At 45.8% G+C, this 127,770-nt stretch overlaps 2 protein-coding genes and 1 long non-coding RNA gene across 13 annotated transcripts in view; 2 read left to right on the top strand and 1 right to left on the bottom strand.

Moving 5' to 3' along the window:
* The window catches only part of LOC106832584 (uncharacterized), a 5,501-nt gene extending 743 nt beyond the window's left edge, over window positions 1–4,758 (top strand). Inside the window, exons 3-4 of one of the 2 annotated variants that reach the window (XR_001398440.3) lie at window positions 1,077–1,499; window positions 3,898–4,758. This is a non-coding gene — a long non-coding RNA (uncharacterized lncRNA). The remainder of the gene's footprint in view (window positions 1–1,076; window positions 1,500–3,897) is intronic. The other variant, XR_011502454.1, reaches the window with a different exon arrangement.
* A 50,217-nt stretch (window positions 4,759–54,975) lies between these two features.
* PNOC (prepronociceptin) lies at window positions 54,976–83,895 on the top strand. Of its 5 annotated transcripts, none has more exons than XM_070506562.1 (5): window positions 54,976–55,119; window positions 58,116–58,264; window positions 71,456–71,605; window positions 80,290–80,738; window positions 83,480–83,895. In XM_070506562.1, the coding sequence occupies exons 1-4, from the start codon at window positions 55,080–55,082 to the stop codon at window positions 80,689–80,691; spliced, it is 741 nt and encodes a 246-aa protein (XP_070362663.1). In that variant the 5' UTR covers window positions 54,976–55,079; the 3' UTR covers window positions 80,692–80,738; window positions 83,480–83,895. The 5 variants fall into 5 exon arrangements, with proteins under 5 accessions (XP_070362663.1, XP_070362662.1, XP_014698908.2 ...); XM_070506561.1 differs by having other exon boundaries at window positions 54,993–55,119; window positions 80,290–80,680; window positions 83,480–83,695; XM_014843422.3 differs by lacking the exons at window positions 54,976–55,119; window positions 58,116–58,264 and adding an exon at window positions 61,282–61,539 and having other exon boundaries at window positions 80,290–80,680; window positions 83,480–83,894.
* Window positions 83,896–85,549: 1,654 nt separating this feature from the next.
* ZNF395 (zinc finger protein 395) lies at window positions 85,550–127,563 on the bottom strand. Of its 6 annotated transcripts, none has more exons than XM_044766882.2 (10): window positions 127,461–127,563; window positions 100,731–100,977; window positions 99,084–99,316; window positions 97,131–97,240; window positions 93,383–93,618; window positions 92,776–92,876; window positions 91,771–92,056; window positions 90,336–90,428; window positions 89,350–89,453; window positions 85,550–89,098 (listed from the first exon to the last, which is right to left on the bottom strand). In XM_044766882.2, the coding sequence occupies exons 2-10, from the start codon at window positions 100,962–100,964 to the stop codon at window positions 88,987–88,989; spliced, it is 1,509 nt and encodes a 502-aa protein (XP_044622817.1). In that variant the 5' UTR covers window positions 100,965–100,977; window positions 127,461–127,563; the 3' UTR covers window positions 85,550–88,986. The 6 variants fall into 6 exon arrangements, with proteins under 6 accessions (XP_044622817.1, XP_070361245.1, XP_044622816.1 ...); XM_070505144.1 differs by lacking the exon at window positions 127,461–127,563 and adding an exon at window positions 127,246–127,376; XM_044766881.2 differs by lacking the exon at window positions 127,461–127,563 and adding an exon at window positions 127,203–127,339.
* Between the last annotated feature and the right edge of the window lie 207 nt (window positions 127,564–127,770).

Raw genomic sequence — 127,770 nt, 5'->3', positions numbered from 1 at the left:
AGTTCAGATCCCGGGTGTGTAGACCTACACATCGCTTATCAAGCCACTCTGTGGCAGGCATCCCACATATAAAGTAGAGGAAGATGGGCACGGATGTTAGCTCAGGGCCAATCTTCCTCAGCAAAAAGAGGAGGCTTGGTGGTAGATGTTAGCTAGGGCTAATCTTCAAAAAAAAAAGAGTGAACAAAACATCCACCCTCATGGACCTTTTGCCTAACAAGGAAGATGGACATTAAACAAGCACAAATGCATTAAGTCTTACGAAGGAGAAAGGCAGGGTGTGATGGAAACACGGACTAGGCAAGAGTGGGATGGGATGAAGCAAAGGCTTCTGGGAAGAAGTGAGGTTAAGCTCAGAAGTGGAAAACGAGTAGGCATTATATAGACAAGTTTAGGGTGGGAGACGGGTGGGGGTTTGTATTCAAGGCTGAAGGAAGGACACAGAGGATGGCCCTGAGGTAAGAAAGGGTGTGGCACGTCCCAAGAGCAGAAAGCAGTGCACACTGAGGCATGAACACCTCACAGCGTCCGTGTAGCTGGCCCAGTACGCGAAGCCAGAGGCCAACGGGGCCAATCTTGCTCTAGAGACCCAGGTTAAAGCACGTTTATATTAAAACAAGGCTGTGCGATGGCACAAGGTGTGAAAATCTGTACATATTTTGAGTTCAGTATGAGGCTTCAAAGAAATCTCCAGCTTGGAAGTGGCCCCTGTGACTACCTTTCACCCTCGTCCATGCTGTCGGGGTCACAGATCCTACAGACCAAATCCAAACCAAGCCCTCAAGGCAAATGTGTAGGATTTAAGCAGCCCAACTTCAATATGCTTTACCGTCATGAAGCACTTGACGACGGGGATCCATTCTGAGAAATGCATTATTAGGCGATTTTCTCATCATGCAAATATGACAGAGTGAACTTAACACCAGCTTGATGGTATAGCCTACCACACGCCTAGGCTATGTGGTGCTAGTCTTATGGGACCGCTGTCATATGTGCAGTCCGTGGTTGACCAAACTTCATTTTGTGGCGCATAACGATATTTCAAAGAGCTGAATCGGTGGCCGTTTTCCCCACAGGTACCTGCTTGATACAGCTCTCAAGCTGAACGTCAGGCAGCCTTCCTTGGGTCTAAAGGCCTGCACGCTGTGGGGAAGTCTGAATGCCTCCTCTGGCACTCCCTTCCCTGTCCTTCCTAAAGGAACGTGCAGCCCCACACTGAGATTCTGAGCCTTGGCGCAGCAGCACGAATGGGCACGCGAGAGCGCCTGAGCGGAGAACAGAGAGAGATAAGTCGAAGTGATGTGCTTACATCAGAAGCGGCAGAAAATGTCAGTGATTAAATTTAAAAGTCAGTTTTAATTCTGAGAATATGGAAGTCAAAGCCCATTCGGTGTCAGATTGAGCTAATAGATTAAAAATTCAATCAGAAATAATAAAGACTTGTCAACGATTGTAGAAGCCCCTCCAATCCCTTCTGTGACAGCAGCTAAGTGAGCCTGGTAAGAATGCAAATCAGGTCCGATCGCTCCTGCCTGAAACCCTGCCATGTGCCCTCACAGTAGGACCCACACTTCTCCCTATGGCCGCAAGGCTTTACGCCTCTTTCTCCCGGGCTCACCATCCTCAAGGCACACTGCCCTCTCAGCTCTTCCACCCCGCCAAGCTCCTTCCTGTCTCTGAGCTCCCGTGCAGGCTGTGCCCTTTGCCTGCAACGTGCTTCTCCCAGCTAGTATCCTCCGTCTGTCAGCCTATATGTAAACTCCTGAGAGCCGCCTTCCCTGACTGACGTCCCATCTAAGTAGCATCTGCCTGGGTCAGGCCCACCTCCAAGCCCTTTATCGCCTTCAGAGCACTGAAGCCAATCTGCTTAGTGTCTTTACTTGTCACCTGTCTTCCCCACCAAAATGCCAGCTCACGGAGCACAGAGGTCTTGCCTGGCTTGTTTGCTGGTAAAGTCCTGGTGGGAGATGCTTATCCATGGATTGCTCATGTTCCCATGTGTCTTGTGAGAGTGGTTCCTTGTTCCGGACCACCCTTTCAAGGATGGTTGTTTAGTGAACAAGACTTGGGAATTCTTGAGTCAGCTCCCTCCAGAGCGCAGTCAGGTCTGCGTCCCGTGCGGTGGAATAAAGCTGCAGGTTCTAGAGCCAGGAGATTTTTGCAGGGAGAGCGTGGCCAGGGGTGATAAAGAAGCCCTGAGAAGGCTGTTGTCATGTTCGGTGGATTAGAAATCATGGCCGCAGCACCTTTCAGCATCTTCCTCCAAGAGGTGGTGTCTTTCTCCTCACCCCTTGAGTCTGGGCTGGGCTCCACACTTGCTTTGGTCAACTGGATGTGGGAAAGGTGAGTTCCAGAACTTAAGAGGCCTGTGGTTTCCACTCTCTCTCTCTTTTCACCCAACCACCATGTAAAGAAGTCCAGGCTCTTCTGCAGGAGAGAGGCCACATGAAGCAAGAGACTCTGAAGGAGGAGAGACTGAGGAGAGAGAGGCCACATGAAAGAGACCCAAGACCGCCCCGCTGACAGCCGAGGCCCCATCCATGTGAGGGGGTCCTGGTGGATCCCAGCTGACACCACATGGTGCAGAGACGAGCTGCACCCACTGAGCTCTGCCCACATTCCTGACCCACAGATTCATAAGCAACAAAATAGCTGTTTTTACCCACAGAGTTTGGGGGTTCTTTTCTCCACGGCAATGGATAACTGAACCAGGGTAACAGAAGGGGAAATGAAAATACACCTCAATTAACTGAAAGTTTTCAGAGCCCAATCTTAGAAACTATACAGGAAGTCAGACTATAACTGAGCCCTCTGACTCTGCATGTCAACTCAGCCAAAAAAAGCAAAATCTGACACCAAATTCTTGAAAGATAATCTTAAAGGTGAGACAAAGGGCATTAGGGATTTTACAAGGTATGTCACATAGGAAGTGTCCTAGAATCTCTCTTTATCAAATGTCTTTCACAAAGAGCCACTGCCAAAAATCAGCCGCTCTCTTTCCCTCTCTCTCTCCTCATACACACATGCACACACGTGTAGACACAAGCACACATCACAAAGACACATACACACACATGCGTGCACACACAGTTCCCCACCTCCCGGCCTCTCCTTGCATTTCCTCCTGCGTCACTGGCTGTCTCTCTGTGGCCACTGACCCTCACAGCTTTCCGGAGTCCCCTGGGAAGCACAACCTCTCCTCCTTCTCTGACTCTGCTCCTTCTGTGAGGAGCAGCCACTTGGAATTCAGATGAGCCCGTTCTCCACCTCATCACTTCCTCGAGCCATCATGGCCACCCTGGCCAGGACCAGCCCCATATATTTTCACGTATTTGCTCTCTTTCCTTCAGATTCTACAGTTGAACACCCAGGCATCCTTTCAGTTCCAGCCCAAATGCCACTTTCCGTGCCCTTCACTCCCACCGCCCACGTAAACATACCAGCTGGGATTAGCTACTTGTTTTGTTGACCCATGTCACCCTTCTATCTTGTTATACACAGGTCTGACCGCCTCAATAGTTGGTCATCTGCTTAAATCAAGTGCTGTGTCTTATTAATCTTTGTAACCCCACAGGGTCTAACTCAATACCATGCACGTGGCAGGCAGTCAGCAGATATTAGTCAAACTGGATATAATTTAAACTAGGTCATAATTCAGGTCCATTTAAAAGAAGTCACGTTCACTGAGATAAGTTGGGGACATTTGCGTACTGAGTTAGTCCAAACTGGAAGCAACATCAAATATTAAATTATTTAAAACATAAAAATTACTTTATATTTGAACCAAAAAACTAATGGCTTTTGTTTGGGAAGTGAGAATGAGTGATTTTTTTCTTCTACTTTTCAGCGTTTTCTGAAATAAATGCATGCTTATTTATAACAAAAATTAACTTTTAGGGGCTGGCCCCGTGGCCGAGTGGTTAAGTTCGCGCGCTCCGCTGCAGGCCGCCCAGTGTTTCATTGGTTCGAATCCTGGGCGCGGACATGGCACTGCTCGTCAGACCACGCTGAGGCAGCGTCCCACATGCCACAACTAGAAGAACCCACAACGAAGAATACACAACTATGTACCAGGGGACTTTGGGGAGAAAAAGGAAAAAATAAAATCTTTAAAAAAAAAATTAACTTTTAAATGAGTAAATCAGAAAACAGAAATCATGTTATCATTTATGTTTAGTCCACTGGATGCTTTTTTCCAAAATGATATTAAGGCAGGTATCCTTGTTTCCTCAGCCTGAAAGAATCATTCACCAGTTTTTTGACTCTATCAGCTGAATATTCCACCAAAGAGAGAAAGATGATGTGTGGTCCAGCTCTCCAACAGAGAGAAACCAAGCCTCTCAAAGCTGGTCAACCCGCATGCCCTGCTGGCTGGCTTCCCTGTGTCCAGCTCATCCTTGGGATTTAATCTGAGTCCTAGACTTATGGGTGAAATTCCCCCATCCCATCCGGAGGAATTATCAAACTGGCTCTAATTTCATTATTCAAAATCTTTTCAAAGTTAAACTTCAAGAAACACCTCTGTTCTCATTTTGGGAAACTTCGTCTTGATCTCTTTCCTCAAGAGATCTCGAGGGGCCGGCCCTGTGGCAGAGTGGTTAAGTTTGCACACTCTGCTTCAGCGGCCCAGGGTTTTGCCAGTTCGCATCCTGGGCGCGGACATGGTGCCACACATCAGGCCATGCTGAGGCAGCATCCCACATGCCACAACTAGAAGGACCCACAACTAAAAATATACAACTATGTACCGGGGCGCTGTGGGAGAAAAAGGAAAAATAAAATCTTTTAAAAAAGAGATCTTGAGTTGTCTGTACGTTAAGTAAGATCTTAGCTCCTCAGTCTAGCATGAATATCCCCCGGTGCCGCCTGGTCCAGCCGGCCCATTCAGCTTCATCTCTAGAGACTCTCCAGACTGTGTTTCTCAGAGAGGCTGGCAGAGCACCCACGTCAGAATCACCTGCATGCAGGTTAAAATGTGGACTTCTGAGCCCACTTGCCGAAGCAGAATTGAGAACAAGTTCCCCAGGTGATGTTCTGGCCAATAAAAGGTTGAGAGCCGCTTGTCCAGAGCCGCCAGACCATCTGCCATTCCTCCAACATAGCACGCATTTCTGCGCCCTCTACCTGGAACGCCCTCTCTGCCTCCTTTGCTGACGCCTGCTTATTTCTCTAGACCTAGCACAAATGTCACCTGCCCCATGGAGACTTCACTAGCCCTCTGCTGTCGCCTGAATGTTTGTGACCCTCAAAATTCATTCATTGAAGTGTTAACCCCCAGTGTGTTTAGAGATGGGCCTCTAAGGAAGTACTCAAGGTTAAATGAGCTCATGAGGGTGAGGCCCTAGTCTGATAGGATTAGTGTCCTTATAGGAAGAGACCCCGGGGAGTTTGCTCTCTTGCACACAAAGTACTGGTCATGCGAGCACATAATGAGATGGCAGCTGCCTACAAGCCCAGAGAAGAGGCCTCAGCAGGAAATCTACTTGCCGGGACCTTGATCTTGGACCTCCCAGCCTCCAGAACTGGGAGAAAACAAAGTGCTGTTGCTTAAGCTGCCCAGACTATGGTACTTTGTCAGGCAGAATAAATTATTTCCTCGACTGGTCCCCATCACTTTGTGCTGTAATTGGCTGGATCCTTGTCTGGTCTCTGCTGGATGGGGGCTGCTTGAGGCCAGGTTGCCCCCGGCACCCAGCACAGGGTCCTGTTAGAGCTGACAGCAGTAGAGGAGAGGTGATACTGGAGGTGAGTGAGGACCAGATCAGGAGGGTATCGAGGGGCAGTCTAATGAGTATAGCATGGAATAAACACAATGTGTGGCAAGGCCACAAACTTCCAAATCCCGAAGACCACATTTAAATCCTGTACTAGTCCTTACTGGCTAGATGACCCCAAGGAGGTCACTGAAGCCTGCCTGAATCTCCATTTCCTCACCTGAAAAATGAGGAGGGTACCACCTACCTTCCAGGCAGGTTGCCAGATAAAATGCAGGATGCCCAGGTAAATTTGAATTTCAGATAAATAACAGTTTTTTAAGCAATATTTGTGACATATTTTACTATGAAAAATTATTTTTTATTTATATGAAATTTGAATTTAATGAGGCATCCAGTATTTTATTTGCTAAATCCAAGAACCTATCCAGGGGTACAGAGAGGATTAAATAAAATGATTACAAGGGCCTGTCAGTGGAATGCGTATAGTAGGCAGCCAGTGGTAGCACTTATTAAACAACAGGAAATCATTAACATTACTTGAGCAAGAGCCTGACAGAACCATCCATCTTAGGTGTTCTAAATTTAGCTCTGGCCAAAAACAATTATCTGAGATTTCTTAGGGTGCCTAGAAGTAGAAAGTCGAAGTCATTTAAAATATATCACATAAGTAGCTTTCAATTATAACTTTATCTTTTGCAGGTTCTGCCCCAGCAACTTTGTAATCTATCCGTTTTGAAGAGTCTAGAGTCTCTGTGCATAATGAATGGGGATAATCATTCTCTACCAGAATGCCTTGGCTTCGATGATACAGTGTATCAGACATATGGTCTGACTCGAATGACAATTGACTAAATCATTGTTTCCACTCAATTAACTTACAGCCCCGGGTAGCGGAGCCAGAGTTCTGGGCTCCAGTCTCCTGACAAGCCCCCCTCCCCATAAACGGCCCCCGATCTCAACCCAAGGCTTCACTGGAAGAATGGAATACATCTTCCTTTCACAGATGGCTTCTGGAGCAAATGAAAAATTTAATAAATTATCAGAGAAAACATGTAAAACTTAATAGAGGTGTACTTTTCTCTAGCATCACTGAAGAATAAGATGTAGCAGACTCCTCCAGGCCAGTGGTCCCCCTAACGCTTTCTCCTCTTTCCTGGACACACGGTTAGACAGTTGGAGAGAGACTCTCCCAGTTTCCCTTACAGCCAGGTGTGCCCATGGGACTTGTTCCAGGCCATGGATTGTAGTTGAAAGTGACGTGAGCAACTTTCATGTCACTTGTTGCAAATAGCACCTGCTAGTCTGAGCTCTTGGACGAGGTCATGGTGCAGAGGTCACCTCCCTGCCCCAGACCAAAGCATGAGAGAGGAATAAACTTGCATGTTCCTGAACCACTAAATGTTCTTGGGCCTCTTCATTACACCAGCCTAGCCTTTACTCTATGAAATCCACACTGCTTGACCAAGCCGACAGGACCTTGCAGGATCCGGCTCCTCCTCGTTTCTGCAGAAGTGATGCCCGTCTGTTCTGCATCCGCCTCCTTTCTGACTCCCCCTCAGGCAGGTCTCAGCTGCTGCTATAAACTGAATGTTTGTGTCCCCCCAAAAGTCATCTGTTGAGGCCCTCATCCCCAAAGTTTGAGGCAGGGCCCTTGGGAAGTGACTGCATTTGGATGAGGTCATGGGGGTGGAACTGCTGCCCTTATAAGAGGACAAAGAGACCAGAGCTCTCTGTCTGCCACGTGAGGTCACAGTAAGAAGTCAGCCCTCCGCAAGCCAGGAAGAGGGCCCCCACTAGAACCTGACCATGCTGGTACCCTGATCTCGGTCCTCCAGACTCCAGAACTGTGAGAAAGAGACGTGTGCTGTTTCAGCCACCCAGCCTAGAGTATTTTGTTCAGCAGCCCGAGTAGACTGAGACACCTGGCCAAGAGCACTAAAGTGAGCATCCCGCCCCCAACATCCCTCCCCCCTCCATTTATGACCCTCTCGGCATTGCTCACACTCTGCGATTATCTTGTTGACTTACTCTTGCACTCACTCAGTGTCTCTCTCTGTCACCACGTAGGCCCCTCACAGCAGCAATGTTCCCTTTCTTCTTTCCCACTGTGTCCCTAGCACATGGCATAATGTCTGACATGCATGACAAGGCGGTGTTCCATAAACAGGTGTCAATAATGAATTATCGATTATTTAGATTCAGGTATATACAAATATGTCCAGAGAACTGAGATGGCTCAACAGAAGACGACCTTCAGGGAAGTAGAGATTTCAGGGCCAGACACAGATGTTATCCCAAAAGAAGAGGTTTGTGATGGTTAACTTTATGTGTCAACTCGACTGGGCCATGGGGTGCCCAGATAATTGGTTAAACATTATTTCTAGGTGTGTCTGTGAGGGTGTTTCCGGCCGAGATTAACATTGGAATCAGTAGCCTGAGTAAAGCAGATGACACACCCGCTGTGGGTGGGTCACATTCAATCTGTTGGAGGCCTGAATAGAAGAAAAGGTGGAGGGAGAGACTTCACTCTCTGTGCCTGACTGCCAGCTGAGATGTCAGTCTCCTCCTGCCCTCGGGCTGGGACTTGCACCATCAGCCCTCCACTTCTCAGACCTTTGGACTTGGACTGAAAATAGACCACTGGCCCTCCTGGGTCTCCAGCTTGCCGACTGCAGATTTTGGGACTTCTCAGTTTCCATACTCATGTGAGTCAGTTCCTTATAGTCTCTCTCTCCCTCTCTCTCTCTCTCCTGAGAGGGGAGTCAGAAAGAAGGCAGATGAAGAACAAACAGGGTCATCACTTCTGCAGAAACAAGGAGGAGCTGGATCATGCAAAGAACTAATAGGATATATATATCCTGTTGGTTCTGTTTCTCTAGAGAACCCTAATACAAGGTTAGACAGGATGAGCTGGACGTGGTACAGGTACAGGCCTGAGGGGTGAATTGGAGCAGTGGTGGCTTTTCCTCAAATCTATCTGAACCCAGACATCTTGGTGGTGTGTGTATCTCCTGGGAGAAAGGACTCTGGGTGAACTAAAAGAGTGGTCACATTAGCTGTCACCCCCTGGGGCCCAAGCCACATTGCTGTGAGACCCATCTGTTAGTCTTACCTCACAGACAAATGCAAGGCACTTGCAGACATCAGGCCTGAGAGAAGCACGGCCTTGATCTGAGAAGGGTGGAGGGGAGCAGGCAGCTGAGACAGAGGTCTGGGCAGCAGGGGGTGGGAGCCCGGTCCAAAGCTGCGGCACCATGAGCCGCCATGCAGGACAAGTGGGAAGCATCTCTGTGCATGTGGGAAGCATCTCTGTGCATGTGAGAAGCCCAGGATGCTTCTTGGGGATTCCCAGGAAGACGTGAAGGGAAGGGAATTCCTGAAGGAGGTAATGAGGTAAAGGTATTAACACTAATAAGGCCTCCTTGAGAGTCAAAGGCTGGTGAGATTTTGAACATTTGTGAGTAATATCGGTGACATAAAATTTAACAGTCACTTTAATATATACCAGCAAAGGTTATAGCATATAATCATAGAACATAATGTTACCATCCAAGGGGGATCGTCTGCCTGCTGCAAGACATGCCAATAGTCAAGAGGCAAGGTGGTAGGAGAGAAAGAGTTTTATTACAGCTTGCTAGCAAGGGGAAAGATGGCTGACTAACATCCAAAAGAACCATCTTACAGAACAAGGACTATAGGCCAGTTGTACAGGGGGCTGGTCTCCCCATGGGGGAGGCATCTGGTCTCCAGGTGGGGCAGACATCTGGTCTTAGTTCCTGATAATCTTTTGCTTTCCTGGATATGCATCAGAAACTGGAGCAATGCCCTCTACAATCTTTCAATTGTCATTGATAATGGTCATCAGCATAGACTCTCTGCCCAGGGGTCATCACATTCCTAAGGAACTCAAAAGAACAAAGTTATCAACTTATAGCAACTGGGAGCGCCACAAAATCTACAGAGCATGTATATCTCCTGGAGGGTGCTTATCTAGCTGGGTTAGTTAATCAGAGGTCATTCAGTTACAATATGGTTCCTTTCCTACAATATGGCTTCCCTTACGTCAACCTTGTGCTGAGCAGGTATCAATAAGAGCTGGAATATTTTAGAAAAAAAGAAGAGGAGAGGAAACACTTGCTGGAAATCTTCTACAGAGTGTCCTGATGGAAAATTTTGGATCCATCTTTTAGGTGGTAATAAACACATATATCAACTCCCTGTATCACATCCTTGTTAACATCATGCGGGCAGTGGGCATTTTGAACAGTTTGAGAACTTAAGGTAATCAGGACAAGCATTGGTTAACACCAGCACATTCTGTTGTCAAAATATTTTTTTTTAAAGAGCTTGGTACTCTAATCTACTCCTAGTGAGGTTTTTTTTAATGCCTTTTTTTTTGGTGAGGAAGATTGGCCCTGAGGTAACATCTGTTGCCAATCTTACTCTTTTTTTTTTTCCTCCCCAAAGCCCCAGTGCATAGTTGTATATCCTAGTTGTAGGTCATTCTAGTTCTTCTATGTGGGATGCTGCCACAGCAAGGCCTCATGAGCAGTGTGTAGGTCCATGCCTAGGATCCAAGCTGGAGAACCCCAGGCCACCAAAGTGGAGTATGTGAACTTGACCACTTGGCCACAGGGCCAGCCCCCTCAAAATATTTTTCAATGCTATAAATTTTGTGTGCATTTAAAATTGTATATAGATATTATTGAGACATCTGTGTAACCCAAGAAATTTTCATTTAATTTAATCCTTACATCAAACCTGTTTTGGTTTGTGGGTCCCAATCTGGAGATGATGAAACTGAGGCTCAGGAAGATGAATACATAGCCAAAGTCACATAGCTAGTAAGGGCAGAATGGAGACGGAACTCAAGACTGTCTAACTCCAAAGCTCTTTCCACTCCGCCATGCAGCTTCCCTCAAGATCATCTAGCCCCACCTTCTCATTCTACAGAAGGACTTAGATCCTAAAAAGCACGTAAGACTTGTCACATAACACGGCCAATGAGTGCCCAAGCTAGTTCTAAACTGCAGGTGCCCATCCTATTTAGGGCGTCAGTGTCCTCCAGCTGGAGACACCGGAACTCACCTGCAGATGAACAAATTGGATCTATCATGCCTTGCAGCAAGAGGGAACGCACACCACAGGGAACCATGGGGCATCTCACTAGCAGATTGTAAGAAAGGGCTAATTATAGGATTTGGGTTTTTGCTAGGTGATTTTGGGGAAGGTTTAAGTAAGCAAGGACTGAATGCTGTCAGGAAGCGGGGGTAATTCTCTGACTGGGTATCCTAATCTTTTCTAGGCAAGGGGAAGACTAGACTGAAGCTAAAGCTGTAAGTGGTAAGGTAGCAGCTGGTGCTCATAGTAGCTGGGAGATGGAGGTGTTAGAATTCTATGGCTTTGTACCAAATCACCCAAACCTAGTGGTGTAAAACAACACAAACTTTTCATCACACCATTTCTGTAGGTCAGAACCCAGGTGTGACAGGCTCAATGTCTCACTAGGTGAGGGCTGCAGTTATTTTATAGGGCTCGACACCCTGCTCCAAGCTCACTGGCTGTTGGAATTCATTTCCTTGCAGCTGTAGGACTGAGGTCCCCATTTTCCTTCTAGCCATTGGCCGGGGATGACTCTCGGCTCCAAGAGACCCCCTGCAGTTGCTGCCACGTGCACTTCTCATAGGCAGCTCCCAACATGGACGCTTGCTTTCTTCCAGGCCAGCCAGAGCGTGACCTCTGACTTCCTCTTCTACAACCAGCCAGAGAAAACTCTGATTTTAAAAGGCTCATGTGATTAGGTCAGGACTACTGGATAATCTCCTGATCATAAGGTCAACTGAATTAGGATTTTAATCACATCTGTAAAATCCCTTCACAACGGTCCCTAGATTAGTGTTGGTTGAATAACTGGGAAAGGTGTGTGTACACCGGGGGGGAGGAGGGGCAGCTCAGAATTCTGCCCACCACAGGGGGGTGTTTCACACTTTGTGCCTTGGACAATGTCCTTGTATTGTCTGGGTTCAGGCATGATTACGGAGTGCTGTTGTTTTTGCCTTGATCTCTTGTGGTCCCAGAGTGGCCTTGTCTGAAGCTGAGTGTATGAAATTAGTGTGTTCAACAGGAGAATATCCAGGCCTCACCAACAGCACCAGACCAGCTCCTGGATTTCAGGCGCTGCTTTTCTCTCTGTCAAAGGGAAGATGATAACGATGCCCAACAGGAAAAATGGGCAGAGATACGAAGGGCAGATCCCAGTAGAAAAGACCTGAGTCGCCAACGGACATATGAAAAGACACACATCTCTAGCAACGAGGAAAATACAAAATAAAACAACAAGGAGATGCATTCACACCCATCATATGAGCAAAACATGTGAAATCTGATGATGAAAAGGTTGGCAAAGATGAAGAGAGACAGGAAACTCCATACCTGCACAGAGGAAGATATATTGCCATGACTTCGGAGAGCTATTCGGCAACATCCAGGACAGCTGAAATGTGCATAGTCTTTGATCTGCCAGTTTAAAAGCTATAAATACCCTAAAGAAACTCTCTTACGTGTGTGCACAAAAGGACATGTATGAGAATGTTGATTGTATGTAATAGAAACAAAACAAGTCCAAAAAATGGAAACAGTCTAATGTCCTTTCACTGGAGAATGGACGAGTAAAATTGTGTTATATTCAGACATTGCAATGCCATATGGCATTTAAAAATGAAAGCACTACAGCTACAACTATCAACTCTCAATAAATCCCAGAAACAATTTTGAGCAAAAGAACCAAGATGCAGTGGGACATTTACAGCAAGATATCATTTATCTAAATTTTTTAAACAGGCAAAACAATGCTTTATAATTTTTATGGATACATAGCATATGTGGCAAAAATATAAAAATGTGGATGGAAATGATAAAAACTGAATTCATGAGTATGATCCCCTCTGGGAGAAAGGAGGGGGAGGAAAAGATCCGAGAAGGGTCTCCATTGTATCTGTAATGTGTAATTTGTTTTAAAGAATTCTCCAGTAAATATGGCTTAAAATTAAGATTTGATAAAGATGGATAATGAGTATGTGGGGTTTTCATTATGTTATTCTTTATTCATATCTTTATGTTCGAAACAATAAAGTTGAAACAATAAAGGGAACTTGGTCAGTGTCTTCACTAGGCTTTGCTGCCATGGAACTCAAACCCGCTCTAAGATGGGGAAAGAGAACTGTGATGTATTTAAAGGTATAAAACAAAACGAAAAGCCAGTAGGCCAAGTGGCTTTTCACGGAATCACAGAGCTTTAGCATAAGATACAATCTTAAAGACTCCTTGTCCTATTGTTCACCTAATCCAGAGTCCTTCCAAAAGCATCCCCAATAAACTTCAGCCCTTGAGGACACCAGCCTCTCCCAGGGGTAGCCATTCTGTCTTTAGATAGCTCTGCTGGAAAATTTTCCTTCTGATTGGTAAAGCCCGGCACCCTATCTCCAAATTCTTCTCCCTGGGGCCATCGAACGAAAGATGAACGTCTTTGGATCCTTCATTCAGATCTAAAATGGAACTTGGCATGTCACTGTAAATCCCGTTGCTAGCATGTAGATGGTGCTCAAGGGCCAACGGGGATAAGAATGAGAAACACTAGACCTGGGGATGCAAGCAGACATCTGGAGGGGAAAGGGAAGTGGGCCTTCCCCCTAGAGAGCTGAGGAACTCTCCATAGACCTCTCCGCCTTGACCTCACTTTCTGCCCCATACTGAAGCTCCAGGTCTGGTTCTGTCAGATTCCTGAGGCCAAAGGAGAGAAGGTAAATAAAGGAGGAAAGGGTAAGGGTTGAGCCAACCTGGTTCTTTGACAGGTGTAATTCTTTGAGTTTTCAGGTCCTGTTCTAAGTGCCCATATTTAATCCTTACTATGAGTTACTCCTGCCTGTGAGGTAGGTTGTATTGTACCTTTTGAAGGGACTTGCCCAAGGCTCTACAGCCAGAAAGTCAGAGCCAACATTTGACCGTTGACATCTGTACTCTGACTCCCATGGAATGTGGCCTCCCTTTGCACACTGATGGACAGAGCAAGTACTATACAGCCTACAAGCTGACCTATTGCCGGAATGAGGGACATCAAGACTCTACCACACCTCAGCAGAATGCTAGGACAAGGCGTCCCAAAACAGGTGAGGGCTAGACAATGGCAGCACTTGGCTTGTTGGCAAGAAGCAGCAAGCACCAAATGGAAGTTGTAGGACATGGTGTGAGGGCAAGTCCATTTCGAAAGGAGGGGAAATCTGTCTATGCTCTGGACAGGGTATGTGTGTAAGGCTGCATCTATGCTTATGTCTACGTGATGCATACTGTGTGTGTGTGTGCGTGTGCATGCATGTGTGAATTCTTACACAATCTGATCAGAATAAAGGTTAGAGCTGCGTACACACAATTTTAATGTTAAAACCTAACTAGAGAACCTCTAGTGGTAAATTGGCAGCTAAAGCTTCTGAGCCTCAAGCCAACAGTCTGGTATCACTGACAAAAAGAACTTGAAACTTACATGAGAGGCAGGAGCTCTTCCTTGTTACCTTGAATTCCACGCTGTGCCCACTGGAAGCTGCCTTAAGACACCTCTATATCACTCTTCAGTGCCTCCACGAGCTCAAGTCTGTTCAATCCTTATTTCACAACCCCAATGTAGCAAGCATGGGCAGGACAAGTGATTACACAGACCTTAGGAAAAATTAAGCCACTTTTTTCTGTTGTTGCTTCTTTTTCTTTCTGATGCTATCTGCAGGGACACGCTGCAGTGAAAAGTTATGACTGCCCAAAATGAGGATTCTTCTCTCTACTGAACTGCTCTCTGAATTCCCAAAATATAATCATATCTCTACAGCAAGGTCATATTGCTCACTCAGTGACTCCTTTCTGGGATCTGCTTCCCTGAAAGTAACTCTCTCAACCGTGGCCCAGCATAATCTCAAGGGCAAAGATACCGAGCACAGCAACGGCCCTCTCTCACTCGAGGGGCCTTCTAGGAGTTGGAAGAACCACGTTGCACTCAGAACAAAGCGAACAGTGACTCTCATTTGCTTTCTCCTGGCACACTCTACTCAAGACAAAATTCATTCCTTCAGAACAATAGGGAAGAAGTAATCATTAATTGAGTATGAGTAACCATTTCAACAAAGAGATTTCCAAGCTGTTGAATCTAAAGAGTAGTTTGGGGTCCCCAACCAGCAGGCATCAGATAACATTCAAAGAAACACAAAATAAGGAGAGAAAGGGAAAAAGAGCCACAAACACCAGAAAAAGAGACAGAGAAATGAGAGCAGACATCTAAGGGTTAGGGCTAGGGCTAGGGCTTGGAGGACAAATAAGGGGAGAATAAATGACAGATAAGACTTGGAGAGAAACAAACAGACACAGTAAGAGTCAGCCAGAGACAGCAAATAGAGACAGACATGCAAAAAACACACAAAAACCAATAGGCAAAGCAACCACTGGCAGAAATCCTTAGTCTTTGTCTTAAAATAACCCAAAATAATTAGTCAAGACCCTTGCTGACAAGTATGTCACTGGAGGCACCACCTTTTAAGCAAAGACTGCAGGTGAAAGTCCTCAGGGTATGACTTCATCCGCCCCGTGTCCCCAGTAAGCTATCCCCAGTGGAAAAGCCTGGATAGAGAGCCCTTAGGCTCATGCATCCAAGTGAATCTTGCACGAGCATTTATGCCCTCAAAGAAGGGCAGTTAATTAACTACAGGTAACATCAGACCCCCCACTTCAAGATAATGTCAGATGTTCTTTCCCACCCACCCTTTTCCCTTCGTACCTAGTGAGCCGGTACACAGCACCCTCTGGAAATTTCCAGTGAACACTATCAGGAATGGAGATGCGACAGCCCTAAAGGGAGCGTTTGAGTGGGAATGTGGAACATGGGCAAAGATTTAGGGATACTTTTCCTCAATGTTTGTCAGGCATTTCCCCATGTTTTTTGAAACGTTTTATTTTCTATATCCAAGCTCTGTATTGCTGGTAAATACAGAGGTCCTTTGCTGTAGGCTTGTTGTTAAGCTCAATCTTTTCCTGACTTAACCATACATACTCTAAAGCTCTGACTGATTGCAATAATCCTTCATTTGGAGAACACGCAGCGGTCCTTATAATGTATTCGTATACATTGAGTAAATGATTTTCACAGAAATACTTTAAGGAGGGTAGAGTCAGATATGATTTTCTCCATTCTGCAAAAAGAAGCCCAGAAGAAACTTATTGAAGAAACCCATCCGAGGTCTCACCACCCAGCCACAGCAGCAACAAGACTCGGATTTAGGTTTCTCCATCCATTTCCGTTCGCTTCCTACCCTGTCACCTTGGCTGTATCCACGGGATGGCAGGGCTTCCATCCTCACACGTTCTCCCTCCTTTTGCTTCAGATCTATGTTGTTTTTAATTAAAGGTTTACAACTCTTGAGTCCCTACCTCGATCTCATCATCCTTCCCCCCTCCCCAGAGATAACCACCTTCCTAAACTCAGAATCTTTCACTTCTGTGTATATTGATGGTTTTGTTACTTGGTTACATACACATAAATATATAAAGCATTGTTTTGCAAGTTTCAAAATCTTTTATATTATTCTGCAACTTGATGTTTTCTTTCCACAATGGTTTTGAGCTTTATCCATACTTAGCTCTAATTTATTTATTTAAACTATCGGTAGTTTCTTTTTAGTACCCCATGGCCTCACCTCCTTTTAACAGCCAGAAGACTCACTGAAAGTCCAATATTTCCCTTCTTTCCACCCTTCCTCCTCTGGATTGAGCATCAGAATTTGGGGCCAGATGGGCTTAGCCATCCTGCCTGTGCTTCTGGTGGGCCCGTCCCCTGCTATGTTACAGCCTTTACTAATTTCCATTGGGGTTTATCAGGAGTGATTGGATTAATGAGACTGTTGATATAGTAATTTCGCTGCCATCTTCATAATTAGTTCTCAGTGGAAATTGTTTTAGTCGTGATCATTCTCAGTAGGAAGAAGTCAAGATAAAACTCTGAGAATAGAGCTTTTAGAAACCATGTGAAGCAGGAAATTTGAAATGGGACCTGACCAATTCCGGCTCAAGGAGGCCACTGAGACTTGGCAAATAAAAGTAAAGTAAAAGTTGGGTTTGGGCATGTTGGAAAAGCATGTATAGGGACATCATTTTCTAAAAATATTCTGATAAAATAATTAAACTAAATGATCATTATCTGAACACTCATGTTTGGGGAAAACCCTGGGAATTACATGGCATAACAGTGGAATAAAATGCACATGCTGCAGTTGGGGGAGAGAGGGCCGTGAGAGCTGCTCTTTGTGCTCCCCTCTACCACAGCACTCACCATTGTGACAGTTATTCACACACGAGCCCTCCTGTTGCGACTGCACGTTCCATGATGGTGAGGTCCATGTCGTATGTTCCTGGAGCTTGGCACATATCTGGTGTTCCATTTGTCAAATGAACTGTTCAGCGAATGAAGAAAAGTAGCACCAGTAAAGTTCTGTTGGCTTGTAAAAATTTCCTAGGGGCTGTTCATGAAAAAAGGAATTACACCAGGCTACAAAAATTACCACAGAGTAAGCTCAAATATGGCAGCTGCAAGCAGGAAGGGCAGACGGACATCCTCAGATGTGATGAGGCCAAATTCATTCATTCAGCAAACACCAGCTAAGTGCTTTCTAAGTTCAGTGCAGGACCTGAGGAGGAACAGAAAGGACCTAAAGGGCAAGGGAAGGAAATATTTACCATTCGTCTACTCTCTAACCTTATTTATCTTGGATATAATATTTACTACACAGAAAAGTGGGTGCAATCTCTATTTTACTCACGAAGATACCATCTCAGAGAGGCTGCCCAACATAGCCACTATCATTTAGCTAATCGGTAGTAGACCCAGGATTCAAGATCGGTTCGGTCTGACCTGAATGCCCATGGGCTTTCCATAGCAAACATGGCATCTCTCCCAGGTAAGGAATGGTGCTTAACTTTGATGAGCTTATGGTCTAATAGGAGAGATCATTTTGGCTAAATAAAAAAAATAATGACTAATTAGAAAATAAACACAGAGAGATTGAGATTTCAGTACTCCTTATAACCAGGTGAAGGTTAGCCTATTAAGTTTTGCCATCTCCTATTCTTTTTTCTACATTCCAGAAAAACATCACTTCAATGTTTTTATTTCTTCTGTTTCCTCTACCCAGGATGCTTTCTTTACTAACTTTACCTGACTATGTGTATTGAAGGTTTGTCATAGGCATTTTCACTTTGGGATCACCCAGAATCTGAACCTCCATCCAACATTTAAGGAATTCCCGACTTTATGAATTTTAATGAGAGGTAGGGCCCACCTCCCACTATAGAGGCTGAAAATGCCAGCTGGTCACCCTCCCAGCCTCCCTTGCAGCTAGAACATGGCCACACAGCCCAGGCTCTGCCAGTCAGGCACACTCGCCCTAGGCTTTGAAACAGGAGCAAGAGAAGCAGAGAAGCAAGAGCTAAAGATGATTCTGTCTGGAAGTTTAACAAGATTGAGATGCTAGAGTAAGAATGGTGCAGTGCTCATGGCAGCAGCCTGTGTCCAAAGCCAGTGGTCCTGGTGCTGCCACAGATGGCCCAGCGCTCAGCGGGACAGCAGTGGTGTCCTCCCCAGACCAGCTCTGTATCGGGATGTACGTGGATTTTATCTGTGGGTCCCGGCCCAGTGGCCTCTGAGCCCACACCTGCATGGCTCTACCACTCCAGTGGGCAAGCCAATACCACTTCTCATAAAATTTTAATTTAGCGAGCAAAACATAAGGCATAAAGAGTACAAAGATAATAAACCTTAAAAGTAAAACTGTGGCAAATCAGTTAAACCCCATTCACTTCTCCCCAGTGAGGCAACCACAGTGCTCTGAATTGATATTATCATCCTCATGCATCTTTAATACTTACTACATATGTATGAAACCCTAAGCACTAGATGATAATCATCTTGTATATTCTTTAACTTCATATAAATGGTGTCATACTATATGTATCTTTCTGCAACTGGCTTTTTTTGACTCAACGTTACGATTATGGAATTCTTCCAGGATGATATATGTGGCTATTAGTTTGTTCATTTTTACTGCTGTGACTCTGTAGAATTCCACCGAATGAATGTACCAAAATTTATACATTCCCCTATGGGCAGATGTTTAAGTTATTCTAATTTTATGCTAATATAAATACTACTACTACAGACCGCCTTGTACTTGTCTCCTGTGTGTTTGCAAGGGTTCCCAGAGGGTATATTTCTAGGAGTAGAATTGCTGAGTCATACCATCTGAACATTTCCAAGTCTACTAGATATTATCTAGTCCTCCAACGTGGCTATATCACATCATTTTAAAAAGTTTCTTCCTCTGCTTAAACCAGCCAGAGTCAGCTTACAACTAAGAAGGCAGACTGATGCTGGGCAACAATTGTTCATGAGTTTCCCATATTTGTGTGTCTTAGAGCAGAGGCTCCAACAAGATAGTCATTGCCGCTCTAGGCATCTTGTCTGGAGTAAGGTAGGAAGAAGCGGGCGGGGGGGGTGGGGGGCGGACTGCACCAGTGCATCTGCTCTTTTGATCAGAAAAGCAAAACATTACCCTGCAGGCCTCTGGATTAGATTAAATTCTTCATGACTCATGATTTGCAGTTAGGTGATCCCCACCCCCAACAAAATCAGGGTTCTGTAAGCAAGAAAGAAAAGACCAAAGGAAAGTAGCATGAATGTTGATCAAGGATCCATGATGTCTGCCACAGTCTACCCATGAGACCAGCCAATATCCCAATATCTGATCCAGTTACCACATCCAGCTCAAAGTCCATGATCTCAGACCCCAATGTGCCGTCTCAAGGTCTGGTGACCTGTAAGCTAAAAAACACATTATTTAATTCACCCAGCTGAATTCACCCGATAAACAGTCATAAAGAAAGAATAGGATAAGTGAATCAACATTTTCCAGAAAAGGGGAAAACAGAAAACACAAGGCAGTCTCTGGTCCATAACACCATCTACCAGTGTGTACTCTAGTTGGCAGAAGAGTGAGTTCCTTGGTCGGCTAACCCAGAAAGCCTTAGTTCTGTTCTTGGTTCTGCTCTTCATCCACTGGCCTCTGTGACCTCTTGTCCTGGTCTCCGGGAGAAATTTCCTTGTCCGCTGTCCTCCACAACCCTCTCTGAGGTGGGCACCGAGCAAGATGGCCTTCTGGGAGTTGCACAGCTTTCACAGCCTTTTTAAAATTGATACAAGTGGTTTTTACTATTATGAGTAAGGCTACGATACACATTCTTGTACAAGTCTTTCCGTGGATATCAGAAATCATTTTCACCCAACAGATTGAGAAAGATCAAAAACTTTGATAACATGTTACATTGGCAAGGCTGTGCCGGCAGGCACTCTCTATATATGCTGATGGGAGCAAAAAGTGGAACTGCTTCCATGGAGGGCAATTTGACTAAATATATTACTCATATATATATATGAGTAATTTTGAGATATATATAGATATCTATCTATATACATTTGGCTATATACATATACATTACTCATGCACTATCTTTTGACTAATTCCACTTCTAGGAATTTATCATGCAAATGTATTCACACGCATAAAATGACATTTTTACAAGATTATTCATTGCAGCTGTGTTTCTGAAGCACAGGATTGAAAACCATATAAGTGACAATCTATAAAGAATGGTTAAATAAATATGGTACATCCATACAATGATATCCTATACAGTTGGAAAAAAAGAAAGAAAAAGCTTTTAATTTAGATCTCTAACAAGCATTGTTAAATTTTGAAAACAGGTGCAAAGCAGTGCTTACAGGATAGTAAGTGCCATCTGTGTGAGAAAGAAAGTCATACATCTTTGGAAGGCCACACAGGAAACTGATAACAAAGGCTGCCAATGGGGAAGGGAACTGGAAGGCTGTGAGCATGGGTGGGAGCAAGACTTTTCACTGTGCATCCATTCTCTTGTATTTGAGCCATATGAATATATTAGCTATTTAAAATTTTAAATCAAAAACTTGGTAGGCCAATGTTTATAGCAGCTTTATTCACAATTGCCAAAAGATGGAAATTACTCAAATGTCCAAATGAATGAATAAACAAAATATGGTGTATACATATACAATATGATATTATTCAATCTTAAAAAGGAAGGAGATTTTGACACATGCTACATGGATGAACCCTGAGGACATTATGCTAAGTGAAATAGCCAGTCACAAAAGGGCAAATACTGTGTGATTCCACTCCTGTGAGGAGACAGAGATAGAAAGTACAGTGCAAGTTGCCAAGGGCTTGAAGGAGGGGAATGGGGAGTTAGCGTTTACTGGGGACAAAGTTTCAGTTTCGGAAGATGAAACGGTTCTGGAGATGGATGGTGGTGATTACACAAAAATGTGGTTACACAACAATGTGAGTGTACTTAACGCCACTGAACTGCACACTTAAAAATGGTTAAAATGGCAGGGCCGGCCCAGTGGGGTATAGTTAAGTTTGCCCATTCCTCTTCAGGGGCGCAGGGTTCGAAGGTTCACAGGCGTCGATCCTGGGCTTGGACATAGCACTGCTGGTCAAGCCACGTTGTGACAGCATCCCACATACAAAATAGAGGAAGATTGGCAACAGATGTTAATCCAGGGCTGATCTTCCTTACCAAAAAAACAAAAAAGGTTAAAATGGCCAATTTTATGCTATGTATATTTTACCACAATAAAAAAAATTTTTAGGGCCAGCCCGGTGGCTCAGCAGTTAAGTGCGCACGTTCTGCTTCGGCTGCCCAGGGTTTGCTGGTTCGGATCCCAGGTGTGCACATGGCACTGCTTGTCAAGCCATGCTTTGGCAGGCATCCCACATATAAAGTAGAGGAACATGGGCATGGATGTGAGCTCAGGGCCAGTCTTCCTCAGCAAAAAGAGGAGGATTGGTGGCAGATGTTAGCTCAGGGCCAATCTTCCTCAAAAAAAAATTTTTTTTAACTTGGTAGGACATACTAAAAGCCATTGAATTGTATATTTTAAATGGATTGATTGTATGGTTTGTTAATTATATCTCAATAAAATCATGGTTTTAAAAAAATGTGGAGGTTTCCAATTTATTTGTTTCTGATTAATTCCACATGTAAGTAACCAAAATGAAAGATCTTGTTTAAACAGAACCTTTAAACCTGAAAAATTCATGCCTTTTACATAGTACCTTCCATGTTCTACCCATTCCCCCAGCCAGGGGTTCTCAATTGTGGTCCTCGGACCAGGAGCATCAGCCACCCCAGGAAGTTTTTAAGAAATGCACATTCTCAGGCCCCTTCCCAGACCTGCTGAATCTGAAACTCTGGGTGTGGGGCATCTTGGGTTTTAACAAGCCCTACAGGTGATGCTGAAGTTTGGGAGGCACTGCGCTAGCATGGCCTCTGACTAATTATTATTGGAATACGTACTTATGATGAAATGGGCTCAGTAGCTAATAACTGAAACCAAGAGTTAACAATGGTTAACCTGATAGTTTATATCTCTCCCACATAAAACAAGTCCATAGGTATGGTATGGTAGCTCTGCTGTGTTCATGGGGGATCTGAACTCCTACCGTTCCACTTTGCCACACTTAACTTTTAGCCCAAGGTCACCTCAAGGTCCAAGATCGATACTGGAATGTCAGTCATCACATCTCAGTGCAGACAGAAGAAGAAAGGGCACAAAGGAACCTATAAAACTGAATCAGCTCCCTTTAAAATAGCCTTTCCAGCGATTCTTGTATCTCAATGCTAGGTTCAGAGCTGCAAGCAGGACTGGAAAATGTTGCCCTTTATTCTAGGAAGCAACACGCTCTGTAGCATGTTACTAAAGAGGAAAGGGAAAACGAATTCGGGGATAACTAACTTCTAGTCTTGCCACTAACTTCAGCTTGGGAGAGAAGCTGGCTTTCCCAGTCCCTCGAGCTTCCAAACGGTAGAGATTTCAGTCAACGTAGATTGCAGGCTGCAGAGAAAGAACCTCTCTCTAAAGAGTCATACCTTCTTTTCTCTACCTCTCCTCTAAGTTCTCCTCTCTCTTCTAGGACTGCTGAAATCTACACGTAAACTAACTAACACAATACAGTATCCTGAATTTCTCCTGCTATTTGCCCAAATACTAGACTCCAGGGCTCAGAGGAAGACCTGCCCACACTTCAGTGGAAGCAGCAATGCCGCTTGGCTCACCTCATGACTCAGTGTATCTGGAGATGTTCCATGTGCCTGTGCCAGACTGAGAAGCTCTGTAGGTGCCACCACAAGCCCAAGAAGGAGAATCTCAGCAGAAACTCTGAAGTTCTGGACTGAAGCTACATTCCCTCTTCAGTCCATAACAATTTTCCTTTTGAGAAATAGAACGGCTGGTTAGGGAGGCCCCAGGAGATCAAGACAGCTGAAGTGCCTATGAACTAGACATTCTCTTAACCACCTGGCCATAAAGTTGAGTGAGCCCAGCATCATTAGATGAAAGGCACATGCAGGACAAGACCAAGCAATTTATTGAAATCCCACGTGCAGTTGGCTAGTACTCCCATCATGCTCGTCCCTATCTCTTGACCACTCCTCTCCAATCGACAACCATGGCTTCATGCTGAGCGTCCTATAACTAGTTCACTGAGGAATAGTAAATTCAAGCCTGACTTTGCACAATAAGCTGATACCAGCCAGACGTAGACCCCCAAATGTTACCACCTTCTTTGAGGAGGTCCTAAAAGGCAGCAAGGAAGGAAATACGTCATTCACTTTTCTGTGTAGAAGAGGTAGTCTGAGGTAAGAACCTAAGTCAATTCACAGTCAGTTGTTAATAGCTAATGAGTTAGAGGAATACTGAGGGAACTGAAAGGAATGAGTTTGGAGGATTGGTGACAAGGATACAGTCATGCACCACATAACGACATTACAGTCAACGATGGACCGCATATACGACAGTGATCCCATAAGATTAGTACCATATAGCCTAGGTGTGTACTCTGGTACTCTAGGCTGTCCATCTAGTACATCTAGGTTTGTGTAAGTACACTCTGATATTTACACAGTGATGAAATCGCCTAACGACGCCATTTCTCAGAACGTATCATCGTTGTTAAGCGACACATGATTGTGTTTGGGGAAGAAGCGTGTGGATGGACCTTTCTAGGTGGAGTCAGAACTTAGGAATATTTGTGTGCCTAGTACATGCTCACGAGAATGTCTCAACTGCCAAGGAGACTCTACATAAGTAGATGAACTAAGTAGATGAACTAGACATCCCCCCGTAGATGACAATTACTCTCGTTTTCCAGCCACCCTTGTTTCTGCTTTCTGACCTCATGGACAAAGCAGCCATGGCAACAGGGGGAGGAGGAGGCGTGAGCTCAACACCACCATCTCCACCTCACCACAGCTGGTCAGGCTACTGCTGTTCCTGAGTGCCCAGCTGACCCGAAGGAGCAACAACCCCTGGGCTCCAATGGGACTACCAGCCACTTGTCAGCAGGTTGATTCCATTGGACTCACACCAACATGGGGGCGTCAGCAGTTTGTCCTCAGTGGAATGCACACACTGATGTTGCCTTCCCTTCCAAATGTTTCTACCAGCATGTCTGTGGATTTACTGAATGTTTTATAAGCCGTTATAGTATTCCATACATTATTTCTGACCAAGGAACTCAGTTTATTGTAAAGGTAGTAAGGCAATTGTGTCGATGCCCATGGGATTCAGTGTGCTCACCATGAACTATCACTCAGAAAAAGCTGACCACACAGAATGGAAGAAGTCAGGGTTCTGTTCTTCAGGTTTCTCTGTATCAATGGCAAATATACAGTGCCATTTCTCCCTTAGCCAGAATAAAGTTCCAACTAATATAGGGTGCAGTAAGAATGTCACATCTCACACATGTATATGTCACATCTCACCTAAATACCTACTAGCAATGTTTTTGCTTTCTGTTTCCTCATCTCTTGGCTTTGCTAACTTAGCACCCAAGGGAGGAATGCTTCCATTAGGAGACACAATAAAGATTCCACTTAATTAAAAGCTGAGACTTCCGCTTGGCCATTTAAAGACCAGAAGCCACTGAAAAAAACAGGCAAAAAGGGAGCAGATGTCACTGATTCCGATCATCAGAAGGAAATAGGGCTGCTACTACACAGTTGAGACAGGAGGAATGCAGAGGGACCCAGGAAACTCACCGGAGGCCTCCTAAGTACTGTTATTTATGCAGGCCCTATTGGATGCCTACATAACAGCCACTCCCTCCTCTTTCCAGCTAACAGAATCACAATATCCTCCATTATCAGGTGGTCATGTGCTTCAGAGAGGCTGAGACATAACAGCCCCAGCAGGGCAAATCTTCGTTAATCTAAGCCAATTGGTAATGCCATTTTCTTTTCCAGTGATTAGGAAAGGAATAAGCACTAGACGAAAAGCTGGCCAATAACATATGAAGGGAAGTCTGTGAGGCGGACTTCCAGAAAAGGTTTCTTTTTTCTTTTTTTGCTCCTAAAAAAGAGATACACATATCCACAAGTTACGTTAAAAAAGAGATATTACATATCCACAAGAACAGCAAAAGTTGAAAAGAAAGACAATTTCAAGTGTTAACAGGAATGTGAAGCAATTGGAACTCTCACACACTGCTAGGGAGAGTTTAAATTGATGCAACCACTTTTAAAAACTGCATGGCTGTCTCTGCTAAAGCTGAACATATGCAGACCCCATGACCAGCAACTCCACTCCTAGGATATACCCAACATCACTGCACACATATTGTATACCCCAAGATAAAATGCACTGAGACGTAAACATCAGGGCATAGAGACTTGTCTACCTACCTCATTGCTGTATCCTCCGTGTCTAGAAAACGGCTTAGCACACGGTAGACACTCTCAATACACACTGCTGGAAAAATGAAGAGATGAATATATTCTGATACATAAATATTAGGGTATAACCCTAAATCTTCCCTTAAGATTAATTTCTAGAAATAGATCTTATAAGTCAAAATATTAACATTTTAATGTATTTACTACATATTGCCAAATCCCTCCAGAAAAATTAAATAAGCCACATTCTGACCAATTTCAGATGCATACATTTCAAAAGTTACGCATAAAAAAGTTCATAGCAGTACTCTATAATAGCGTATACCTGGAAATAATACTGATGTACACTGCAGTAGAAGAGAAAGTTAAATGGTGGAATACTTTATATGGAATACTATACAGCAATGAACATCAACAGACTATTACCATATGAATCAGTGTGGATAAACGAATCCCAAAAACAAAATATAGAGCAAAGGAGCCAAATACAAGATAATACATACCGTACAATTCTGATTATATAAAGTTTAAAATAGGCACAACTAATCCAAAGTATTAGAAGTCAGATTAGTGGTTACCCTTGAGGGGTAACCTCACAACACTTGAGGGGTGCTATGGCTAGAAGGGAGCATGAGGGGACTTCTGAGGTGCTGGTAATATTCCATTTGTTGATCTGTGTATTGGTAATGTGGAAATGTTTATTTTCTGAAAATTCATAGAGCCATTTATTTGTTTGCATCTATCACAGGTAGAGTGATGGTTCACTCAAAGTTGTCCACATCCTGATCCCTGGAACCTGTGAATATATTACCTGACATGGCAAAAGGGACTTTGTAGATGTGATTAAGTTAAGAATCCTGAGGTGGCAGATTAGCCTTAACTGTCTAAATGGAACAGATGTAATCACAAGGATCCTTTATAAGAGAGAGGCTGTGGAGTTAGAGTCAGAGAGGGAGATGTGACGATGGAAGCAGAGTAAAGAGATTTGAAGATGCTATGCTGCTGGCTTTGAAGATAGAGGAAGGGGCCATGAGCCAAGGAATGCAGGAGACACTAGAAGCTGGAAAAGGCAAGGAATGGGTTCTCCCCTAAAGCCTCTAGAAGGAACCACCCCCTCCAACACCTTTTTTTTAGTGCTGTAAAACCCATTTCAGCCTTCTGATCTCCAGAACTGTAAGATAATAAGTTTGTGTAATAAGGTAATAAGATAATAAGCCATTAAGTGTATGGTAATTTGATACCCTAGCAATAGGAAACTAATACAGTGTACTTTTCCCTGAATATGTTATACTTCAGTGGAAAGTTGAGAGAGAGAGAGAGAGAAAGGGTCTTTTCTGCTCTGCAGGTTGTTGTCTGCATGTGATGCAAGTGGAATCTAAAAACAGAAACTATAGACACAGAGAACGGGTTGGTGGTTGCCAGAGGTGGGGGCTGGGGGTGGATGAAAAGGGTGAAGGAGGTCAACAGGTACAAACTCACAGTTATGAATACGTCCTGGGGCTGTAATGTACTGCACTGTGACTATATTTAATAACACCGCATCGCATATTTGAAAGTTGCTAAGAGAGTAGAACTTAAAAGTTCTCATCAGGGGGCCAACTCTGTGGCATAATAGTTAAGTCTGGCACGCTCCACTTCAGCCGCCCTGGTTCACAGGTTCAGATCCCTGGTGCAGACCCACACCATTTGTCAAGCCATGTTGTAATGGCGACCCACATCCAAAATAGAGGAAGATTGGCACAGATGTCAGCTGAGGGCTAGTCTTCCTTAAGCAAAAAAAGAGGAAGATTAGGGACTGGCCTGGTGGCATGGTGGTTAAGTTCACACGCTCAGCTTTGGCAGCCCAGGGTTCACAGGTTTGGATCCTGGATGCAGAGCTACACACCGCTCATCAAGCCATGCTGTGGTGGGATCCCACATACAAAATAGAGGAAGATTGGCACAGATGTTAGCTCAGTGACAATCTTCTTAAGCAAAAAGAGGAAGATTGGCAATAGATGTTAGCTGAGGGGCAATCTTCCTCACAGAAAAAAAAAAAGAGGAAGATTGGCAACAGATGTTAGCTCAGAGTGAATCTTCCTCACTAAAAAAAAAGTTCTCATCATAAGAGAAAAAGATTTTAACTATATATGGTGATGAATGTTAACTAGATTTATCATTGTGATCATTTTATAATATAAAGAAATACTGAATCATTATGTTGTACACCTGAAACTAATATAATGTTGTATGTCAATTATATCTTGATAGAAACAAGAAGAAGAAGAAATTAATCCAACATTCTTAGTTATTTTCAGAAACAGAGTTTGTTAGAATAATCTAACTCCCCTTAATTTGAAAATGGAAGTCCTTCCCCCAGATACCCACATAGCTCCTCCCTTCACCTCCTTCAGGTCTCAGCTCAAATGTCACCTTAACAAGGAGTCCTTCCTTGACCACCCAATTAAAAATAGTGAGCCCTACCTCACATGGTCACTCTAACCTTCGAGGTTTTCCCCCTGGCACTTATCACCACCTGTTATCCCTATATAGTTAGTTTATCTTCTTCCTTCCCACCTCCTCTGTAGGGGAGGAAGACATTTCCTCTACCTTCTCTGGGTTCGTCTGGCTGGAGAACGAATTAAATTCACATGAGACAGAATAGCAGGAGAAAATTAAACAAACCTTTATAACCTGTATACATGGGAGAGGCTCAGGCAAGCTGAGCAACTCGCCAAAATGGCTGAAGCCACCACCTTAAATATCATCTCAGCTAACGACAAAGGAGGATGTTGGGGCTGGAGGGGAGTCAGTTACAGGAGGTTACCAAAAACAGGAGTAAGATTATTATGCAGATTTAAGTCCTTGCCTTTGGCATTGATTAAGAGTTTCTAGAGAGAAGGTCATCCCCTTTCTTCTTCCTGGTACAGAGAGGGAGGCACCTTTACAGATAGAAATTTACCTTACAAATGTAAACATCTCCTAACAAAGGGCAAGCAAGTTCCACCCCTCAGAGTTTCCTTCCCCATCCCAGTTTATCAAAAGCAACCAGCCCAATAATCCTCATGCCAAAGAGACATATCTTGGCATGGCCAAGACCAGTCCCCCACACCTCCAACCGTAATTTTTCATGAGGGCAGGAAATTTTGTTCACTGCTGAATCCTCAGCACCTAGATGGGTACCTAGTATACAATTGGCACTCAATAAACATTTCCCAAATGAGTGAATGAATGAATGTCCTCTTCCTTTAAGCCATTTAATTGGGTTTTCTATTACTTGCAGACAAAAGCATCCTAACTAATATACATGACTTATTTCTTAATATCTGACTTATTTCACTTAGCATAACACCGTCAAGATCCATAGACGTTGTTGCAAATGGCAGGACTTCTTTCTTTTTGATTCAATATTATTCTGAATAATATTTCATTATATATATACACACACGCATGCACACACCCCACATCTTCTTTCTCCATTCATCTGTAGATGAATATTTAGGTTGTTTCCATATCTTGACCACTGTAAATAAAGCTGCTGTGAACAAGAGGGTGCAGGTATCTTTATGAGATACTGACTTTGTTTTCTTCAGATAAATACCCAGAAGTGGAATTGCTATATCATATGATAGTTCCATTTTTAATTTTTTTAGGAATCTTTGTACTGTTTTCCATAGTGGCTGCACCAATTTACATTGTCATCAATAGTGCACAAGGGTTCCCTTCCCAATATCCTTTCAATAAATGACTCTGCTACTAACATCAGTCGGAATCCATTTCTGTTGCTTGCAGTTAAGGACCTTGATATGAGGTCCTTATATCTGAGGATCGCTCGCTGAGGATGAACGATCCAGAAACATCTAGGCTCTCGGCACACCTGGGAATTTGATGGTACAGTCATGCCAGAAGCCTATCAGTGTGAGAATCATGTGGGCTGTGGTGCCTCTTGGAAAGAGAACTTGAGTTCTATTCTCTGCTAGATTTCATCCATACCCTGTATGGCATACTGATGCAATGGCCTCACTTAATCCTACGTTCAGAAGGATTGAGGATCCTGTGATGATTAATTCCATTTGTCCATTTGACTGGGTCACTGGGTGCCCAGATATTTGTTTAAACATTATTCTGGGTGTGTCTGTGAGGGTGTTTGTTTCTGGTCAAGATTAGCATCTGAATCGGTAGACTGAGTAAAGCAGATGGCCCTCCCCAGTGTAGGTGGGTCTCATCCAACCCACTGAGGGCCTGGATAGAACACCAGGCTGAGCAAACAAACTTTGCTCTCTCTCCAGCTGAAAGTCTTCCAGCTGGGACATCGGCCTCCTCCTGACTTCGGACTCAGACGGGAACTTACACCGTTGGCTCTCCTGGTTCTCCAGCCTTCAGACTGCAGATCTTGGGGCTTCTCAGCCTCCATATCATGTTAGCCAATTCCTTATCATAAATTATATATATATTTATACATTTTATACATAAATTATTTACATATTTTATATAATTTGTATTTTATATATGTGTGTGTGTGTGTATATATACATATATATCTCCTATTTGTTCTGTTTCTCTGGAGAACCCTGACTAATACAGACCCTCTTCAGGGAGAAAGGATCCCAGAAGAATAAGGAAATGTACTTGACCCAGTAAGGAAAGGAAGGGCAATTCTTTAAGAAGAGCTGTTACTTTAAACCAGGATTTCTCCTACCTTGGGCGTCCACAGACCAATGGGTCAAATTTTAGGTCATTTCTGACAAATAAAAATGGCAAGCAATAGGATATTTTAGAGAATATGAGGAAGCCATTTGGTGTAAACCTAATTCGGCCTGACCTTGTCTTTCCAAAAGGGCCTGACCAAGGCCGTTGAGCATGCATTGTATATCTGCTTTAGATATTCCCTATGGCAAGAACAAAGGCCCTTGAGATAAAGGTGCAACTTCCCTCCCCCTCCCAATGTTGGCATTCCCCTAAGGATTAAGCATCTTTCCTTAGGCTAGGAACTGATTGCTGCGCTCACCTGTGACCACCCAGCTCCAGACAATAGGCTTGCCTCCTGCTACACCCACCGAGATAGCAGACCCACTACCTGCTGTGTCCATCAAGCCCTGTGCAGACAGGGCAATCTTGTGACTATTGTGGGAGGAACATTTCAATCATATGTGAAACACCCTGTTTGGGGGTATATAACCACCCTGTACACCTCACATTCGGTGCCCTTTCTTCCTTCAGGAAGAAAGGCCCTGGGCCGTGGTCCTCAGATTTCAGCTCAGAATAAACTCACCCAAATTTTCATTTATAGATTGGTTATTTTTGTCGACATTTCTAAAAAGAGTCATAATTCTAATGATAAAAATAAAAACATTTAAAATCTATACTGTTTATTTCAGATCTATTGAAAGGGATGACAGTTTGAAATCTTTTCATTCTGTGGTGTGATGACATAGTTTGTGTCACCAGATTCCACATCTAACTGGTTTCTTCTATCTCTAAATAATTATAGAATTCCAAGTCTCAATGATAAGTTATTGAGCACGGCAGCAAGAGTTTGGCTCCGTCAGATAATGCTAGACATTTGGGTTGAACAGGGACACGGAAATCATGGAGAGATGACTCACCGAAGACATCTTCCAGCTCCCCATCAGATGCTAGGTCAATAAGCATATCACACTCAAAAGCTGGAGAAATGACTCTCTGCTTGGGAATCGGTGCTGAATGGATCCCTAATCTACTCTTTGGAAAGTAGCTTTTCATGCTCCATTGCAGCCCTTGAAGGTAATTTTAAAATATGCCCAATAATACATCATTGATTTCTTTCTCCCTGAGAAGAAAATCGAGTGCTGGAGAAAAGACAAACTTTCTGCAACTGAGCTATTTGCACCACAGAGAAATTCTGGTATCTTATCCTCAGTACTAAAATTCATGATCATTCAGCCCTGAGGCAATAGGCTCAGATGCTAAAGACAATAAACACATTGCTGAGATATACAGTTGAGCAAAACTCTTGAAGTCTTAGAAATGGAGTTTATGACATTATCAGTGTCACGAAGAAATGTTTTTATTTTATTCCTGATTTCAAAACTCTTAAGAGCTGCTTTCTCTCTGACAGCTAGGATACCTCATGTGAAAAAAGTCTTGTACTAGGTGCCCATTTCTAGACATAGCACATTAAAAAGATATGCCACCAGTGCTATCATTTGGTTGGAGTCATGGTTTTCACTATTTCTATTAACCTTGAATCAAGATCAGGACGTGTTTGAAAATGTAGGTTTTATTAGTATTCGGGTATGATGAGGCCAACAGATCAGAAGAAGATTGCCATTGAAAAGAGATTGTTAGACAGATCCAAGAGGTGGGGGCCTGCCACACCCTGGTGGGGGTCACATGAGGAAACATCAGGGCTGGTGGTGAGGCAGAGGGAGAGGGGCAGAAACATGGGCAAGAGCCTTTATTGTGGTTTCCATGGGAAGGAACAGGTGAGGCAAGGTAAACTGGTTTAGCACTGGCTAGTCTGAATATTTTCAGCAGGCTCTGGGGCATAAGGGCTGTCCCAAGTTGTCTGGTACCTGGTCCTGGAGTTATTAGCATGGATGGATAGTGGCCCGGAGTGTGAGAGCCTGATAAAGAAGGTAGTTAGGAGTCTGGGCTCTGGACTGGTTGGTTTGCATATGAAAGGCAATTCAGGTGATTTTTGTTTACTATCTCCAGGAATTAGCTAACCTTTTGGGGGGGATGGCAATCCGTTCAGGGTCAGCAAAGCTCCAGATGTCAAAGCATCGGAATACAGACAATAAAAGACATGATTAATACAGGATGCATGGTGTTGGCCAGCAATTGTTCTCAGTGAAGAGAGCAGTGTGTGTATCAACATTACAGAGCAACCTCTTTTCCTTGCAGAGCAATGAATGCACTTCCTTGCTTTATACACAGCCAGGTATATTCAGAGAAGACCCCAACACTTATTTTCCAGTCTACACCACCACTCATGAACTAATTAGCAATGAAATGAAAAATCTCTTCTGCACTATGTGCTTTTTTAGTGATAAACAAGACAGAAAGTCTCTAAGCTCTTCTCTCTCATGTATGTAACACACATATACGAAGAGCTATTTCATACTCAATACATCAGTAGTTTCACCGAACCATACATGATGGTAATTGCTCTTTTATATTGCCTGTGATGTCCAACAGCATCATTTTTTTAATAGCATCATTTTTTAAATGAATTTTTCAATAACTTGTTATGCCTTCTCTCCAAGCATATTTATAATCAACTCTTGGCTAGTTTCACAAGCTTCCCATCAATAATGTAACTCATACTTCTTTTTGCTATGAGGACTGCAATTCTGAATGACGCCTCTAGTTTTGGTCTCTTCTGCCTTTATCAAAAAATTAATCAGTTGAAAGTTTACTAAAGAGCTTTCTGTGCTCCATTTACAAGAACTTTGATGGCTCTGTATCTCTATTCGACAAGTTTCATAGCAGACAACATATTAGGGACTAGGGGGAAAATGGATTACCTGTCCAACAAAATCCAATTTTTAATTTATTACCTTACTTCTTATTTGCACTCCTCTTTCAACAAATTGCGCAGTTTTACTGGTTCCAGCACAGGGCGTCACATTCTACATTTGAGTTGTAGCATTTGCATTATTGTTTTCACCTCTATTTTTATGCCTCAATGAACCACTTCCAAGCCATCTATCCTTCTTTGTAAACTAGGAAAATACTACAACACATTTAAGCTATAAATATTCCCTTAAATGTCGCTTTCACTGTTCCAATAGGCTTTGATATAAAATGTTCTCCTGTTCTTCTCACTGGTTTTCTAGACAGTGCGATACAAAAGCAACAATGATGAATGCAAACTCCAACAAATGGAAATAATATGTGAGTACATCAACCTAGAAGAACTGAATTCTATTCAGTAAAATGCTACAGGAGATGGGATTGCAAGAGCGCAGTACACACACGCTTGGGGAAGAAAAGCGATAATGTAGTGAGACTTCAGTTGCAATGATAATCGGGCTTATGAATTTGTAAAGTGCGTGTGAATAATACAACCCCATTGTTTTTCTTTTGAAAATAGCTGTGAATCACTTGATAGCTTAGCAGGGATGGCAATCATCTATGATCGGGTCCCCCTTTGATCTTCCGGATTACTAAATCAATCATATCTGTTCCATTTTTTCAGGTATTCTGTTCACTTTTTTAAATTTAGAAATAATTTTGCATTTCCAGAAACTTTTGCTCTTTGACCATTTCTTCATAACATAGTCTAATATCTCTGTAAGATTTGTGTAATTTTTTAAAAAATCTCTGCTTTCTTTCTACCTCTAAATCAGAACCCCCTAGTCTGTTTGGTTAGGTTTGCCTTCAAGCTACTGAGCCCCTAAAGGACTTAGGGGTTTTCCTTACTGACTCTATCACATAGTGCCAGTCAGGATGCTGGGCTCTTGCAGGCAGTGGGGAGCTGGCTGCTGAGGAAGGAACTGCTTCTCCTGTAGGTCAGAGCCAAATGGCCTGGCACCTCTCAACTGAAGCACCTGAGGAGGCAGCCAGGCCCTCGGGAACCATGAGAGGAACGGTGTTCTCCCAATCACATGGAAAGAGAGCAGTTCAACCCGGCAGGGAGTTCCCCTTGAGGGAGACCAGGATGGATGGAAGCAGCAGTCCATGCCCTTTGGGATCAGTGGGCTCTGCCTTAAGCCTAGCCAGAAAGTCTGTCTTTCTCCCAGGACCTAGGGCTTTCTCCCAGTATTGCAAATAATGGTGCACTGATACAACCCACTACTGGCTCATACTCACATCTCACACTCAAAGCTGCAGAAGTGTTTGGGATTCCCCTTCAGGCTCCAGCAGTGAACCACACTTTTCTTACCAGTTGATGACCTCATCAGAGAGAAAGGGCCGGGGGGTCACAAAAGTGCATTCAGCCAATGTCTTTCCAGAGTCCCGAGCATTCAGTCTATCTTCCATTGAATTCATCCTTCAAATGGTCTCCAGAGAGACTTATCTAAAACATCAAAACATCACACCCTGATGAGAACCCTTCATGATTCTGCACTCGCCCCGAAGAGAAAGTGCAAGCTCCGTGGTACTATTAACTAGTTTCATTCTACCACACGCGGATGCACACTTACACCTGACTAGGACGGAACTGCTTGTAGCTCCAACACCACTGTCGCGTACCTCTGCGCTCTTGCTGATGCTGCCACATTCCACTTCCAAGTTTTCTTTTATCTCAAGATTGGCTCAGGTGTCCCCTCCTCCAAGAAGCTGTCCCTACGCCCCCAGGTCGGGTTGAATACTCCTCATCAGTACTCCCATAGCTCTTCGTGAATGCCTTTCTCATAATGTTCACCACAAATTAATTGAACTTCTCTTGTGTTGTCTCCTTCTGAGCTGTTTAGCTCCTCAAGCTGAAAATAAATGTCTTATTCGTTTATGGATCCCCAGTGCCTAGCATAGTGCCAGCCACATGGCATGTCCACAAAGTGTTTGTTGAGTTAAATTGAACATATGCCATAGTTTCCAATCAAACTGAAATCTCCACTCTCTTACAATCCACCCACAAATGTTCCACGATTACTGCTATAGATTGAATGTTTGTGTCCCCCCCCAAATTCTTGTATTTCAAACCTGATCCCCAATGTGATGGTATTAAGAGGTGGGACCTTTGGGAGGTGATTAGGTCATGAGGGCGGAGCCTTCATGAATCAAATTAGCACCCTTATAAAAGAGCCCCTCAGAGCTCCCTTGCCCTTTCTGCCGTGTGAGGACACAGTGAGAAGATGGTCATCTACAAATCAGGAAACTGGCCCTCACCAGACACCGAATCTGCTGGCACCTTGACTTGGGACTTCTAGTCTCTAGAACAGTGTGAAATAAATGTCTGTTTAGAAGCCACCTAGTCGACAGCATTCTGTTATAGCAGCCCCAAAGGACCAAGAAAATTACTTAGTGAATTAAATCAAAGTATTTAATGTGCAATTCACAGAATAATAAAGAATTTCCCATTATTTTACATGTAATACTGAATTTCAAGAGCTGTTTGAGATTAGAACATTACTCAGGTTTCCATATATGGATACTTTTGATAAAACAGTACTACGCTGCTTATCTGATACTTGAAACTCTCGCTCATCTAGACCAGAAGACGTCATTCTTATTGCCAAGGACATAAAACTCTATAACAAACCATGTGAAGTAGGCTAATGAGTGCCATCAGCAGTGAAGGAGTCTCACACTGGCAGAAGACTCAGCTGCTTTTCCAGAAGAATTTCTTCAACCAGATCAGCGTCACTTTCTCTCTGCATATTCCACATTTTCCAGTCCATTACAATGCATTCTTCTCTCAACCCCTTTTTATCTGGCCTGATTAACAACTGTCACATCACCACCGTATTATTTCCACAACCCACTTCCTACAGGGCATTATACTGACATCAGTTCTTGTTCACTCATGCTCAGGTGAAAACAGCTTTAGAAAAAACTTCTGAAGAGAAGATCCATTTATTAAGTCTGAAGGAAAAGAGAAGAAAGAACGGAGGGAGAGAGAGAAAGAAAGAGAGAAAAAGAGACAAAGAAGGAAAGAAAAGCTGAATAGAGTACATTTTAAAACTTAACCAAGAAGATATATTTTATGTCAGCATGACAAAGAGCCACCATACGATCATCTAGTTTCCCAAAAGATGAGCGTTTGTCCTTAATCAGCGGTATAGATACCACCACTGCAGGTCAGTGTCAGAGAACACACCTTTGACCCACCTACTCTGGCTCTTTCAGGAAGCCTTCTAAGAGAAGTGATGTTGAAGGAGGGCCTAGAGTCATCCTCTTCTAACTGCGATCCTACCCATTGCTCAGGCTAAACCACCAAGAGGCTTTATGCTTGGCCCCCGTTAGCCTGAGCTACAGAATCATCTTCACTGAACACACTTCAATATTTTCACATCAACTTTTGTGGAGCATCACTACAAGAGATGGCATATGAAATGTGATTCTGCTTTTGTTAAAAATTTTCCTATTAAGGAAATTATTCAACATTCCTGATAACAAGGACAACAACAATAAAAACCTTGTGTAGAGGAAAGCCTGAGAAACTCACAAATCAGAAGAGACCAGGGAGACCAGATGACCAAATTCACTGTGGACAGAATCTTGGGACAGAAAAAAGGATATTAGTGGGGAAACTGATGAAATCCAAATAAAGTCTGGAGTTTAGTTAATAGTCACATACTGGTGTTAGTACAAAACTAATTCCTTAGTTTTGGCAAGTGTATCATGGTTGTGTAAGATGTTGACATTAGGGGAAATTGAGTGGGGAGTCTGCACAAACACTCTACTATCTTTGCAATTATTTGTAAATCTAAAATTCTTCCAAAGTAAAAAACTTATTTAGAAAAAAAGCCTTGCATGAGAAGCTCAGAGACAAGAAAAAGCACATCTCCCAAGAGAGTCTTGTATGCAGTACTCTTTCTTAACAATAAATACCCATGACTTACTGTCCTTTTCTTTTTACTTTTGCTGTTCAGATGCTCAGAGCCCAATTCTACGCTGGATTACGTCAACTTCATTAATTCTTAGATTTATCATATTTCTTCCTTAGTTTTTCCTGATCCTAATTTCCTTTTTCTATTAGGAATAAAGCCTAATCTTGCTGCATTTTGGCTGTTGTTGTCATAAACCACCTCTAATCCTTTTAGGAAGGCGGCTCTGCATTAATTATAGACCTGAAAATTGTCCAAAGGCTGGGGAGCAAGATTGCGAAGGCTCAGGAAGTCACGGGTCACAATGAACGGATGAAGGAATCAGGCTCCTTTAGGCAGAGATGACTCAGGGGAGAAATGACGGTTGTCTTCCAATAACCGAAAGATTGCCCTTGAGAAAGCAGGAAAGACGTTCTCTGTGTTGCACCAAAAAGACAAACCCCGACCAAGGGGTGTACACCACTAGAGGAAGACGTGGACTGAGCATAAGAAGAACCAACAAAGCCAGCCAACGGGGGAGTAGTTAGGCACCCTACCCCACCAGGTGCTTCAGGGCTATCTAGATTACTTTAACAGGATCTCCCACTTTTAAAATCCTGTTAAAATGCAATAGGTCTGATTCAATGAGTAGCAAGACTCTTGTCTGTCAGGAATTCGTCACTGAAGACGTTAAACTGGAAGATCTCGAAAGTTCCTTCCAGCTGCATATTCTGAGATTATACACAAGCAGTTCATGTGACAGTTCTGAGATGTGGAATGAATAAACATAACACCAGCGGGTGATTTCATTAAGCGCTTACTCTGTGTGGCAAGCTGTGGAGTGCATTTTGCAGCCATTGTCTCTTGAGCCTTCTCAACAACCCTTTAAGCTGGGCCAACAGGGGCGTTTACAGCCTCCTGGCCATGGCTTTTCACACGGCTCATGTCCCTAGTGGCATTGTTTGTGAGCTGGCTGCAGGGTGACATTCCACAGGCAGAGTCTAGGCGAGTTAACTGGTGTCATTGTGGAAAGAGGTATGGGTAATGGATCTAATCAATAGTCCAGATGACCCAGTTAGTCCATAGCCACGGCCCTGGAAATCAACTTCATAATGTGTTGAGAAGATGTCATGTCTATCTGTTCAGGAAGGAAATCCACTTGCACTCAGCATCCCTGGCTTCAAGCAGAACTTACTCTTCTCTCTATATTTGGGTGAATGCTATGTCATATTACAATGTGCATGCACTAGCTGTGTGACCTTGGGCCAGTCACTTAACTTCTGTCCACCCCTCACACTCTCCAGGGGCTCAGACAAATATTTCTGAGGATCCTTAGTTCTAATATTATAGATGAAAAATGGAGGTGAGCTGATATTTTCAACAACATCCAAAAAGCAAATCGTGAGCAAAGGATCATCTAAGTGTTTTATCTTGAGGCTTAAACTTTTCTTTATAAAGTGCTCATTTGCCAGTGATATTCTTTTTATCCTTAACAACCCTTGAGAAATAGGTACCGAGCTCCATTTTTAACATCCGCAAAATGGGGATCCCCAGTGATTCAGCCTGCTGACTCGGTGGGTTACCACGCTGGGTCTCAGGACAGCGAAAATGAAGCTCTGAGCAACCACAGTTCCTGCCGCGGGAAAGGGACAGACACTATTAACTGCTATTATACCAAACAGAGGAAGATGTGGAAGCAGAATAGCACTGGCCCCACACAGAATCAAAATCAGGACTTTGGGGAAGGGATCTTTGTCCCCGAGAGGAATAGCATGTAGGAAGAAAAGAAATGATGGCCAAGGTTCAAGCGAGAGAGTAGTGACAGTTACAACAATTTTTCTCTGAGTGCTGAGGTACTGTGTGGCACGCACAGATCAATCAGACACCATTCCTGCCCTCAATTACCAGCAGTTCACGGGGAAGACAGAAAAAGAACCAATAAACAAGGCAAACTGGGTTACGTGCAATAACAGTGCTATGGCAGCAGAGGAGACACAAAGATGGGTTCTGCTCAGAGAAGTCTTGCTAAGCTTTTTGAGCAAAGTGGCATCGGAACTCGGCCTTAGGGATGATAAGAGTTCTATAGACGAGGTTTTAGGGGGAAGGAGGAAAAAGGGGGGATTCTGATCAGGAGGACAAATGATAAATAAAGACAGAAAGAGCAAAATTAAAATTATGACTCTCTATGAGACTGGGTGAGAGAGGACACAGGATATAAGAATAAAAAAGCAAGCTGAAGGGCCTAACGCTTGTGAGGAAATCGGCTGCTGTTGGTGGGGTTGGGGCGATTTGGAGAGTTTTTCACCCAGAGGAGAGGATCATAACACTGCGTGCTGGTGAGACTGCTCCAGAAGCGGAGACAAGGTTGTAATCAGAAGGAGAAGAGACTGAGGCAGGAAGTCCAGGTAGGAAGCTCTTACACCAAGTTCAAATTCACGTCATTAAAGGGCTCGATTAGGGGCAAGGCAGGGAAACCGGGCATGGTGCACTGCAGAGCTCTCTGAGGTACTACCCGCTTTGAGGTCCAGGTTTCTGGAAGGTATGATGACATTAAGTGAGAGGACATGTTTGTGTAGCACTTTAGAGTTTGCACACCACTTCCCCTTGCCTTCTCTCATATCTGGGCTACACCAGTCTCCCTTGGGGTACTGCCCCCTACTATCCAGTCTCTTGCACACTGAGATCCATTCCTAAGAGGCTACTAGAACCACACTCCAAATACATTTTCCCACTGGCTCAAGAAAATGAAGTCGTTTCCAGTTCAACCTCTCAGAATCTGGGCAGAAAAAGGAAAAGAAGGACTTCTGATTACTAACAGTCATCCTGTTTCATCTGCATCCTTTCCCCGCTTGGGCCCTCCTGCCAGCCAAGTTTCATTTTCCAGCTGAGTCCTGCCACTGGTGTTTTCTTATGCCATTTGCTCTTCTTCCCCTCCATCCATTTATATCCAGCCTGGAGCTCACCTCTGCGAAACCCGGGATTAGCGCACAGATGACCATTGTCAACTGGACATCCCCTCCAGTTTGGGTTCCCTCTCCTCCTGTCACCTCTGAAGACTGACAGCACTAGAAGTGTCCCTTCTGCCCAAAGGGACCCCTTCTCCTCTCCCCCACCTGGCGGGAATCACAGCTCCCTGAATCTCTCCACTACAGAACCTGCCATGCTGCAGAGACTTCCACCTCCCGACGCCCCTAATTGCCCCTTTATCTTCCACCTGTTCTCGGGGGAGTCAGGGGGCTGAAGGTCCTCGGAGGCCAACTAGGGCTGCCACCTCAATCTCACTTAAAGCTGACTGCCTGGAGAACTCACAAGTCCCGGGAAGACCTGCCAGCCTTCCTATCACCAATCTGTGAGCAACACTGAAAATGTCAAGATTTCTTCAACTAAAGAAAAGAGGATATTCAGCAACAAGGAGAAAGATAAATACTGCAGATAACTGGATGAAGCGCTTGAAATCACTCAGTGCCGCAGCCATCTTTTAATTACCTTGGGAACAGAAGATAAGAATAATGGAAAGCTACAGATAATCCATTAGTTTCAAAAAGTCTTCCACATCAAATGTGCAATTTTAAGTTGATGCTTACAAAACACAAAAGAGGCCAGTGAAGGGTTTTCAGGAAGAAAGTAAAATCCAAAGAACAGGAAAGGCACAAAAACGTTCTCCATAAATTCTAAGTACGGCACACGGCAGCTATTAACCACAACTCTATACACTCTTTCTCGTTAATGGAAAGGCTAAATCTTTCCCAAGTGTGACAAGTGGCATCTGATCACTCCCTGGGGACTCTCTGTTCTTTAGCCACTTAACAGTCACAAGAAATTCTTCTATAGTTCCATTTAAAACATTATTCTCTGGGGGATATTCTAGTTTACTTTGAGCAGCCTGTGACAAATAGCCCCAAGCAAGAGCAAGAATGCTTCACCCAGCCCACTCTCAGAGGCAGAAGAGTCCGCCCAGCCCAGGAAACAAAGGGCCTTGCAGGCTGGCTCCAACTCGAACCCTGCTCTCTCACTTTTAGAGGAGAGAATGGTGAATCCCAAGGAGAGGAAAAGACATGCCCAGGGTCATACAACCAATTAGAAGCAGAATCTGTACCAGGTCTGGGTCCCTTAAACCCAAGTCCACACCTAATTTAAAGTAGGAATTTTCTTCCAGTTTTTCTGTTCCTCCTATAACAGCCTGGGGTGGAGATGCACCACACAGCCCCCTTTAAGGAAGGACTGTGGCCCAGCTCGCGGAAGCATAGCCAGCACACAGCTACCAGCTCTCAGCTCCTTCATGATCTGCCTCAATTGTTAGAGTTTGTGTCACCCAAGGTCCCGTCCTTCCTGGGGCAGCCTGCATCCATTGACCCAGCGATGTAGGTATAAAGGCCCAGCCATTTCTGTCCAACAGGGGCAACACTGATGGGCAATGTTCACCCTACAGCTCCCCACTGGGCTGGCCAGGGCTTTGTCGGGCTTGCATCGCACTGTGACTTCTTCGTTTACCCAATCTTGATTCCTTCCCCTTCCTTCCACAGATGCTGATCCCTAATAAACATCTTACACCCCAGACTCCCCCTCAGTATCTCCTTCTGGAGAACCCAAACTGCACACAGCCCCACCCCAGGCTATGCCACACCCACACTCAATTGGCAACCACATGCCTTTGATTTTGTTCATCCCTGACTTGCCCATCCTAACCCTAGGCTTGAGCCATAGGCCACCAAATCAGAGCTGCCTTTCCTTCCTCAGCCTGTACCAAGTCTATCACTTGTACCCTCAACTCTACTCTCTAGAGTGTAGTCTTCCTGAATCCCCAACCAGTGATGCAGCACAGCAGAAGAGAAGCCTAGGACAACTAGACGTCTCCTTACAGGCCTCTGCCCATCAACCCAAAGTCGTCCCAGGGCCTCAGCTCTTGTGGGATGAGCCAGGTTCCGGGAGCTGGTCGAACAGTTACATGTAAGTGCTTAGATGCCCTCATGCCTTATCCTGGGACATTCTGGATCCTTCCTACACTGATGGCTCTCTTTGCACTTGCTGGTTTTGCTTAAAGAGATGGGAAGTTTAAAAATTAAGGCGTGATTTGGTGGAAAAACACAGGACACTTGGGTGCCAATGAAGTTTGACCGTTTGTGGGTAGGGTGAACACATGTCCAGCTTACCTGGTAAGGTTCTGATTCATACCTGTGATCGCAGTATAATTAGTAGCACCGCCCTCACAGGCCACGTGACTTCAAAGCAAGTCTGTGTGATTCTCTATCCCCCTCCCCAGTCTTGGACCTGTTGAAAGAGAGATGTTCTGGGTGAATGGAAAGAACATAGTCCCAGTTCAGACTTAGGTGTGAATGACCTTTGGACCAGGCCCCAGCTCAGGCACTTTGGATGAGTTCCTTAGTTTCTTATTACTTTATCTGAAAAATGGAAGTAATAAAACACACTCAGCCTATTGGACATGGTTGTTGACAATATCAAGTAAAATAACGGATATGAAGGTGCTTTGAAAGCTATAAAGCCCTATTCAGATGTCAAGCATGAATATAATACCCAACACAATAAATATTTACTGAATGAACGAATGGCAAGGGAGAGACCCTAGGTATAATTATCATCAATATGTGGCGATGATAACCAGCATTATTTTTAAAACGTCAGTGGGTCTCCCATCAAGAGGTAGAATCTACTTCCCCAGCCCTTAAATTGGGCTGGATGTAGGGACCTACTACTAATGAAGAGAACGCAGCAGAGGGGACGCTGTGTAGCTCCCAAGGCTATGTCATAAAAGGTGCTTTAGCCTCGCGCTCTCTTGGGATGACTACTCTTCAAACCTAGCCGCCATGATGTGAGGAAGCACAGGCAACAATGGAGAGGCAAAGTGCAGGGTTTCCAGTCCTCAGCCCGAATTGAGATCCTAACAAACAAACAGCATCAACAGACAGCCTTTGCGATGATTCCAGCTCCAGTCACCATCTGACTGCAACCTCATGAGAGACCCCAAGTGACAGCCCTCCTCAGTCCAGACAACAATCAATAATTGTTTTGTTTTAAAAAAATACTCTAGGGGCTGGCCCAGTGGCATAGTGGTTAAGTTCTCACACTCTGCTTCAGTTGCCTGGGGTTACAGGTTCAGATCCTGGGCATAGACCCAGCACTGCTCATCAAGCCACACTGAGGCAGCATCCCACATAAAATAGAGGAAGATTGGCACAGATGTTAGCTCAGCGACAATCTTCCTCACCAAAAAAAAAAGTCCAGGGGCGGGCCCAGTGGCATAGTAGTTAAGTTACTGCTCTCTGCTTCAGTGGCCCGGGTTTCACAGGTTTAGATTCCTGGCACAGACCTACACACTGCTCATCAAGCCACACTGTGGTGGCATCTTACATAAAGTAGAAGAAGATTGGCACAGATGTTAGCTCAGGACAATCTTCCTCAAGCAAAAAGAGGAAGATTGGCAATGGATGTTAGCTCAGGGTCAATCTTCCTCACCAAAAAAAAAAAGTCTAGGGGCTGGCCCAGTGGCATAGTGGTTAAGTTACTGCTCTCTGCTTCAGTGGCCCGGGTTTCACAGGTTTAGATTCCTGGCACAGACCTACACACTGCTCATCAAGCCACACTGTGAAGGTGTCCCACATACAAAACAGAGGAAGATTGGCACAGATGTTAGGTCAGGGCCAATCTTACTCACCAAAAAAAAAACGAGAAAGCAAAAAAAAAAAATAGTCTATGGGGATGTGTTCTGAAAACAAGATGCTCCTCTTGGTGCAGACTGCCTCCCCAGGATGTAAGAAGGGTCACACTAGGTGTGACTCTGCCTAAGCAGCTGGAAATGTACGGCCCTGAGAGCAGCCTCTAAGGGAGGGCCACTCAACATGCTCAGGTTTTCTTTAATAACCAGCTATGACTGTCATCTCCACATTTATCTTAATCTTTGATATTACTTGTTCAGGCATCAGTACCTCTTAGGATAATGGTTCCATAAGCTTCTCCCCTATGAAACTCTTCCAGAATTTGAAAAACAAATGTGTGTTAAATTTATCTACTGCCCTGACCATTTCAGAACTTACAACCACGCTCACTCTTCAGCTCCAGCTTTCCAGACTGAGAAATCTAGTATTTATCGTCACGTCCCCTGCTAGCAAACCAGTGCAGTGCCTAAAACATTCAAGGCCCGTGGAGTCAGTGCAAACTCTCAATGAAACAGGGTTTAACTAAGCAGTTTATTTGTTAATATGTGTGTGGTTTTAAGTGGAGTGAAGACAGCATGTGGGTTTTTAATTTGTGAAAGAATGTAATACATATGGAAGCACTTGAAAATAAATGCATAATGCTTGAACTGAATGTTAGGATTCTTATGTATGATTTTTATGACACATTAAAAGCTAAATTTTTTCCTTGGGAATAAAGCTTCACAATCATTGTGGAAAAGAACCAGAAGAAGGTTTGCATGCATCATGGCACTCCTGCTTCTAATCTTTCAGAGCTACCGTGCCTTGCCTTGCCAAACAGAGTCCACATTGCTCAAATGGACGGAGGCCATGATCAGACCTCCGACCTGATGGCCCCGCCTCCCGATGAAACTTCAGTCGTGATAAATCTGATCTGCTCACTGATTCCCGGACGCGCAGCGCGGTGTCGCCTCTGCCTGCTGGGCACAGCCAGAGTGCCTGTCTGTCCTGACCCGCTTGTCCAAGTCCCTTTTTTCCAGTTCTAACTATTTATAAGGATCGGTATTTTATAATTTTCTTCTTTCTTAGAGGCCTTCCAAAAAAAAAAGAAAATTTACATATTTTTTAATTAAATAAATATCTAAAGGCACTGTGTCTAAAATAGAATGTAAGATCTTAGTGATCTTATTTTTCTTATATCTTGAAATATGGTACTGTTCCATTACCTGAAAATTGTTACTCATCATTCCTCATCATTATTCATCTATTGTTCCCAGCTATGCAAAAAAAGACAAAAATAATTTTAAAATAGGAGGATGATGAAATTGTCTAGAAAGAGGATGCAATAGTGAGGAAACCGTCATCCTTCATTTTTCTTGTTGCCAAAAGAGTTATGTCATCTTTCAAGAAGGTATAAAAGAAGGCAGTAGATGCCATCTTTGTAGTCTGCTTTTAGCCTTCATTGAACACAGATGACAATTCAGAATTTTTCATTTTCTACCCTTAAAGGCAAAGAAAAGAAAATAGACAGAGAAGACATTACAAATTATTAGACAAACCAGAAGATGAAATGAAAAGAGACAGAGAGCAGCACTCCAGACTCTAAGAGTGATGATAAAATTTATCCTGTGAGTGAAATCTCAGACTGAGTCCTCAGATGACAGTATCTTAATGATTTTTCTCAAATTTAAGAATCAATGTGTGAACAATGTAATTTTAAGGACAAAAAGGGGATATGGTATTTTCATCCAGTTAGTCAGTCGAAGGACTTCCTCATGGCAATAATTTATGACAAAAACCCGGCCCGTCCCCTTTGGCTAAAAGGACATGCGATAGCATTGTTTCATTTTCAATGATGTTTGTGCCTCAAAATTTACTTAATACACAGAGGTTTGCTGTGTTCGAATTTTATGAAAACTTCTGACGAAGTTGTTTTCACTATTCCTTTATTTTCATTCTGTAAAATATTCATAAAATGACTTAAAATATAAAAGATAAAGAAATAAGCCATTGGACACTGACGGTGACTATTTTTCCTGGTGTCCTGAGAGTTAGGTCCAGCTGGAGTTCCATCTACCTCCTGAAGTCTTTCCTTCTGTTCCACCCCACCCTGAACTTTCCCTTCCCAGAATTACTGGTCCAAAAACCTCCACCACAACAATGGTATGATATGGGTTATATATTTGCTTGATTTTGTGTCTAAATCAAATCATAAGGCTCTTTAGGGCAAAGATATTCAGTCAACAAACATTTGAGCGCTGTGACTGGTACTGTAGCAGGGCATAGGGACGCAATGGTAGGCAAATTAGACATCATCCTCGCCTTCATGGCACCTACTTCAGCTGTGGCAGTGCCAGAACTCAGTCAAAGGAGACTGCAGCAAAAACAGTCATAGCTTCAGTGTGAGATAGAACTGGATTTAAATTCTGGTATCACCACTTCCCGTCTCCTGGAACTTGGAAAAGTTTCTTTGCCCCTTTGAACCTAGTTGTCTTTATCTGAAAAGTGGAGATCCTGCTTCCTTCTTTGAACAGGCGTGTATTAGTCTGCTAGAGCCACCATAACAAAATCCCACAGACTGGCTGGCTTAAACGAGAGACATTTATTTCTCACAGTTCTGGAGGCTGGAAGCCCAAGGTCAAGGTGCTACAGGGTTGGTTTCTCCTGAGGCCTCCCTCCTTGGCTTGCAGATGGCTGCCCTTGCACTGTGTCCTCACGTGGCCTTTCCTCTGTGTGTGCATCCCTGGTGTCCCTTCCCCTTCTCATAGGGACACCAGTCATACTGGATTAGGGCCCCACCCTTATGGCCTCATTTAACCTCACTTACCTCCTTAGAGGCCCCGTCGCCAAATACAGTCCCATTGGGGGTCAGAGCCTCAACATATGAATTTTGGGAGGGTGTTATGAGGGTTATAGCATATAGCATACATAACACACCTGGTACACAGTAAACACTCAGTTTAAAAGTATCTAATTATTATTAAAGTCTCTTGACTCCCTTGTCAATAACTTTTTCCAAAAAGTTCTTCAAATGAGTTAAAATAACGTATCACGATTATTACAAAATCTATTCATTGGACATTTTCATGACACCTTTTTCACATTCTTCAAGATAATCTGCACCTATTTCTTTGTATGAGTCTTTCCTTGTATGTTTCCCCTCACTCCCAAGTGAGAATATAAAGTCCTAAACAATGGGAGTTATATCTTCCATTCATTTGCTACATTAGCGAATTTAATACTTCGCACACAGTCAGTGCTTAATAAATGATGTGTGTTTGAACATGCCTGACACAATGGTACTCAGGACACACTTGGTGATTGACTGTATCGGGGTCATCAGGTTGTTTTCATGTACAGGATTATAAGGAACGGGAGAGAAAGGGCCATATGTAGGGTCTGAAGAACTACCTGGAGCCTGGACTCTGCCACTTACTAGCGTGTTACTTAACCTGAGATTCCTTTGCTAACTTGTAAATGAGAATAACAGTACCTATTTTGCATGGCTGTTTTAAAATCTAAATGAGAGAATGTCTGCGAAATCAACTCTCCTGGCACATAATGAGAGATCAGTAAATCTAAGCTGAATTTATCACAGTTTGTCTGAATATGCATCACTAGGGAGGTGAGGAGCCCCCAACATAAAACTGTAGTATTCCCACCAGCATTTTCATACGCATCATGATTATCAGAGGTACATTTGAAATAGAAAGATGGGATGGAGATGTCCCAAAAAGGTAACATGAAGAAGTCTTAGACTAGGCTCTTGGTCCCAATCTTGGTGTCCTGCAGTATTAAACCTTCTAGGTTTTTCCAGCGCTCAAGGGCATCCGCCTCCCCACTGCCACACACACACGCACACACACACAAACATAGGTAGGAAGGTTTGTTCTATGGGGTCCTTTCCCGACACTCCACCTCCCTCTATAGCCATTGGGGTCAAGGGCAAGGGCTAACAGATTCACTTTAAGCCAGTGACATTCTCTCTTTTGGTTGATTCCAGATCTGAGACAAGAAAGTGGAAGGTACTTCTGGAACATATTGTACCAGAAAATGCAGTGTTCAAAGATTAATGGGGTCAGCTCAGGACACAGTTGGCAACTTTAAGGACTCTCACTGGCCAAATTTGGGGCAATTTGAGCATCAAAAAAGAATAATCGTGTAAGTGTTCATGATACACTGAGGTTGTTTTTTTTAAAGATGTACATACTATAGTGCTCCTAAAGAGAGAGGGGGGAATGAGAAGAAAAACGGGGGAAAGCTCTTCTTTACAAGAATGCCATTAATAAATGAGGAAGGACTGATAGAAAATCACCTCTTTGCATTCTCCAACATAATAATTGATTCAGGCAAAGATCATCAAAAAATATAGGATACAAAGTTATAGGGAAACAGAATATTCACACAGTCTCAAAGTTATCACCCCACAGATTTCTTATTGATTCAAAAGGCAAAACATATCATTACAATGGAAAGACTTAGTGGTTATTATATTCACCGCCAGTAAATAGCCAACCAGAAGTTGCCTCCTGGTGAGATGAAATAAGAAGTACACAGCATCACCTAGGTGACTGTTTTACAAAAAAATAGATTTAATCTGAAACCAATCATGAAGAAACACCAGACGAATTCAAAATGAAGGACATTCTATAAGACAACTGGCCAGAATGTTTTGAAACAGTTGATACCGAGAAACATGAGGAGGGGCTGGCCCCGCGGCCGAGTGGTTAAGTTCGCGTGCTCCGCTGCAGGCGGCCCAGTGTTTTGTTGGTTCGAATCCTGGGCGCGGACATGGCACTGCTCATCAAATCACGCTGAGGCGGTGTCCCACATGCCACAACTAGAAGGACCCACAACAAAGAATATACAACTATGTACCGGGGGACTTTGGGGAGAAAAAGGAAAAAAATTAAATCTTTAAAAAAAAAAAGAAAAAAAGAAACATGAGGAGCGGGCCCCGTGGCCAAGTGGTTGAGTTTGTGAGCTCTGCTTTGGTGGCCCAGGGTTTTACTGGTTCGGATCCTGAGCGTGGACATGGCACCACTCATCGGGCCATGCTGAGGTGGCGTCCCACATAGTACAACCAGAGGGACCCACAACTAGAATATACAACTATATACTGGGGAGCTTTGAGGAGAAGGGAAAAAAAAGAAGATTGGCAATAGCTGTTAGCTCAGGTGCCAATCTTTAAAAAAAAAAAAAAGAAAGTAACATGAAAAAAGACAAGATGACTATTCTAGATTTTTAAATGACCAAAAAGATGCAACATAAAAACCTTGATTGGATCCTTGATAAAAAAATATTATAAAGGAAAATTTGGGACACTTGAGAAATTTTGAATCTGTACTGGATATTAGATGATATGATTGAATTTTGGTTAATTTTCTAAGGTGTGATGAGGGTATGTGTTTCAGAAAAAGACAGTCTTTACCATTCAGGGTAGAAGTGTTATGATATCCATAACTTACTTTCAAATGGTTCATTCAAAAAACTGTATGTTGGGGCCGGCTCTGTGGCCGAATGGTTAAGTTCACATGCTCTGCTGCGGCGGCCCAGGGTTCAGATCCTGGGCGCGGACATGGCACCACTCGTCAGGCCATGTTGAGGCGGCGTCCCACATCCCACAACTAGAAGGACCTGCAACTAAGGTATACAACTGTGTACAGGGGTGTTTGCGGAGATAAAGCAGAAAAAAAAAAAAAAAAGATTGGCAACAGTTGTTAGCCTAGGTGCCAATCTAAAAAAAAAAACAAAAAAACTGTATATGTGTGTGTAGAGAAAGAGAGAAAACTAGTTAAGTGTGGCAAAATGTTAACAACTGATGAATCTGGTGAAAGGTTTAGTGTTCTATTCTTCCAACTTTTTTATGAGCCTGAAATTTTTCAAGGTAAACTTGGGAGCAAAGAATGTCTTTGCTGGGAATTTGCAGTTGGGGTTTAGAAAAGTTAAGCCATTCTAGGTTGGTCATTTAAGTCTGAAAATTGAGGGTTTTTTTAAAGGGAAAAATCTTTAAAAGGAAAAGTAAACCCAGAAGCTGAGGGCAGCTACCTTCCACCGCACGCTTGGAACAGCAGAGAAAACCAGCCCAGACTGAGAGTTGGAAGAAACAGACGCCCTGAATGGTGTAGAAGACAGAGACTTCGCAACCCCAAAGATAGAGAAGACAGAGAGACTGAGAGAGTGGCTCTTGTTTCTGAAGCTTCTGGTTCTTGGTCTCAGTGCCCGAAATAGCTAGCTGCGTGCCTGCCGTTGGGTTTAGGAGGTATTTCTGTACCTAAAGTCCTCTTTAGTGCTTGAACTAATTTGAATTGAGTTTTTTTGTTACTTGCAACCAAGGTACATATGTGTGTGTGCGGTGGGAAGGAGGCGGCAGAGTTATATTTTAACTGAACTTTTTTTATTGTGGCAAAATATACATAACATAAATTTGACCATTTTAACCATTTGTTTTTTTCTTTTGAGGCTGATTAACCCTGAGCTAACATCTGCTGCCAATCCTCCTCTTTTTGCTGAGGAAGACTGGCCCTGAGCTAATATCCATGCCCATCTTCCTCTACTTTATATGTGGGACACTTGTCACAGCATGGCTTAACAAGCGGTGCATAGGTCCGCACCTGGGGTCTGCACCTGGGATCCGAACCAGCGAACCTGGGATGCTGAAGCAGAATGTGTGAACGTAACTGCTGTGCCACTGGGCTGGCCCCCATTTTAACCATTTTTAAGTGTACAATTCAGTGGCATTAACTATCACTTTCAAAAGTTGAAAAAATTGAACAATAAGCCTTCCCTTAGATTGACCTTGTTGGGCAACGTCACCACCATCCATCTCGAGAACATTGTCGTCTTCCCCAGCTGAAACTCCAGGCCAATCAAACCACTCTCCATTCTCCCCTCCCCCAGCCCCTGGCAACCAACACTCTACCTTCTATTGCTATGAATTTCAGTCCTCCAGGTACTTCATATAAGTGGAATCCTACAGTATTTGTCCTTTTGCAACTGGATTATTTCACCTGGCGTAATGTCTTCAAGGTTCATCCATGTTGTACCAAGTGTCAGAATTTCCCTCCTGTTAAGGTGAACAATATTCCAGCATATGGATATATCACATTCTGTTTATCCATTTATTGTTGATGGATTCGAGTTGTTTCCACCTTTGGTGATTGTGGATAATGCTGCTATGAACATGGTGGTAGAGTTTTAAAGATACATGCATGAAGAAAAGTTTGGTGGTCTATATAACCAAATATTAAGAGGAATTATCTCTGAGAAATAGAATTAGAAATGAAATTTTTTAAAGACTATTTTTAGAGCAGTTTTAGATTCACAGCAAACTGAGAGGAAGGTACAGAGATTTCCCATTGACTCCCTGACCCCCTACACATGCATCGATAGCCTCCCCCATTATCAACATCCCCCCACCAGAAGGGACATTTGTTACAATTGATAAACCCATATTGACCCATCATAATCACCCAAAGTCCATAGTTTACATCAGGGTTTACTCTTGGTGTACATTCTGTGGGTTTGGACGAATGTATAATGACATGTATTCATCTTTATGGTATTACACAGAGTATCTTCACTGCCCTAAAACCCTCTGTGCTCCGCCTATTCATGGCTCCTCCTCTCGAAGCCCTGGCTACCACTGATCTTTTCGCTGTCTCCATACTTTTGCCTTTTCCAGAGTGTCATGTAGTTGGAATCATACCATGTGTAGCCTTTCAGATTGACTTCTTTCACTTAGTAATAGACATTTAAGCTTCCTCCGTGTCTTTTCATGGCTTGATAGCTTTTTTTTTTTTAGTGCTAAATAATATTTCATTGTCTGGATGTGCTACAGTTTATGTATCTGGACATCTTGGTTGCTTCACATTTTGGCAATTACGAGTAAAGCTGCTATGAACATGTGTGTGCAGGTTTTCGTGTAGACATAAGTTTTCAGTTCCTTTGGGTGAATACCCAGGAGCATGATTGCTGGATCGTATGGTAAGAGCATGTTTAATTTGGTAAGAAACCACCAAAATGTTTTCCAAAGTGGGTGTACCATTTTGCATCCCCACCAGCAATGAGTGAGAGTTCCTGTTGCTCCACGTCCTCACCAGCATTTGGTGTTGTCAGTGTTCTGGATTTTGGCCATTCTAATACGTGTGTAGTAGTATCTCATTGTTGTTTTAATTTGCATTTCCTTGATGACATACAATGTGGAGCATCTTCTAATATGCTTATTTGCCATCTGAATATGTTCTTTGGTAAGGTGTCTGTAAGGTCTTTGGCTCATTTTTTAATTAGGTTGTTTGTTTTCTTCTTGTTGAGTTTTAAGAGCTCTTTGTATATCTTGGATAATAGTCCTTTATCAGATGTGTCTTTTTCAAATATTTTCTCCCAGCCTGTGGCTTGTCTTCTCATTCTCCTGACATTGTCTTTTGTAGAAAAGAAAATTTTAATTTTAATGAAGTCCAGCTTATTGATTCTTTCTTTCATGGATTGCTCCTTTGGTACCATATCTAAAAAGTCATCCCCATACTCAATGTCATCAAAGTTTTCTCCTATGATATCTCCTAGGAGTTTTATAGTTTTGCATTTAGGTCTATGATGCATTTTTTCTTTTTTAAAGATTGGCACCTGAGCTAACAACTGTTGACAATCTTTTTTTTTCTCCCCAAATCCCCCCAGTACATAGCTGTATATTTTTTAGTTGTAGGTCCTTCTAGTTGTGTATGATGCATTTTTTTTAAATTGAGGTATAATTGACATAACATTATATTAGTTTCTGGTGTACAATGTAATGATTCGATATTTGTATATATTGCAAAATGATCACCACAATAAGTCCAGTTAACATCTGTCACCACACACAGTTACAGATCTTTTTCTTGCAATGAGAACTTTCAAGATCCACTCTCCTAGCTACTTTCAAATATGCAACACGGTATTATTAACTATAATCACCATCCTCTACACTACATTCCCATCACTTACTCATTTTATAACTGGAAATTTGTACCTTTGACCCACTTCACCCATTTCACCCTCCCCCCATCACCTCAGGCAACCACCAATCTGTTGTCTAGATCCACCAGCTCAGTTTTTTTGTTTATTTTTTGTTTTTTAGATTCAACATATAAATGAGATCATATAGTATTTATCTTTTTCTGTCTGACTTATTTCACTTAGCATAATGCCCTCAGAGTCCATCCATGTTGTTGCCAATGGCAAGGTTTCATTCTTTTTTATGTCTGAATAATATTTCATTGTATATATATACACCACATTTTCTTTATCCATTCATCCACCAAAGGACAGTTAGGTTGTTTCCATGTCTTAGCTATTGTAAAGAATACTGCAAAGAACATGTGGGGTCTATGATGCTTTTGAGTTAATTTTTGTGAAGGGGTGTAAGGTCTGTGTCTAGATTCACTTCTGCACATGGATGTCAAGTTGTTCCAGCACCATTTCTTAAAAAGACTATCTTTGCTCCACTGTGTAGCACTTGTCTATATGTGTATTTATGTATATAGCTACGTCTATCTCCAGATGAATTTTTACTTTCATTTTTATGCTTTTTTGGGGTATCATCTAAATAGTTTTTATTATAATGAGCATGCATTGCTTGTATCATTAGAAAAGAAAACTATTTTTATTTGGGGGGAAAATACCATTTTCTGTTCCATAGGTGGTTCCATCTCTGGAAATTATTGGGATAATTGTTTGCATGATGAAACATTTATTCATTGAGCAAATATTTCACTATGAGAGAATGTTGTATTGCTTGCAAAGACTCTGGCTACAACTTGAATGTCCTCTCACCTAACCTCTCCCTATTTTACGATATGAATATTACTGTAACCACATGAAATAACATTTTGAAAAGAAGGAAAAAGTACCATGTCAATGATTTCTTTCTTTCTTGTTTCCTACCAGTCTGTGACCATATCATTTTACCCAATTGTGATCATCTGGCCTTCCTTTTACTTCTCTCTTCTGAATCTATTGTTCATTAATTTAAAACCCTCTGGCATCTATTCATATTTGGGGCATGTACTGCTTTGTGTTAATCCTAAATGCATTTTTCAAGCTTCAGGGGCTACGGTGTGCTGCAGACGGGATCCTGTCTCATTCTTGTCTGTGTGCCCAGCCCCCAGCACAGTGCCTGCCTCCAAGGAGGCCCTCAGTCCGTGTCTGTCAAATGAATGAATGAAAAAGAATTTGTACAGTTATGCTGGTGGGGAGGGGGTGGTCTGTGTGCGTTTAGACTGTGCACGCGCACGAAGCTATGGAATGCAAATAAGAATGTTTCCACCCCAACCCTGAGCCCTGACTCAGAGCCCTCTGGTGCCTTTTGTCTCCAAGCAGCAGGGAATCCAAGCAGAAAATTTACTATTAATGGTTCAATAAAACATTCGGGTCCTGGATGCAGCCCCATGGCGGCCGCGTGGCAGCCTGGAATACAGATGCGCTGCCTCAGGAGGGAGTCCCATTCCCATTTAGTCTTATCTGTCGTTAGGATAGGAGCCTGAACTCCTGGGGCCAGGGCTGGGCACCTCTTCCACATTGGTGGGCAAAGCAACAGAAAAAGGCAGAGCAAAGTTGTGGCCAACCCCAGTTAGTCTCTGCAAAAGTTCCTCTCTTGGAAGACAGCACTCAGTTCTGTTATATATGACACAAGAGGTAAACCACCTATCTTTCCGGGGGAGAAACAATTCCATTATCTTAACCGACCGTGTGGCTTCAGATTTTGTTAGGCACTAGTGTGATTCAATGAGATACATTTTGCAAGTAATTCTAAAGGCGCCAGCTCATGCGGGTGCTGGGTGAAAGCTCTTTGATTGTAACGATGGGAGACAGAGCTGGAAGTACCAGCTGTGTGTGCGTGTGGCCGGCAGAGGCCCAGGGTGGGGAGAGGGCGAGCGGGAGGGGGGAGGTCACGACACGGTTCTTAGGAAATGTCTTTTAATTGATGCAGAAAAATCAGGCTTGGAGATCCATTGTTTTATTTTGCAAAGGACTAAAACAGTTTTCTTTCTCAAAAAAAAAAATAATTAATCTGTTTCATATTTTCCTCTTCCAGAAACACGAAATAGCTTTGGGAAGATAGTCATTTTGCGTGAACAACACAATTTCGTGAAATGGCATTCTGTGAGCTTTAAGCCAACAGCCCTTCGGGGAGAGGGAGGAAGAAGGGGCCCTTCTCTGTCAGGCACAGGCTCAGACTGGCCCTGGTCGTGAGGCCTCTGATGGTGGCGGTGAGGGAGAGAAGTGAGTTTATCCAGAAACAGGAAATGTCAAGGGATCAGGAGATTTTCACGTGACACTGCTGAAAAAATAGAAAGCTTTCAGTGTGGTTGCTTGACTATTTGTATATCTATTTCTAGCGGGATTTTGAGGCTGCAGTCGTCCATACAGAACCAGCCCCAGAGAGACAGATGAACACGTGCAGAGACACTTTCCTGCTTTCTCCAATCAGTAAGTATTAGGGTCAACCCTAGCTTAACACGCCCAAGAGACGGCCTTGAGCATGTCACCCCCTGCGCAGCAATTTTCAACGTCTTCTGATTGCCAGGGTAGAGGTCAAGTTGGTGAGGCCACCACTCAAGGCCTTCTACTGTCTCGCCCGGCCTGCACGTCCAGCCCCTTCTCCTACCTTTCCCTTCTGCAAAGGCTCCTCCACTCCAGCTCCCCGGCCTGTTCCCTGTCTCCTACCCTCCGACATCTCCACCCATCCAGATCTTACCCGTCCTTCAAGACCCAGCTTAAATCTTCCCCAGTGGCCAAGGCTCTCCCACTGTGCCAGGCGTAGGGGATCCACTGCTTTCAGTGCCCACGTCTCTTTCGCTAACACTGTAACAGCCTTATACATCCTTTTCCGTTCTTGCAGCTCGTCTTCCAAACCAGCCTGTGAGCTCTTTGAGAGCAGGGACTTTTATTATATTTCATTGAATCCCCTGCCTATTAATATGCACTCAGTGCATATCAACAAATATTTGGTGCTCAATCAATGCACGTGGGATTGGTTGACCTCGGTGTGCTTGGCACCGTACTCAGCTGGAGAGGAACAGGAGAAAATACAAGTTGGTTCCCTCGGGTGGTTTCCAGTCCTCTGCAGGCAGGACGTGCACCTGGCAGGGATCAGCAGGGGACACACTGTGCCATGCAAACCGCAAATATGAATACCAGCAACTGTCCAGAAAAGTGCTATGGAGGCTCGAGAAGGGAAAAGGACAATTTTTAATTAGTTATAAGAAGTGGTTGCACTGGAGATGGTCTTGAGCGACTATCATTATATTTTTGCATTTGTGTGGTACCTTACAGTTTTCAAAGCCTTTTTATTTGCATTAACTGAATTTATTTACAGTAACTGAATAAATACCATTGTTAGGGATTACTATGCCCATTTTAAAGAAGGAGTTCAAGGTCCTGGAAGTAGGAGTGTTTGACCAAAGTCACGTGGCAGGTGAGAGGCTAGGGCGGGACTCAAATCCAGGTCTTCAGGGTTCAAGTCTAATGGCGACGCAGTGCACCCCACTACTTTGCAACTCTATCATTCTTTGCTTTTAAATTATAATTTTGGAGCAAGGTATCGAATGAAGCAAAATGAAAATGTCATTTAAAAATTATCAGGCAAGCAGCTGTATATGGATTAGATCGAAGAGAGAGAAAGAGAGGGAGAGCTGGGAGCTCTGACAAATGGCAATAAAGATGAACCGATTACGCTTGATAACACCCCGAATACAAAGGACAGGGAATGAGAGAGAAGGAAGACAACCGTTTAGAACACGTAGGCTGTGAAAATGTTATTGCCGACACCGGAATTTTTGATGGGGGTAGCTAAGAGGAATATGGCAACATCCTGTGGGCATCCAGGTGACAGCTGAACAAGAACCTCCTGAAGGCACTGGGAATCCGGCACCGGAAGAGAAGGGGAGATTTGAGCTAGAGAGAGACCTCAGAGTCCCTGCCAAGATGCAGAGATGTGAAAACAAATGAGCTCACATTCGAACTCGTGCTTAACCCAGCAGAAGGACAAGCTGAAGAGGGGTTTGTATCCAGAAGGAGGAACATACATTTATGTAAAGGAAGTCACGGAAAATAAGGATATTGGAGCCACCTCCCAGCATTCAGATATTGACCCCACAGAGGAAAAACTGCACCATCCCACAAAACTTCTCAGGGACCACGATCTGAAGCATCAGGAGTGGCTGGATGCCTTCTTATTCTGAGCATGGCATTCCTTAAGTTTCTGTGATTCAGGACACACCTCCTGGGGTGAGGGGACTCTGCAGACAGAGCCGTGAGAACTGCATGAGTGTTCAGGAACTCTGTGAGGCGATGGCAAAGCAGGACGCACATTGTCAGCTTAGTGTCTGGGGAGACCAACGCCTGGGTCTGGGCCCAGAGGGTAGAAGGAACTCACCATGCACATTAGCCACCCAGTGGCTCATAGTGACCTTTAGTTCCCTTTCTGGGGTTTTATCCTCGTGATTTGATGGGCACAGTATCATTTTCCCCATTCTAGGCTGAATTGCGCCCTCCTCCCACCAAAAAAAAATTGTATGTTGAAGCCTTAACCCCAGCACTTCAGGATGTGACTGTATTTGGAGATAGGCCCTCTACAGAGGTGATTAAGGTTAAATAAGGTTATTAGGGTGGGCCCCAATCCAATAGGACTGGTGTCCCTATAAGAAGAGGAGGTCAGGACACAGACACACAGAGGGAAGACCATGTGAGGACACAGGGAGAAGACGGCCTCTACAAGCCAAGGAGAGAGGCCTCCAGAGAGCCTAACCCTTGATCTCAGACTTCCAGCCTCCAGAACTGTGAGAAAACAAATGTCTGCTGTTGAAGCCGCCCAGCCTGTGGGGCTTTGTTAGGGCAGCCCGTGCAGACTAACATAGCCCCCAATCCTTGTATTTGCCCACAGTGAAGCCCAGCTGCCACTCTGCTGCCCGCTCAGAACCTGTAATGATCTTCAGCATCCTAACATTCTTTTCAAAAAACAGGAGAAACATCATGTCATCTCTGCCTTCTGACTCGAACTTCTCTCTTTCACTTCCAGTCTGATTTACAATTAGCACCTGGTTATGTGCTTTCTAATTCCCTGATTGTCAGAGCCACTACAGTGCACACCGTCCTGGCCACAATTCACTAGCATCCGTCTTGTGCCCAGGCTAGCTTCTCGAGGGCAAGCACACCTGTGTCCAGCTCCCTTTCATCTCACATCACCTAGCACAGCAGGTGGCTGGATACTCTGGGAGGGAAAACCTACACTTGCAAAGGCAATAATTGGCTGTTCACCTTGAAATTGTATTTGCCTAACTCTCCATTTAAAACCCAGCTCTTACAGAACGCTAAAATTCAACTTTCCTCAATCGCCCATAAAGCCCATCCATTTTTGGAAGCAAAGTTGTACAGAAGCACGTGTATCTCTCTCTTTCAAAAATCCGTTTGTGTTCCGATTTAAGGTGTTTTAAAACGTGGAGAGAGTTTGCCCTCTTTGAAAATAAGCAGCAGCTTTTCCAGCTGGGACCCTGCTGGCGTGGTTACTAAGGAGACCAACTGGCTGGAGGCGCCACAGTCAATCAGCGAATTCCAAGCCGCCAAACACTTGATGGTGAGATGCTCTCTACCTGAACGGGGAAAATTGCTGGGTGGCTGGAGGTTCAAGGGGCTCCGCGAGGGAGCCCACCCAGGGCTGCCTTCTTCCCCTTGCACTCCCTCTTGCTGAAATGTCCTGGTGGCTGTTTTAAGAGCTTCTAAATCTGCCTCTAAACTTACCTGTCAGAAGTGAATGGAGTCTAATTCTTGCAGCCCCCGCGCTGGAGCCTCTCCATTGCAAGAGGATGGCAAGCCAGTCTGGGCAGCAGTGAACTTCCACTGCCTCGTAATTGTTGGAAATGAGGCTGTGTGACCGTTCCTCCCCAACGACTTTAATAAATGTATACCGTCAGTCAGGAGAGCAGAGGGCAGCTCTCGGCTCTACGACCTGCCACCTCCCCTGGGGGAAGCCCGAGGACCTCAGCTACACGGGTCAGGGGCCAAGTGCTGAGGAGAAAGCCTGTAAGTCAGCATGAGCACCACACCAAGTGCATGCTTTCTAGTTTCCTCTTGCTTTTCCGAGAGGCAAGGTTCTTCTCCCCGACCCAGCAGTGGTTGTAAACTACCCTCCTGGGTCCATTCCGGCCTCCCCCTCCATGTGTTTCAGGACACAGCCGACCACAGCATGTGGCCTCATTCAACCCAAAGAGAACTTCCAGGTCATTCGGTTTGACTCTTCCCTTTGGTAAATGAGGAAAAAAGTTCAGAGAAGTTAAGTGACTTTTCACTCTTGCTTTTTCTTTCCCTCAAGGAAAGAAAAAGTATTCAGCTACCAAACACCCTAGGAATTACTAGGTGCTCAAAGGCAGGTGTATCATTTCAGACGATTTTCTACTGCGTTAATGGAGAATCCAAATAAGTGGCTTAAGCGAAACACGGTAGATTGAAGTTATCAATGGCTCCTCTCTGTAGCCACCCCCTTTGTCCTGTGAAAAGTCACCACCCACCCTGGCTCTGGACTGGCCTTGCGACAGCCATTAGCCAACAAATGTAGCAAAAGCAATGGCTTAGGCCTCAAGGAATGCTACCCGCTTCGGCTTGTTTCCCTGCTTGACTGTATTTGCTTGTGCGCACACCTCAGCCTTGCTCTGAGACCACGCCAGACCAGCCCGCTGAAAGGACATGAGGGACACGGGAAGGATAAAACACGTGGAGGAGAACGCAGGTGCCCCAGCGGACAGCCAGGCAACCTACCTCTGACTCCACCTGCAGCTGACTGCAGAATGATGAGGGAGCCCAACTGAGACCAGAGCTGTGCTGCTGACCCCTGCCTAAAATGCCAATTTGTGGTATTACAAGCCAGATAGATGGTTTGTTGGTTAAGCTTCTTACTATGGTGTGGCTTGTTATGCAGCAAAAGCTAACTGAACCCTGACTGATATTTGAAATAAATATTTGAGTTTTTTCTCTTCAAAAAAAAATTGGAGTTTGGAAATCCAGGATTGGTATGGCAGCTCCATAGTCATCTTGGGACCAGATGACTACCAGAATCCTTTTCTCTTTATGCTCCATCATCTTTAGCTCATGGCTTCCATCCTCAAAGTTCTTTCACGATCCAAGATAGCTGCTATAGCTCCAGCCATCACATTTATGCTCCAGGCAGGGGGAAGGAGGGCAAAGAAGAGGACTTGTCTAGCTGAATTGGCCCGCTTTAAAAGAGCTTTGCTGGAAGCCCCACTCAATGACTAGCAGATTGACTTTCATTGGCTACCCTTAGCTGCAAGGAAGGGTGGCAAATGTAGCTTTGATTTTCTTCTAGGTGGAGCACATTGCCACCTAGAAGGAAATCAAGGGTACTGTTTAGTAAGGAAGAACAGGGGACTGGGTATTAGGTAGGGAACCTGCAACATCTGCCACCACACGGGGCAATCAAGCTCCAGCCTGGGACCCCAGCATACATCAGGAGGCAAGACTGCCACAAGTCGTGATGACTTCTCAGGTTCAAAGCGGGAGCTTTGACCTGGGGTAACAAAGAGTTAAGGTTCGAGCAATAGAGACCTACGTGGAAAATCATGGGTGTGCGGATCTCCTGGGCCCTTTGGCTGTGAATACAAATGGGAGGGAAGTTTTAATCTTAAAACTTGTTGCTCTTAATCTGGGGCAGGTGCTTGCTTGCTTGCTTTCCATCTATTTTTTCATTAAGATATAATTCGTATAACATAAAATTCGCTATCTTAAAGTGTAAAATTCAATGACTTGTAGTATATTCACTATGCTGTGCAACCATCAGCATTTCCTAATTCCAGAACATTTCCGTCACCCCAAAAAGAATCCCCATACCCATTAGCAGTCAGAGCAGATGCTTTCTCTAATCCTTCTCCACCCATCTCAGATCGATGAGAGAGCTAGACTTACTTCAGCCCCTTGGACAACCCAGACTCAGACCCTGAGATTCTGGAATATTTTTGGATCTTCTTGGGAGAGCCAAGGAGGAGGTCATGGCACAATTCTCCCAGGGCAAGGAAAGGAGGACCCACGAGGACGCTGCAGAAGCTAACGTTCCTGCCTGGGCTGACCGTGAGCTACCCCCCACAGAGAAGGGAAGGAGGCTCCACAGTGAGCCGAGGGGCGTCTTCAGCAGCTTCTGAGACTCTAAGGCAGTTAGCTGTGACACCCTAAGTTACAGCAGCAGCTTTAAAAGCACTCTGATGTGACATGAGATGCTGACGGGGGATTTTTAGATTCAACTGGTATTGTTTAATGTAAAAAGGATAGAAAGCATGCAGAACTCACATTTATGAAAAGTCTCATATGTTTCAAATACAAACAGAATCTCGCTTTTCTGCTCAGAACCATCCTGGGAGGTATTACACCCATTTTAGAGAAGGAAGACCTGAGGTTCGCAAAGAGGAGCAACTTGGTCTGATGGCAGAGCCAGAATTTCAGACACTTCCTTCTGAGTGTGAAGTCTCAGCATTTTACATTGTGCCATGCTGCAGGCACCAATAGACACCTCCTGACCTGGCCTGTGGCAGGTGGAGCCACTCCCGAGTGGCCTAGTTGTTGCTGCCTGTGGGGCAACGACAATAGGAAGGGGCTTGACTCAGCTCAGCTCTGGACTTCTCAGTGCCTGTGGCAGCCGGGTGTGAGCTCCCTCTCCTTCTGCCTGATTCCTATTCTTTACTCTTCAGGCAAAAAGGTTGCTCAAGGAGACTCCAGGGCTGGGGTCTGCCTCACCACTGTCACCAGGAGTCTTTTTTCTGACTGACTTGCCAGAGCTCCCCGTCAGTCCTCGGGTGCCTCTGGAAGCAAAGGGAAGCAGCTGTGGGATCCTGGCTGAACGGAGCCCAGGTAAAGCAGGCTTGAGAGTGGACTGATGGGGAGGGTGGGATGTCACAGGTCTGAGCACAGAGCTGGGGGGCAGCAGCGGCCAGGAAGGATTGTAGGCTCTGCCGTTGGCTTGATTAAGGGGGTCAGTGTGTGGATGTGTCATCGAGGTGGGCAGGGAAGGGGAGGGCTGTGTGTGTGCCGGGGAGGATATATATGCTGGTGTGGCTGATACGAGAACCCAGCCTCACATCCGAAGGAGCCGGCTACTGACAGCTCTCAGGTAGGCAACTGCATGCAAACCCCAGCCCCAAGACAGACTGCCGGGAGCCCCGGGAAGGAGCAGGGCAGCCGGGGCGCTGGCCGCAGCCTCTGTCCTTTGTCCAGTGTGGATCCAGGCTGCTCCAGGCCTCCTGTGAGATTATTTCTTCATTCATTTTATTTTCAGGGCTCGGATGGGGAGTGGCGGGGGGAGGGTTGAGGTTTTTCCTCCTAAAGGGAGATGCAGAAGAAGAAAGAGCTGAACTTGGAGATGAGGAAAAGTTTTGATTCCCCAGATGTGGCACCTACTTTGTCATTGCTATCTGTTGAGGAAAGGTGGCTGTAGGAGTGAGCTCAGAGGAGGGGTAGGCACTTGAAGGGGGGGGCTTGCCTTTCAGGGCAGCCCTCGGGATGCCCCCCACCCCTGGCACCCTTGTGAGTGATTTCTCTGTGGCTGACTTCCTCTTTCCTTCCCGCATAGTGTGTTCAGGCTGGTTTTCAATGTATGACTGAACTTAATTTGGATTTAGGTTTTTAATCCTGAGGGAATCGAATAGAAATTGCTAATAATGAGGTGGGGACAAGTCGCACCCGGGGCGTTGTGCTCCACCAGCACACTGCTGAGTGCGGTCGCTGTGTGTGAATTCCACATCGATTTCTGCAGGGATGACCTTGGTTCCCAGACCCTGAGTTATTTGGAGGTCTATTATCTTTCTCTGCATCTTTCTCCTCCTCCCCATCTCTCCCACCTGACAGTCTCTGCCCGGGTGGAATACGTTCAGAAGTCATCCAAACTCTCTCTTGCTCTTCCTCAGCCTCCTTCTCTTTCTCCCTCTCTTTGTGCATCTCTCTCCCTTCATGTCTTGCTTCCCCTCCCTCCATTACCCATCCCCTTCTCCCCCCATTTCACTCTGAACATGGGCAAGTTCTAGGGGAATTTCAAGTAAGGCAGGATGATGAGGGAAATGGACTATTTAAAGCAAGCTGCTTTGGACTTGAATACCCTGATCCTGGGCTTAAACATCTGTGTTTCGCTTCCTCGAGCAGCCCATAATTGCCCCAATTATAACCAATAACATTGTTCGGCAGATGAACAAAAGATGAGCTTTGCACGGCATTCGCCAGCAAGCCTAAACCAGAGTTTTCAACATAGAGAGGAAAAGTAACTGCCTGGCTTCTTATCAAAACCTCCCAAAGAAATTGCTGCTCTTTCTCACTGCCTGTGGGTGGCTGCTGCACGCACGCTCCTTTTTCACATTTATAAAGTGTGGCAGGGAAATATTCGATACACTTCCACTGATGGTGTGATACCTTTAATAAAAAGGATTAGCGTCCATTTGGGCTTGCTGGGTCTTCTGTAGGGGAGGGTCTCAAGCGCTGCCTTGTAAAGGAGCAGCCTTCACCGTTCCACGTACTGACCCTCGAGGGCGCTGTGGTGCAGCCTGGGGGCGGCTTCTGGGTGCAATTTTGTTCTCCGCAAGGCGGTAGCCCCTGCTTTATCAGCTGAAGGCTGAGGGTACTCGGGGATTTAGAAAATGCAGGAGATTTTGCCTTGTGAATGAAGGGAGTAATTGCAGCATTAGGCTCCTACCCGTGCTCTCTGGAGCCTATGACAGGAGCTGTCACAAAGCTAGTCTGTATTCAATCAATCAGGTGTTTATCATCTACACTCCACCAAGCAGGGGAGGCGCGCGGGGGCTTCGGGGGGATTCAACAGAGGTGATAATAACAGCCCTTTACATTCGTACAACGATTTACATCTTAGCGCTTTCACACCCATTATCCCCGGCGGCAGCCCTGGGAGGTGGTGTCATTATCTCCGTGTTGCAGTCGAGGAGACTGAAGCTGAGAGGTTAAATAATTTCTTCAGGGCTGGCAGAGAGAAGACTGAGTCCCGTCTTCCCTGCTTCAGCGCCTCTCCCGCTTCGGGTCGGGGGTGCTTACAAACTAATGGAGTGGGGGTGGGGCAACACAAACAGTGAAACAATTAGAGGACCAGGCAAGCCTGGGTGTAATTAAGTCCTAACGGGCGTCGTCCAGACAGCGGGTACTGGAGGAACTCGGGGGAAGGAGCGCTGGCTTCAGGTTCCGAGGATTCTAGTGGGGCAGAAAAGGAGGTAGAACTTGGATGGGTCAAGGGCTTTGGAGAGGGAGGGGGCTACTAGGACGAAGGCACAAAAGGTGGGCAAAGGAATTGCCATTTATTGAACCTACTGTGTGCCAGGCAGTGAGCTCAACTTGTCTACATGGTGCTAATACACATATGCACACGCGAGCGCACACACACACACACACACACGCGGGGTAGAGATGTGAGGTTTAGGGTAAGCGTTCTATGGTTTTATCAACGTGGTTCACTGAGCCTCATCCCCCAGCCTACAGGGCCCAGAGCCCAGGAAGGAATCTTTGAAATCTTCTTTTCTGGTCTGGATGGAGCTCCCTATCAGCTATCCTGGGCGGGGGGGGGGGGGGGGGGGGGGAGGGGGGGGAGGGGGGGGAGGGGGGCCGGGCGGGATGGGCCCTTCTCAGAAAAAAGGAGTCATCGTGACAACAGCTTGCAGTGGCCTGAATGGTTGGGAACTCATTAGGCAAACTGGATTTTCTAAACACTTTTATTTAAATGTCTATAGGTGTTCCCACTATCTAACATGAAGGTTTCCTTCTAACCACAAACTAGCTGTGAGATTTGGGGCACTCCAATTTGAGGGACAACCTGATTTTCTGGGCAATTCCCTAGTTAGGCTACGATCACATTCAGTCTTGACTTTCCATGTGTCCTGTGGTTTTTCAAATACTGGCTGCTGCGTCGGCATGGCAGAAACGCAGCATGGCCAGCTCTGAAGGCCCTGGCTTGGCGGGGAAGTGGAGAGCTTGCCTCCGAGGAGTCCTGGGTCTCGTGAAAATGTTGCTGGATCACACATACACCATCCAGGGCTCTGCCTTCCACCACAGCTCAGAGCCAACCGCCCCTCTTCTCTCACTTGTCTCTGCACTTCCCCGCCCCCACTCCCCATTCAGCTTTTCATTCATTCAGCCAAGAAACGTGTGTGGCATTCCTGATAGGAGCCGCGCAGTGCTGAGAGCTGGGAAGACAGACCCGTCAGACTGTCCTCAGCTTCCTCAGAACTCACAGTGTCGTCACTAGATGTTAGCAAGTCTAGGCCAGTGGTCCCCAGAAGGGACGTGGGTGCCCGACGATCCACCGGACTTCAGGAAATTGAGGCTTTATTTTTTATGTTGTTCTCTTTCTTAATTTGCACTCTAGTTGGTTTTATAATGTATACAACCTACAAATAAATAAATTGGGAATTTGTGCTGAAAGCTGATTGCTGGAGGTATACAGTTAAAGAAGCGTGAAGATTATTGGTCTAGATCCATGGCTCTTTTGCTCCTCTGTATTTTCTAATCTTTTTGAAAAGAACGTTGAGTGATTTTATTATAAAAGTAAATAAAAGCTTTTAAAAATCCATTTTAACAGGATACGTGGCCCCGTTGGCTTTGAGCAGAAGATCAAGGTTAAGAGTGATACATTTCCACTCTTTCTTTGTGGCAGCCTGAGAGGAGATGTATCTGTGGCCCCTCCAGGCCCTCTCCTGAGCCCCCAGCTGGCCTGCTCTCCTGGCCTCTGCCCTGTGCTGCCCTGAAGCTGCTTGCTCGTGAAACCCTCATCTTCTCTCCCTCTTCCCTCCTTCCTTCTTGCTTCCCTTTACCAGGAAATCACAAATATCTGGCCACTTATAAAATCAAAAATATTCACTATCTCCTCCAACTGCCTCCTTTTGGAGAAGGAGAAACTGAGGCCCAGAAAAAGAAGGGGCCTTGCTCAAGATGCCCCGGGTAGCGACAGAGCCCGAGCTAGCAGCTGGGACTCCCGTTTCCCTCCCAGGACTCCAGCTCGTTCAGCGCTGCCCAGCACCAGGCCTACCTGGTCTGTGGAGGGAACTTGCTTTGGCCTCCACCTCCTCTATGCCCATTCCCTCCTTCCAGGTGGAAATTTAGAGCAGAAGAGGGACCTTTTTCAACGTAAGTGTATTAGTCAGAGGAGGAAAAGAAACTCAAGAGGCCTCCCTCAGTAATAGCTCGTGAAGAAGTAACAGCTCTGTGTAGGAGGCCTATCTGCAACGGGTCAAAGAAGAAGTAACAGCTCTGTGTAGGAGGCCTATCTGCAACGGGTCAAAGAAATGAGGCGTGTGAAAGACAAACCCCCGTGCTGGTGGGCAATGAAAACTTCCTCTGAACTGGGGAGAGGCAACAATAAAGAGATTGCTATCAGAGGAGCAGGAAGCCCAGAGTTCAGATCAAAAGGAGGTCCTTAGAATGAATTCACCCATGCAAAGACTGCCAGATAACTGCAGAGACCATTGAAAGCATGAGCCTGGAAATCAGATGGGTTTGTCTCAGGGCTGCCACTCTAAGTTCTCTCTCCTCCGTCAAGCCTCAGTCTTCTAAACTGTAAAATGGGGATAATAGCATTTACCCCACAGGATGGATGCTAAAGCAGCTAGCCCAGTGCCTGGCACATAGTAGTCTAAATAGTTACTATTAAATACAAAGAGACAGTCTCAACGAGATTCCACCAGAATTTGCCAGCCTTTCAAAGCAGCACCAGTGTAGGGAGTTTAGTTTCCCAGAACATACGATTTGGCATCAAAATACCTGAGTTTGAGTCCGGGCTCTGCTATTTATAAGCTGGATGATCTTGGCAAGTTGCCTAACCTCTACGAACTTACGTTCATCTCAAAAGGGGGATAATATTAACCCTGGATATAGGGTTGTATGTGGATATAAAAGTCTTTTGTAACCTGTAAAGAACACTATCTACACATGTGGTTCATGAGAAGGATGGGGACGCACACACCTCTAGCGGGAAGTCTGCTCCTCTTCCCTTCACCACTAAAAGCACCAAAATTACAGGCTCTCTCATAGGTAATAAGACAAAACTCAATTAACTTTTAGCTTCAGCTAAAGCTTCATACGTAATTCTCCAAACAGATAAACAACTAATTATATTGCCCTTAGAAGCAAGATTACATGCAAATAGATTAAGGCTGAAACACAGTGGTATGTTTATAATTTATAAACAGTGAGGCACAATTAGATTTATGAGGTGTCATTACTGAACTAAAAGGTAATTAAACGTTTCTTTATTCAGTACGAGATGTCCAGATTATAGAAGTGTTAGCTGAGCTTGGCTCACCAGTGAAATGCAAGCCATAAAATTCAAACACGTTCAGGGAAGTTTTATTTACTGATGGTCAGTATCGTACAATAAACAACAACAACAAAAACCTGTTGTTACCCCCAGTTTGCAGTAGAGAAGACTGAAGCTCTCAGAGGGGAAATACTTGCCCAAAGTCACAAAGTGTAAAGATCAAACATAAATATAACCCGTGAATTAACTAATTACTTGCTTTCACCTTAATTGGCATTAACTTATAGACAGAGCAACAAAAAAAGCACATAGATGTTGTCAAGACTTCTTAAAAATGAAAAACTTCTATTGAGTTTTCAATAAACTTCCAAATCTAACCTAACCTAGAACACAACCATATCAAGTGTTGCGAGGAGCATCCAAAAGTACAAAATGTTGTCCTCTTTTTAAAGATAATTACATATATTTTGAGCTTTCATTTATATTAATCTCATGTAAATATCACAAACCGCCAGTGAGATAGGACTGTGCTGTCATTCCCATTCTAAGGACTCTTTGAATTGCAGAGGAGAATGAATAGCGTTGAGTATGGATGGTTTTTAAATAATGGGTGGGGTCACCTGTTAAAAGTGAGGGGTGGGAGCTAGAGAGGGAGCGAGGTGGGAAAGTGGAGGAGAGGCGTACCATGGACTAGTGCGGAACCAAAGAAGGCCCACACTTTACATGCAAGAAGGCTACCAAATCGAACACATGCTAAATGTCCCAGGAGTTCATTTTCTTTCTTCACCTCACCCTAAAAACCCGTTTACCCAGAATTTGAGATAACAAGTATCAGTCAATCCAGCAAACATTTCCCGAAAGTGCAAGTTGCCCTGGTTAACGAAGTTCATGAAAAACCTCAGCCAGAGAGCATTTCATTAACATCTGTCACCACTTATCAGCTCAGCCTATGCAAACGTTCTGGATTGCGATTTTGTATTAGGAAGGAAAGGCAGCAGTTTCTTCTCCTCTCCTTCCCTTTCTTCTGTGACATACAGGCACTGCCATCATGTGGCCGTAAAGAGCACAGCCATGCCATTCGGGACAAATTCTACAAAAATGTCTCCTGACTAGAAAAATTGAAAGTCAGTAGAACAAGAAATATAAAGGCAATTCTCAATGTAAACAAAAGGCTTATTAAGGTAGTCCTAAATTTAAGACATTTGCTTATATGGTGGCTGTTTGGAACTCAAGATTCATTTTCTCTTCAAAAGAACCTGTAAGAGGGGGCTGGCTCCATGGTCGAGTGGGTAAAGTTCCGCACACTCTCCTTCGGAAGCCCAGGTTTGCGGATGAGGGTCCCGGGCTCAGACCTACTCCACTCGTCAGCCATGCTGTGGAGGCATCCCACAGACAAAATAGAGGAGTATTGGCACAGATGTTAGCTCAGGGCAAATCTTCTTCACCAAAAAAAACGGACCTGTAAGTGGTGATGAGCTTCCATAGCTTGTCTACCAACACCTAATTAACCTGTACAAACTTAGCATATAGCACTATTCCAACCATGCCTCACAGCCGTTTGTAACACATGTGGAAGTTCAGCTTAGGATGGCATCTTGCCTTGCCCTGAAACAAAACTAGTTCATACGCCTCCCTTCTCGAACTGAACAATTAGCTAACGGAAGCTTTGTCAGTGACATAGGTCCTGAAGTGGCTCCCGTGCTATGAGCATCCCGGCCCCCCAATGAGGCAGAGGCTCCTAGACACTCCTCAACCCTACACTTGCTAAGGAAAAGGAAGATGGCTCCTGAGATACTCCACTGTCATTTATCAAACATTTTTAGCATCTTCTAAGTGCCCTGTGCTGGGTGACAGAAAGACAGAGGACCATAGAACATGATCTCTGCCCTTCAGGAAGTCACAGCCAGTAGGGGAAATAGACACATAGTCCAAGCTTACCGTGCAGCGTGATCAGTGCCCTGCGAGAGACAGTGATCGAGTTATAGAGTGAAGGCTCTGTGTGGGCTCTTGCTTTTCTATAGTACTTGCCATGTGCCAGGTGCCATTTTAACTCCTTCAAACATTAACCCATTAATCGTCACAAGAGATAGGTTCTATTACTGTCCCATTTTTACAGATGAGAAACAGAGGTTGAGTTGCAGACCTGGGATGTGAACCCAGGCAGTCTGTAGTGACGAGCAGATGAGAAAATGCTAATCATGACAACTCTGTGACAAAGATGTGTTGTGCCTGGTTGACAGGCAGGCCCCTGAGTCTCCCCTGCTTCTGGCTAGGATGTGCTGCGTCCCAATGCTGCAGAAGCAGAGGAGATTCATCTAACGCAGACCAGGATTGGAGATGGCTTCCCAGAGGGCATAAGTCTTGAGGTGTGTATGAAGTATCAGTTAGAGACAGACGTTCTGGGCAGAAGGAAGAGCAAGTGCCAAGAAGTCCTTTCACCAAGGCATTAAGGACCCAGTAGAGCTGGGAATTATACATGCTTCACTAGGACGAGAGGAGGCACAAGGGCGAGTGATGGGAGACGAAGCTAGAGAAGTGAGCAGGAGCAATGCTGAGTCCCAACGCGGGTTATAGAATTATTTTAAGTGAGAAGTGACATCATCCAATTTGGAGATGGCTTGGTGGGAAGCCAGATCATTAGGCAGACTAATTAGGAGGCTATCACAGTAACCAAGGCAATAAATCTCAAGTAAGGTACTGGCCCTCGGGATAGAGAAGAAAAACTGCGTTTGAGATATATTCATTTGTATAGATGCTCATGTGCCTCAGCCTGGGACTCTCATAACCTGTAGGGTAAAGCTCAAACCCTTCAGGATGGCAAAGCAGACCCCATTCCTCTGGATCAAGCCTCTCTTTTGGCAGGGGGCTTCCCTTAGAGAGTGCAGGCAGGTGGCCCCAGCACACCAGCCCGCTCCCTATCCCCTCACAGGCTATGGTTCTGACTCCTCTATGCCTTTGAAAAGGCTGCTTCCTGAGTCTCTCAGATACCCCCTTCCTTGTCCTCTTGGCAAACTGTTACTCGTCATTCAAAACCCATCTCAAATGTCACCTCATTGACTTAAACACTGATTGAGCATCTGCTAGTCGACATCCTCTTGGTATGAAATGTTTAGATGATGCACAAGAGCTGGGGTGGTCTCTCCATATGGCCACTGGGTGACCTCAACTGCAGCATCCCCTTCCTCCTCCTATTGACTTGCTCCATTTCACATCCATCTTCTACCAGTGCTTCTCAAACTTCAGCATCTGCACAAATCACCTGAGGATCTGGCTAAAAAACACAGATCTAGAATCAGTGGTTCTAGGGTAGGGCCTGAAAGTCTGCATTTCTACCAAGATGCCAAGTGATGCTGATGATGCTGCTCACACACTGCATTTGAGCAGCAAAGCTTATACTTTTCTCAGTATAGTCTGGTGAAAAAGCCATCAAGGCAATTATTTTTGTTTTCCTACACTGAACTCTTTTTTTCGGTAAAATTTACGTACAGTGAAATGCACAGAATTTAAATGTACAATTCAATAGTTTTTGGCAAATGTATACACCCCTGTGACCTACAGCCCAATCAAGAATATTCACAACATGTCTAGAAAGTTCCCTTGTTCCCCTTTTCTCTAAATCCTCCAAGTAAAGATGGTTCTACAGGACCCAAAATGATGCAGTCCAACGAAATAGCTTTCTGATCCAGGAGGCTTGATCACAGGATAAATGTAAAGAGGAAGAGGAAAAACTGTGCATCTTTCAGGCCATCCTGCACAAAGAATATAAACTACTGAGCTAACTAACTAGTCATCATTAGAGCTATCCCCTTAGAATAGTTTCTTTGTTCATTTTTCAATAAATAACTCCACACACCTTGTTCTGTGTTTTGCGTGGACGAGCAAGGTGAACATAGCACTGGCCGTGTGCTCAGGAAGCTAGCTCACATCTAGCAGGGGAAATGGACAAGCAACTGGCAGAAGCCTCCAGGAAGAGCACATTCTGGGACGTGGGTCACTCCTGGTCGGGGCTGGGGAGGATGAGACAAGGTACATGAGTCACTCGTAAATCTCATGTTTGACACATCTCACTCTTGCAAGGCACTTTACAAAACTTTCCTTGCGGATCTCATCTCATCTTTGCAACAGCCCTGTGACAAGGCAGGGACCACTATTCCCCTTTTATAGCTATGAAAACTGAGACTTGGAAAGGTTGTCTTAAGGTCACACACTGGTAAGCTGCGAAGTGAGGCCTGTAGCTCCCCGGAAGCACTCGTGCATGTCAAGGCCAGCCGGGTGGCAGGAATCGCAGAGGTGTGCTCTCCCCAGGAGCCCAGACACTAGTCCCTGCATGACCATTAGGCCTGGCTGCAGGAGCAGACCACCTGTGCCCTTGACAATCCATTTCCTCCTGGGAGGTGAATCTTGGGCCCTCACACCGTCCCCTCCAAAGAGTATCTTTCTTGCATCCCCTGTGCGAGGGCCCCCAGCCCCTACTGGCCCACACAGAATGGCTGTTCTAACTGCCACCCACCCTCACTTGTGTTTTAGCAACTGGCTCCCGGCTCCTGCACCATGAAAATCCTGCTTTGTGACCTCCTGCTGCTCAGCCTCTTCTCCAGCGTGTCCAGCAGCTGCCAGAAGGACTGCCTGGCCTGCAGAGAGAAGCTCCACCCAGCTCTCGACAGCTTCAGCCTTGGGGTAGGTCTGGGAGCATCGCTGTCTTCTCCCCTCTCCCTCCTCCAGAGCAGATCCAGAATGAGAAACTAAGGCCTCACCTAGAGGTCATGTGACTCACCCGGTGTCATGTGATCAGCAGGAAACAGACGCAGGACTTGAGCATTTTCTGAACACAAACCCCGTCATCTTTCCACTTTACCACATTCAAATAAAGACCTGCCCATGCTGCCATTTTGTTCTCATTATTAAAATAATGTATACGCATTTTAGAGAATTTAGCGAATTCACGGAAGTATAAAAAATGAAAATTAAAATCACCTTTAAACTCACTAGAGAAAGAATCCTAGTTTTTTCACTTGCTACATTATATCAGGATAATTTTCCTGTGTTATTAAACATTATTTTAAGTAATTTCTTTCTATGAATATAGTATAATTTAACCATTTCCCTCCTGTTGAGTATGTATGTTGCCCTCCATTTTTTGATATTATAGATAACTCTACAATAAATGCCTAAAGCCCGCTTATATTTTAAATTTTGAATTTGAGGTGCAAGTCCTGCATTAAATTTCTTTTCATTAAGTAAGGTACTTTCTCAACTGCTTTCATTTCCGTCTAAATAGTTACTCCTCTCCTATCGAATCCAATACAACAATTATTTTTTCTTTATAGTCTGAAAAACTTTTTTCAAAAGATGCCATGTTTCAAACTCCTCAACCTTTAAAAACAACTGAAAGTAACTACTGTTCCTTAAGGCAAATGGACAAATATAGAAACCAAGCATTCGTGTTAGGCTAACGCTCTAAGGATGAGCAGACGCAGCCCCGACAGACCCAAACACCAAGCTCTTCCTGCACTGGCTCCGGCTTCTCTTTGGAACAAACATCACCCCTGACTGTTAAGCACTAGTGACCTTCCCAGCCCCTTGGACGCCATGACCTTGGGTTGCCTTGTACTGAGAAGACGGAGGCCAAGAAATACAAATTCTTTCCAGCCTCCTTACCGCCACCCTGGGCTCTGTCTTTGTCCTCCCCACCTGCCTCGTCTGTGCTCCTGCCCCTTCTTCCTCCTCCTTCCTTTGTACCCTTGATTTTCCTGCTGAGCATTCTCCTTCCTTTTCCCCTTCCGCCGCTTGCTCTTTCCTTCCCTTCGTTGTCATGTTTCTTGAAAGATTGCAACTTTGACTCACTCACTGCTTTCTCGGAAGTCACCAGCAACTCCTAACCACTGAATCCTGGGATCGATTTGCTCCTTGCCCTCTCTTGGCAAACTTGCCTGGCTCTCTTCTCCACTCTGACTCTCCTTTTTCTGCCTCCTGTGGGGCTCCTGTTCCTCTCCCTACCCACTAAACATAAGTGATCTCCAAGATTCCCTGCTTCTTACCTCTATGTACTCTCTCCCTCTGAGATGCCATACCCATATCCCAGGCCTTTGGCTCCCCTCAGGTGACACAGAACTCCCAAAGGTACACTCCTCCCTTCCTCTCTCCTGGGCTCCAATCACTTTCCACACTTCCCACGAAATCTCGCCTTCCTTTCCTGGCCTTCCCTCTGCTCCTGGAACTAGCCCTGCCATCTTGTGCGAGCCTCTCCCTCCTCCCTCAGCTAATAAATCCCCCTCATCCTTCAAAACCAACATTAAGTTTCACCTCTTACAAGAACACTTTGCTGATTCTCCACCTGCCCTCAATAGAGCCAGCCTCTCCATCCTTTGTGCTCTGCAGATACTTGTATTTGCTAGTCCATCTCTCACCATTAGGTGCGCGCTTCCTTTTCTGATGGTTCTGGGGATCCCAGCGTGTAGCACAGTCTGTGGTACAGAGAAGTGCTCAATAGGCATGTCCTGTGGAAACGGTAAAATTGCAAGACCTTTCATCTCCGATAGGTATGTACATCCACAGCAGACACTGCAGAGATTTTTACGTTGGTGTCTTTGGAAACCAGTAAAGAATTTGGACCATGTTTCCATTTCTCCATAGCATCTTAAATCTCTGGGTTTAACACTGTGAGTTACTTCTTTGAAACAAGTTAGAAAATGGCCAGTTATAGCCTCACAGTGAAGGATGAACCCCTCACAGTGCCTGCTGACCCCCAGGGGACCTGGCTGCCTGGTTGTTTGGTTTCTAGTTTGTATTCACTTTTAATCTATTTTTAAAAGTTTTATGAAATGCCTAAAATGTAGGCAACCACATCTCATCTCCAAATATCACAATCCTTGGGTCTGTCCACTCTGTGAATGATGGGGGGACTCAGATATTTCAGCCAAGGCCACCTTCCCAATCCCTCCATGAAATTATGCAAGCCCGAGCTATTCCCAGAACCCTCTGGACCCTTGGCTTCATCAAGAATTTCTTTATTTCTCACTCCAGGTCGATTAGGTATGGTCCAAGTATGGCTGGCTTTTTGTTAGACTATAATTTTGGTCAGTAAATGACTCGCACACCCAAACCCACTGCAATGTCCTGGGCTTTCACCTAAATATGGATGGTACTTACCCCATCAGCTTAAGTAGAAGAAACTAGATTCACTGATTTGCTTAGAGACAAAGCAGAAGGTAACCCCCAAGAAAGATCTGTGGAAATTTATTTAAAACTTCTTAAAGCTCTATTAATAGCAAAAGAACAACTTCTGGTCACGCTTTCTATCTTCATTATGTGAAAACTCAGTGGTTGATTGGCAGTAGGAGTTCCTTACACGTTTTTCTTTTGCACTATTCATCTGCTGGCCTGTTCGTGTCAGCCCTTGGGTATTCTAGCAGCACCTCCTGAAGGAAACAGCTCCCAAATCTCTCTTGGTCAGAAGTGGTTTCATTCTTTAGTAGCAGAAACTTGACAATCTCAGTGACCTTCTTCTGCTCCTTCCTAAGGGCTCCTGTGCCTGTTTCCCTAATCTTTGATCCCAGACATCCAAATGGCCCTTTGCTCAGTTTCTCCACAAGCCCAGCTTTACAGATCAATTTGGCACCAATCTGAGACTTCCAGATGCTCAACCGAACTCTGGCTTAATATAGCAATGCCATCAGCGTGGGCTGTGAAAATGTGTTCAGCTCACTTAATAGACCATTAACCCATCTCTGTAAAGAGGCTGCTGGGTCCCTCAGACCAGAGGGTTACGCATTAAGCTCATATGTCCATCTGGTGCTACAAATGCTCTTGTGAATTTGGATTCCTCATATTTGCCCAAAATTTTCTCCTAAATCGAAAGTTGAGATGATTTTGTTACTACCTAATTCATCTAAACAGTATGTCAAGTCTCCATACAGGCTATGCATCTGGTTTGATCACAGAATTTCATTTTCTTGGATTGACACACAATCTAATTACCATCTGGGCTTAGAAACCCAGGGGCTCACAGATCTCATAGCCTCTAGGTTTAACAACTTCCACCTGTTCCTGTAAATTGAAGGAGCAGAACAACTCAACAAGCATTGGGGGCTCCAATTCTGCAAAGATTGGACCGATTGTGCAAAGGTCCATTTCAGCTCCAAAATTCTACACTTCTGCTGGATTTCCCAGAGCTACCCTGCTTTCCTGCTTTCTCTTTGACTCTGTAGAGTAGGGTTTCTCAGACTCACCACCGTGGACATTTTGGGCTGGATAACTCTTTGTTGTGTAGGGGGGCTATCATGTGCATTGCAGGATGTTTACCAGCACCTGTGGCCTCTGCAGTAGCATCCCCCATGCCCACCATGTGACAACCAAAAATGTCACCAGACTGCCAAATGTCCCCAAGGGGGCAAAATCGCACCCACTGCTATAGAATAATAACGCAATAGGATAATTATCTGAAATAACATACTACAGATTGGTTCTACGTGATTTTCTTCAAAGTGTTTTAGGAGAAGGCTAAGTACAGACCCCAGTGACCCTTTGGAAGAATCTCTGACCACTGTGTTCCATGATGGCTTCTTCCTCCTCAGAGCTTGTTCCAAAGCAGAATTTCTCAGCATTGTCCAGCTTCAGAATCACCTGAGGGTGCTTGCTACAAATGCAAATTCCTGGGCCCCACCCTTGGCTTCTGACTCGGAATCTCCAGGGGTGTGGGCTAAGACTTTGCATTCTAACAAGCTTCAGTAGTGATTCTTAAAGAACACTCCAGTCTGCAGCTATCGTTGTTCAAAAGTCCGCCCTCTTCATCTGTGGAAGTTGCCCACGATTCTTTCATATCCAATGACATTGTGAGTGTGAAAAAGTGGTTTCTCTATGTACCTCTGCCGAGTTGGCACTGATGATGTGTTAGTTCTGCCAGCATCTCTGAGGAAAATCCAAACGGAAAAGACTTGCTCAGAACAGCCACAGCTTGAGTATCAGTAGGTGCCAAAACCACCGCCTCTGGCTAGCAGGTGGGCTTGGCAGAGGGTGCTCCTTGGAAGCCTTACCAGTGAAGGTAAGTGGTACTCCCATCGGATACTGTCTCTTTCTCTTCTCTGGTCCAGCAGAAAATGAGCAACTTTCCCATCAGAACCTTACCTTTTGTCTCAGGATCCTTATTCTCTCGTTAATTTCCATTAATCCGTATTGCAAGCACACAGAGGACATTGAGTAGGAGATGTTCTGGGTTGGGACTCGAAACTTTTGAGCTCTTGTTCGGGTTATACTGTTTTCTAACAGTGTAGTTTTGGACACATTACTAAACCTCCTCCTAAGATGCAAACATGGACTACATCAGTGACTTCCAAACCTAGGCAAATTTCAGAATTACCTGAACTTTGTAAAAATGTTTTAAACTGTGGTTCTATTCCTCAGGGATTTAGCTGGGTTTTGAAATTCTGTGTTTTTTAAAGTTCTGCAGGTGATTTGGATTCACACCCAGGTGTAGGAGCCATTGAACCAGGTGTTGCCTAAGGGTCCTCCTAGCGCTAGCATTCTATGCAACGCTTTGCTGCTACACAAGAAGAGTTGGGGCTGGTTCCCAGTATGGCTAGTGGGTGACTTCAGCTGCAGATCCCATCCTTTCTCCTGTTGATTCCATTTCTCATCCTCAGTATGGTCTCCACTTCATATCCCAGGTATTAGGTGGCTGGAATGCATATAGACTCTCCCTACAGCACAACTTACAGCCAAGTAAAGAGGTCCTTAGCCTGGAGTCCATGGGTTTATAAATCTATGAGCCCTTGGCCAGCCCCATGGCCGAGTGATTAAGTTCACGTGCTCTGTTTCACAGGCCCAGGGTTTTGCCAGTTAGGATCCTGGACACGGACCTATCACCACTCATCAAGCCATGCTGAGGCGGCGTCCCACATAGTAGAACTAGAAGGACCTACAACTAGAATATACAACTATGTACTGGAGGGCTTAGAGGAGAAGAAGAAGAAAAGAAAAGCAGATCTATGAACACTCTAAAATTGTATGCACATTTGACATGAGTGTGCATTTATATGGTCAAAGGGTGGGTCCATAGCTTTCTTTAGATTCTCAAAAGAGTTCATGACCCACAAAAGGTTGGGAACCCTGGTCTAATGCGAAAGACAAGTAATTAGGTAAACAGAGAGTTGTACAGGGTGACAAGTATGACATCAGAAGCCTTTACCAAGTGCTGGGGCGGGGGATGGGGCGAGTTCCCATTGCAATAAGCTGAAACTCCTGTTCTTTCGGAGATTCTCTTTCTCGTCCTTTTTCTTTTTTAAAAGAATTTTCTCTTTTTCACACTTAGCTAAGCATAAGGTGACTTCTTAACTGATTCGACTCAGGTTGACAAATCTCTGTTAAAACCCCACTATTTACTAGATGCAGAAGATTCCTGTAAATGATCTTAGCATGAGTAAGATGAGGTCTCTAATTTGCCATAATCTGCCTTGTGAGGTATTATAATTATATTAACCACATAAATTTCCACAAGAGCAATACAAAGTTCTGTGGGAACACAGAGGCAGGAGAGAGCAATTCTGGCCAGGGAACTAGAAGAAGGTGTCATAGAGGAGTCACTCTGGAGCTTGGCTGGCCCCAAAGGATGGATGGAAGGAGGTCATTCCCAGCGGGAACATAGTGAGAAAAGGCATGGCAGGGCCAGGGGTAGGGGTGCAGTGAGGAGGAATCAGAAATAAGACTGAAAGATGGGCTAAGACCAGATGGCGGAGGTACTTGAATGCTCCACTCAGGGGTCTGGAGTTGTTTTTTGGACAAAGACAAAATATTGGACAGTTGTGGGCTAGTAATGATGTGACTAGATCTATTCTTCTGGAAGACTATTCTGCCAGCAGCTGGGGTCAGAGATGGGGCAATCAGTTAGGAAGCCACTGCACCCTAAGAGGTACTTAGGCAGAGGGAATGGAAAGGAGGGGCAGGCTTACATACTGGTTGGATGGCATAATGGGAGTCGGGAGGAGGGAGACGCTGAGGATATGCCCAGATATTCTAAACCCAAGTCAACTGGGGAATAAGGTGACATTCAGAGACAGACACAGAGAGACTGAGCAGAAAGGCAGACTTGGGGTGGGGAAAGTATATCAGATAAGAAGCAAATTCACCTGCTAGTAACAGAAACCTAAAGTAACAGTGGCTTAAATATGACAGATTGGATTTCTCATAAAAAAAGTCGGGAGGCAGGCAGTTCAGGGCTGGAATAGCAACTCCACTCCATCACCAATGTCCCAGATTCATTCTCTTTCTGCTTTACCTGTAAATGGCTGCCATCCTCATATGGCTTCTATCCTCTGAGTCACCTCTTGGTTTCAAGATTGCCAATTGAGCACCAGCCAAAATGTCCACATTCTAAGCAGGAGGCTGGAGGAAGTGGAACGATGTTCTTCCTAGCTAAGTCAGCCCCCTAGTTTCCCGGAAGTCCCACCTGGTCACTTCCATTTATATGTGTTTGGCCACCTCTGGCTACAAAGGAGGTTGGGAAACATACGTGTGGCCTTCAGGAAGAAAACAAGCATTCTGTTAGTAAGGAAGAGGGGAGATGAGTATGGAATGGGCAACTGGCAGCCTCTGCCCCAGAAGGGAAGGTGGACTTCATTCTTAACAAATTTCACTTAAAGTGCTGGTCAGACAATTTGATGGGGATTCCAGATGGAGATCAGAGTCTGAAGTTCAGGAGATATCAGATGCTGGACATATAGACCTGGGATACCCTGAAAAAGTGATGACCAAAATCACAGAAATGAACAAAGTCACCAAGGGGCAGATTGTAAGGAGAGAGGAGAAGAAGTTTAAAGTCAGAATCTTAGGAACACAGGAGGAAGGAGCACAAAGTCTGAGATGTGAGTGCAATATCAGAAAGAGAACTTTCAAGAGGGTGTTGTCTGCATTGCCAAATGCTGCAGGGTCAAGGAGAATGAGGGCTAAGCAGGACCATTAGGTCCCGTGACTGGGAAGTCACTGGTGGTCCTCAAGAAGGCAAAGTTAGTGGCATGGATGAGGGTGGGAAGCATACTTCAAGTTGAGGAGAAAGTGGAAGATGCTGCCGTAGAGGCGTAAGTGCACATCACATCTTGGAGAAGCCTGGCAGTGACAAAAGGGGGTCAGGGTCAAGGGTGGCAAAGCCTTGCAGGAGAAGTAGGATTGAAGGAGATCTTTCTAGAGTTTGGTGGAACAGCCTGTGAGGTCTGTGATTTAAGCTGCATGCACATCTCACTCCTTGGTTAGGGATCAGGTTAGAAACTTGCCAGTAGAGCATCTGTGCCACCCTGAACACCTGGCTGAGTGTTTTTGACCCCCAGATAGGGGCTATGGGGCACACACACCAGTCTTCTCATGTGCCACAGAGAGCAGTAACTCCTGGTGTCCTTAAGCCAGGCAAGAGTTCCAAGGTTTGAGAAAAGACCCTGCAGCTTCATGCTGCCCATGGCGGCAAGGTCAGGCTGAAGTAGGATTTTCATCTGGTTAAGGTCAGAAACACAGAGAGGAGCATTTGGGGTAAAGCCAAACCAGTAAATAGGAAGAAAAGTTGGAGTCAGAGGCTTCCAGGAGACCAAATCAGAGACAAGAATGTGAGACGGTGAGGCCCAGGTCACGACCAGTCAGAAGGGGATGGGGAAACATCGTGGTCAGGCTGGTGGTCTAGACGAGAAGTGGGAGACACCTGGAGAGGCAGAGCAGCGTCACAAGTTCCCAGGAGCCTGGCGAGTCTACTGGATTGCATCTCATGGTCCCTCTTCCTCATGTGGAACCAGATTGTCCAACCCGCCTAGACCCTTGACCCTCACTTTCTATAAATCATGCACAGATGATGATGAATAGTGTATGTAGGGTGAAGAACTAACACCACCAAGGTTGATCTTTACCTGGTGACCTTAAAATAACCATGCAGATTTAACTACACACTTTGACATGCCCAATTTCTTCAGTCAATCTGACCTCCCCCAAGCCTGATAAAAGAGCAAAATAAAATCCATCTTTATGGGTGACCCTCACAAGCTGTGTTTGGCTCCAAAAGCCCAAAAAAGGCTATAACTGGGTGCAATTTTGGTGCTCTCATTCTGCATTAACTTGCTGTGTCACCTAGGGTAAGTTAACCTCACCTCTCTGAGCCCCAGGTTTCTTCATTTGTGAAATGGTGGAGTTGGACCAGATAGTTTTCTGTTTCCTTCCAACTCTGAAATTCTATGAACCTAACAAACCACATGTAAAACTGCTGCATGGTACTTGAGATGCCTCAGAAGTGCTTGCGTTACAGACATAGATGATAGAGGGACTTTATCTTCTCATTGCCTTGGACTAATAGACATCACTGGTCTTTATCCTTCCTCCCACCTCTGTCTTTGCAGGTGTGCATCCTCGAGTGTGAAGGGAAGGTCTTGGCCAGCCCTCTCTGGACTCCATGCACCAAGGTCATGGGCAGGGGCTCCAGGCAACTCAGCTCTGCTGAGTCAGAGCATGTGGTGGCTGCTCTTTACCAGCCAAGAGCCTCCGAGATGCATCTGAAGAGAATGCCTCGCATCAGGAGCCTGTTCCAAGTGCAGAAAGGGACAGAGCCTGGCATGGATGAGGCTGGAGAGATGGAGCAGAAGCAGCTGCAGAAGAGGTTCGGGGGATTCACTGGGGCCCGGAAGTCTGCCCGGAAGTTGGCCAACCAGAAGCGGTTCAGTGAGTTCATGAGGCAGTACCTGGTCCTGAGTATGCAGTCCAGCCAGCGCCGGCGCACCCTGCACCAGAATGGTAATGCGTAGCCGGAAGGGGAGCCCCTCCCAGCTGCACCGTCCACTTCAACCCATGAGTGAGTTGAGCACGAATGAGCTGGGGGCAAGAAGAAAACTCTTATCCCCACTGTCTTAGCCTTCCTCCCAGGCCTGGAAGCACATTAGCCCCCAAACACATACACAGACCCCACACCACCTCAAGGTGTTCAGCTCCTGGGCGGCCTGGGAGGTAAACTCACCTCCCCGCCTTATGCCCACCCTTTCTCTAGGGAGCAAAGATTTTCCTAGGATTGCTCCTTGAGGCTGACCACTGCCATTTAGAGATTGGTTACCATGGGGATAATAGTAGTATGTTAAGATAACTAATTCCTTTATAGCTCTCCAGGAGCTTAGTTACTATGGGGACAGTTCAGTGGACCAATCCTTGTATCTGGTTGCCGTTAACAACCATTCAGCTCACCTTTCCTCAGAGACGTTCTCTCTACGAACCAAGAGCTGGACCTACCCGTAGCCATTTGCAAAGAGCCTGATTTCTGTGGCCGTGATATTACTATTTTACCTTCAAAGACAGCTTGGCTATCCCCCATTCCCTCCTATATTTTGAGGTGACTGGATTCCATGAAAACCATTAAACTTCCCCACTCCTCTCCAGTCAAGGAGTTCTCATTAGGACCTGGAGTTACACTTTCTGCTTTTCTTTCTTCCCCTCATCATTTGCCCATCCTACCGCCTTGCCAGAGATGAACTGATTCCTTGCAGTCGATGGCATCATCGCTGAGTAAGGCTTTGAGAATTTAGGCCAACTGACCTGGCAGCTTTTAGAATAGGGACTAAGGGATCATTATCCTTCCTCACTTTTTGCTTCTTTCCAGGTGCCATTTTTGTTTCGGTTTTGTTTGCTTGTTTGCCCTTATTCCTCTGTCCTTTCTGGTCTGTTCTTGCCCCCATGGGCATGCTTACTCATGCATCTGTATTACATTTCAGATACTAAACCTCAAAGACCCTAATTTATTGCCCAGTCATTACAAACTCGACTTTCCTCAGCCCATCAACCCATACATAACTTTGAGTGGCATAGGGAGCTAGTATAGTGGAATGTCCTAAAAATCTAAGAAAATCCCAACCATCGAGCATACGTGCCTTAACTCATATAAGGGAATATGATTATCTGCAGAGTCTCATGCCTCTGCCTTAAACAGTCTAGAAACTCACCCGAACAGAAAGAACGAATCAGTTGGTCAAAAACATTCCCAAAACATTCCCCAAGTGAGGCTTTCCCCTGACTCAGACGCATAAAAGAAAAAAGTCTGCATGTGCGCTTTTATTTTTGTTTCCCATACAAGAAAGGTAGCCAGATCGTTGATAATCTTCCTTTAAAGTATATTAATACATGTGTTAATCTTTGGCACCCACACTTCAGCACAGAGGCAGCCCACGTCACTCTTTGCAGGTAGGCCAGCTTGTTTGCAAAAGGCCCATTGCCAAATATGGACATATGTATTAAGTTGTAGGGAGAAGGCTGCTGTGTTTATTTTAGCAGAATGACTAATCTACAAAGGCGCTGAATTAACCTGCACTGGTTTTGAAGTCATGTTCTTGGAACCTTAACAAGCATTCTGTTTCTTCCTAAGCCGTATCTGTGCAGTACCCACGAGCAAATCTTTCAGAAATAACATGGATTTAATTCTTTCGAATCTTAAAGACATTTTTCTTTAAAGTGGCTCTTAAGGAACATTGAAGCTCATGTCTAAATCTGAACTGCAAACATTTTCTTTACCTAAAGACAGTTTAAAATCAGTCACATTAGGCACAATCAATTTACTTTTTTAAAAACTATTTGAACCCCTATTCAGGAAATTGGTTTTTCTAATTCTTCTATTAAGCTTCCAACTGAAAGGCACTGAAACAAAACTGGAAAGTTCTTGATGGAAACATTGGAAACATTAACCAGCTCATTCAGATATTATTGGTTGCTCTCCTTTCTCCTGCAACCATCTCTACTTCTTCTCTCCACATACTCATGGTTGCTGAGTTCTGATATGGATATATATTTACGAGTCCGTATCGGGCAGCTTAAACCCTACCTCTATTCACCTACACACACCCCAACCAGCCCTACACTGGCTTGAGATTTCCCCATCCTGGGGGCCTCCTGTTGCCAGAGCTGTTGTGGACTTCTGAGATAGCCAATACCAATGTATACTTACAAGGCTGGAGGGAATGGGGCTCCCTACCACGGGAATGGGATAAAGAACCCTATTTGGGAAGTGTAATGATGTCCTGGCCAGGACGAACATAGGGGTGCAGGACTAGTCCTAGACTGAACTGTGAAAAGGGCACACTGGTCTCGGTATTTGCTGTCCCTACACTGCTGTCCTCTCTTCTGCTGCCCTGAGCCCTGACCCTTCCAGACAGTGGGAAGTGAACAGGTTCATTCATGGTGAGGAATTAGTGAAACCAGGCTTACAGAGCACTCGCAGTATGAGGAGGCTATTTAGCCTCGAGAAATGAATTACTACACATGGGTTCCAAATGCCAGGGACAAGAAAACTGTTTCTGGGCAGGGGGCCTATGCCATGCATCCCAAGGCCCAGCCCACAGACCCCACCTTGACCCTTAGGCCTGCCAGTGGACTCAGGGCCAGGGAGAGCAGGTGTGTAGAGGGAGTGAGGGAACCCTTCTTGCTGCTTCAGGGGCTATCCATTCAGTTGGTAGCTTTTCCTTGCCTCCTTTCCATTGCTCGGTCACGAGGGCCAATAGGAGTGAAGGGTCAGGAAAACTATCAGGTTTGCCATTTTAATCATTTCTGTCTCCCCAGGTGTCCGGGTGATCCCCAAAACAGCATGTCTCCAGCCCCAGACCTGCCGGCCGGGTACCAGGATTCCCTCTTCCCCAAGGCACTGAGGCAGGCTTTGCCTCCAGGTCTCCACCCGCAGAGCGCAGAAGCTCCTGTCTGGTTGTCTTCCCCCCGCCCCCCGCCCATGGCATGTTTCATGACACCCCTGTTGCTACATCAGAGTGTATTTTTGTAATTCCCCCAGCTAACATTTAAACAGCCCCATCGTTCCTTCTCACCTGCCTCTTCCCCCTTCTAGGGGTGGGTTAAAGGAACAGGAAACCAAGCCTGGGGTTTTGACTTGTCACTGCCATAACTTGTTTGTAAAAGAGCTGTTCTTTTTGACTGATTGTTTTAAACAGATATTTCTCCATTAAACTTCTACTGAGCAAATGGTTAATAAATTGGTTGGCTGTTTTCAGTGAAGTGAGGAGCACAGACTCCAAACACACCATCAGAGCTGCCTCTCGGGAGGCACAGGCAAAAAGCACATGGATCTTCTTTATATAAAGTAAGACAGGGCAACACCCCACCTGCACTGTGTCCCCAGATCCAAGTAGGGGGGGGAGTTGATGTCCACAGCTGTGTGAATGGACGGGTGGCCTAGAGGGCACAGGGTCTGCAGAACCTCCCTGTGCACGTCACCATCACAGGCCAGTGAGTTGCTGGGCCCCACTCCTGGTTTCTGACTCAGTACAAATCTACATTTTTAACAAGTTCCAGGTGATGCTGATCCTGCTGGCTTGGGAACACCGGAATGGGTTCCAATTAACATGAAACATGTTAAGACGTGTAACTACCAGAGTTCAGCCAAGAAGCATTTGGCACACCCAAATGGCGTAATTGAGGAGAGTCAATCATCTACAAAATAGACAGGGATACAGGCAATCAGTAAGGGATGGTGAGGCCTCTGCGGAGGAGTGGGGGAGCTCTAGTAAGGGGGGTTACTGGAACCCCATGACAACTGCAGCTCCCTGTAGCTCTCAGTAGGGAAATAGCCACTCACACTGTGCAGGGCGGAAGGGCCAGTTGACACAATACCCCGACTTCTCTCTCCTCCGGCCCTTCAAACTCCAGCCAGGTGTCTCCTGTTGGTCAAATCCAACCAGAAGCGGGAAAATTTGGGTTTCCTCAGATGAAGCCTGGGAGGGCCCAGGGCTGCCAACGGAGAATGGCCAGCTCAAAGGCAATGACCTGATCTGAAGGGGGCTCGGGCAAACTGCAGTAGAGCAGTGGATTCATTTGGGACTTTCTTAGAGAGATGGGGTGAGGAAGGACAAAGGAAGTGGGAGAAAGAAGCCCTCTGTTCTACCCCAAGGTAAGGAACAAGGCCAAAGACAATCTCCCACACCTGCTTTACAGGCTGCTGAGCTTGACCGACTTCTGCTGTGATCAAGTTCCTGGGTCTTCTCAAAGTGGCATCACCTTCACCGTCGGGCACTGTTAGGGGTCCCTAGAACCCGTGCCCAGAGACGCACCATGGTCCTAGAAGCTGAAATTGCATAAAGCAGTCCCAGTGCTGCAAGGGTGGGATGTTGCTTTCTGCTTCCAACACCCTGCCCACCTAGGCCAGCTTTTAAATTAGCCATTTGGGCCAGCACAGTACACAGAATCAATGAATTCAGGAGTGGCCTGAGCTGCTCCCTAGGGTCAGAATGCATTCCATAAGTAAAGTGTGACGTATTTTCTCCTAAGCCACTTGCCCGCTCCCCAGCAAACTCAGGAATATGGCCAAGAACATGCTCCCGATTGTCAGTACAAGCAGTATAGAAAATAGTTACTGCCTGGACTACAATCCTAGTGCCATTATTTCCCAGTTTATGACCTTGGGCAAGTTACTTAACCTCTGTGCCTCCCTCTCTCCTCTGTCAATGGGTGTAATAGCACTCCTTCATATGGTCATTTAGGTCATCCGTGTAAGCGCTTGGCCTGGTCCCTGGTGATGTCACCTAGTGTTTCCCAATGTCACATGCTATCATTTGTTTAACACTAAGGACAATGATAATCTTATCCTTTGCAAGGGGAGGGGCAGAGGGACAGGCACACATTAAATCAGACAATGTACCATTTTATTCCTTATAAAATATATTTCATATTGTTGCTGTAAAAACATTACATTTCACATTTTTAAAAAAATTTTTTTAACAGTAAAAATAATACTTGGAAGACAGCTGGGGAAAAGGCGCCAATTATTAAGACAAATTCACAGATGGGATTTATCTCCCTCTTCTCTAGTTTTTTTTTGTTTTTCTTTTTCCTTACCCCTAGTAAAGTCAGAACCCGAGAGGACCAGAAAGTAACAGGACAGATTTCTTCAAGAGCTTCCACATCCAAATCAATAATGTCCTCCAAGGAGTCAAGCTATAGGCTTACTATCACTATGCGGATGCTGCTCAAAACGCTCTCTGAAATTACAAAGTTGCTTTCACAGCCAGCATAAAAGTCACATAACTAAATCCAAGTTATTTCACTCGCTAGTCAGGCCTCGTGCACCAGACCACAGACACTACTTGCTGGACTCTCTCTGCCCTGAATGAGCATGGGTGCAGACTCAGCATCATTAAGGCTGCTCAACGCAGGCACCACATGACTCCGAGGTAATGCCAAGAAATCTCTTGAATAAGGGTAACATCACTGGAATAGTTTCCCAAAATAACTGCTTGGAAAATCAGTCCTGTTAGTTTCAAACGCACACCTGTGGCATCTTACCTTCTAGCAAATGTTGCTGCCCAGGTGGGCTGGGAAGTCGGGAGAGATACAGAGATGAAGAAAATAGGCATGATCATTGGATCAGTTCACAAACCACCCCGCCCTCCGAGAAGAAACAAATGGGGCCACCCCAAGGACAGACCACACGTCAAGAACCAACACAACAGCCACAAGATGGAGGAGCGGGAGGAGCGAGGCCAGAGGAGGCCACCACCACCACCAAAAAGGAGAGAGGCGCAAATGCAGACAGGGAAAGCTGCACCAAAACAAAACAAAAAAATAATAAAACCACCTCGGCTTTTAAATTGTTTTCATCTATTTCTTCTTTCTCTCTTCCTTTTCTGCCCTGTGTACCAATAACATGAAAAGCCTACCTCACTTAGAGAAAATCTCTTTATATATCCAGTTATATCTACATGATCCAAACCGAGGGGAAAAATTAACACAGCTTTTCTAAAGACGAGAACCAGCAGGAGCCCTGACTGAGAAGGGAAGGGGAGACACCACTGGGCAGACTCCCCTCGTCCCCACGCTCCTGCCCCTCACCGATAAGACCTCAAGGGGGACACTGTGGGAAGTCAGTACGGTCAAGACAGGCAACAACCTGCTGTCCTCTTTCAATTCTCAGGGAGGCTGAAGAGACAGGAGGAAGAACCCTGGGCCACCTCTTGCTGGCCTGGCTTCCAGCGTTACCAAGGGACAGATTCCACATAATTTTTACTAAGTTATAAAAATATACCCCATCACCACCAAAGACACCCATCATAAGAGCGTCTTACCCTCTGTCACCAAACCTAGGTCACTATCACCCTTCACAACATCAGGCCCCGAGCAGGTCTGCAGGTTTTCTAACACTCAACAAGTCCCGGGCTGAAAAGCACCTGTGCATTCCCCATGTGAAGTGGTCAAAGGAGCTTCAACAGCCAGGTATTTCCACCTGGGACCAAGAGGACGACCTTGATTAGAGCCAAGGGTGGACGCTGCTGCCCAGTCCCCCCAAAGAGGTGGCTTGGTGGGATTCCCTGAGCCCCTGACATCTGGGACATAGGTCCAGGACTGGTACCCAAGACAGCTGGGAGGGTGGTCACCTTCAAGCAGGCCCTGAGGATCCCCAAACAACTCACGCTTAGGAGAAAGGTGAGGTTCCCACACAAAACCGTGTCCTCCCTTCGGGGCTCAGCGCGCCCAGGCTTTATTAATCACTGGTTAACATGGCACTGAACGCCGGCTCCATCTCCCTCCTGCTCATCAAGCACAGCTCTGCCTATTTACCTCCCAAGCAAGCGCAGTTCAGGCTCCTCTCAATTCCCAAGGTCTCCAGAAACACCAGGGGCTGAAGCACCAGGAGCTACTAATCCAACCCCAGCTCCTCATCACAGGAGCTCCCCAGGACTCTTTAACCTTCCCCATCCCACCCTCAGGCAAGAAATGGTGCTCAACACGTCTCTGGGAAGGTTACACTGAATCAAACTGACCCTCCTCATCACTCGGACTGGACCAACACTGGTTAAAAAAAAAAAGAAGAACCTTCTTACATTGACCCAAGAGTCCGGTCCTACTTGTCACCTTAGGAAGAAGATCAGATTGCCCCCAAAGAAGCAGGTGAGCCAATGGAACAATCAGCCACCTGTCAATTCCCTCTCCTTCCTAGGGCCACGCTGCCGTTTACCTTTCCATCTTTCTCTTCTCTCTCCCTCTCCCATGCCAGCCCCACCTGCAGCCTTGGGAGGGAAATGGGAAAATCCCTGGTGAAACCAGAGACAAAGAGGAACCTACCACAAGGTCTCTCATCGAAAAAAGGGAACTTTAATCAGATAAAGGCTTCTGAATATACTATAAAAGAAAATAAAGTGTTTTAGAGGTGTCATTCCATAACTGGAGAGAGGGAACGTCAGAGGGAGTCGACTCACTCAGCTAACAGCGGAGAGCTTTCACAGATACTAAACACTCTACTTTTTCCTCAAGGAAAGAGGAAAGGATGATCAAGGTAGTGTTTAACTGCCGCATTTCAAGAAGGGAATTTGGACTAGCCTTTTGGCTCAGCTATTTGGGGACAGTCTTTAAAAACCTATTAGTCTGGGCTTTGAGAAGAAGCCATACAATATTTGTTGGGATGCAACCCAACGTCTGAGGAAACCCAGATTCAAACAGTCGTCACCAAGAAAGAGCTCTCCTTTTACTTCCATGGAAGCTGCTTGGTGAGGACAAGCTCTCCCTTCTCCCCGATTCAGGCGGAGAAGAGGGGCCAGCGGCACCTTAAAAAGCGCCCAGATACCCCCACTCTGCCCACCCCATCCGCAGCAGGTCCTGCTCTGAGTCATCAGCCAGAAACTCTTTTTTAAAATAAAGTAAATTCATCTTGCTCACAGTCTTTTCTGGAAGAGTTGAGAAAGCAAAGAATTCACCAACTCAGCAGGAAACAGAACGAGCTGTTCCTTCTTTTGATACGTACAAACTAATCCCCTACAGAGACGGGATGTGGGAAAGCGAGAGTAATTAATTCTTTGGTCTCTGGTTCGCTGCAGAATAACCTTGGTCAGTTTTGGCTCTCTCCTATTTTAGGGGAAAAAAGTATTTTCCTTTCTTTTTTTAAAAAATGAAATGTTCCCACAAGGGAGGGAAAAATGCTTTAAGTATTAAACCTTAGCCCATAGAGCCCAAACTCCCAACGCCCGCTCTTTATCTTTTAGGTTTCTGCTGAGGGCTTGTGGCGCGTCTGCCTTTTGTCATCTGGCTGCAGTCAGGGCCAGGAGCAAAGAGGCCGAGCCGGCTGGACAGGTTCAGTCCAGGAAGCGCTGGCAGGCCTTCTTCCAGCGGCAGGCTGTGCACCACTGGTCCCGGTGCTCAATGCCATACACTTTGCGGCACTTCTTAGCCTCCCCGCGGGCTTTCCTGCCAAAAGAGAATAATGAGGGTGCAGTCACGCGCTGGTGCTTAGAGCTGGAGAGCAGCCAGGCCGAAGCTGTGTGAACAAGCCGACGCTGCAAGGGCCAGAGGACTGGAAGCCTCCCCCAGCGTCCAGGGTGTCCTCCAGCTGGGCTCCCCTGGGGGACCTGCCCTGGAGACCAGGGTCAGGGGGCGCTTGCAGTATAGATGGCGGGGACAGAAGCCAGAAAGGAGGCCATGGAAGTGGCCAGTCTCACCTGGCGCTGCTCTGGGCCCGGGGCGGAGACGTGACAATCAGGTGAGATTTCATTGCAGGTGGTGGCTGCTGGGGCTCGCTGAAGCTTAGCGACCGGCTCCGGACCTGGGCATGGGAGAGGGGCCGCAAGCACTGCCGTGAGCACGGGAGCAGCAGTGAAAGGTGAGAGAACCAGCCCACGGGACAGTCGGCCCCACCTGCCGAGGCCCTCCTTGTGCCAGGACTCCAGGACACCCTCTCTGGAAGGATATTCCAGCGAGAGGCGCACAGGGGCCGGGTCGGGAAGGGAGGGTGGAGAATGAAGCGCAGGCCTGTAAGCCAGGCTGGCGACAGTGTAGGGGCTGTGGGCAGGGGAGCCACTGGACCTGGCCACCTCGTGGGCTGCTCCCTGCGAACTGAGATGGAGTCACTATACGTGGAACAAAAAGAGGGATCGCAGCGCCCCAATGGCACCCTCGGGCACTTAGGTTTTACAAAGTGTGACAGCTTCCTGTGGGAGATATTTAAGACTAGAACCCACAATGTGTGGTTCAAAATTACTTCAATTTTCTTTAGCTCAGAGGCAAGCATCCTAAGGCGCTGGTCCACAGTGGCCTTGAGATTTCCGATCACCCGCTACAGCCCCCACAACCTCCTATCTTCTTTCTTGCTCACCCTCTTCCTCTCCAGATTTCCCACATTCTCTCCCTGCTCCTCTCCCAGCATTAAAACCTTAACAAGCACCCACAGACACTCAGGGCTAAGTAGAACACTGACTCTGGCCTAGCCTCATGATTTTCTTGGCAATAAATTTGCTTGATCTAGGTACTCCGCGAGTACCCTCCTTCTTCCTTCTAAGAGGAGCTGTGACCTTGCTGGGCAAGGGGGAGAGTGCATGGAGACCTTCAAGACCTTTGGGCGCTGGAGGCAAGTGCAGGGAGATGGAAGAACCCTCGGCTTGTTCCAGGGCCCCCAGACGTGCTGAGGCTTGGACATGGGCACACTCACCGGAGAGAGGGAGGAAGCCGTGGAGGGGGCGGCAGCCCAGCTAATACTGGTGTAGATGTGTGGCGACACGGGGATCTGAAAGGACGGCAGGGCCTGCAGGAGACGACAGAGTGTCGGCCTTGGTTCCAGCTCAGGGAGCTCTCGAGTCCACCCATTTTCCCTGTAACTTCACGGTCCCCAGCAGAAGGTGTTTCTCTGACCCGAAAATGCTGGGATAGACCAGAATGCTCTTCCCAATAGAACTAGCAGATATTCAGCTCTATGAAGGAGTGTCCTCGTCTCAGGCTCCAATCTATTTTTTGAAACCCTTCTCTCAGAGCTGCTTTATGGAGCAGCCTCATGACCTAACCTCCATGGCAGATTAACTTCTTGGCTGGATCACCTACCAAGAATACGCTATAGGCAGTTCCCCAAAGGAGTCCAGAAGCCTTCCGAGCTGCACTAAGGGTATGGTCTCCCCAGGCAAGCACTGGAAGTAGCAACACTCTCCTGGGTGTCTGGGTTTAGGTCTGTTTGTAAAAACACAGCCACACTCTCCAGGCCCCATCTCATAGTGTCAGCCAGCTGCCTGAAAGGCCACCTGAAGTTGGCCAAACATGAAATAGCAAAGCAGCCACTCATTCCAATGAGAAGGAGAGCTGGCTCATTTTCTAACGGCTTTCTGATGGAAAGCACTTCTTTTTAATTACTAACTTGCAAATCAGCCTAGAGTCTGATAAAACCAACTTGTAGGCACAAAAGGATTTTAAGAAAAACTGGCACACAGCAAGCTGTGCATTTACCTACTGTGTGCAGTGAAGACCATCCTAAATGCCACCCACTCCGGGACAACTTTCCCAATCACGTGGGCATGGCTTGGTCCTTCCTGTACCCACAATTTCTTGTGCCTCTAATAAGGCACTTTAACTATTTGTTACAATTAATCATAGTTACATATTCATTTCTCTCTCCAGCTAAAGCATGCACTTCACAAGGTCAGGGACTATGTCTTATTCTATCTGAAAATCATAGCCCAAAGCTTAACACTCATTCCAACAATGGGTGTTGGACTGCTTGCTAATGTAATACAATTCTAGGAACTAGGGATTTGCTCTGGGAAGCCCAAATACACTACTCCATCCCCTTTTGTAACCAGAGAAGTAGCAATTCCCCAGTCCAAAACCCAACAACCTGTAAAACTCAGGGAGTCAGCCAGATTTCTAGTAACCACTCATGAAAGCGACTGACGTAGAACCCTGGAATTCCCACATTTACTGAATGTGAAGTCATTTTTCTTTTCTTCCTTCTAGAAGCTAGAGATGAGCAATTTAGCTAAAGGGCTCGGCCTTCAATCCTGGCGGTCAGCAGCCTGTGATTAGGTTGGCTGGTGAAAGGTCAGACACTGACTGTCCTTGTGACCACAAGGCCGAGCCCCCAACGTGCCCCCGCCCCATACCTGGTATGCATGGTCAGCCTGAATGTGCCAGAAGGAGCCAGGAGCTGACTTGCTGAGAGCACCAGAGGGCAGGTAAGACTCCAGGCCAGGGTGTTCCGGGCCTGAGGACTGGGCTTTGGGAGGAGGCGGCGGGAGGACAGCAAGGGGCGGGCTGGTCACCCCGGGGGTGGGAGCTGGGTCAGCTGTCGGGGCGCCAGCAGCAGCAGCAGCAGCTTCCTCCTTCATCTGCACCTCTGTGTAGTAGAAATCCTCCTCCCGCTTGAACTGGTCGGAGTCCACAGTGTCCCTGTGTGGGAGGGAGATGTGATGATGATCAGGGACAAGTTCAAACACAGGGGAAACCAAGGGACAGGAGGGAGTACTTGCTCGGGGCCACCCTGCCAGCCAGGGAAGGAGCCCAGGAGAAGGCCCAGGAGACCAGCTCCGGATGCAGCACTGCAGGAGTTACATGCTCACAGCAATGGGAGCTGTGCCTACTGGCACTGAGGGCTTCTCACACAGAACATGTGCGAGTGTCTCCTCCCGAGGGGTCACCTGCCTCTGAGCTCTGCCATGGGTCCTCTCTGGACCTCACCTACTTGTGGTCACGCTCTCTCCTCAAGGGAGAGGGGTGTGAGTCAGATTCCTCTGCCACGAGAAGCCCAGGCTCCAGGGGGTCAGTGCTAATGGAGCCCAAGCTCCCTGGGGAGGGAGGTACGGAACTCACAATGGGGTCTCACCAAGTTACCCTATTTCTACTGAGAACCAAAATCCACAAGATGGATGGAGCTCCCTTCCCGTGACCAGCATCACCATTCACCACGACGGGAGGGTCCTCCGTTCCCAGCAAAGATCTCTTCCCAATGGGCTATCTTGCTGGGCACAGGGGTCAGGGATAGGCACCAGGTGTTGTTCTCAGCAAGCCATTCTCTTGGAAGCATTCCAGGCTGTGGGTCATGGGGAGCCAGCAGGCTGAAGGAACACCTGAACGGCACCCTTGGCAGCGGCCCTGGGCTCCAGACCTACCCCAGGTGGAGGGCTTTCACGTGTCGTTTGATGCCCACAATAGAGCGCAGGACTTTGCCACAGTTTGGCCACAGGCACTTGTACATCACCTTCACAGAGTTCTAGGAGGAAGGAAGACGGATAATTGGAGTATGTTCCTCTCCCTCATGCCCCTCTCACCCTCACCCAGTGGGAACTTCCACTGCCTTCAAACAGAACCCAACAAAAAGTCCTGCGGAAGGGGTTCTCTGGGGCCAGAGAAACTGACAAGCAGAGGCAGAGAGCGCGGACCCAGGAGACGGTCCTGGTGGCCAGCAGCAGTGCCTGGCACTGTAGGAAGACCCCACCGGAGGCCTCTCACACACAGGCCTCTGTAGGAGTGTGGGAAAAGAAGGCAGAGACTGGGGCAGAGATGAAAGGAAAAGGAAGTGGCATTAAAGAGCACTAAAGATTCCATTAGGCTCCTGGGACTATCATGAGATCAGAAGCCACAAAGGGAAACTGAAAGGGGATGGAGCCAGAGAAGGCCTGGGACCTGCGGGGGGGCCCCTCCCCTCCACAGCTGGCTGGCTGGCCAGCCCCTCACCAACCCTCTTGCCCGAGTTCACCCTCATACCATACTTTGTACCTTTCTTTTGCGTGGAGCTGGTTCATCCAACAGGAAAGCGTCTGGATCGGTCTCAAATCCATTATCAGTTTGGGGAGAACCAAAGGCGTCCCCCAAATACTTGGGGCTGGCCTGGGGGTGGGGGGGCGAGGGGGTGGAAACGCCGCTGCTCCCGCTCCAGTGCCCGCTGGTGGTGCTGCTGCCGCTGTCGGACACGTCCCCGCTCTCCTTCCACGGGTCACAGGCCGCGCGGGAAGCTGGCCAGAGAGAAGACAGAGGACGCTCACGGGCCTGTCCCCGGGCACGGCTCTGGCACGGCCAGCCCAGGTGGGAGACCACGAGATTCTCGTTTGGAGTCCGGGCTCCTGAAGCCAATTCCCGGCTCTGGCTCTGGCTGGTTTTGCCACTCTGAGGGCAAGGGGGGACAGTGGGAGGGACCCTCCGTCTCTGAGCTTTGGTAAGATGAGGAGTGGGCCCGTTCACTGCAGCAGTCTCCATGAGCAGCCCTGGTCTGCTCTAGTGGACACTTCCTACCACAGCCATGTTGCTAATCATTGACCAAGCAACACACGCTGCAACTTCATTTTGTGTATTAGTAACAGAAAGAGAACCTAATTAAAACATATTTCTCCCTTTATATGTTAAAAGAAAGCAGGAGGAGAGTGGGGAAGGGAGGAGAAAAGCCCCTGCAGCCGCCAGGTCTAACAGGTGGGTGAGAGTGTGCACACACAGCGTGCCGGGTACCACTCAGGAAGCTCTCCCTACAGCGCTGTGGGATGGAAAGGCCAAGTTCAGAGCTTGTGGACCAGCTTTCTTGAAAAACGCCTTTCGATAATTTAAACCTAGGCAAATACACCAAAACCTGTGTGCAAAAAGAAACCATTTGGCTCTTACAGGAGGAATAACATCTAGCAGAGCGAGCTGCAGCCCACGTGGCTCCCACTTTTAGCCAGAAGTAACACGTTTGGAGAGGGAAAGGTAGGCTCTGAGAGTGATTCAGACTAATCACCAGACGACAGGAAGCCCTCACGCCTGACGTGGCCCTGAACCCGCTGCCCTCCTCCCAGCGTCTCAACAGGAAGATCACCAGGAGACGCATGAAATTTTCAGTTTTTAAATTGCCTGTCTTCAGACTGCTTTAGGCCCAACCCAGACTCTTCCATGCCTAGGCCGTGAATCCATTTACAGTATAGGAGAGTCTGAAATTCTGATACACAGAAATGGCAAGAGAAGGGGGAAAAAGCGCTGTGACGCACAGGTATGGTGGCCAAGTCCCCAAAAGACCCATCTCCCAACACGGGTGGGTGTTCCATGGGGTGTTCCTGGATTCAGAGATCGACTACCACAGCCCTTGTGGCCAGCACAAAAACTCGACTGCTTTTCTCTCATCCTGCTCTATGTTCCAAACCGCTTCTAGGCTAATCTAGGCTCCCAGCATTCCATGTTTCCAGTGCAGGCTGTCCTTAATCCAACTTCACACGCCAGGGGAAGCCCACCCAAACGGAATGGGCTGGATGAACTCTCCCCTCCCCAAGTATCACTGTCAAGCCTCAAAGCTATGACTTCCCCTTCCTGGAAACCAAGAGTTTACGATATCTACACATGGCACTTAAAATAAGGGAGCCCTTCAGGTAAGAATTCAGGAGCCAGGGCCAGCCCCGTGGTGCAGAGGTTAAGTTCCCACGTGCCGCCTCAACGGGCCGGGGTTCGCCGGTTCCAATCCCGGGTGCGGACAAGGCACTGCTTGGCAAGCCATGCTGTGGTGGGTGTCCCACGTTTAAAGTAGAGGAAGACGGGCACGGATGTTAGCTCAGGGCCAGACTTCCTCAGGAAAAAGAGGAGGACTGGCAGTGGATGTTAGCTCAGGGCTAATCTTCCTCAAAAAAAAAAAGAATTCAGGAGTCACTAAAGGGTCAACAGGTCAAGGGTCCACACCTGTCCACTCGGGAAACTTATCTGGGAGAGAAGGGCAAGGAGGAGAATGCTCCATCTAGGTGATCAGCACTCTGGAAATAGAGGGCAGGTCAAACCGCAGCAAAGCCTACATCACAGCAGCCTTCCACAAGGAACCGTGCAAATGGCCCAAAGGCTGAAGGTGGCAAAGTAGCACACAAAGGATGAAAAACATAAAACAAAGCAAGAAGTCAGTATCATAAATTAATCCATAAGCTATCAGGTGAACATAAATGACTCTACCTTAGATAAGATTTCCAGGGCAGGGGAAATAGGAATTCTACAGCATAGAAACAAAGTGCTCCTCTGCAAACGCACAGCAAGGGGAGTTCACGGTGAGCCTTTAAGAAATAGGCCTCATTCCCTCTGTTCTTTACACACACGCACAACGCGCAGAGCCATCCTAACAACTCCAAAGGGAGCAGGTGGTTTCTGTGTAGAAAGAATCCATGATGACAGCAAGGTTTGGGTTGTTGTACAGACCTCACCCCGCAGAATACTTCAATATAATCAGCTGCCGAGGAAGCCTTATTTTTCCACTGACTTCAACCATAAGATCAGAAATAAACTGTAATGGAAAAAATCTTTAATAGACAATTTTTTGTCAAAAAGGGACTTAATGGCCTAGTATCAGTTAAGGCGTGTTTTGTTGGGGTGTGTGTGAACATGTATGCACGTGTTATACACACATAACCTGATGGGAATTGGAGTCAATGCTTTTCTTTCCCTTTATGACTCTTTCCTGGATCTTCCTTCTGTTGACCAACTTCCTGGATCTCTTAAACTTGCAGAATTTCCTGAGAACTTTAAAACTGACTCCTTCCTCTGCATTTTGCTTGTGTAGCTCCCAAGTGCTAAGAGAGCAGGTGTGCAACACTATGCTGCACAACCAGGTGCCATCAGACTACAGTGACTACTCCAGCAGCCTAGTCACTGACCACAGGCTTTGGGCGAAATAAGTAAGTTTGCTTTATCACACCTCTAAACGTACTTTCTATCTAGGAGATGACTGTGAGGGATACTTGTAAAGGCCACCTTCCTCCTGGTATGTGCTCCAAGCAAATTCCATACTTTCCTACAAGCTTTTAAGTAGCTTGCAATCCGGTTAGATCTCACCCATGAAAAAGTTATTCCCTGGGAGTAAGTCAGGCCAGCCCTATAAGGAATTTCAAAAAGAACTTCAGGTTCACCACCAGCCTCATCAAACAACTAACATCCAGCAACCCTTCTTCCTCCCAGATTACTGATAATGGATTTTGGGGTCGCACTAGAAGAATTTTTCTTTTAGTTCATAAATTTGCTTTGAAGTCATACTCTTGGTTTGTATTAAGCATTCAGATTTATTTTAGACTTCAGCTCATTTAGTTCAGGTCCTTGGCCTGTAGGTCCTCATTAATTTACAAGGCTGAGGCACTTGGAATGGGGACATGAATTTTCTGAGGCCACTAGAGGACCATTTAGTAAGTTTCTGCCTTTGTGAACTAAATATTCCTCTACTGGCCTTGCTCAGGCCCCCACCGAAGTGCCTCATTCACTTACTCCCACAGAAGAACTTACTCCAGTGGCCAGTGTGCCTCAGTCCCATGCTCAATCATCTTCACAATGCACCAGGAAACTTCTCCCCAGATGAGGAAACTGAGGAAAAAGAATGGAAGCATCTAACTCAACGTCACTCAGCCATCTGAGGTGCACGTGAGAAGAGACTCCAGAGATCCTGTTGGTAGGCTGGTGACTGTGGCAATTAGCTGCTCAAAGCAGAGGGGATCAGCCCTGAGCCTCTGCTGCACCCAGAACCCACACAAGCCCCCTTCCTCACCAGAGAAGTTGGCATCAGCTCCAGGAGGACTCTGCACGACTGGGCTGCAGGACAGGGACGTGAGCACCATGGCCGCCATCATCTCATCCATTTCCACTGCATCCGACTTCCTGGATTCAAATGGGTGAGTGCCAAAGGTTGCTTCCTGACACGCGATCATCTTACACTTCTAGACTGCCCCCTCCACGCCCCCACTACAATCAGCCAATGTGTGCTCAAGCAATATAAATTAAATCAAGCATGAAGGTTTCTACTGATTCTTCATGAAAAACACTCATTCTGAATTATGTTTATAATATCAGTCAACCCCAATAGAAGCTGGAGGGTCTCCATCCCACTGCTGACATCCTGATGCAGCTCCGTTTTCCCCTGAATTCCCTCCCTAACTCGGACGCTGGAGCTTAAAATGGAGAATTTTATTTGGGGGAAACAGACAAGAGTCAAAGCAATGAAATAAAGCATAGGCATAAAAGACGCCCGCTGGAATCTGAAAGCACTAAAATCACCCTCCTTTCCTTGTCTTACATTTAAGTTTAAGAGGGAGCAACTACACTAACCAATTCTTTTCCTCTCCTCCCCAAAAATGAGGAATTTTGATAGCTTCTGAATGTCAACAGAACCTATTACATAAGACAATGAGCAAGTAAACCAGAAACACTAAAATAAATCTCCCAATGCTTTATACAGCAAAGTTCTATAAAATTTCACGTGCAATTTTTTAAAAATCCATATCAAGTTACATTATTTGGAAGTGAAACTAGAGCTATCTCTAAGTTAATGCGAAAGTATGAAAAGTTAGTCCGAAATAAATTTCTAGGTAGCTTGCCTACTTCAAAGACTGTATTCATTCATTCTTTACAATTCAGATGCACTAAAATATGTGACTGGGTTTGAAGCAGCTAAACCAAGTGTAGTAATATATTAAACATATCAGCATCCTCTTTTTTGTATGATCTTTGTATTTCTATTTACACAGAACAGAAAACTTCTTTGCCAGCATTCCACCGAATTCACAATCACAAATACTGTTACTCTAGTCTGGTCTCAAGACACCGGGTGTACTGTCACTAACAGCAGTACCACAGAGAAACACAGAAAGAGGTGGAATGGGGCTTAACTTCTTGCACATCTTGTATATAAGACAATCTCCACTGGCAGGTCTTCTTTTTTATTGTGAAAGATCAACGTGCATAGAGTATGCAACATAAAAATTAGTATATATTCTAATGTATATTCTAATAAAATCGTATCATAAAATTCTGAAGCAAAATGTACATTCTTCATTCAACATCAAGGTTCTGAATATCTAAGCCAGGGGCCAGCAATCTATGGGCTGCGGGCGGGCACAGCCTGCCGCCTACTTCTGTACGGCTTGCAAGCTAAGAATGGTTTTACAATTTTTAACTGGTTTTAAAAATCAAAAGAAAAATATTATTTGACATGTGACACAGGAAAATTACATAAAATTGAAAGTTGAGCATCCATAAGTAAAGTTTTTTGGGGGTGCAACCACGCTCACTTGTCTATGTACTTCTGTGGCTGCTTTCACACACCACAACAGAGCTGAGTAGTTGCAACAGGCACTCTGGCCCACAAAGCCTTACATTAATTACTATCTGGCCCACTGAGAACAAGTTTGCGGACGTCAAATCTAAGCCATTTTTTCCCTCTCCCTTGTCATGAAAAACAAAGAACAAATTTTAGGTTAAGCATAAAAAGAGGAAAAAAATAACCTTTAGCCAAACCGAAGACACATCACTCATAACAGAATTGGGGGAGAAAAGATGCCATTCTGGGTTTCTTTAAAAGATGCCTTCTCTGTATCCCATTTGTCCAATATCTTGACAGCTAGGCACCTAGGACTTACGCATTCTTTCCCCATCCCAAGGCACCCCAAGACCCCACACTTCACCACCCTCCTGTCTTTCAGAGCCCAGGTTCTTCCACACAAACCTCTTTGGGACATCAATGTTCCTGGAGACAGGCCTGTAGGCTGGCATCTGGGTTCCTTGCTCCAGAGGTGGTGCCTGAGGAATAGGGCCCTGCAACTCGGCCAGCCACACCTCCTCTGCTTTGCAGCAGATTTGTAACTTCTGATCCAACAGCCAGACAGTCACCTTATCCTCTGCCCAACTATGCTGCTCCACCAGTCCTGTGCATTCTTGACCCTCATACCACACATAAACCTGGGGGGAGAAAAACAGCAACCAGTGATCAGCACTTGATAGGTCTCACCCCATGTGCCCCAAGTTCTGGGAGCCAGGATACACCTGCCACAAACTGTATTCTCTGACTCATCTTTAATTCAAACAGATGCTCCCAGGTACCTGCTTCCCACCTGGGCACCCAGACTAGCCACACTGGATTGGTTCTTCCCCAAACAGATCCTTATAAATTCTCTAGCTGGAGAAAGCGAACATGTCCATTTCTGGGATTTTTTTCCTGAACTTGGAATCTGTATGGGACTGAAGTTATCATCTTAAAATAGACTGTTCTAACTATAAGATGTTTTCTATAAGCCTCATGGTAGCCACAAAGCAACAAAAACCTCTAGTAGATACACAAAAGATAAAGAGAAAGGAATCAAAGCATACGACTATAAAAAAATCAACAAATCACAAAGGAAGACAGCAAGAGAGGAACAAAGGAACTACAAAAGTCAGAAAACAATTAACCAAATCACAACGGTAAGTCCTTACCTATCAATAATCACTTCAAATGTAAATGGATTAATTTTTCTGATCAAATGAATCTGGAATCTATATCCATCCCTCTTATTTCTTGCCCTGCTTGCCTTTGAAGGCCTGTTTATCTGCTGGTTCCCAACTATTGCCTTGAATTGCCTTACGCCTTACATCAAAAAATTGCATTTTTCCCTTCAGAGAATTCTCAGTCTGCCTGGAACAAGATAGCAGAAGCGCAGAAGCAGGCTGACTTCTCTCAAAGGGTACATAGCGGTTGGCAGGTCGCCTTACCTCATGGGAAGAGAGGACTGAACGACACAAGCCTTGGCAGGGAGACAGAAGGTAGAGTCTCTATTTACTGGCCCTTGAGAAGGCAGTGAGAGAGAAGCCCATCCACCTGGTCTAGTGAGAGTATCAGGCACAGGCGATGACTGGGCCCTGCCACGAGGAGAGGAACACTGGAAAAGGAAATCTAAATGGCATTCTGACTACACAAACACCTCTGTCTCTTGAAAATGTCTAAAGGTAGTTCAAAGACACAACTTTATCCATCTCTTAAAAGCTGAGATTCTTTCCCTTGTTTTCGTAAAGTTGCAAACTGATGCAGATTAAGAAAAACTGAGCTCTGGCCACGCCTCGAACTGAGGTTCTGAGTAGGGCTAAGCCAAGAATATCAGATGTCAGGTCTTTCCAGCTTTTCCTACAGACAGCATTGTCGTGCAGGAGCTCTGGGTCTGCTAAGGACGGCTCATTCTCTCAAGAAGCCTACTGCCCAAGGGCCCACATGGCTGCAAGGAATAAGTCTGTGTGCAAACTGGTGCCCAGAGTGTTTTTGGCCTGTCATTCAGGGCACCACTGGCCTGCCAGCCCTAAGCCTGGGGAGATCAGTCACCTGTCCACTCAGGGATCAACCTACCTTCTGCCCAGGCTGAAAGGCCACCTGCTGGAGGCCTGATGTGCTGGGAGCCTTGAAGACTTCCTTGGGCTGCTCCTGGCAGGAAGTGTCCTTAGAGGCGAGGAAGGGCTGGGGAGTCACCCCCTCCAGCAGCTCCGCCTGAGGCTCCGAGGGTGGGGCAGCCCCGGGAGGCCCCAACACCCGGGCTCCCAGGAGGGAGCGCTTACCAAGGCGCCGGGACAGCACAGTGGCCATGCTGCTGCCTTTCCTGGGGAGGCAAAGGGGACACGGAGTCCTTTAGTCTTTATCTGGAGGAATCAGGAAGCCCTACACGCAGCAGGAGCCCGTGAGCATCCATTAAAATAGATGAAGCATTTTAAAGTAACTTTTACAATTTTTTCTCTTTACAAAAGTAATATCCATTCCGAGTAGGACATTTAGAAAATACCAATAAGCACAAAGAAAAACAAATCACTCAAGAAGCTGCCTCCCAGAGATACCCACATTGCCTACATAGCATTCCAAGCTTTCTTCTATACGTGTATTTATATACTTTCATTCCTACTAAAATGGGATCATGGTTGGGTAAAGTGAATTTTCACTTGATATCTTGTGTAGGTTTTACTCTATCATTAAGTGTTACTGTATAAAAACACTTTTAGAAGCCACACAGTTATTTTCTCGGGTGGATGTATCATCACCAATTTAACAAATCCCTTATTATTGGACCTGAGGGCTACATCCGGTGTTGCGCTGTTCAAACTGCTCTGCCTGCAGGGAGCATCTTTGAGCTCAACCTCAGCACACACACCAACGACCACTTCCTCGGTCTAGTTCCTAGATGTGATACGGCTAAGTCAAAGCATGAGGACATTTGCTGATACAGATTCTGAAGCTCAACTGGCTTCAAAGCTGCAAAGAGCCACAAAAACGAGCCACGCTAACTCTCCTCATTTCACACTTGAGGAACCTAATGCGTAGAGTTTAAGCGACTTGTTCACAGTGATAAAGGTAGTTGGTGCCACGGCCTGAATGAGATCTGGTCTCCTGACTTCAAGTCCAGGTGTCCAAGCTGCCCACACGCCACCTCCAACAGCACCCAGCGTCAGACCACTAACCACTCAGGGGTGAGGGACGCGTAGGACCACAGCCCTCACTTGAACAAGGAAGACCATTCCAGGCCTCAGTGCGTTCATCTCATGACCTACAGGAGCTGTTCTGCAAATGGCACACATCATTCCAGCATGCTCTGAGGCATCAACACACCCCCACTTGTCATACTCCAGAAAGCAGGAAATCGGGTAGGGCTATCCTCGCATTTTATAGAGAGGAAGAGCTAGGAAGGAGATCAGAACTAGAAACCTTGGTGTGACACTTCATTAGTCAAAATCCTCCTGCCTGGGAGGAGGGTCCTAACCACACTGGCACTCAACAAGCCCCAGGGCTGGGCAGGGCCATCAGGGGCCACCCCTTGACCTTCAGGCACCTACACCATTCCAGAAAAGAGGAACTCTATCTTATAGGTCCCTCAGTGACCCGAATCAGTCCACAAGCTTGCTCGTGGGAAATCCCTCCCCTGACCCACACCCCACCTGCCAAGTGAGACGCAGGGAAAACACAGATCTGTCCTCAGGCCACGCGGTCAGTCCCACTCAGAGCGTTTCCTCATCTATACATCACAATGCCTACACTCCCCTCACCAGCACCTTGGAGGAGCAAATGAGAACATTCCTGCAGAAGCTCTTCACAACCTGTAAAGCGTGACAGAAATGCAAAGGAGCATCATTATGATGAAGTCCAATCTAGTTCCAGCCTCAGTGGGAATGAATATTTTGGGCACAAGCTTCTTATTAATTCTGTATTAGACTTTACCATTCAGATTCTTAAAAAGATGATGAATGGTACCTTTTTTTCCCCATTAAGTAATAACATCTAACCCCAAGTCACTTGGAGGGCTCACCTCCGAATACCTCTTCCATATGTGTAGACAGTATATTCCTACTTAACACTTAAGAGCGTTTGCTATGTGCTAGACTGTTTTAAGTGCTGTACTGGCATTCTGCAGGGACCATTAGCATCCAGCCTTGTTCTGCTCTCAAAAAAAACCAGAGGCTCAGAGAGATTAAGAGACTTGATGAAGGTCAAAGCTGGTAAAAGGCCAAGTCAGGGACCCCAAGACCTGCGAACTTCAAAGTGTGCTTCTCAGGACTACACTGTGCTCCCCCTCCTCTTTCCAGATATGCTCTGCCTGGGACCCATGACCTGTGGCCTCTACTTCCCCATTCCTCATCTCCTTTGACTCCAGTGACTTCCATCTCTGCCATCTATGTCACAAACTGGCTTCAAGGTACTGCCCAACATCCGAAGGGTCAAGCTTTGTACTCACAACCCCCAACGGTACCCTCGTTGTCCCCAGCCTACTAGCTGCCCTTCTCTCCACCTTCATTCTTGCCAACTCCTGAGAATTGACCGCCACTGGTCGTACAAAAACAGGCCAGAACTCTGCAGTCCCTCCACCACCACAAATATGAATCCTTTGCTCCTGCACAGGTCATGGGGTGGATCCCTGCCAGGGGCCCGGCTGCTCCCAGGCCGGGGTCTGCGAGCAGAAGGGGAGGGATCAGACCCGGCACTTGGCAAACTCACACTGCCTGCCTTCTCCAGAGCGCTCGTGGCTCCTCAGCCATCCTGCGGTGCATCTCCTTTGGGTCCCCTAGCACACTTCTGATCTCTGATGTTCCAGGTCCTCTGTCCCCACCTACTCATTTATTCAGTTAGTATCCACTTGAGCAACTGATAAAGCACATCCGCAGTGCTGTGGCAGGTATAAAATACTAGGATTTTCATGGACCTCAATACCAATGCTATTTGCCTACCTGGAACGCCCACCAGGCTAACTCCACCCCAGCCTATTAAGCTCGGCATGTCAAGAGACCGTTCCAGCCACATTTCTCCTCCCTCCCGCCTCTCCCTCCTGGCCGCACTCACACCAGACGAAAACTGTCACCACAGCTATGGGTTCAAACTGTCTTTGAACAGTTCCGTAAACCTTCTTCACTTTTTCCCTTGTCCAAAAACACCTCAGGGGTTCGTTTGGGTCTCATGCCATCTCAACATCTCCCAAACCCTGGGCTCTTTCCCGGTCATTCCAGCAAATTATGCTAAGCAAATATCTCCACAAAAACAAAACAGGAGTGGGAAAAATACCTTTAAAAGATAATAAAGTTGCAAATATTGAGGAAAAGGGTTTGGCTCATTTTTACAAGTATTTTACTCAGAGGTTCCAGGGCTGGAATCAGATCGCATGGTGTCTCCATCCTGAATTCCCTAGAAAGCAAAGCAAAGGTAGGAAAAGGTCGAAGTCAAAGCATCCTACCGAGTTCCTGTTCAGTTGTCCAGTGACTTTATACTCAGTAACACCATGGGAAAGCTTTACTATAACAATAAAGAGGAAGAGAAACGTAGGGAGCAAATGCTTTACCACTACAAAAGAAAAAAATGTATATCTAAGCTAACTCGGTTTGAAAAACTCAGTCACCTACCGTGATCCTTGAAGTCTCAAGCCAGAAATAAGAAGCCCTGACTCTCGGCTTAATTTCATCGAGCTCTTGAAGAGCTAGAGGTGAAGCCGCAGTGCCACGGGGAGACAGCAGGTGGCAGCACCCATCCATTCAAAGGACGGCCCTCTTCCTGACCAAAAACATGGCGGCCTCCCCCACGCTCCCCAGCAGGAAGTGTGAGGTTTCCTCCACCAAAAATGAAGAAAGGGTAGCATTTCCAAAATTCCTGGCTTCCAGTCTCCAGAGAGAGACTGAAATATTTGGCTAACAAACTCTGATGCTGTTTTCGAAACCCTTTTTTTTTTTAAATTTAAAGAATACTTTTTTTGGTTTGTGAAGCCTGCTGGATCTGCAGAGTTGGGGAACGTGCCCTCTTCCGGCTTGGTCCCACGGGCGCTTCCTGTCCTTCTCTGGCTTTTCTCCTTTAACTTGCCCGAATTCCACACTGAAATGCATTTTATTATTTGCTTTATTTTTAGACTACCCAAATCTTAATTTTTAAAAGCAGAAGAGAAAGGAGGAAGGGAAACTGCCTTTATTAAGTGCCTAATGGGCACTTTCACAAATTATATCTAATTTAATCCTCAGAACGACTTGAGAGAAACACCATCTTTTATTTCTGATGAGGAAACTGAACCCCAGGGAGGTTCGGATGCTGAGGGTACACAACTAGGAACCTGAGTCCTGGGGGCTGAACTCATGTCTGTCTGGTGTCAACGATTACAATCCTGCCATTATTCCAGTGCGTCTAGGATCTCTCAAAATAAAACACTCAGTTAAGCTGCTTTTCATCTACATGGTATTTTCTTTTCCTATGTCAGTGAACCATAATGGAAAAACACAGCTCCCAATCCTGCAAGTCTCTAGTTCCATTTCCTCGTGCACTTTCCTTCCTTGAAAATCTCTTCCACCTGCACCTTAGCCTCCTACCTACAAAATAAAGGTCAATGTTTTAGTCAAAACATGTTAAAGTAACAGTCCAAGTCACTGTTAATCATTTAGTGGCTTGGGAAGACCTTTATACACAAATTGCCCTCTGAGAGGGCACAAAGAGACTGTAATCAATCCCAAAAGCTAAGGAAAATTTTAGCCAAGTTCATACTGGGGATTGATAGCACGCAAGAAAAAAACACAAATCTAGACTAAATGCAAGCTGAGCAGCATCACCAGGTGTGATTCACTGCCTCTCCTGTGTCCACCGCACACTCATCCTGATATTACAGACATGGCTCCAGAGAGAACACAATCAACAGAGTCCTCCAGGGATTCAGAGGTGAACTCGAGCACCTACAGACGTCTGCGTGCAGCTGGGAGGAGGAACTCTAGGGTCTAGAGTTACCTTCCAGGATTGCCCATTACTGTTCAGCTCGGATGGAGGGTCCTTACCATCCCCCCCAGCATGCTGCTATCAATCTATCTGTAGCTTCCTTCAAACCTCTCTTCTCTGATGTCTCCTTCTATTCACTCCTCTGTTGGTTTCTTTCTTCGGAGCTATCAATGGTCTGTATAAACCAATCATCCCCTAATTTGCCATATGGTTTTGGTTTTTTTTCCCTCAAAGATTGGCACCTGTGTTAACAACTGTTGCCATTCTTTTTTCTGCTTTTTCTCCCCCAACCCCCCCAGTACATAGTTGTATATTTTACTTGTGGGTCCTTCTAGTTGTGGCCTGTGGGACGCCGCCTCGGTACGGCCTGATGAGCGGTGACATGTCCACACCCAGGATCTGTACTGGTGAAACCTTGGGCCACCAAAGTGGAGCACGTGAACTTAACCACTCGGCCATGAGGCCGGCCCTATGCCATATGGTTCTGATGCAGCAAAGCAAAATCAAGGAACATCTATTTCAGGGTAACACTAACAATGCTTCAACATGTAGCCAAATCCCACTTTATGATGTTACATTCACAACTTACAGGAATTCCTTGATTGAAACATAAACTCATGCAAAAAAAAAAAAAAGACTTTCCTGCTGATGTACAGTTTTAAGGGGATCCTGAGCCCTCTTGTTCTTCTCATCCCTACCACTGTCACCAATAGGAGGGGTTGGCTACCCTAGAATACATATTTTGGTCAATGTCCAAAAAGGGTTAGCCCTTTTCCAGGCTCAGCAAACATATTCTGATGTGCTAAGAGTCCTTAATGAGGACATCTGCCATCAGTTAAATAACTGGAACAGACAGAATAGGAAAACAAATGCTCTCTGTGGGTCTGGGTTGCAAATTGCTATTTGACATGTGACTGTTGCCGGACAACCACGTCTGAGCACATGTACATGTGTGTGCACACACTCATACACAATGGCTGCTCTCTCCTCCCACCCAGGGACATTGCAGCAAGCCATGACATCACCTAGTGGCACTTCTAGGACACAGGTCATAAGTCACAGTGATTCATTACAAAACTAATGGTTTTTGTTTTGTTCTGTTTTTTAAGCTGAGGAGAGTGAAGTTTAGAGTAAGACTCCCATGTGCTAAACCTTGGGTGCCTGCTTCCTCTCTAATGAACAATTTATGGATCAAGGGGAAGGACGTCAACCCTCTGCCAAGAGTTTCAGATTCTCTACTAAACCTCAGCTTTCTATTTTATGATCTCCACTGGGTAACCACTGCACAGATCAATGGTTTGAGTTTTCAGTTCTTTCACTATTATTTCACATAACATTCTTAATCTTTTATCAGAAAGTTGCTATTTTTTTCTTTTAAATCTGTAAAGTTTTCACTTAACTTTTTTCAGTGTGGTGTTCTAAGCTCATCCAAAGGTCAAGATGTTGCAGCAAACCACATCTCTTATTTTACGACAGCACTCAATGGACAATGGGATTTCCAAACAATTCATTTCTCAGCAATTCTTAGCCAGAATTGATCGCTGTTGAGAGCTGCCGTGTACATGTGCAGCACATCTATGGTTATACGCAAATATGTCTGGGATCCTCTCAGTTGCAGGTCACCCTTGAACTCTGGGAAAAGCAAGTTCTCACACTCCATCATCACCAGCCAAATACTGCCTGCTGGTTCTCAAGCCTTATTTTCTCCTGGGCTCATTTAGAAAAAGCAAAAAATACTCACTTCACTGAGCATATATTGACCTTTTCTTCCCAGAGGACTCTGGCTTTGAATACAAACCTCTGTGAAAGTAGCCAAGGCCTGAGCTAAAACTTCTAGATCTCTCAAGTTATTTATCAGGCTGTGTTATACCATTTTTAAAATGTGTGGTGTGCATTGTAGATTTTCACAATACAAGCTAAAGATACACAGCAGTGAGCATATCAGCGACTGATCCAATACCATCATTTCTAAATCAGCTGTTCAGAGAATGACCATTTGGATTCTCAGGGCATCCTAATTATTATCTCTTTCTGAAGGTTTTTAAAAACCAGATTACGGGGCCGGCCCCGTGGCCGAGTGGTTAAGTTCGCGCGTTCTGCTGCAGGCGGCCCAGTGTTTCGTTGGTTCGAATCCTGGGCGCGGACATGGCACTGCTCGTCAGACCACGCTGAGGCAGCGTCCCACATACCACAACTAGAAGAACCCACAACGAAGAATACACAACTATGTACCGGGGGGCTTTGGGGAGAAAAAGGAAAAAATAAAATCTTTAAAAAAAAAAAAAAAAACAGATTACACTGCACCAATGTATAATAGCTTAGATTAACAGTAAAATTAAAATGACAGACTCTCAGAATTGACAGGGACCTTAAAGGTTGCCCATCCCCCATGCGGGACCAGAACCCTCTCCACAGCATCCCCTGTAAGTGAGCATCCAGCCTTCCCATTATTGTAATAGGTGTAATAGAATAATGGGAGGGAAAATAAGGGCCCCAAATAGCAGTGCTATTTTCATATTCCAGCAGATGGACCACAGAAACAGGTCAGCTGATGTGGTTACACTGAATTTTCTCCAGCAAATAATAAATGACCCTGATCAACAAACACTTTTGTTGTCTGACTGCACAACAGTCATTCAATCAAGTAAAAGAAATGGTTCTGTTTGCTCTGCTGGCAGGGAGAACAGCATTTTCACAGCTCTACTCAAATACACTTCCCTGCATTCACACCTAGCTCCCCATTGCTTTCAAACCACCAGCGCCCTTGGTTCATTGCTCTGTCATGCACACACTGCTCTGCGTGGAACAAAACAATTCTTAGCACAGCACGTGGCACCTAGTTAGGGCTCAGTACTCTGTAACCATTCCTACTAGGATTGATAGGACTACATCTCTCTTGGACTGTAAGCCCTTTGAGGGGAGAGACCATATCTTGCTTATCCCAGCAGATTCATAATCTCAAATCGATGATATTCCCGTGGGCGAGGACAACACCAGACTCAAAAATAATGTGTTATAAGAAATCATACTTGCTGCTTGCTTGCCCTAAAATGAAGACAGAGGTATCAAAAGCAAGGATAGAGTTTCAAATCGTGTTCAAACTCGGTTCTAAGACAGTAGTGTCTTCTTGAAAACAGGGAGAGAACATCTATAGAAGGAAGTAGGTCCAAGTAACAGCATGCCTGTAACTGTGCTGTGAGCTGGAGGGTCACCCAGCGCTGTTTCTGAACATGTGAGGGGGCGGTGGGCACACATGCACATGTGCACCTGTGGGTGTGTGCACCGTGCTTAAACCAGATTTGAACTGCGCTAAAACTACATGAGAGTTCCTGAAGGAGGTGGGGAGATGGACGACTGCTGACTTGGCACTTCACTCAGAGTGGCCGGAAGGAGCTGAATGTCTCCAGGAGAGCCAGCAGCCCTCTCTGGCAGTTTTCAGAATAAGCTTCTAAGGGACTGCTCAAACCACCAATGAATGCTTGAACGGCACTTGGGTCCACACTCACCTTAATACACACATTTGGGGGCTTTCTTTTTTTCCCAACCTCCTAGCAACTCAAGAAAATATAGAGGGACAATATAATCCTCATTTTACAGCTGAGAAAACTGAGGTTCCTCAAGAAGGTCCCTTAGTTGCCCAAGCTAGCGAACTGTGGCATCTGCAGCTTTCCTGGCCCCTCCCTGGTCCAGGTCTCTCTTCTGCACAAGGGAAGACCCAGCAAAAGAGAGGTCTCAGGATAGGGGCTCTGGAGTTCACAGCCCTGACGCCTTTATGTTGCCTTGTCTGATCCTCACTGTGCTGCGAGGAAGAAAGTGTGCGTTTCACTGGGAAGAAGGGACCCACCAGAGGTCCTTACAGTCATGAACAGCACAAGCTAGCAACAAAAGAACCACCCCAAAATACAAAACATGGAAGTGAGAGTTTAAAAACCCTCACAATCAAAGGCCCACAAGCAAAAGGCCCTGAGTGTGCACAAGCCAGAAAGGGGAGCCTGCGCAGGAATGACGCCTGAGGCGCCAATCCCGAGACCACCAAAAAAGGTTCTCTCACGTTCTCACTTCTTTAAGAAGGCAGAGAAATGCAGACTCCACTTTTTTTCTTTTCATTTAGGTAGCTAAAGTAGAAAAACTATTTGGAACCCCAAAGTTACCTGAATGAATAATCACATTCCCTGATGATGCTAAACAAACAGACAGTGGGGCGTGTGAGGAGGGTGAGAGCCACCTGGGGCCTTGCCTGGCTGGAATCAGCAGGTGATCAAAAGGCAGCGGCCCCCTCCGTGGCAGGTAATCAGAGCACACAGGGCTGCAGGGGCCCAAGAACGGTGTCCCCTGGTCTGGGGTCCAGGCTAGGAGTGTGAGGTCCAGAATTAAAGATGAGAAACCATGCACAGGCAGACAAGATGGGTCAACCAGAGACAGCGAACCAGAACAGACAGACAGATGAGGGAAGGGATGGAGCTGCCACTCAAACACCTCTCAGGAATCCAAGTCTCATCGGGGAGCCACGCAAAACCTAAGCTACCAGGAAATCAGTTGTAATCTTGGGAACTGTAAGTCACAAGATAAGAAACGTGTGCTGTTGGGATAACAGAACAGTCAAGTGGCTGATAACATTTAAAAACCTGAAATAGGAGCTGGATACCAGAATTCGTTCCAAGACCAGGATGGCTGACTGGCCCATAAGAACAGGTCTCTCTGGCCAGAAAGGAGGTGCCAGGTTTCCGAAGATCAACTTTTAACCCAACTTTTCCCTTTATTCTGACTCCTCAATTAATTAGACAGGTTTTCTCTTTCAGGATGGGGGACAGCTCCTCACCCTGTCACTCTATCACCTTCTTCTGGGAGACGCTGCTCTGCTCTCCCAGGATTGGAGCATTTCTCCCAAAACCAAGGAGAATGCTTCCATCCCCCAGGAGTGCTGTGGCTGAGGCAAAAAAGGCTGGATGGCGCTGAGGAGCTGAAACTGGCTTACCAAAATGGATATACAGCATGTGCCAGGGAAGCTAAGCCAAGGCACTGAGGCACACTGTCAAGGGCACTTCTCCAGGGAAAGAACAGACAGCAGCCAGAGACATGGACCCATCACCTCAACCTGTGTGACTTATGACAATTCACCACCATCTCAGAGCCTCAATTTCCTGCCTCACCTGTAAAAAAATGAGAGCAGTGCCCAGCATCTGGAAGGAACTCGAGAGATGCGTTTCCTTCCCCTGCTCTCCTATCATAGACTGGTGCTAGATAGCTAAATAACACAACAGGCCACTCTGAATGTTTAGTCGCCACTGTTGAGCCGGGATCTGGGAAGTGAGATTGTGAAAGGATATTTAACCAGAACGAGTAATACAACCACTGACGCTAAAGGAAATCAAGAAGTTGACCACAGGTGAGCAACTAATTAATTGCAATCACAACAAAACTGATTTCAGCAAGATAGGGGAACCGAGAAATCCAACATATTCCACTTAGAGGCCTGCTGGCCACAGGGACCCAACCCCCAGACTCAGTCCTTAGAGCTCAACACCACGCCAGCCGGCTTTGCCCCTGCAGCCCAAAGCCAGGGCCTGGCTGCTGCCCGTTCCCCATGTGACCTGGCCACTCACCTCACCCTCGGTCCCTCTCCTGCTCTCCTCCCCCCACCGAAATCACAGTCTTGGGGCCCTGCCCAGGGTGGTTCAAGGCCTGCGGCCAAGCCTCCCTGAGGCAAGGCTGGGCCAGCCTCCCTGAGCAGCCTCCAGTGCCTTCCTCCCAAACCTGTGCCCCACCCGCAGACGCCCAGGACCTGTTCCAGCTGTCCCGGAGCCGGATCCGGCCCACGGCAGTGCAGACCCACAGGGGAAACGATTCGGCACCGACTCACCAGAAACCCAGGGAAAGGAGCAATATAGAATACACACCAGTGTTTTTAAAAATCTGCTGATAGTGAACACATGTATCAGGCTCTCGCCGATGAACTGAACAGAATGAGTAAGAAGCCCAAGCTTCAGACCCCACCCTCAAAGCACTTTAGGGCTGAGCTCCCACCTGGATCACACATCCAGCGCTTGTTTATATAAGCACTTAATATGCTCCAGAGCTACATTCATATGCTCGTGCTGTATAATTAGATGAATGAATCAGAATTTGCTTCTTTCAGGAAAATGCAAAAAATATGCAGCAATCCGACACCGAAGACTGACAAAAAGATGGTTTTAGGATTAAACTCATAAAGTTAGATGAATGTGCGTGTTAAAATTTTAAGGGTTTGACATAAGTTAAATAAGTCAAAAAAAAGTTATGAGTCTAAAAAAATCTGAGTGACTGGAGGGTGAGGGAGACAGACATGTTTCCCCCAGAAAACAGAAAGTCAGCCTAAGTGAAGAGACTATAGACACCACAAAGGAAGATTGTTTAAATACGCGGTGAAAAATGAGCACGAGGCGGTGGGGGGGGGGGGGGCTTGCCCAAGGCATGACCCACTACGGAAGTCCCTTTCTCTGGAGGAGACCATTTAAGGAATCTTCATGCCCCAATAATTGTGGGGCTGAGGATGAGTTCAAAGACCGAATAGAGATGGAGAAACAAGCTGAATGAGAGGTCACCTCAGTCCCAGCTCAGGATCTCAGGGTGTTTTTCCTGAAATGGACTGAGGGGCAGCATTGATCAGCATGCTCACTAGTGAGGATTTTCTAAGCCAAAGCGACAAAATAAATGTGGATCAATCACAGAGACCAGATGGCCCACAAGTAGCCCTCTGAGAGAAGTGAAGGATGAAATCGGCGCTCAGCAGGCCAAGACACTCAGGCCGTGGCTGCTCAGTGCTGCTGGGCCCCCACCTGCCTGAGGATGATCGAGGAGCGCCTCGGGTCTCGCCGCTGCGCCAGGCAGGCAGGCAGGCAGAAGACTAGAACCTTTTCAGGGAAAAGGCAGTGGGATGTTCACAAGCAACAAAATTGCATCTAACTACCTCAGTAGAACTGTTACAGAGTCACAGGCAAGAGAAAATAGGAAATAAAACAGGAAGATAGACTGACGTTCCTTCAGGAATGTTCTAAGAGCTACCACTTATCAGAGACTGATGTGCCGGTCACTTGCTAAGCACTTCACAGACTGCGCCTCATTTCATCCCTCACAATAATCCCATGAGATAAGTACCATCAGCTCCTCCATCTTACAGATAAGGAAACTGAGGCTCAGGGAGGTTGGGGAACATTCCCAAGTCCACAGAGCTGGAAAGTGACAGAACTAAGATGTGAGCTCAAGTATGCCTGATTCCAAAAGCTATGCTCTTTCTACTATATTATACAGGAAAATTATGCAACAAGCAAGAGGAGTAAGAAGCTAGACTGGATGACATTTTTTTTTTTTGGCAGGGAAAGAGTTGCCGTAAGCTAACATCTGTTGCCAATCTTCCTTCATGTGTTTTTTCCCTCTTCTTCCCTGCCTCCAAAGCCCCAGTACATAGTTGTGTATAGTTGTAAGTCCTTCTCTGTGAGCCGCCCCCACAGCATGGCTACTGACAGACAAGTGGTGTGGTTCCACACCTGGGAACCGAACCCAGAACACCAAGGTGGAGTGCGCTGAACTTTAACCACAAGGCCATCAAGGCTGGCTCTGGATGACTTCTTAAAGGCTCCTTGTTAGTGAAAACTTGACTCACGGAGAGATTACTGTGGTGGTGGTGGTTTGGCATGGAAGGGGAAATGCAATGGGCACTAAGATAGCAAAGTATCAACTATGGGGCTCCCCCAGGAGCAGGGCTACAGTTATTCTTACTTAACACTTGTTCAAACACCCCAAAGAGGATGCACCAGGAAACAGGGTTGCAAACGAGCTCTAACTTCCCAATTTTGTGACCTTGAGCAAACTACCTGGCCTTTCTGTGCCTCAGTTTCCTCACGTGTAAAACAGTGAAAGCACTGGCTCCTACGCCAAAGGATAATTTGGGGCTATGATGAGGCAATGCAATTTTTTTCAACAGTGCCTTGGTTTTGAGAGTCACCAAGCTCCTCTTCATAGAGATTCTACTACTCCAGGTCTGAGAGAGGAGCCCAGGAGAGAATGAAAACACGCACCTCGAGCACTGAGCACCGTGTCTGGCACAGAGCTCTCAGTAAATGTCAGCCTGAAAAAAAAAAGGCACTGAACTCTGGGTAGAGAAGAGGCAGGCTTCCAGGAAGATTACAGGGAAGACTGTGCAAGTAGGAGAAAGAGCAACCAGTGAATTAAATCGACAAGAGCGGTATAATAGGCTTCAGGAAAAAAAACCTGGGGCTGCCCCATGGCCGAGTGGTTAAATTCACGCACTCTGTTTCGGCAGCCCAGGGTTTTGCTGATTTGGATCCTGGGCATGGACAAGGCACCGCTCGTCAGGCCACACTGAGGCGGCATCCCACATAGCACAACCAGAGGCACTCACAACGAGAATCTACAGCTGTGTACTGGGGGGGCTTTGGGGAGAAGAAAAAAAAAAGATTGGCAACAGCTGTTAGCTCAGGTGCCAAGCTTTTAAAAAAAAAAAAAACTTGAAACCACGTAAGAGCTCTGTAGCAACAGTCAGAACCCAGTAAAGGGGTCTCCTCATCACTTTAGTTCAGACTGTCATCCTACTGTGGTCACAAAGACCGACAAACAAACAAACAGTTTTGTCCAGCAGAACTACTAAAAACAAAAAGAAACGCACTGCCCACCCACCCACTCTAAAGTTGGAGAATCGTCCACTCTTGGAACACTGGTAGCTGTCCAGCAAGAAAGATGACTTGTAAAACCAGAGGACAGTCACCTAAATGGGCCGTGTGGTGGGGAGGGCATGCCATGAAGTCCAGAAAGATGAAGGCAGGAGGGCCCCGACAGAATCCTCCAAACGGGAGAGATAAGGTGGAGTGCCAGCTTTGTCACCAAATCCTGAAACGGCAGGAGCACCTGCTGACACCTGCAGGAGACCAGAGGAGGAGACACCTCAAGACCCCAAAAGAAAACAACATAAGTGCATTACTGGGTTTGGATAATTGTTTGAATGCAACAGCGGGGTTCCCCCAGGGTCAGAACCAGAAGTGTTTTCATTTACATCTGCCTAAGGGATCTGAAGGAGAATGCATATGAAAGAATTCAGGCTGCAAAAGGGCTCTGCCTCTCATTAGCTAGGTGGCCAATGACACCAGCCATGCCCTTCAAGAGACACAGCCAAGCCCTCCCTTGCCACACTGCCTCTTAAAGGCATGAGTTTGGCCTGACATGATGAATTTTCATGTTTTCTAGGAGCTGTCAGAGATCTAGGGATGATGGCAAGAAGTGTACACACACCACCCTTCTCCAAATAAAATGAACCATACTAATAAAAGTAACATGACAGTGTTCCAGATTTTTAAGAACACTAAAATGCTTCCAAGCGCCTCACCCTTGGCTTAAGCATTTAAGCCACACTTTGTATTCCGAAGACAGCACAGGGAAGAATCACAGATGCACTGAACGTCCCCACTTAGGGAATGAACTGGGTTTGGAATTTACTATCCAGAGTCCACAACATGCTGTTCATCCATCCCGTGAGTCTTCTCCACACGACCATGACCCACACGCAGGGCAAAGTCCTCGGGCGAGCCAGATGGAATAAACTGTGGGGCCCAGAGGAGCCCTCCCCACCAACCCTTCCAGCCAACCAGCACTGACTCATGGGGTGCACACACCCAGCACACCCTAAATCCTGCCTGCTCTTAGAAGACCACCGCTGCACGTCTGAGTACCCTTCAAGTACGCCCTGGCCTACATTAAGTCTAAGCTGGGAACTGACTCGTAATGGGGCTTTGTTTTTTTTTTTTTTGATTGGCCCTGAGCTAACATCTGTCGTCATCTTTTTTTTTCTTCCTCTTCTCCCCAGAGTCTCCCAGTACATAGTTATAGATTCTAGTTGCAGGTCGTTTTGGTTGTGCTATGTGGGACGCCGCCTCAGCATGGCCTGATGAGCAGTGCTATGTCTCTGCCCAGGATCCGAACCGGCAAAACCCTGGGCCACCGAAGCAGAGCGCACGAACTTAACACTCAGCCACGGGGCTGGCCCCATAACAGGTCTTTATTAAGACATAAAATTAAAGTACCCTATTACCTGGCAATTCCCCTCCTCGGTATCTAACCTACAGAAACACTAGGACGTGCTACAAAGAAGCATGTGCAGCCATGTTTATTATAACAGCATTTGTCACAGTGGAGGATTTGGAAACAACTTAAACGTCCCTCAATTAGGGGAAGACTTCTAATTCCAAGGAAGAACCATGCAGAAATAAACAGAATCAAGAAGACCTATATATACAGACAGGAAATAATCACCAAGATACACTGTCGGGGGAGGGGAGCACAGCATGATACTAGCAGTGCAGTGCATTTAGCTTTTCTCGAGTTCTATAGGTATAAATACAAGTATGTAAAGCATTTGGAAAATACCAACAACCTCGTAACAGTGGTTAACCTCTGGGCAAGCACTGTGATTAGGAGTGGTTGTCAAAGAAGATTTTGTTTGCTCTGAAAAGTCTGCATTTTTTTCCCCTACAGAGAACGTGTTCATGTACTACTTGCGAAATGAAAATTTCATTTAGCCATTTAATTTTTTTAAAAAGAAAGAAAGAAACTGACTCCTTAAATACATTTCAGTAATGTGTTTAGGGGCAATTTCTACCCAAAACTGACACATGCTTCCCAGGAGGCTGAGAGCTCAGCAGTGGAAAGCAGCGGACTTTGCAACACAGATCTTGTTTCAATATTACAAGCCCAACTCTGTAACTCTGTGGATTGTTAAACGTCTATGTTATTTCAAGGAAGAGGCAGAGAAAAAGAGAAAGTATGTCAGGGGGCTTCTGGGTAATCCGAAGGGATGTCCTAGGAGCAATTCCAGCTCTTCTAGCTGAGCATTCCAGCTCTCCAACACAACAAACACACACGCATACACTTGCCAATAATGGCAGCCCTTGCCCAATCACACTTATTCCACACCATGCCTAGCTGTCTGTGCCTCAGACTTTTCCATCTGGGAATCAGGATTCCTAACATAAATCCATATCCCATGGGCTAAGGAGAAGGAAGAATCTGAACACCACTTTAGACGAGCTCCAAAAAATTATTTACTCATCAGGGCCACCAAACCATATAGAACGCTGATTTTTAAACACAAACACAAACATACACACACACACACACACACACACACACCCCTCCACCTCTTCCAAGCATTATGTATAAAGTCCTTAGAAACACAAAATTCTAATATTAAGAACCTAGTAGGCAAAACTAACCTAGGGTGATAGAAATCAGAGCTGTGGTCCTTCTGGGCTGGGGAGGATTATCTGGAAACGGTCACAAGGAACATTTCTGAGGTGATGGAAATGTTCTGTCTCAAAACGCATTTGTCAAAACTGATTAAACAGCACACTTAAGATCTGAGCATTCCACTGTATGCAAATGATACCTCATTTTAAAAAAAAAACTCAAACACAGTTTCTCTGCTGGCTGCAGCCGAACTCTGAGCTGTCCTATCAGACATCCGAAATCTCTGTTGTGCTATGTAAAGAGCGCAAGTACCATGGCGACAGTCACCATAAAAATAGATAAGATTAAAATGGAGAGAGGACACACGAATTTAAGAACGGCACACCAAGAGCAATTCATTTTCAGCAGCAGAAGAAAAATAGAAAGAAGAGAGGGAGTTTTTCATTCCCCCTGCACTTTGAAAAACAGCCACTGAATGTGGTTGTTTTTAGCGAAAGTTTTATGGCGCCTCAATACTCAAAGGACAAAAAAGGCTGAGAACTGTTATTTCTTATTATACTTTGCTTTAAAAAAAAGGCATATGATAATCTAAGTTTTCCCCATAGCCACTATATGTGGCCCTGGGAACCGAGTCACAGCAATTCACCCAGCACAGCTGAAGTGCCACATGCTGTGTGAGGCCCAGACGACACCAAGATAAAGGAGACCCGGCCCTTCACCATCAAGAGCACCAAGATTTCCAACCTTAGTTCTAAATAACCAACTTCTGCCTCCATTTTTTACATACACCTAAAACTGGCATTTCCTAGGCCGTACCCACCAAAATTGCTTTACTCCATGTGAGGAGAGAGCAATTTCTTGCCAAATACTGATTTTTTAAATGCCAAAATGTGAGCATGAATTGTGGAGACAGAAGCCCTCCTGTGATATTCTCCAAAAATGAGCTGAACCTCCATTCTCTCACTCAGAAACTTTTGCTATGTGAGTTAGCCCTAGCCATGCCCTAACACAAGAAAGTAATCCAAAAATATCAGGAAGAAAATCTAAAAGTTTGAAATAAGGAGGGTGGATTCTAAATAAACCATCTATCTAAGTAAAATTTAGGCAAAATTAAACTAAACCAAATTTTCTACATGTAAGTTATAAATAATAAAAATGAAAAACTTTCAACCCAAACCACAAACTTATTGTCTGATATACACTAAACATATGCATTCTGGAAAATCCCACTCACAAGTTTCTTTAAATTTATCCATCTCTTGTTCTCTTTGTCGCTAAACCTACAGAGCCATCACAAGACACAGTCTCATCCCTGGTGTGAGGATGGCATTTAACATGCTATACTTGGTGATAAATATCTGCAGTGTGGGAAATGAAATAGGAAGGAAACGGTCTAGGGCACTCTCAGGTCCTCCACAGCCAAAGCAGAGGACCCCGCATTCAATTAAAGGGCCCTGCTTGATTTATTAACTATACTGAATAGAACTGGCCAATAAACACATTAGTCTTCCATAAGTCAATCTATTTTATTTATGATTATTTGCCATTTCCATCCCATCCCCACCTTCTTGCTTTCCCTAAAGACCAAATTCAATTTTCAGCAGCCCTGGGGCCACAAACTGAGTCCTGATCCACCTGGAAATAGTTCTCTTCATCCTTTTTTAAAATGACCCCAGAAGGGTCTCTTGAAAACGTTGGGACCCATTTATAAGCATTTTCTAAAGAGCTTACATGATGATGGTGACTCAAATGGTGCAACTAGAGGCAAATACCCTATTCCACGTTCTTTCAGCTTTGACAAGTCACGTAATAACCTGACGCTAAGAATCGGAAAGGACTTTGGAAGTGAGCCTAATTCCTGTCCTTCTCTTCTCCAGCATCCCTAATCAACAGCATTCAGCCCAACCAGAATACCTCCAACAATGGAAGCTCACTGCTCCATGGGCAGACGTTTCCATTGCTGGACAGCTCTGCTGGCTAAAAAAGTCCTTTTTCATACTGAACTGAAATCTGCTCTTCCAGTCTTTAGGGTTAGAATGGACCTTAAAGGGGCTGGCCCGAGGTTTGCCAGTTCAGATCCCAGGTGCGGACCTACACACCGCTTGGCAAGCCATGCTGTGGCAGGCGTCCCACACATAAAGTAGACGAAGATGGGCACAGATGTTAGCTCAGGGCCAGTCTTCCTCAGCAAAAAGAGGAGGATTGGTGGCAGATGTTAGCTCAGGGCTAATCTTCCTCAAAAAAAAAAAAAAAGTTGGGGTTGTTTTCCAAAATAAATAAATAAATAAAATAAAAGGGAACTTACATTTCAGTGTAAGTGTAATAAAAGGTCATTACACTTCAGTGTAATCATTCTACAGATGAAGAATCACATAATGTAACCATTCTACAGATGAGGAATCTGAAGCTTAAAGAGGATAAAGCAATTATTCCCCCATTGGTCATAGTGACACTAGGAGCAGAAATGATCAAGTATACTCTTTCCTATACCTGATAACTATGAAAATATTTGAAAGCGCTATCGTGTACCCACCCCATGAGTGTATTCCAGTCATTCTTGATTCTCAATCATCGGCGTCTCCCTCCCATGGATAAAGTTTTGTTGTTCAAATTTCTTTTAAATCATGGCCCCCCAAGTGGTCCAAATGTCATATGACCAGCAGAGGTCACTGAAACTAGATCCTGTGATTGGATCACTAAAGTTCTGCTCCAGTTATGAACTGGATTTGATTTTTTGAAAGCATCATCCCACTTAGGGCTCACATGAAACTCATGAATAGAACAATCCCAAGACATTTTTCCCACATGACCTGCACGTATGAAGTACCACCAGGGATACACTGTGTGGTCTGTTGACCTGTCAGTGCCCCCTTTCAATCACATCAACCTCAGGTCACGGACTGAGTCTCACTTTGTGACTCCAGTGTTTAATCCAGCGCCTGACCATAACTGACAGGTACTCAAGGTGCGTCACTGAATGAACCACTGACCTCTACCCCAGCCTGTCCTTGAATAACAAAATGTTTGTAAAATACCAGTGTTCAAGAGAATGAGAAAACAAACCACGGACTGGGAGAAAATGTTTGCTAATGATATATCTCATAAAGACTATTATCCAAAACATACAAAGAACTCTTAAACCTCAACAATAAGAAAACAAACAACTTGATTAAAAAATAAGCCAAGGACTTAACAGACACCTCACGAAAGATGACACACAGATGGCAAGAAAGTACATAAGATGATATCATCACATGTCATTAGGGAAATACAAATGAAAACGAGATACCACTACACACCTATTAGAAGGGCCAAAATCCAGAACACTGACAATACCAAATGCCGGTGAGGATGTGGAGCAACAGGAACTCTCAGCCGGTGCTGATGGGGATGCAAAATGGCACAGCCACTTTGGAAGACAGTTGGCAGTTTCTTACAAAGTTAAACATAGTCTTCCCATATGATCCAGCAATCATGCTCCTGTATTTACTCAAAGAGGTTGAAAACTTAAGTCCAAGCAAAACCCTGTATACACAGATGTTTACAGCAGCATTATTCATAATAATCGCCACAACTTGAAAGCTACCAAGATGTCCTTCAGTAGATGAATGGATAAACAAAACTGTGGTACATCCAAACAATGGAATATTATTATTCAGTGCTAAAAAGAAATGAGGTATCAAGCCATGAAAACGTGAAGAATTACTAAGTGAAAGAAGAAATCTGAAAGACTATATACTATATGATTCCAACTATGTAACACTGTGGGAAAGGCAAAACTGTGGAGGCAGTAAAAAGACGAGTGGAGGCCAAGGGTTGGGAGGGGGAGGGATGAACAGGCAGAACACAGAGGCTTTAGGGCAGTAAAGGCCCTTTATGATATTATAATGATGGATACATGTCATTACACATTTATTCAAATGCATAGAATGTACAACACCAAGAATGAACCCTAATGTTAACTATGGACTTGGGTGAAAATAATGTGTCAGTGTTGGTTTATCAGATCTAACAACATACCACTCTGGTGGGAGATGTTGATAATGGGGGAGGCTATGCATGTGTGGGGCAGGGGGTAAGTGGGAAATCTTTGTATCTTTCTATTTGCTATGAACCTAAAACTGCTCTAAAAAAAATATTAAAAAATATACATAGTAGTGGTTTTCCCACTGTGAAATACATACATGTTATAGAAAATGCACATAATAAATTAAAAATGTAAAAAAAGAAAGTCACTCAATTAGATCCATCTAGAAGTAGCATTTCCTACAGACTTTGTTTTTTCAAGACTTGAGATTATATTGTAAATGCACCTTAACTTTTAGCAGAAACATTTTTCCAAGTTATTTTAAAACTATTCCTAGGGGGCTGGCCCGGTGGTGCAGTGGTTAAGTGCACATGTTCCGCTTCTCGGCGGCCTGGGGTTCGCCAGTTCCAATCCCGGGTGCGGACATGGCACCTCTCGGCAAAAACCATGCTGTGGTAGGCGTCCCACATATAAAGTAGAGGAAGATGGGCACAGATATTAGCTCAGGGCCAGTCTTCCTCAGCAAAAAGAGGAGGATTGGCAGTAGTTAGCTCAGGGCTAATCTTCCTCAAAAAAACAAACAAAAAAACAAAAAACTGTTTCTAAACATTACTTTTAACGGCTTCATAATATTCCATTACAAAGACACAATTAATTAGAATCACTTATGGACTACTTACAGCCCACTCAGACCATTGGATATTTAGGTTGTTTCCAATTTTTCACTATAGATTAAAAAAAACTGAATCATCTCTGTGCATGAAACACGTACATTTTGGATATGGTCTCAGCTTCATCCCCAGAAGTGGGCTTATCTCGTGAGAATGCAGGAACACCTCAATACATTACAATTAAAATTTTAAAAACTAAATCAGACTTTACATTTATCCCTTAGTGAACTTCTTTTTTTATTGGGGCCCTCATTCTAGATGATTTTATCTTGATCATCTACTTGATTTAGCTACTAAATAAGCGATCCATCCCACCTCTGTGCCATCAGCAAAGCTGACAAACATACCTTCTGTATCTTCATCCACAACACTGGAAATAATGTTCAGTGGCTCAAGGCCAAGAATAGAACCTTACAGCACTCATTTCCAGACCCGCTTCTCGGCTGACTCAGTGTCACGAATTAACAGTTTTTGCATATGATTGTCAAATTAAACTAATAACACCATCCAGCCCACATTCTACCACTTATTTAATATGGACCATCACATCTTAAGAAACTACTAAATACTTTCGTAAAGCCAGAGTGCACCACAGCTGCTACATTTCTCTGATCCAAGTAACTGAACCATCATATAAAACAGGAAAAGGGCTTCACTGGATGAGATTCGGCTGACTTCCGGTTATCCTTGCATCCTACAGCCACCCACTTTTAAGGAAAAAGCACTTCCATTTTGACTTTTTTCCAATGCTACAAAAGCACTATTTTCAAATAATCGATTGTGCAACCTGTACAAAAGCGGGGTGACTACTGCTCAGTCGCTCCTACCTTGTAGCTCACCTGGGAAGCCCTCTGAATCATGGGTGGTTATGGACCCCCCAGGGTAAGCTGTCTCTAAAATGCAGAGACCTGAACTAATTCACTTCAGCTGGTCCTCAAATCAGGCTGGTTTCCTGGGAATCATTTGCCTTAACCCCTGGGCTTGAATGAGTTACTCTGTGGCTATTATGAATCCTGGATTACAAATCGCTGGATCCTGGAGGCCTACCCTCTGGGGTTGTCATTTCTTGACAGCCCCCTCCTTGATGTTCCTTTATTACTGACTCTCAGAACCAAAGCTCCTGAGAATCTAATGTCATATGGCATTTCGCAGCCGTGACTCACATCTCACCAAGTTAGTACCCCAACATCATTCTCAGAGGATACACGCCAGGAGCCACCATCTAACCGTGCCAGCCACGAGTGGAAAATGAGAAGGCTTGAGAGATCTTGGGGTCACCAGAAATTGGTGGCACTATAGAGAACAGAGCCCAAGGCCCTCTCTAATCTGTACCATTTCCAACCATCAGAAAAATATTTCAAAGTCCCAGCCAGCAGCAACTCTGAAAGTGCTGCTGACTTGCCTAAAACAAATCATCTGCACACAAATATCTCAGATTCCATAATGTCATACTCCTACCCGGACAGCGATCCCAAACTCCCAAGCTTGGCATTCAAGTCTCTTGAAAACTGAGGTCACAAACCCACTGGCCTACAGGACTAAGAAGGGAATCCAAAGAGACTGGATTGAGGCAACAGGGAGCACAGGGACTATGACAATTTGGGACCACAAGGCCTGTCTCCCATCCACAGGGGGCAGCCACCACTCAGCTCTAGAGGATCACCTTGGTCTGATTCTTCAAGAGTCTCAAATCCAGAGGGTTTCTGGATTGTTCTCCTTTTTTTTTTTTAAGACCTTTGAGTAGTCCAAATTATAAGACGCTGAAAGCAGAAAACATTCTTTGGGCCACCCGTGGCTAAGCCCTACACTGTATTTTCACCCTAATCCACCTTTCCAACCTGATTTCTCCCTATTCTCTATCAAGAACCCTCTGTTCCTCACTCTTACACACACTGGGTACATCCCTAACTCCAAGCCTTTGTCCACGTTACACCCCCAACCTGTGCGCCACCACAAGACATCCCAACAGGCTCATCCCACACCCTCTGCCCTATTCCAAACAGTTCCTCCAAGCCACCCCAGCACAGGCTGCTTGCCCCTCCTCTGACCCTATGAGTACTTATTTTTCATTTTGGCACTTAATCATCTTGCCTTGTTCCTTAATCACAGCGATGTCTTATCTCTCCAACTAATCTGTAGACTTTTAATCTCTTCCTCATGCTCCCTTCCACCTTCAGCACTAGTAAGGGTAGCTCTGCACATCAGCAGCTCAATAAATACTTACTAGAGGTGAAAATTCTCTACAACTTTTTTCAAACTGTGGGTTATGGTCCATCACAGAGTGCTTAAATCAACTCAGTGGGAGACAATAAGCATTTTTAATGAAAAATAATAGAAAACAAAAATATCAGAGGAGATTGCACCAAGGCACTTCACGAACCTAGATTTTTACATACATGATTATTCTAGGTCATGATGTAAATTTTATTTCTTAATGTAGGTTATGGTCAAAACAGTGCAGAATACACTGCTCTGCAAAGAGTAAATAAGCTCAACCACTGCTCCTTGCCTTTTTTTTTTTTTTTTTTTGCCAGTCATATACTCCCTATAAACAAAAAACATCCCATGGACGCCTCTCCCCACCAAGTCAGCTTACCCAGCTACCTCACTGATTCTTCATCTCAAAGAAACAGGGAGGATAAGGAAATGCAATTACATTCTTCACTCATTCTGCAACTTCTTGCAATCATCCTTCAAATTCACCAGCTCTCAGATGTTGCAAATTGAGGCCTGAGGAATTTGTTCAGCAAATCACCCTAAGTCACCCTTGCAACAAAAAAAGCAGAATTCGGAGCTCAGGAAAAACTGAACCAGCTCCCCTTTGCCGGCAGCCCAGTGGATTCCAGAGAACGGGCAATGGCGCTGGTGAGGACGACCCTGTCCTGGGAAAGGCAGTGTCCCCAGGCCCAAAATTTTCTCCTTCCTCCTTCCAATCATTTTGCTGCTCCCCCATCTTGCTGCTTCCCCGCGCACCCCTATGAAGGACACTGGGATAAGCCTGAAGATCTCACTGGAAAGCAAACTTCAACTTGTCTCAAAGCCCAGCAATTCATATGTTTAGCAAATTCCATTCTACTTCCCTCTAGTCTCCAACCCCACCCTCAGGGTTAGAAGAATAAGTGTCCCATCCTCCTTGGAGCCTCAATTCCCCAGAGTCACTCTGCCAGGTCCAGGACCAGAGGGTATCATTTTAATGGCAATACACAACAGAGACTTCCAACCCTCAGTCCCACTCACTAGCAACCTCTACTGCCTCCCTGTGACTGAGAAGATGCCACATTTATCCTCAGGAGTGCCTTCCCTCTCCCGGCTTTGGCAGCCTCTCCCACCAATCTCTGAGCTGCAGCTGCTTACAGGACACCTATGTTAGAATGTCTTGGCAAACACGAGAAACTTCTCTGCAGCCTGAGTGTCAATTACTTCTCTCCAACACACACATTTCCGATTTCTCCAGTTACAAACTACAGCAGCTCCAAGGCCCTGGCATCTAATCAGCTTCCACAAAGAATTAATTTCCATTCATCTCCTTCCTTCACCCTGCCCCTGTTAGCACGTTTCAACAGTAATGCTTCCAAAACCCTCCCTCTTTTCCATTTCCAGTTACCCCAGTCCAAACCCTGGACACTCCACAACTGCAACCACCTACTAACAGATTTGTCTCCTAACGTTACTTTTAAAAACCTTTCCAATTAACCTTTCATTACATCACTCTCTGGCTCAAAAACCTTTCATGTCTCTCCAGAACACACAGGGTAAAGTGCAATTCCCCAGTCTGGCTTTCTAGGACTTTCACAATCTCAACCATTGTTCCTCTCCACCTTTATCTCCTACTGTTCAGGAAAGGTTCCCTAGGCAGGCCACCTCCTTGTCTCTCTGGAAGGCCACGTTCATTGGCACCTCCAGGCCCATCTCAAGGGTCTCAGCCTCCAGGAATATAGTCCTTGCAATTCCTGCTTATAGCTCCCTTCTCCGAACTCCAATAGCACTATTCCATACCTCTCATATTGACCGTTAATTGTGCCCTAACTTGAGGTCTTATTTCACATGCTCTAGACTTTGTCTCTTCCATGAGATTATAACCCCTGGAGGAAATCATCTCATCTATCTGTGTTTCCCCCCTCACTGAGATAACTGTCTGAACCTCTTCTCCTCTGGTAGTCCCGCTGCGACCTCTTGCACCTGTTACTTCTGCCTTTCTCGCCCTTGGGCCTTTGCCAGTGAGTTATTCTCCATATGTATAACTTATTTCAGAACTCAGTACTCTAAATCCATTCCCAACCGCTAACCTTCCCTTTGATATTCCCCCTACCCCCTAGCCCCTGAGCATTTACAGTAATTTAGGCAGCCACAGAACATTAATTTGAACTTGAGCTCTCAAATCACTTCCACCTGGTCAGTAGGCTTTCTGAGGCCTTAGATTTCGTGTGTGCCTCTTAACATCTCCCAGAGAGCCTGGCATGGTGCTGAGAACACAGCAGACCCTCAAAAGTACCTGTGGAGTTTAACTTAATTGCTCTGCTTCCTTGTGTTTCAAGTTCCTTGAGACTCGGAACCTCTGTTTACATAACACCTAGGAGGGTGGCAAAAAGGCCTTCAACACCTGTTGATCACTCACTTTCAGGCAAACTGCACCAGATACACTTTTCTAGAAAGAGGAGTGTAAAGAACGTAGCGGTGGGCTGTAGGTAACCCCTGTGCCTGGAGGCCTGGCGTTATGGGACCGCCTGCCTGGTGAGCGCTCCAAAGCCACTGGGGATTAGCCAGCACTGCCTGAAATCAAGGAGGCAGCAGCACCCCCTCACCCCCTGGCAGGTGGGCTTCTTTAGATTTCTGAGTCAATCCCAAAGGGAAGGTGCTGAGCCCTGAACTCCAAGGCAAGGACGAAAACGCTGCCTTTGAGATTGTTTGCACATGACAAACTCCGTGTCCAGCCCCCGGCCCGCCCCCCTGCCCCCACCCCGGGCACCGCACTTGCCCACGGTGCCAGCTCCAAGGAGGGCCAGGGGCCACTGGTGAGGAGAGGGAGGGTGAAACCGCGCGGAAGGAAAGGGGGGACAGAAAAGGACAGCCGGCCTCCGAGGTGGAGGGTGTGTCGCGGCGCGCGTCCCGGAGCCCGGCATTCGCTCGCTCGGCGGAGTGGGCAGGAACGCGCGGGGCGCCGGGAGGGCTGGGCGAGCGGCCCAGCCGGAAAGGGTCAGGGAGGGGGCAGCTCAGTCCTCGTCGTCGAGGCGACTCCGGACCAGCGCTCAAAGTTGGGGAGGGGGTGCCTTCGCGAGCGCCGGCGGCCAGCGACATAAACAAGGCGACGCACGGAAAGCGGGCGGCCGCCCCCACCCAGCCGGCGCGGGCACTGCCGCAGCGCCCCGCGCCCCGACCGGCCGCTGCCCGCGGCGCCGGCCCCCAGGGCCCTCAGGCCCCGGCCCGGCCCCGCGGGCGTGCGGAGCGGGGCAAGTTCCCGGCCGCCCCCGGCCCCGGGCTGCAGCGCCGCGAGGTCCCCGCGCAGCTCACCTCGCCCCGCCGCGAGCAACAGCGCGGGCCGGGCTGCTCCCGCTCGGACAGCTCGGCTCGGCTCGGCGCTGCAGCGGCCGCGGCCCCTACCCGCCCACCCGGCGCGGCCCGCCGCTCCGCTCCGCTCCGCTCCGGCCACCCGCCCGCCGAGGCTGCGTTCGCGCCCACCTGGCCGGCCTCCCTCCCTCTCCGGGACACTGCGCTCACGTACGCGGCTGCGGCCACAACCCGGCCCGGATTCCCCGCCCGGGAAGGGAGCGCAGGAGCGCGCCAGCCAGCCAGCGAAGGAGCGAGGCTCGGGACACACCCCCGGCGCCCTCCGCCAGCCCCCTCCCCGCCACAGGCGCCGCGCGCGCACGCGGCCGCGCGCCGGCCACGCGCGCCCGCGCCCTCCCCGCGCCCCCACCGCGCGCCCGCGATACGCACCCCCGGCCGCTCGTAGACAGTGGGCGCTCAATAAGTGCCCCAGCGACTCCTCTCGCACATGCGCACTTGAACCTGACCGAGATGTGACACACCCCCACCCCCAGCCCCACCCCCGAATCGGAACCGGCGGCCGCAGCCCCGAACCAAACTTGGGTGTTTGCCTTTTTTCGCTGGGCCGCAAACCGAGCCAAAGTTTCTTGCTGTTGTTTTTCCAGGCCTGGCTCTGAGACAGGCTTCTCCGAGAGGCCGAGCTCGCCGCAGGGCGGGAAAGGAAGCCAGAAAGCCCCGGGCGCCGCGGACCGAGCTCGGC

This window comes from Equus asinus, chromosome 3 (genome assembly GCF_041296235.1).
Source record: "Equus asinus isolate D_3611 breed Donkey chromosome 3, EquAss-T2T_v2, whole genome shotgun sequence".
NCBI lineage: Eukaryota > Metazoa > Chordata > Mammalia > Perissodactyla > Equidae > Equus > Equus asinus.
The sequence above is the reverse complement of the archived record's forward strand: the minus strand, read 5'-3'. Positions and strand labels throughout refer to the sequence as shown.

Coding starts and splice junctions, on each gene's coding strand:
- PNOC (XM_070506561.1), top strand. CDS start 55,080: ATGAACACGTGCAGAGACACTTTCCTGCTTTCTCCAATCA. Junction 55,120..58,115: donor TTTCCTGCTTTCTCCAATCA/GTAAGTATTAGG, acceptor TTCCGATTTAAG/GTGTTTTAAAACGTGGAGAG. Junction 58,265..71,455: donor AAGCCGCCAAACACTTGATG/GTGAGATGCTCT, acceptor CTTGTGTTTTAG/CAACTGGCTCCCGGCTCCTG.
- ZNF395 (XM_044766882.2), bottom strand. CDS start 100,964: ATGGCCACTGTGCTGTCCCGGCGCCTTGGTAAGCGCTCCCTCCTGGGA. Junction 93,619..97,130: donor AGCTGATGCCAACTTCTCTG/GTGAGGAAGGGG, acceptor CTCTCTGGCCAG/CTTCCCGCGCGGCCTGTGAC. Junction 89,099..89,349: donor CGGGCCCAGAGCAGCGCCAG/GTGAGACTGGCC, acceptor CTCTTTTGGCAG/GAAAGCCCGCGGGGAGGCTA.